This window comes from Microcebus murinus, chromosome 17 (genome assembly GCF_040939455.1).
Source record: "Microcebus murinus isolate Inina chromosome 17, M.murinus_Inina_mat1.0, whole genome shotgun sequence".
Lineage (NCBI taxonomy): Eukaryota > Metazoa > Chordata > Mammalia > Primates > Cheirogaleidae > Microcebus > Microcebus murinus.
Window position 1 is genome coordinate 15,605,330 of NC_134120.1, and position 144,179 is coordinate 15,749,508.

The 144,179-nt window shown below is 41.9% G+C and overlaps 1 protein-coding gene, 1 long non-coding RNA gene and 1 other non-coding gene across 4 annotated transcripts; all 3 read right to left on the reverse strand.

The window, feature by feature from the left end:
• Positions 1-25,018: 25,018 nt before the first annotated feature.
• On the reverse strand, positions 25,019-38,431 carry LOC105860636 (uncharacterized). Its single transcript, XR_012912837.1, has 3 exons — positions 37,897-38,431; positions 34,550-34,638; positions 25,019-25,912 (listed from the first exon to the last, which is right to left on the reverse strand). It is a non-coding gene; the product is annotated as an uncharacterized LOC105860636 (long non-coding RNA).
• Positions 38,432-44,564: 6,133 nt separating this feature from the next.
• Positions 44,565-44,670, reverse strand: LOC142861765 (U6 spliceosomal RNA). The gene has a single exon (XR_012912918.1). It is a non-coding gene; the product is annotated as a U6 spliceosomal RNA (small nuclear RNA).
• Positions 44,671-44,717: 47 nt separating this feature from the next.
• On the reverse strand, positions 44,718-110,409 carry MALT1 (MALT1 paracaspase). Of its 2 annotated transcripts, XM_012745516.3 has the most exons (17): positions 109,997-110,409; positions 102,026-102,192; positions 89,569-89,690; positions 84,959-85,118; positions 81,029-81,219; positions 80,527-80,623; positions 79,911-79,943; positions 75,969-75,995; positions 73,647-73,679; positions 65,768-65,971; positions 60,742-60,919; positions 59,894-59,968; positions 58,431-58,558; positions 56,010-56,159; positions 53,516-53,673; positions 52,132-52,257; positions 44,718-51,062 (listed from the first exon to the last, which is right to left on the reverse strand). In XM_012745516.3, the coding sequence occupies exons 1-17, from the start codon at positions 110,188-110,190 to the stop codon at positions 50,622-50,624; spliced, it is 2,484 nt and encodes an 827-aa protein (XP_012600970.2). In that variant the 5' UTR covers positions 110,191-110,409; the 3' UTR covers positions 44,718-50,621. The 2 variants fall into 2 exon arrangements, with proteins under 2 accessions (XP_012600970.2, XP_012600972.2); XM_012745518.3 differs by lacking the exon at positions 79,911-79,943 and having other exon boundaries at positions 109,997-110,408.
• Positions 110,410-144,179: the final 33,770 nt, after the last annotated feature.

The window sequence follows — 144,179 nt, forward strand, 5'->3', positions numbered from 1 at the left end:
CTGCGAGCTCTTTCTTCTAAAGCTCTTTCTTCTATGTGTTGTTTCTCAAAGAGTTTTAAAATGTGGTGTTGGTCTCTTTTTTCTGAACCACATCAAAGAGCACAGATTGTTTCCTTTCTGAGAACAAAACTCTTTAATGACAAGAAAGAACAAGAAACTGAGCAGCCAACAATCTCTATCAGGAAAGACACCAGTAACCCTAACTATGACAAATGATCTGCCTCTGCAATCTCTAGTTACTTTTTGAAATTTAAGCACAAATATAATAATCATATCCTAGCATATAGCATATATTGCATTTTGTTCCTAAAATGCAATCACATGTTTCTACTCTAAACACTCTTCACAAAACTGGATGAATAATTACTCCTCACAGGGCAGTTTAAAAAGACCTATCAAATATTTATTAATAGCATGAAATATTTAGCAAAATTACAAGTTGTTAGCAAAATGACAAATAGTAAAATTATACTTAGCAAAATTATAAACGTTCTTACTCTTTGACTAAGCAATGATATTTGTAGGAGTTTATCCTACACATATATATTATAGATGTGTATGTGCAAAATGATAGAAGTAAAAGATTATTTATCTCAGTATTGTTTGTAAGAGCCAAATACTGCAAACTACTTGATGTCCATAAATGCCATGATATTCTATCTATCCAGTGGAATATGATGAGGCTGTTCAAAGAGAAGGCATTCTTATATATCACGCTGGAAGAATCTCTAAGACATATCATTAAACAAACAAACCAAAACTAAGCTACAGAACAGTGTGTATGCAGTGGTTCTTGACTCTAGATATATAATACATTGGAATCACCCAGGGACTTTTTTAAAAATACTGATAGCTTAGTCCCTCCTCCAGCGATTCTATGTTTTCTGGAATGGTCCCCCAAATGATTTCAATGTGTAGCCAAGGTTGAGTTAAGTTAGCATATGGTATACTTCCATTTGCTTAAAAAATGCATTTGCTTTTATATATGCTACGACCATCTCTAGAAGGATTGCCAAGAAAGTAGTGTTGATGGCCATGTTAGGATGGGAACTGGGTGTAAGTTTTCATTTGCATACCTTTTCTACCATTCAAACTTCATATCTTATGAATGTGTTACCTACTCAAAAATACATGAGTGTAATCAAATTTTAGAAGTAATCTTCACAAATGCTACTTTCAAAAGAACAGGTGAAAACTATTAGGAGAAATGATTTCCCTTTTTATTCACTCTCAAAGACTAATGTAGTTGAAGAGAAAAATGCATGAGGAAGACAACTGTAAAAAAAAAAAAGGATCAAAATACCAGTTTTCAGGCAGCCCCATCCTTTCTGTTTAGCCTAGAAATGGAGTCATGACATTCTGACTGTGAGGAGGTAGGAAAGGCAATAGTTCATATCACTTATAGGAAGTAAATAATGTCTAGGCTGGGTGTTGTGGCTCATACCTGTAATCCTATCACTCTGGGAGGCTAAGGTGGGAGGATCGCTTGAGGCTAAGGTGGGAGGATTGCTTGAGGCCAGGAGTTCAAGACGAGCCTGAGCAATAGCAAGATGCTATCCCTACAAAAAACAGAAAAAATTAGCCAGATGTGGTTGCGCATGCATGTAGTCCCAGCTCCTTGGGAGGCTGAGACAGGAGGATCGCTTGAGTCCAGGAGTGGGGGGTTGCAGTAAGCTATGATTACACCATTGTACTGTAGCCCAGGTGACAGAGCAAGACCTTGTCTTAAAAAAATAATAATAATAATGTCCATCCATCCATGCAATCCTTCATCTTTTTAAAAAATATGTCTACAATCCCAGTACACATGCAATACTCAAATAAAACATATGGTGAATATTTAATAAGTGGTAGGCACTGTGTTTCTGCTTTTAAGCAGCTCAGTCATCTGGGGAAAAGAAATTTTAACCAATCAATAATAAGAATCCCAAGTGCTGAGGGCTCCAATATCAATGTGTACAGAATATTTTGCTTTCTTCAATCCTTGGGATTCCCTGCACCAAGAAGATGTAAGAGTGCAATACTCATGGATAGGGAATTTCCACCTTGCGTTTTCCTCCCAGGGACAGGCACAAGGGGGTGGGCACATGTGGAAAGGGACTTGCCAACAATAAGCAAGAGGCACAGGGTGTTTCTTCTGTTTCAAAATAGCCCTCTAACTCATCCAGTAGACTTTCATATGCTGACAGCATCTCTATGTTCATAAATATGCATTAGATTAAATTTATCATTGGCTCCAATACAATTTCCTCTTTTTTTTTTTTTTTGGTAATCCCAAATTCAGGTGCTTAATCTGCAGTGCATTCTCCACAATTCATTTCAATTTACCAAACGTCTACTGAGTGTCTCCCCATTCCAGGCCCTGTGCTAGGCATGGGGGAAGGGGGGAGAAAGCTAAATAAGACGCGGTCTTGCAGCAGGAGAGCGAGCGCCAGGCAATTATCTAGAATTCAGTGTGTCGAATGTGACAATCTAAGCGAATGTGACAATCTAAGTGCCCACACTGCGGCCGCCTCCTTCTGAGCAAGCAGCACTCGGTTCCTTATGCAAAGGTCATCCGAGGTAGAAACAGGGATGCTGGATCTCCTGAGAGAGGAGGCGATTAATTTGGGGTAGAGGTTGGTGTGGGATAAACCAAGGTGACACTGGAATTTGGACTTGAGGAGGATACGATTTCATAAGGCAAAGAGAGACGCTCTGCAAAGAATGAGAACTATTCGTGAGAACCTGGAGGGATGCCATTACCTGGAGGCTTGGGGTCGTGAGAACGACTATGAACATCGTGTAGGGGGTGTGCAGGGCCGGGGGTGGCGGGGGATGGGGCAGGCTGGGACAGCAGGCTGGGGCTCAGACCGCCAGCTGCATCTGCGCCTATTCCACGAATAACTAGAGCCATCCATGCTTCATAGGCGCAACACCAACATCACAGACGTGCTTTTGGAAACAAAATCAGTAATGAAGAAGGGCTGTGGTTCATAGCTGTGAGGTGCCAGGAGGCAGGTTAAAAGCTGGACAGCCAGGAAGGAGCTATTGCAATCGTCTGGAGAGGCAGGAATGAGGGCCTCACCCGCAGCCGTGGACACAGGGAGGGAGGGAGGATCTGCTAGACCTAGCAGGACCGTGAGGGGAGCCGTCCACGCCAGGGCGTGGAGCTTTGGTGACTACAAAGACCACAGAGCGGCCGGTCGCGGTGGCTCACGCCTGTAATCCTAGCACTCTGGGAGGCCGAGGCAGGCGGATTGCTCGAGGTCAGGAGTTTGAAACCAGCCTGAGCAAGAGTGAGACACCGTCTCTACTATAAATAGAAAGAAATTAATTGGCCAACTAATATATATAGAAAAAATTAGCCGGGCATGGTGGTGCATGCCTGTAGTCCCAGCTACTCGGGAGGCTGAGGCAGCAGGAGTGCTTGAGTCCAGGAGTTTGAGGTTGCTGTGAGCTGGGCTGATGCCACGGCACTCACTCTAGCCTGGGCAACAAAGTAAGACTCTGTCTCAAAAAAAAAAAAAAAAAAAAAAAAAAAAGACCACAGAGCTAGAGAACACTGGGAAGCTGCTAGCTGCAGGGGAAAAGTGACTCTTGATCTCAGTCGTGTTGAGTCTGAAATGCTTGTGAAACACTCAGAAGGAGAGGGCAGCAGGAAGTGACATCTACAGATGTGGCCCTCAGAGGAGACAGGTGGAAACATCAGCTTATATGTTGTTATTGTACGTTATCCATTGATTCACTATTATTCGTGTACTAGGGATATTTGTCCCTAGGAGGACGTTGGGAATTACCCTGGAAAAGAATGAAAACTAGTAGTTTGTTTATTTATTTATGTTGTCCCCTCCCTGCTGAGAAATAACAGTTTAGAACTTGTCTCTGAGCCTCAGTATAATTGAGGAAAACCATCATTTCTATCATGAATGGGGACTGCTGTGAGTCACTTGGAGGGAGAAATGAGAGTCCCAGGTGGGCTGTCCAATTCAAATGCCTCCCAGATTGAGGTGACAGAGACCTACCTCTCTGTCCTTTGAACCAGGGTGTATGCTCAAAACCAGTAGTAGGGTAAGAAAAGAGCAAAACCAAGGAAGGAACCCTGGGCAAAAGTCATATTTCCAGGGTGGCAACAGAAAAACTAGTAAACAAAATGAAAAGGATGCACGAGAGAGCAGAAGGCAGAAGCATAAAAGGAGGGCAGCAGAAGGAGACACAGAGTCACACGCTGTAGAGCCACCAAAGGCAGGCCAAAGAGAAGCCAGGATGCCATGGGAACCTTCTAGCAGCTTACTACACTAGTGAGAGCAAAGCTAGACCATGGTGGGTGGTTTATTGAATGGAGGGCAGAGAAGTTGAAGCAGCGGATGTAGATATTTTAAAGAAAACCTTGTTGGCGTAAAGAAAGCAGGAGGTCAGGTGGGTTTGAGGGAAGGCAGGATGGCGGTAAACATGAGTATGTTTGTAGCCAAATGGGTAGGTGCCAGTGGTGAACATGTAGCTGGAAGTGAGTTCATAAATGAAACAAAATCCCAGAAAAGAGAGAAGTGCACGTGATCAGGATTATAAGAAAGATGGCGTTTCCCCAACTTCCTGGAGCACAGGTATTACCTAAGTCACTTGTTAAAAGATTCCCCTGACCCATCCCAGGAAAGTCTGATGCATGAGGTCTGAGTTTGGGGCCCTGGAATTTGTATTTTTTGTAAATTCTCCTTGATGATGAATCAGTGATTCTAATAATCAGAAACTCTGGGAAATGCTGATTAGGAAATACATCCGAAAGAGCCCAGTCAGAAAACAGAACCCACTTTAGTTATTTCAAACAGAGGAATTGAATGTAGGGAAGTGGTTTTGTAGCAGGAAGCAGTTATTCTTCCTGCTGGTGTTACCAGAGTTCTGGAACCACAGAAATATTGTTCATAATAGGCAAAACCTGGAGCAACGTAGGTGTCTGTCAACAGTAGAATGGATGAGAAGATTGTCACATAGTCATGAGATAGAATAACTGCACAGCAATGAAACAGAACAAACTGCTGCTCTGCACAATGGAGACCAATCTCACAAACACAATACTGAGCAAAAGCAGCTAGACATAGTGTGATTCCACCAATATAAAGTCCCCAAACGAGTAGAACTAGATTATATTATTTAGGATGCATTATTAGGAGGGCAAAGGAAGTGACTACTGTGGAAGTCAAGGTAGCGGCGAGGTGTGTTGAGGGAGAAAGTGGATTGTAATATACGGGGTGTACGTGTATGGTGGGGCTTGGGTCTTGTGCTGGCAAAAATCTATTTCCTGCCTGAGTGATGGTTACATGAGTATTTTGTAATTAGTCATTGAATGGTGCCTTTGTTTCATTGCCCTTTTCTCTATGTGCATTATATTATTTCACAATTATATATATATATATATATATATATATATATATATGTGTGTGTGTGTGTATATATATATATATATATATATTTTTTTTTTTCTTTGAGACAGAGTTTCACTTTCTCACTTTGTTGCCCAGGCTAGAGTGAGTGCCGTGGCATCAGCCTAGCTCACAGCAACCTCAAACTCCTGGGCTCAAGCGATCTTCCTGCCTCAGCCTCCCAAGTAGCTGGGACTATAGGCATGCGCCACCACGCCCAGCTAATTTTTTGTTTCATTTTTAGTTGACTTGGCTAGTTTTTTCTATTTTTAGTAGATATAGGCTCTCGCTCTTGCCCAGGCTGGTCTCGAACTCCTGAGCTCTAGCAATCCTCCCGCCTCGGCCTCCCAGAGCTAGGATTACAGGCGTGAGCCACCACGCCCGGCTCACAATAGTATATTTTTAAAAATCACATTAAGGAATGCCAATTCATGGCGCACCCTAGCCAATGAGGAAACTACTTCAAGACAGGAAAGGAAGGCAGAGAGGCGCGTGGAGGGACCTTGTGTCTGTGGTGGTCACCCTCTACCCAGTAGTGATGGCTGGGACAGAGCCTGCCCAGAAGACCCCCTCCCACCCCCTGGCTTTAGAAGCAACTTGTTCTCTCTGACATGCATCCCATTTGAGTGCACTGGCTTCGCTGCTTTCTCAGCTCACAGTAGGTTTATAAAATGAAACAGTAAATACAAAAGGAAATATTCAGCTGCTGGTGCAAGAAACTAGGGAGGAGACAGAGGAAAATCGGAAAGCAGACAAGGCAGTAGCTAAGCCAAGCAGTGCAGGACTGTTTGGTAACGTGATGAGCCAGCCTTTGGCCAGTGACCTCGAGAGCCCTCACAGCTGGCGGTGTGACCCTCCGGAGAGGTTTAGGAGGTGCTTGGTCTGTCCTATTTAAGGAAGCAGAGGCATGTGTCATATGTTGGAGAACATTTCCATTAAAAACTAATTTCTTTTTTTACTTGTGAGGTTTGAGCTATAAGAAAAAAATATAAAAAAAGAAAAATAATTTTTCTAAAAGTTTGGCATTTAAAGGGATAGGACAAAAAAATAAAAAAATAAAGGGATAGGACAAAACATTTTTCAAAATGTATTATTGTTTCATTGTGGTAAAATATAGGCAACACAAAATTTACCACTTAACTATTGTTAAGTGTATAGTTCAGTGGCATTAAATACATTCGCATGGCTGTGCAGCCCTCACCATTTGCCATCTCCAGAACTTCTTCATCTTCACAATCAGAATCTCCACGTCCATTAAACAATAGCTCCCCACGCTCCCCTACGCCCGGGTCCTGGTAACTCCCATTCCACTTCCTGTCTCTATGGATTTCCCTGTTCTAGGCAACTCCTGGAAGTAGAATCGTACAGTATTTGTCTTTTTGCGACTGTCTCACTTCACTTAGCATAACGTCTTCAAGTTCGTCCATGTTGTAGCACACGTCACAATGTCCTCCCTTTTTAATGCTGAGTAAATAATCCATTGTATGTATATACCACATTTTGTTTGTCCATTCACCTGTCTGTGGACACCTGAGCTGCTTCCACATTTTGGCTATTGTGAATATGCCACTGCCTATAAACATGGATGTAAAAGCATCTGAGTCCCTACTTTCATTTCTGTTGGGTGTATACTGTCGCTACCGTGTTTCCCCCAAAATAAGACCTACCCATAAAATAAGCCCTAGCAGGATTTCTAAGCATTTGTGCAATATAAGCCCTACCCCGAAAATAAGCCCTAGTGATGGGTGTGGCTACACGGTGTATCTGCACAACCCATGCATTTTGTTGTGGAGCAATACAACGAGGAGCTCTTCTCATCTGCCCCATGAGAGCTCTATTGCTCAACATTAGAGATTGGGGCCAATGGCTCTAAAGGAAATAGAGTCGGCCGCCTGGGCACGATGGCTCACGTCTATAATCCTAGCACTCTGGGAGGCCGAGGCGGGCGGATTGCTCAAGGTCAGGAGTTCGAAACCAGCCTGAGCAAGAGTGAGATCCCCGTCTCTACTATAAATAGAAAGAAATTAATTGGCCAACTAATACATATAGAAAAAATTAGCTGGGCATGGTGGCACATGCCTGTAGTCCCAGCTACTTGGGAGGCTGAGGCAGCAGGATTGCTTGAGCCCAGGAGTTTGAGGTTGCTGTGAGCTAAGCTGACGCCACAGCACTCACTCTAGCCTGGCAACAAAGTGAGACTCTGTATGTATGTATGTATGTATGTATGTATGTATGTATGTATGAATAAATAAATAAATAAATAAATAAATAAATAAATAAATAAATGAAATAGAGTCACAAGAAATTCAGGATGGAATTCGGGGTTTGGAGAGTAATGATGATGTTCCAGAAGACGACTTAACTATATTTGAATAAATGTAGATTGTTGTACTGTATTTAAAAAAAATAACACATCCCCTGAAAATAAGCCCTAGGGTGTCTTCTTGAGGAAAAATAAATATAAAACCCTGTCTTATTTTCAGGGAAACATGGTAGATCACATGGTAATTCTACAACTAATTTTTCGAGGAACCACCATCGTGTTTCCTACAGCGGCGGGAATTTTACATTCCCACCAGCAATGTACAAAGACTCGAATCTCCCCACAGCCTTCAACATTTATTGTTTTTTGTTTTGTTGTTTATTTTGATAATAGTCATCCTGACAAGTGAGGTTGAAATTTTACTTGCATCAAGAAACTTGTTCTTCAGTGATACCCAAGAAAATATAAATGAGACTTTTCCGTACTTGGCTGAAGTGAGCCTTTTCCGACTTCTAAAGTAGTAGCCCAGAGATTCTCCATTGGAGGTGGGGTGGGCACCCTGCCCTCCCTCTTCCCTTCTCGGAAACTGTGGGAGTCTCTCGTGTATTCTTGGAAGTGTGATACATAGAACGGGAAGAGGGAAAAAAGAAAAGGTTGAGAACTAGCTCAGAAACATGCTTAATCTATTTTGTTGATTTTACTTTTTCTAACTTGTACAGCTTGGTGGCCATGAGCCAATATGTCCACTAGGTATCTGTTGACATTGCCACCACACTCCTCTTCTTGTTCTGTCCAATTTTTTTTTTTTTTGGCCTAATCTTTAAGTATCATTCTTGCCTTAATTTCAGTATGCATTCTATCCTTGTGCATAAATTAGGTATGGTTTTCTGCTCTTTATTCTAAATTGCCTATTTCTATTGCAAATTACACCATTCATAATTTCCAGCTTACTGCTTTTCTCCAAACACTTTTGCTTTCATTACAAGTTCATAAATTACAAGTCAACTGCCCTCTTCCCAAAGATGAAAAAGATAAAAGCCTGCAGTGTGGAGAGGCATCCCTCACCAAATACATACGTCACGTGGAAGAGCTGGCTTTGCAATCCTGCATTCTGTTGAGTGCTCAGGGTTGGAGAAGAAAAGGCACAGTCACAAGGGAGCCCGAGCTTCTAGTAGCTCAACAGTTGCATGCAAATGGAATTCTGAGACAGAACGAGAACACAGGCATCCTGTGGTCGACCTTGAGCTGTGTGGTATTCGGCCAGATGATCCAGAAGACATGGATATTAACTTTTTTTAGATGATCACCAAAAGGGAAACACAGGGCCGGGCACAGTGGCTCACGCCTGTAATCCTAGCACTCTGGGAGGCCAAGGGTGGAGGATCACTTGAGGTCAGGAGTTTGAGACCAGCCTGAGCAAGAGCAAGACCCTGTCTCTACAAAATATAGAAAAATTAGCCAGGCATGCGGGTACACGTCTGTAGTCCCAGCTACTCAGGAGGCCGAGGCAGGAGGGATTGCCTGAGCCCAGGAGTATGAGGTTACTGTGAGCTATGATCATGCCACTGCACTCTAGCCCGGGAGACAGAGCGAGACCCTGTTTAAAAACAACAACAACAACAAAATATATATATATGGAAACACAAAAGTTTTAAATTTGCAAAGAACACTCAGGTCCTTTGTGGAGAAATGGCTACGTCATGTGGCCAGTTGTGAATTCTGTCATCCTTTGTGGCCACGGTTTACAGCACGCCACCCTTATCCATGGTTTTGCTTCCTGTGGTTTTAGTTTCCCTTGGTGAACTGAGATCCAAAAGTATTAAATGGATAATTTCAGAAATAAGCAATTCCTAAATTCTAAGTTGTGTGCCATTTTGATAGTGTGCTGAAATCTCATGCGCAGGTGTGAGGCCCCTTTGTCTGGAGTCCCCGCGCCGGTGAGCCACCTAGGAGCTGTCTCTGTTACCAGATCGGCTGTAGTGGGACTGCAGTGCTGTGTTCAAGTCACCCTTATTTTACTTCATTATGGCCCCAAAGCACGAGAGCAGTGATGCTGGCAGTTCGGATGTGCCAAAGAGCAGCCCTCAAGTGCTTCCTTTAAGTGAAAAGATGAAAGTTCTCGACTTAGTAAGGAATGCAAACAAATTGTATGCTGAGGTTGCTAACACTGACGGTGACAACAAACCTAATATCTGGGAAATTGAGAAGATGGAAGAAGACACTTGTGACACTTGCTCTGTTTAGAGTTGGTAGCCATAGGTTTTAGTCTCGCTTCTCTTTCTTCCTCCCTTGCTGGGAGTGTGTTTGAGAGCAGAGTTGTGTGTGACCATGTAGGTTTCGTTATTATTGGGGCATGGCGAGGCCAACAGATCAGCAGGTGACTGCCATTGAGAAGACAGTTGCTCACTCAAGCCTCCTAAAAACAGGAGGCTTGGGACGCCACTCAGTAGCATATGGGCCAATACCAGGCTCAGTCAGAAGCCCGAAGCAGCCCAGGGAGAGCATGCATGAGGGACTTTATTGTGATTTTTACCGGAAGGAATGGGTGGGGCAGGGTAAGCAGGGTAGACAGGTTTAGGATTGGCGTGTCAAATAATTTCTGCAGGCTCTGGAGCACCTGGTACCTGGAGGGCGTGTAAGAGCCAGAAACAGAAGGTGGCTTGAACTATGGATCTGGACAGCTTGGTTTGCAAATGGAAGGTGCACTCCCAGGGCAGTTAGTTTGCAATCTCTAGATGTTGGCCAACCTCCCCCAGGAAGGGCAGGCTCTCTGGGGTCAGGGAGGCCCCTGATGCCAGAGCATCAAGAACACAGAAAATAATAAAACATAACGAGTACAGTTAGTGAGTGGGGGACACAGACTGTCTCCCAGATAGGAAGGTCCTGGGTCCCTTGGCCCAGACCTGCCCCTTTGGCTAAGGAAACAATCTACTGGTCTCAGAACAGGAGTCAGGGAGAAAAGGGCCTCTCTTTCCTCCAATTCCACAAAGATTCTGACTTTCTATGCCCCTTCAGCTTTCTGCTTTCTTCACACAGAAAGGTTTTAATCTTATAATGATAACTATCTCGGCAAGGTTAAGAAAATGACCTTGGTGGGAAGAAAGTCAAATCCTCATTGGAAAATTTCAGGGCAGACTGGCTCTCTTTCAAAGAGGAAATCTTAAAAGAGAGAGAGAAAGAGAGATGATCAAGAACAGTAAAGAACATTATAATAAAACATATTTTCAAATGAGGGTTGCTACTTAGCTGCAAGACTTCACTGAAGTCTAATCTTGAAAAAAAAGACTTTGAAATAATAAACCTAGCTCCAAATTAGGAAGGCCTGCAAATGTAGTAATTTCTACCTAAGAGGCTTTGTGTCCAAACATGTCATCCGAGATCCCGGGCAGACAAAGGAGAAGGCCCTTGGAAACAAGGCGGCCATTCAGCCCCGCAGCCCGAGGGCATTGGATCTCCTCCCTGGGCTCAATAACATTTTCAGCCACATTAGGCACCAGCTTCAGACCTGGTGGGAAGCAAATTTAAGTGTCTCTTTTAGTGGAAAACAATGCGAATGTTGTATTTCACAAAAGAAAGGAATGCCAGCACTTTTCGGATTGGCAGACCTGGCGTCTGAATGATTCCATTTGACAGTAGCTTGTGCTCCCGGGCGCCGATTTTTAAAGACATTTCTGGGCTCAAGAAACTTACCCCCCCCCATGAAATGCTCCAGATCTTCCTTGAACACAAGTTCTTCCACAGCCTAGGAAAAATATTTATCCTATTCACAGTTATCTTTATATTCTCAAGGATGAATGAACGAACTCAGGAATGAATGATCCATCCTATAACCAGAGAGGCAGAGGGATGGAATCATGGACACAGGAGAGGGTACACAACAACAGGTACAACGAGATCAGAGAGCAGAGAGACCTCTGGTCAACAAACAAAAAATAAAACAAAAAGGCTAAGAAATCACTCTGGGAGGCCGAGGCAGGCGGATTGCTCAAGGTCAGGGGTTCGAAACTAGCCTGAGCAAGAGCGAGACCCCGTCTCTACTATAAATAGAAAGAAATTAATTGGCCAACTAATATATGTATATATATATATAAAAAAAAATTAGCCGGGCATGGTGGCGCATGCCTGTAGTCCCAGCTACTCGGGAGGCTGAGGCAGGAGGATCGCTTGAGCCCATGAGTTTGAGGTTGCTGTGAGCTAGGCTGACTCCACGGCACTCACTCTAGCCTGGGCAACAAAGTGAGACTCTGTCTCAAAAAAAAAAAAAAAAAAAAAAAAAAAAAAAAAAGGCTAAGAAATCAAGGATTGAGAGGTGAATGGGAAAGATTTACTATCAAGCAAGGGCCCTGGTCCAGTCTAGCATCTAGGCTCCAGGGGATGAAGTTAGGGAAGGAGAAATGGTGTCTTTTAAAGCCGGAAGACAAGGACCCATCTCTGTCCCAGGGTAGTCTCTGAGTGGGGCTGAGGGCCCTCTGCATTATTAGATAAGCCCTGGACTTGCTGGAGGTGACCAGCTGCAGTGTGGGAGGTGACGAGCTGTGGTGTGGGAGGTGACCGGCTTCGGTGTGGGAGGCCTGTGCCTCCCTCTGCTGTGTGCAAGAGGTGCCCAGTGGGGACCACGGTGCCCCGTCAGGTCTACGCAGTTGTCAGCAGGCCAGGAGGCCAGGTCAGGATTTTTCACGCCAGGGAGGGTGGACAGAAACTGCATGGGTGCAGAGCCTCCCACCTCAACGCTTCCTGCTCTTGCATATACTCTGAGACCCTCGCGGTAGGAAGAATCCTGAAATGCTCCCACTCTCGAGATTCCCTGTCCTAATCCCAGGGTCTAGGAACACACTGATTGTGTTTCCTTCCGTGGCAAAAAGGGATTTTGCAGATGTCATTAAAGTCACTAATCAGTTGATTTAGAGTTCATCAGAGGGCGATTACCTGGGTGGGCCTAATCTAATCACAAATCCATTAAAAGCAGAGCGTTTCATCCAGCGGATGACAAAAGGGGAAGTTGGAGGGATTGAGAGCATGAGCAGGTTTTGCTGTAGACTTCCTAGCCCGAAATGGCGGGGTCACACATAGGACCAAACAGGAGCCTCTAGGAGCTGAGAGTGACCCAGCTGGCCGCCCACAAGGTCACAGGGACCTCAGTCTCAGCTGTGAGTTTATAAGTAGGTGCTGTTTTTTTCTTTGTTTTTGTTTTATTTTTACAGACAGGGGTCTCACTCTGTTGCCCAGGCTGGAGTGCAGTGGCTCAATCACAGCTGACTGCAGCCTCAAACCCCTGTGCTCAAGCGATCCTCCCGCCTTAGCCTCCCGAGTATCTGGGCCTATAGGCGTGTGCCACTACACCTGGCTAATTTTTTAATTTTTATTTTTGTAGGAACAGGGTCTTGCTATGTTGCCCAGGCTGGTCTCAAACTCCTGGCCTCAGACGATCCTCCTGCCTCGGCCTCTCAAATTGCTGGGATTACAAGCGTGAGCCACTGCGCCTGGCCTAGGTGCTTTCTTAAACAGCTGAGTTTGTAGTAATTTGTTATGCAGCAATGGAAAATTAACACAACCTTCTGAGAGTCAAACATGTGGCTGGATAGTATAGAGACATAGCTGTTGCCTTCAAGAGTTTTTAATCTTGGGACAACAGATGCAGGCCAGTGGGGGGGGGCAGGGGGGCGGGGGAATGCAGTATTGAAGGCCAAATGGGTGGGGCATGGAAAATCACCGAGCAATCACTTCTGAGATGTTCTGAGAAGAGAGAGGGGACAACGGGCTGTGGTGAAGAGGACGGTGCCAGGGACGAGCTGGGTGGCTCCAACAATAACCCCCAACATTTAGCTGGTCCTGGGGCCCCAGAGATGATCCATGGAGGGACGGGTATGCATACGTGAGCAATGCCTCCTTTTCCTTTTGACATCAAAATCCATGCAGGGGGAAAAAGCCAAGAAGTGAGAATGTAGCTAAGGAGAGGATAGAGGGCTAAATGCTTCTTGTTGCTAAAAACTAAGGCCTGTCTCCTATGGTGTTTATTACAGATCCCATTCATAGACTGTATCCGTTTTGCTTTAAAAGATGCTGCTACTGCCCAATTATCCAAAATTCTGTTTCTTTTCAACAGTACTTTATAAAAAGCTAGCGCATTAAAATAAAAGGAATGTTTGGGAAGCCCGGGGAGATTAAGCTGTCAGCCAGCTGAGGCAGGCCCTCTCTTGGGAATAGATTAATTTCTTCTCTTTTTATCTCTGCAGACTCTTCCCAAGACCTCCGAAGGATGAGGATGTCAGTGAAGAAAATTCACCTAACTGCAGACTTCTCCTCTCTCTGCAGGGCGAGAGCAGGGGAGCGCCTGGGGGGGTGGTGGTGGCAGGTCGGGCAATGACAGATGGGCAGAGGGAAAGGACCAGTGCTCACGGAACTGTGGCCTGAGAGGTCCCCAGAACACCACTCAGAAGGGGCCGTTTGCATCCTGCCAATTGGCATCTCCAAAGACCTTGATAAACGGAGGGCAAAGCAGCCATTCCGCTTCATGTAGCCACGTTCGGTTTGCTCTGCCGTGACAGTGGGTCTCTCCTTCAGGTTCACAGAACATTTTCCCTGTGCCTTCCTGGCCTAAAATACAGCAAAGGATTGGGGACCTCAGATTATGAAGGAATAATCCGGGCGACAGAAAATAGTTACATTTGTACGAGTCAATTTCTGAGCTTCCATTCACGCGAGTCTCTGTCTTGGATACCGTGGGACCCATTTCGGGGTTTTGGACAGGGGTGGGGCACTGAGGATGGGCCTGGCATAGATTCACTCATCAAGATAGGACTGTATCCTTGCCTTCAATCCCGAGGGTGACTTGCTCTTGACCATCTGTCCAGTTTCATATTTGGAATTCTTCCCTACACACCGATGGCTGCAGCCACTCTGGGCTGTTTTCTGCTCCCCGGATACCCTGTGCTTCTGTCTAGAAACTTCTGGACACCTCCTCCTTTCTTTACGAGGCAACATTCTACTTAGTCTTCAAGTCTGGACATAAACTCTAGCTCTATTAAGCTTCCCATAATTCTCCCAAACACGCGGCAGGGACTGGATCCCGCTGCCCCCACTGGCCCTTGGTTGGCACGTGGAGTGTGATCGAGTCTGTCCATACGGCTCTCCCTTAGACTCAGCTAGTGGAGGCAGAGATCCTCTGTTGTCTGCTTTTCATATCTGTACCACTCACATTATGAATCTTCTGGAATTAATATTTGCCAACTGAATGACCATAGATTTTAGGGCTGTGGTATAGGTGGAATTTGTGAAGGTCTCTGCATAACGTTCGTCTAGCTGACTCACAGCTGGTGCCCAGTAGATCTTGGGCTGCTTGTGGAAAAGGAGTGAAAGGACTAAGAAAACTGTGGAGTCCTTCTAGTGGAACCACCTGGCAGGCTAACGTACCTGGGGGGAGGGCTTATATGTAGTGGGAAAAAATAATAAGACTTTGGAAAATGCATGTGAGACGTTCCACTTTTGAGAGTTGTACTTTGATGACCCATGAGAGAAGGAGAAACATGAGTAGATGCCAGTTTCCTGTTGGCTCTGGTGCCCATCTGCAGTCTTACTGATTTCAAATGCTGTCTAGGGGTGTCTTGTCTTTTTTAACTCAACTGTGGGAAGGGCCAGAAGCCTCCTAAGTCATGGCCTTGACTCTGCCACTCTCTGCAAAGGTGACGTTAAGCTTGCAGGTCCTCAATTATGTCATCCTCAAAAAGGGGGTGTAACAACGACAGTGGAAATGGCCCCACAGGGCTGTGACTATCACATGAGAGCCCTTGGATGTTGTTAACAGATCATTTTTTTTTAAATGGTAAAATTGGCCTGATGCAATGATTCATGCCTGTAATTCTAGCACTTTTGGAGGCTGAGGCATGAGGATCAATGGAGGCCAGGAGTTTAAGGTTGCAGTAAGCTGGGATGACACCACTGGACTCTAGCCCGGGTGACAGAGCGAGACCTTGTCTCAAAAATAAATAAATAAATAAATAAGGTAAAATCATTTAAATAATGACTTTTAAAAAAAATTCTTATACTTTCATCTTTTTCTTTTTTGTTTTTAAACTCTTGTTTTTTTAGATTTTTAAAATACTTGGCTACATCTGTGGAAAATAATGTCTTTCATACAGCTATAAAATAGACATGTGTCAAAGATTTTATTTAACACACTAATTAACATGGGAGCCAGGGAAGTGTTAAAGACCAATTCGAAGGAGATGCCGAAGAGCAGCCACATACCTAGTCATTTCAGGAATGCTGAGTGAATGTAGTAACAGATCCAAAACTGGCTTCTTCAGGGGCAGTGGTGGTGGTAGGGATCAACCGCACCTCAACTGGACAGAATTCATTTGCTTGTGTTTGCAAGAGTCATTTTTTACTATCAGTTTTCTAAACTTACAGGCTTGCAAAATAGCTCTTAGAGCTGATAAAGCATGTGCAAATGGTAGTCCTCTTAGCTCCGAGACAATGAGTGGCACAAACAATGTTGTGGAAGAGGCTGTCTGGCTTATTAAGCCTTAAAAATCATTATATATATATATATATATATATATATATATATATTTTTTAATCTCTAAGATTCTGTGTGGGTTTTTTAAAACCTATGTTAAATCCCAATTTTCAAGAAAGTAAAATCCTGACTCTCACACAGAAATAACACGAACATGTGTCAAAGATTTACGTAACTCATTGGTTAATGTGGAAATCAGTAAGATGTGAAAACTGGTTCATTATGAGAATGTAACTTACAGAGATTTTTATCCTTTACAGGACACAATTCCTTTGCATTGCCATGAACAGTCTGTGTATTCCTACAGACAAGGAAAATTTATGTTGTCAGTTTTCTACAACTTAACTTCTATCCCTACAGAGTTGTTAAACAGCTTAATCAAAAGCAATCCAAGGTGCACACCCTTACCTAGGACACTAAGGCTCAGAGAGGTTAAATAACTTACCTAGGATCACATGAGTAGCAAGGAAGAGGGTCAGACTTACCCTGAGATTCTTCTGCTCTGCCTGCTGCCTGCTGGCATTGCTACTTTGGTTTGCAGCTTCAGTCTTGGGTTACACAACTGTGCCAGCAGACCTGTGTGGTCAGTCCTCGTAGCCGGAAGAGCCTAGTGAAGCAGAAGAGAGGACTCTGGCGAGGGGCGGGCAGGACATTGATCCCGGGAAGCTGTGCCCGGGACTGCCGGCCAGGGGCAGGGCCTGGTCTACTCCGTCGGGGTTGACAGGGCATTTCCCGTTCCTGGGGACGCACAGAAAGGAGGCAGGGAGAGGAGAAAGGGCACAGAAAGGGTCGGCCGGGAAAGCAGGCCCAGGGCAGGGTTGAGTGGTCACACCTGCCACGTCTCACAGTAGCGACAGAGCCTGGGAAGGAGGCAAACGTCCACGCAGGTGGCGCAGGCCGCTGTAACAGAGCACCAGAGATGGGCCGGCTTGCGAAGCAATAGTTGTTCGTTTCTTACAGTTTGGGGGCTCAAGTCTGTCTGCCACCAGGGTGCCAGCCAGTGTGGCCCCGGGCTCTGGCGAGGTCTCTCTTCCGGCCCACAGACCGCTGACTCCTCTTCCTCCTCTCCAAGAGAAGGAAGGAAAGAATTGATGGCAGCTGTCTGTGAGACAAGTTCTCACGTGGCGAGAAGGAGAAAGTTCTCTGGAGTCTCTCTTTTCAAAAATTTTTTAATTTTTCTGGAGGTGGAGTCTCATTGTATCACCCAGGCTGGTCTCAAATTCCTGGGCTCAGGTGACCGTCCTACAGGTACCTGAGACTCCTGTTCCAGGTCTGTGGTCTCTCTTACAGGGGCGCTAATCCCACTCACGAGGGCCCCACCCTCACGACCTAAGCCCAAAGCTCCACCTCCTGAAACCACTACCTTGGGGGTTGGGATGTTCAACATTTGAATGGGGGGCGGGGCCCAAACATTCAGTCTACAGCAGGTGGATTTCATTACACTGGAATTGCCCCCAAAAGGGTGTTTCAAACCCTGTTCCTCAGGCCTTCCTCCTCCCCGCAGGATTCTGATCCACAAGTCTGAGCTGTGCCAGGGGAATCTTCATTTTCAGCAAACTTTCTGAGTCTCATCTTAGTGTTTTCTAAACCACATTTTGGAAAATGCCAAACTAAAGAAACGATTCACGAAGGTTAGATTTTTTTCTTTGAAAAAAATTACATAAAGAATATGTAGCATAGGCAAATTCCAAAATGGCAAAAAAAAAAGGAAAAAAAATCACTCAAAATTCCAACAGCCAGGGATACTACTATTAACATGTTGATGTATATTCTTCCACATTTTCCTGTGAGTGTGCACACACATGCATCCCGTGTATAGATGGGACAATATTCTGTATAATACAGTTAACCCTTGAACAACACACCAACCCCTGTGTAGTCAAAAATCTGAGCATAACTTATTTTGCTGCTGTTGTTTCTTTTTTGAGACAGCTTCTCGCTCTGTCAACCCAAGTAGAGTACAGTGGCTCAGCCTAGCTCACAGCAACCTCAAACTCCTGGGCTCAAGCAGTTCTCCTGCCTCAGCCTCCTGCGTAGCTGGGACTACAGGCACATGCCACTGCGCCCGGCTAATTTTTCTATTTTTTATAGAGATGGGGTCTTGCTCTTGCTCAGGCTGGTCTTAAACTCCTGGCCTCAAGTGATCTTCCTGCCATGGCCTCTCTTGACTTTGGTTATCTTTTGACTCCCCAAACTTAATCACCAATCAGCTCCTGCTGACCGGAAGCCTTACTGATAACATGAACAGCCAACTTTGTAAGTTCTATGTATTATACTTCATATCCTGCAATGACGTAAGCTAGAGAAAAGAAAATCACAGAGAAAATATACTTGCTATTCATTTCATTGGAAGTGGATCATTATAAAACTCTCCATCCTCATCGTCCTCATGTTGAGTAGGCTGAGGAGGAGGAGGAAGAGGAGGGCTTGGTCTTTCGGGCTCAGGGGTGGCTGGGGCAGAAGAAAATCTACAGGTAGGTGAACCCGCACAGTTCAGACCCGTGTTGTCTGAGGGTCAGCTGTATTCTGCAGCTTGCTTTTTGCCCTCACTGAGTCTTAACACACCCTTCCATGTCAGTAAATACACACGTACATCACACTTACCGTGGATATTCGGGTATCAGGGGAGATACTTGTTTTGGGGGGACCGTCTGTGACCTTTTACTTCCTCTTTAACTCACACTCCCCAGCACCCACCTACTCTGACCTGGGCACACTGACAGCACCCCAGGGGCTTGGCGGCCAGGCGCTCTGGCTGGCGCTGGGCCCGGAGCGTCCTTTACTGCCTGTGAATCAACGCTCCTGGGCTTCCCAAAGTGGTCAGGGGCGCTGTCAGCCTCTGACGCTAACCCCGAGGGTCTTCCAGCTCCACGGCCCCGTGATCTGCATGGCTTGCAGCTTCAGCTTACACAGAACGCCCATCCCGGTACCAACCCCCTGCCTCCTTGCACACGAGGCCAGGCCAGGGGGGGTTGAGCTTGTTACTGAAACCTTAAGCCACTGAAACCAGAGCAGCCGCCTTTGAACCGCAGAGATCTCTCCCCCACCGCCCCCCTCCTGAGAAGGCCCCAGGCCCCGGCAGCAATGCAAAGTTCAAATCTACAGCTCCTTGCAAGCCCATTTGGGAACCATTAGGCGGCCCCTGACCTCCTCTCACCCTGGGACAGACATGTGACCCCAGGGCCACCCTCCCTGCCACAGAGACTGGGCCTGAGTCCTTGAGACCAAAGGAAAAACTGCTGTAGTGGCCTGTTCGGGAGAAGAAATGAATTTAAAATATAATCTCCAGTAAACATTTTTTTTTTAAAAAAGAAGTAATTGGGATAATTGGCTTCAGTCTGAGAGATAAACAGACAAGAAAGCAAATCCTTTAACCTGCTGCTGGGGCCGTAAAGGGGCCTGCGCTTGTATTTTCCTGGCGCTTTTTATGACCCAAGGGCTGGCCTCTCTCTGCCTCTGGACTGGGCTGGCACAAAGCCGGGTTAATCACAGAGCAGTTTCGGAAATGAGGGTCTCGAATGGAATTTCCTCAACACGCCCTCCCCGCCCTCCGCGCTCTGCAGCCTCCTCAGAGCTGCCCTTTCTGGAAGGCGCTGCGCTGGGCAGGCCCGGAGAACAAAGGGGCCATTTCTCTGTGTCTTCCCCGAGCCCAGAGGGCCTCTCGTCTGTACAAAAATTCAATAAAAGCAACTCTTCTCTTTCCTTCCCCGTGCCAGGGCCGTCAGAAGAAAATAAATCGAGTGCTGCCTATTCACGGACAGTTCACAATGTGTAAACCTCCGTGGGAGGAACAAGAAGATTGTATATTGTAGATAGGAGTCTTGCCCTCAGATAGCTTAATATTGACTTGGAACGTCATGACTAGTCCCAGCAAGAGGGAAAAGTCAAGTCACCATTTGTGGCAGCAATCCAAGCAATCTTTGGACAAATGAAAGTAATAAGCGTTAGGAGTCTAGTAAGTGCAAAATATTCTTTGTGTGTCTGTTCTGCTAGACAAGATTGCAATATCCCTAAGGTGGTATCTTGTCTCCCAGATGGCTGCCATCAATTCTTTCTTTCCTTCTGTGCACCTGCCACTCTCTCTTGGAGAGGTGGGGTCTCTCTCTCTACCCCCTGAGATCTGGGCTGGCTTTTAAGAGGACTGGTAATTTCTGCTTCCCCTCTCTTAGAAATAACTCAGCTGACGTGCCATGAGGAAGTCCCCCAGGCCACCTGGAACGTCCAAGTGGAGGACAGTCGAAGCTCTACAACCATGGCCCCATCTGAGCTCCCTGCCATGGCCCCTGCACTCACTCGCCAGCTCCCTGAGTGAGCCACTTGGCGGTAGATCCTCCCTGCCCTGGATCCACTGGGGCTGACACTGCACATTTGAGCTGTCCCTGCCATGCTCAGCCCCAGTTGAAAACAGTGAGCAGGCCGGGCCCAGTGGCTCACGCCTGTAATCCTAGCACTCTGGGAGGCTGAGGCTGGAGGATCACTTGAGGTCAGGAGTTTGAGACCAGCCTGAGCAAGAGTGAGCCCTCGTCTCTACTAAAATAGAAATAAATTAATTGGACAACTAAAAACATAGAAAAAATTAGCCGGGCATGGTGGCACATGCCTATAGTCCCAGCTACTCGGGAGGCTAAGGCAGGAGGATCGCTTGAGCCCAGGAGTTTGAGGTTGCTGTGAACTAGGCTGATGCCACGGCACTCACTCTAGCCTGGGCAACAGAGACTCTGACTAAAAAAAAAAAAAAAAAAAAAAATTAAAAAAAATTAAAATAAAAAAGAAAACAGTGAGCAGACAAATGATAGTGGCAGCGTTCCTGCATCTGCTTTGTCCTCTCCGCAGTCCTATAGAGATGGCATCGTTAGTGTTACCCCACTTCGTAGATGAGGGATTGTGGTGGAAGAGGTTGAGCAAATTGTCCAAGATCACACAGGTAGGAGGTGAAGGAGGCCCAAGGACACAGGGCATGTCCTGGGATTGGTACGGACGCCAACTTGGCAGGAGCGAGAGATATTCGTTAGGAAGTTGTGGGATATATGAATCAAACAGGAAGACGGATGGATTGGGATCATATGAAGGAGGGATCCCTGTGCCAGGATAGGAAGTTAGCACCTCATTTAATCATGGCCATTTACGAGCTGCCACTGAAGCTTTTTGAGCAGGAGAAGTGACAGGGCAAACTTGATCAGGTGGTTGAACATGGGATAGACTGAAGGGACAAGAGGCTGTAAGCGGATGGCCCGGCAAGGAGACAGAGTCGTCCAGGAGGGAAGTGACAGGGGACAGCTGCCCATGGTGGCTGCAACAGGAATGGAAGGAGACGCACGGAAAGGTGTTTAAAAACCTAGTGGGAGGATTCCATGGCCAGGGACTCGCGTGGGTGTCCCAAAGGAGAATGGGTGATACCACTGAAGACACTGGCAATGCAAGAGGGAGAGCCAGTTTGGAGAGTTTGGGTCACTCAAAGAGATGTTTGTGGAATTGGCACAGAGTTGGGGGAGATAAATTTAGTTTTGGATATGCTGAGATTGAAATGTTGGCAAAGAATGAAGATGCTCAAATCACAGCCCCAGCCCTCGAGCGGGTTAGTAATCCTGTGTCCTCTCTCTCTTACATACATGTGCGCAGTCACACACGCACAGATGTACTCACACACACACACACACACACACACACGCACGAGAGAACTAAGTAGGACATAATAAATAATAAAATGAATAAATTGCCGAAAACATTTGGTACTGAGAATAATGCTACGGGTGATTTGGAAGGAAAAAATGAATTGGCCCTAGATGACACCTAGCATCCAAAAGTATCACAATAGAGTCAGAGGAGGGACATTCCTGTAAGACATACGTATAGGCTTTGAGCAGCAAGACAAATGTCCCAGTTGTGGAGGGACGGTGGGAGAGAAAGATTATCATGGCCGGGCATGGTGGCTCACGCCTGTAACCCTAGCACTCTGAGAGAGAGAGGCGGGCGGATGGCTCAAGGTCAAGAGTTCAAGACCAGCCTGCGCAAGAGCGAGACCCTGTCTCTACTAAAAATAGAGAGAAATTAATAGGACACCTAAAATATATAGGAAAAAAATTAGCCAGGCATGGGGGCACACGTCTGTGGCCCCAGTTGCTTGGGAGGCTGAGGCAGGAGGATCACTTGAGCCCAGGAGTTTGAGGTTGCTGTGAGCTAGGCTGATGCCACAGCACTCTAGCTGGGACAACAAAGTGAGACTGTCTCAAAAATTAAAAAAAAAAAAAAAAAGAAAACGAAAGAAAGATTATCATAGGCGTTATACATTCTCGGAAAACGTGATTTGAATGACCACAGAATATTCCACCTGATGAGTAACCACAATGTAATAAACTATGCCTCTAATTTTTTTCCCTTTATGAAGTTGACAATTGTGGCTATTATAAATAACGCTACAATGAAAATCTCTGTAAATAAATTTTTGCATGCATCTGATTATTCTTGGAAGATAGATTCCCAGAAATGGAATTAGTGGGCTGAAGGATGACAATTTTAAACTATTCTTGCTACTCATTGCCAAATAACCTGCTGAAAATAACCGTCCATTCACACTTTCTCCAGAGGTGTATCAGGGGCCCATCTTGCCATTCAGGTTCCAATAGAGAATGAAGGGGACATGCAGCTGTGTATTCTATGTGGCCTGTTTTCTACATTAAATACAGGAAAATAGGTGAAAAAATAACCCCAAATGTTAACAGTGCCTAACTCTGGGTGTTGGGGATTGGGGTTTATGGGTGTGATATTTTCTTCTTTATACCTTTCCATAATTTTATAAAGTTCTTAAATAGTATGTGTATTACTATCGAAAATTTTTTTTAAGTAGCAGAAGCAATATGGCGGAAAGAATACCATGCTCAAGTCCAGAAAACTGTGGTGGTTCCAGGTCTCCTGCGGACGGTGTAGACTTGGAGAAGCCACCATGCCTTAGCTCATCTGACCCAGCCTCTGGGTCTCAGCCCAGGGACCCCTTCAAATGACCTGGGGCACTTACGAAAGGCCTTTCCCTGAGTGCCTCAGACTCACCGAATCTGTATTTGTTGAGGGGGGGAGGGGCTGGGCATGGGTATTTTTAGCCACCAACACTAATGCGCAGTTTAGGGGCAAGCGCCCCCCAGAGAAAGGCCCTAAGGAGGCCTCGAATGCCACAAGGAAGACCTCGCTGGGGAGCTGTGGTCACCTCCAGAGCTGGGAGAGAGGAGGAAGCGGGTGGAGTCGGGGGCCACCTTTCTGCATGTGTTGGCAGCACCTCAGCCGCAGGTAGAAGGTGGGTCTGATTTGCGTCCATCAGCATTTACAGACAACGAGCCAGGGCCACAGCAACGCGGTCTCTCAGGAGGGAGCGGTCTCCTCTTCCATCCCAAGCGCTGGGACAGATCAGTGCAGGGAGGCCAGGAGGAGCGGAGCATGGCTGGGGCCTTCCCTTCCCCTGCCGGGAAGCAGAGCTGGTAGACCCCCTTCCTGGGGGGCTTGCGGCGGTGGAGGGGCGGGAAGTGGAGATGGGGCAGCAGGGAGAGGCAGGACCAGGCCCGTGCCCGCTACTTCCTCTGGGCCAGCCTGGAGCTGCCCCCTCATGCTGGCCGGGCGCCGGGCTCCTCCGAAGCCTGGAGATTAGGGCGATTTAATCCTTTGCTCTCCTCCCTGGGCTATTTCTGTGCAGGAGGGGGCTGGGCGGCTGCTGGTTCCCCCAGCAACAGGCCTGGCCTGGCTCCATTGTGCGTAGGGCCCCAGCTGGGAAAAGCAGGGGGGAAGGAAGGGAGGAGATGGCTTTTCCAGGCCTTCCCTTCTCAGGGCTGTGGACAGGAGCACGCTTGGTTCCAGAAGGGGCGGGGGAGGGGAGGCCGAGCGGGCCTGTGGGCATGATCGAGCTCATTGTTTACACGTGGAAAATTAGGGTGCAGCCAGTCTTGGCTGCATCCGGTGGGAGGAGGTGTCAGTGAGAGGAGCAGTGCACTCTTCCCTTTGATGATGCCGGGGGAGCAGACAGCCGTGCTTGGCTTGTGCTTGGCGGGCCTGCGGCCTGCGCCCACGCTGGGCGTTTTCTGACCTGTGCTCCTCAAAATGGCTCCACGTTCGTCTTGGCATTGCCATTTGCAGAGCTTCTGAAAGACGTCTGCCTCTCCACACCCCTCTCCTGCCTGATTCCCAAACCTTCACCCTCTAAGCTCGGTCTTATCTCCTTCTGGCTCCATCTCTGCTGGGTCTGGTCCACGGCTCCTGCATTCCTTCTTCCCACTTACCCCCATCCGCAAACACGCACAAATCCCCCACCTCTTTCCAGTCTCTGTTTTTTCTCAGGATAATAAAAGCCCTCTCAGAGGTCAATAAAACCATCCAGGCTAAAAGACATCAGCAAACACTGTGAGCTACATGTGCGATAGACTTTAGAAAGCTTTTGTCCGCGGTCATATTTAAACGCCTTGGCGTTTAAAGATTTGAGCTGCCAAATCTAAAACCCAGTCACTGTGAAAGTCACCACTCTTCTGACCATTACCCAATCACAAGGATGTCAGTATATTTTACAAACGTAGTTTAATCAGGTCCCTTGAAAAAGAAATGTCTTCTGGAGGGATGTGTTGCTATTTTTAGTAATTCCCATAATGCCATTTGCTTAGGGACCATTGTTTCAACCTGGAAAACGTGATGGTATTAAATGTCACACCAAGGAGACTCAGTCTCCCATTTTGTGAGGGTTTTTATTGCTGAATGCGTCACCAACATACAGGGACACAACCAGGGACGAGTAGAACAAAGCATGTAAACCCGTATCTAAGCCCTCCTGAAACCTCCTCTCCTCACCATTCTGCCCCAATAAAAACATCCCAGTTTATTTCTCCCAGGGAGGAGTTAGACACCCCCCCTCTGCCCCCACCGGCTCAGCTGTCCTCAGACAATTCAGGCAGTCCATTCAGCACTCAACTTCCTTAGGCTTTGCTTTCTACTTCTGCAAAATATGGTCTGTTGTGAGGATTAAGATTATTTATGTATGTCCAGCACTTAGCACAGTAAGCATATTAATATGGTCTTTGACCTTTCTGTTTTGTGACTATACTTATGTTATATTACCAAGACGATAAGATATGACATGATCAAGACTCATAATAAGCTAGCGCACGAGGATTATTAACCTCAATTTACAGACAGAGAGGTGGAAGCTTAGGCACGTTCAATAACTTGCCCAGAGCCACCCTGCCAGTTAGAGGGTGGAGTCTGGATTTGAACTCAAAGCGCTTATCAAAACACACCACGAGCTCCTTCCAGAGCATCCGCTGCCTCCTCTGCACCATGAAGTCTAATAAACGGCTTGCCTGACCCAAGTCCCTGGAGGTTTGCTCTGTGCAGACAAGTCCATTATGTCAATACATTTGAAAGCTGCTGCAGGCAGATCCTGGGTGGATGGCTTTTAGTGCCTATTAAGCAGGTGGGGAAAGAGCTAGATCAATGCACAGTGATGTTTCTGCAGCTCCCGCACGCGGGCTCGCTGTCCTGTGTGTGCAGCCGGGTCTCTGCTCCTCTGCTTCAGGCCTTAGAGGAGAACTCCATTACACAAAGACGGCGGAGAGGGGTCTCCCACGCTGTGTCCTCTTAGGGGGATGGGAAGGTCCCCCATGGAAGTGTCTTCTAGATCCAGGTTGTCTAGCGTGGAAAGTGCCTGAAGTGCCCACGTCCAAGGATCCTTCTTCTGAGGCCTTTGCTCCGTCCCCCTTTCGAATGCACATGCTGACAAGAGGGAAAGCACCAGAACTAGGGCTGACTTCCTGGAAAGCACTGAGGCTTCGCTAGCTGGGGTCAGGGGCGCACAGGGGTGGGCAGGCCCGAGAGGGGGAGAGAGTGGGCAGCAAGGAGGGGCACTGAGGACCTGCAGTCCTGCCCAAGGCGTCTTCAGAAAATACCTTCCGTGTGACATTTGTTTCACAGTCGATGCTGGGCGTTTTCACTGCTCTTTGCTGATTGTTGACCCAAAATGGAGAAGAGGGGTGAGGGCACAAGGAGGGTGTGTGGTGAGCCGGGGAGCATGAGGAAGAATAAGAACTGGCTGCCGGCTGAGTGGCCGCGGGGTGGAGAGGAAGCTGTCCCGCAGCCCCATGCGGGTGTGTGCACGCATGCCACACATGCCACCCGCCAAACATGCCACACATACAGTACACATACCACACATACAGTACACACGCCACATCATACTCGGTCATATACATACCCCGCACCATATGCCATGCACACACGCCTTACACGCGTACACCACACATCCCACACACCCCCTTAGCATTTTAAGGGAATAACAGCGCCACCTGGTGGCCATTTATGTGCAAAGACCCTGCTAACCTTTAAAACATTATAAGTAACAAGGTGTGTTGCTCTGTACTTATTTACTCTGGTTCCCCCACAGTCAAAAGTCCCTCCAGTCCCTCCAGTCCTTTTCTCAGAAAATGAGCCAAACCATAAATGCACTTCTGAGAAGTGTCTGACAGTATTCCTGGGAGCCCTGGGTGGGACGGACAGTAACTCAGACAATATATTCCGAGCAGAACTCCCAGTGCTCCCAGCGCTCGGTGTCTTCATACCCAGAGAATTGGGCTTATTTGGAAAAGTGGCGGCAGACTTGAGGAAGCAGAGAACGGTGAAGAAAAGGCTTTGATGTCAGGAATTGATTCCAGCCACCGTCCAACGCTGTACATTTTTTAGCTACAAATTATGAGAAGAGCAGAGAACCCTGCACTATCAAATATCAATTTCTGCTTCTCTGACCCAAGCTTGGTATCTCCAGTAACGGCTCACCTCACTGTGTGATAATTAAAAGAAATGCCATCCATTTGCATTAACGAGTTCCTGCCCTGAGCCAGACAGTGCCTGGGACTCTGTCCACTGCTGGTGACTTTAGTCCTGGGACTCTGTCCACTGCTGGTGACTTTAGTCCTGGGACTCTATCCACTGCTGGTGACTTTAGTCCTGGGACTCTGTCCACTGCTGGTGACTTTAGTCCTGGGACTCTGTCCACTGCTGGTGACTTTAGTCCTCCCAGCAGATGCAAACGCACGCTTGCAGCTTTGCTGTCCAACCAGTGACTCCCCCAGCCTGGGCCACAGGTGGTCTTTTTTTTTTTTTTTTTTTTAGGATTTCAAAGGGTTTTTAATGGCAAGTAACAAATAGAAAATAAAATCAAATCTATAGCATGGCTGTTATTTTATCAAGGACATCAGTGGCCTCCAGGTTGCTAAATTTAACTATCAATCCTCAGCCCTTGCTGTACTTTACTCCCCTGGGTACGTGAGCAAAGATCATCATCACTCCTTGAAATATTGCCTTCACTTGGCTTCTCTTTTACGTTACCTCCTCTTTTACGTTTCTTACTTCTCTTGGTCTCCTCATTACCTCTCACTTCTCTGGACCTCTAAATGTTGGAGTACTCCAAGACACAGTCCAGTTTCCTCTACCTTCCCAATCTACTCCCTCTTCTTCCACTTTCAGGACATTAAATCCCAAATGTCCATCGTCAGCTTGGTTCTCTCCCCTCGACTCCGGTCTACTCAGGGACTCCATCTGCCTGTCAGACAAGCACCCCAAACTGAACCTGTGCAAGATCAGTTTCTGATTTCTTCCTTTACAAATGTGTTCTCTTGACAGTCTTCCCCATCTCAGAAAATGGCAATTCTCTCTGACTGCACTTGCTCAGACACACCTGGTCTTTATCCGCGCCTACACCCACCACGCCGTCAGAGTTCAACTGAAGGAGATCACAGGACAATAAGTGTAACTCACTGACTGCTACATCGTAAATGTTCTGTAATAGCAGCTAGTTATGTAGCTAACTAATAACTATTACCAAGGAGCAACACATTTTTAAGTGCTTTGGGATTTTATAACAACCCATTATGAGACATCAGAATTTCCAGGTGTGAGATTTTTTGTTTACGAAGAAGTTCAAAGAGTTCTTTCCAAATGCTAACCTGTGAATCCTTGCAAAATCCCCTGGAAGTTGCTGCCCAGAAGAGGGGACGCTGGCCAACCATTACTCAGAGTAACATGGCAGCAGAGTTAGGACAAGGTACAAGCAGTTCTCCAAGCCTCCCGTGAAGTTTAAAGCAATAAAACTACGTTGTAAACAACCTGGTCTTGCACCGTAGGCTCTAGGAAAAGGAAAACTCCCCATTTGCCCCAAGGCGGGGAGGACTACAGTTCTGAAAAAACGATTCAGGGATCGTCTGTGAGCAGGGGAGCAGGGAGGATGGGAGGGCTCGTCCCCCTCCAATGTTGAGAGCAGTGAGAGCAGGTCAACACGAGTATCAAGAGAGCCTCGGTAAGGAGGACGTAGGAGAGGAATGCAGAAAGGGATCTCAGATGGGTCTGCAGGGGCCTTGGAGGAAGAGGTGGCTCTTGGGCACTGGCTCTCCTCAGTCACGGGCTGAGCAGGTGGGGGTGTGCATTCTGCTGCACACAGGTATGGCCGCCTCTGGAGAAAGCCCTTAGGAAAAAGGTGCAGATACTGGCGTTTGGAAGTTGGCTGGAGCTCCTGAAGTGGTAGCACTGCAGGATGTGGGCAGGGGACTGATAATGTCTGCTAGGGAAAGGAAGGGAGGGAGGCACGGAGAAGAGAGAGAGACAGAGAGACAGAGAGAGAGAGAGAGAGAGAGAGAGAGAGGAAGAAAGGGAGAGAGAGAGAAATTAAGTGTATTTAATGTAAATGTATTAAGTGTATTTAAGTGTAAGTGTATTTAAGCTCCAAAAGGAGTAGCTGCTCTATCCAGCTTCCTGAAGTTATTATGCTCATCTTAGTTCCCCTACAGACAGGTAGGACCTGGCACAGAGTGAGCTGTGCACGTGTTTGGTAGTTGAGGAAAAAGTGTTTCTCAGTTAGCAAATGGCAGAAAATGCTGAGGTTCTAAGCCAGGAAGCGGGAAGAGCAGCACACAGACGGCACTGTCAGCCTCGTCCACGCTGGCCGTGGTTCCTGCAGCTTCTTTTTTTTTTTTTTTTTTTTTTGAGACAGAGTCTCACTGTGTTGCCCAGGCTAGAGTGAGTGCCATGACGTCAGCCTAGCTCACAGCAACCTCAATCTCCTGGACTCAAGCGATCCTCCTGCCTCAGCCTCCCGAGTAGCTGGGACTACAGGCATGCGCCACCATGCCCAGCTGATTTTTTCTATATATGTTAGTTGGCCAATTAATTTCTTTCTATTTATAGTAGAGACGGGGTCTCGCTCTTGCTCAGGCTGGTTTCGAACTCCTGACCTCCAGCAATCCGCCCACCTCGGCCTCCCAGAGAGCTAGGATTACAGGCGTGAGCCACCGCGCCAGGCCACTGCTTCTTTGTAGACTGGGGAGGCAGGCCATAGGGTGGGTGTGGTGTGGACCTGCGGCTCTAATTACCGGTGGGGCCTGGAGCAAGTTACTTGAGCCTTGGTTTCTATATCTATAAAATGGTGATAATGTTACATACCTTTCAATGTTACCTAAGGTTTAAATGAAATTATATTGGTAAAAATTCTGAACACAGAGCTCATGACAACAAATGGTGCAGCTCAGGCAATGGTATTTATTTTCTTATTCTTTCTTACTAGCCTGGAAAAGTGTGGTGCACACAGTAGGCGCACATGCATAGGTCGATTATTAAATAAATGGTGAATGAGTGAATGAATACACATGCTGGGTGAGTTAGTTTCCTATGGCTGCTTGAACAAGTTATCACAGACGTCCTGCCTTAAACCAACACACATTTAGAAAATGTTCTCATACGTGTCTGGAGAATAGAAGTCTGAAGTCAGTTTCAGTGGGCTAGAGTGAAGGTGTTGGCAGGACTGGGCTTCTGGAAGCTCTGAGGGGAGAATCCGTTTCCTGCCTTCCCCAGCTTCTATTGGCTGCCTGTATTCCTTAGGGCATGGTCCCTTCCTCTATCTGCAAGAGACACCTGCTGTCACCACATTGCCTTCTCCTCTCTGTCTGGCTCTTCCCACTGTCCTGTTATAAAAACGCTTGTGATGCCACTGGCCCGCCCAGGTCATCCAGGGTCATGCCTACATCGTAATATTGTAAATTTAATCACATCTGCAAAATCCCTTTTGCCGTACAAGGTAACATTCACAGGTTCTGAGGATCAGTGTGTGGGCATTAACGAGCTGTTATCCGACCTTTCACCCCAGGCAGCCAGGGCAGGGAGCGTGAGTGATACCAAGAGGAGGAAGTTCTTTGTAATATGGAAATCTTTCCATAACATCAATTCCTCTAAGTCCAAGGACTATGGAATGCTTCACCCATGACAGCTCTGAAATGCATGAATGGCGTCTTTCTTTCTTCCTTTCCTTTCCTTTCCTTTCCTTTCCTTTCCTTTCCTTTCCTTTCCTTTCCTTTCCTTTCCTTTCCTTTCCTTTCCTTTCCTTTCCTTTCCTTTCCCTTCCTTTCCCTTCCTTTCCTTCTTTCTTTCCTTCCTTCCTTCCTTCCTTCCTTCCTTCCTTCCTTCCTTCCTTCCTTCCTTCCTTCCTTCCTTCCTTTCTTTCTTTCTTTCTTTCTTCTCTTTCTCTCTCTCTCTCTCTCTCTCTCTCTCTCTCTCTCTCTCTCTCTCTCTTTCTTTCTTTTTGGAGACAGGGTCTCCCTCTGTTGCCTGGGCTAGAGTGTAGTGGTGTCACCACAGCTCCCTACCACCTAAACTCCTAGGCTCAAGAAATCCTCCTGCCTCAACCTCCTCAGTAGCTGGGACTATAGGCATATGCCACCATGCCTGGCTAATTTTTCTATTTTTTGTAGTGATGGAGTCTTGCTCTTGCTCAGGCTGGTCTTGAACTCCTGGCCTCAAGTGATCCTCCTGCCTCGGCCTCCCAGAGTGCTAGGATTACAGGCGTGAGCCACGTGTTTCTTGATGTGTTTCTCACCTTGGGAGCCAGACAGGGTATTCCTGAGACTCTCCTGAGCTAGGGACAGTTCAAGACCTGGAATGGCACAAGTTTCTTTCTCTAGAGGCAGAGAAAGCCCTTGGAAGTCCATCCAGCCACCAACTGGGTGGGCCACACAGGTCTGCTGTGGATGTACTTTGGCCACAGTAGTCATGGGAAATGGATTTTGAAATAGCCAGAGCACATTGAGTTCTTTCTGACAGTCTCTTGGGAGACTGCTTCTTTCTTTGATACAGCAAGTGAGGTCCTGCTGGGAGCCACACGCATCAAATGGAAGCCTTTCCTTCTTCAGGAGAACCAGATTCAAGGTAAGAGTCCTGCTCAGAGAAAGCCACTTCTGAACACTGTCACGTTGATGAATGAAAGCCCAGAATCGGCACCGTTTAAGAGAAGCGGAGCCTCACCCCCAAGAGAGTCGAGATGGGTGGCACCCACGCGTCCCAGGACCTCCAGGATGGTCCTGGTCACACATCTTCTGTCTGTCATCAGATCTCATGCGATCTGGGCCCTGAGGGTCTGGAGCCACTGGGCCCCCTGCCCCGCCCCACAGCGTGGACTGCCATAGGCACCAGATTTATTGCTGCCCCTCTGTCCCGATACTGTGGCTTTGAAGCCCTCAGTGGGAGACCTCACAGACACCATGGAAGGGGGAAAGGTGGCCCCTTGGGGGACCACTGACGTTGTTACAACGACTGTCACAGCCTCCATACCCTGCTAGCCAGTCTCCCCCGAGAGCCTCCGTTTTGTGCTAACCTTTCCCTTGGGAAGAGTGGGCCTATATCTCTACAAAGCAGTGGACAGACCCAAGCTTAGAGTAAGCACACTTTCCTTCTTCAAAGCCTTTACTCTCTAGAGTCCTTTCATCCCCTTTGATTGTATCAGGAGAGACATCTTAACAGGGGCGTGTGAGTTAGGAATTTGTTAGGCTCTAAAATACAAACAACTCGGCTAATGCCAGGTCACACAGGGCAAGGTCTGCAACCTCAGCACTGTTATTTTGGGTCAGACACCTCTTTGTTGTGGGCGCTGTCCTGGTATTGGAGGATGTTTCGCAGCAGCCAAACTTCTATCCGCCACTTTAATGATCCTTAACCAGGGGGCATTTCTGGCTGCAACAACTGGGGGTGAGGCTTTGGGGTGGTGCTACTGGCAGCTCATGGGCAGAGGCCAGGAGCGCTGCTAAAACATCCCACAGTTCACAGGCTAGCTCCCAACAACAATCACCTGGCCCTAAGATGCCAGCTGTGCCGAGGTTGAAAAGGCCTGCGCTGAAGAATGGAAATTTGGACACCGAAGTGGATCCCACAGGGTGCAAGGAGAAGATCCCAAGGGAATGACATCCCCAAACACAGAATTCATGTCGTATTCTCTCTGCAAAACCTGGCCCCGTGCTGAGAAAGGCAGAAGTAGTTAGTTTAACTGAGGATTACTGGCACGAAATTCCTCACCGGCCCACTCCCTGGGAAAAGGGACTGCGAAATTCTAAAAGCCACCAAATGCAGCTGCCTTTGGCAATGGGAGCCCTGAAAATATGCTGAAAAACAAAACAAAACAAATCCTGAAAGGACCAGTTGCAAACACAGCCCACCTGTGACAGCGGGCAGGGTGGCCAACGCGTCTGTTCTTCCCCAATGTGCAACATCTGTTGAAACACTTCTGGCTCAAAGTGCATTTGAATGTCACCCACTCATACAGATAAATGGAGGCCTCCATTACAAAAAATAATGAACGGATAGCAAAGGGGAAAAGGAAGATATATAAGCACAAATGCCTCAGCTACAAGTTGATGGAAACTTGGGCAAGAAAGGCTGTATTTTCTGTTCATGGTGACTATGGCTAGGCGATGATAAGTAGACAGACGTGGGTTGTCACCCATTAGAATAGCTGCTGCTTCCCTCCTCACACCATTGCCCCAGTGACAGTGCAGTGGGTACAGGGTGGGGCGGAAGGTCAGGTACGAAAGCCAAAGAAAGGGGAGGTTAATTAAAGTCATGGTGTGCACAGCTGGTGTGGGCACCTGAAATAACATTGTTTTCAAACCTTGTTCCTTTTCCACCTACCACTAGCTTGCAATCTAAGAGCTCATATGCATTTTTAGAGATCAAGTACAGGAAAATAGAAAATCATTCCAGACACCCTGTTCTACTTTTGCTTTTGGCCCTTTTGGTGTTATCCGGAGATAATGCTACCCCTTGGGCTGTCCTCCGGCCAAGAGCTCTCAGGCTCAAGTCCTTTAGAGAGCTGGACAGGCAGAGGGGAACACCCTCCAGCGGCAGTACCTCTCAAGACAAGTTGGGCTATTAAAATATTCCAGATTTTCTCAGGCCTTTTGTCAACATCAAAAAAAATTTTCTTGCACTAGGGCTGAAACAGAAGGAAGGTGGCGGCAAGAGGTAGGATGGTTGGTGAGTGCACGTTGACATGCCTGTTAGTCCTGGTTAAAGTATTCATGTGAAAATTTTACCAGTCAGAACGGACAGATTTAGGGCAATTCTATTAATAGCTCCGCAGGACTGGCGGCTCTGACAATGTTTGAAGTCAGTGGACTCGCCCTTCTACCAGCTTCTGAGCCTCGCAGGGTGGGAGCCCCGCCCGTCTCCCCAGCACCTTGCACAGCGTCGGGCAAGGATGGGGTCATCAGTGACGTCACCAGAGCCAGTCCACTCGGGTCCAAATCCAGGGGCTACCATCTACTTCCCCTGTGACCCTGGACAAGCCAGCTAGCCCTGAGGCTTCAATTCCCTTCGCTGTAAAATATCAGCGTCTGCATCACAAAGAATTGAATGAGGAAACTGTTAGCACCATGCCAGGCTCATAGCACATGCTCTCTCTTTTTTTTAATTTCAGCTTATTATGGGGGTACAAATGTTAAGGTTACATATATTGCCCATGCCCCCCTCCTCCCTCCAGTCAGAGCTTCAAGTGTGACCATCCCCCAACCGTTGCACATCTCTCTCATTATGTTTGTATATACTCATCCCCTCCTGCCCCCTTCCACCTGCCCGACACCCGATAAATGTTACTCCTATATGTCCACTTAGGCGTTGATCCGTTAATACCAATTTGCTGGTGAGTACATGCTCTCTGTATTAGCCATTCTTATTATGAGGGGTTCAAGTTCTGTCCTGCTCTGCTTTCTAGCTCACAAGAGACCAAAGACACAATGCCTTCATTGTTGAATACTTTTTTGTCACAATTACTCATAACTTCCCATTGACATAACTGCACAGGTTATTTCCACGGTGACATTGCAGAGGTTTGTGAGTAGCCTTGCCCCTGTTTCCGATTGTGACCGGGATCCCTTCCGGGTACTCACTGCCCACTCTCAGACGAGCCTCGGGTTCTGTCTGGCCCGTGTAAGGGGAAGGCGTGGTGGGGAGATATGACTGAGAAGTGTAGGGTTTATACCCTGGGAGGAACAGGTATTCTGGAAAGTTCCTAAGTGCACAGTGGCCTGCAAAACCTCTCATGCTCACCTTGGAATTCCTTCTGTATTTTTCTCAGCAAAGTCAGTCTCCAGGTCTCTGCCTTTTCTTTGAGGTTGACTGTGTCTCTCCGCAGCATTCTGTATGTGAGAAATCACAATGTAAATCTAGAGTGGAGCCAGGTGAAAGCACTTAACACTATGGAACTGTACAAATAAAACTGGTTAAGATGGCACCTTTTCTGTTATGTATTTTTTACTACAATTAAAAGTAATAGGCCGTAATCCTAGCACTCTGGGTGGCCGAGGCAGGTGGATTGCTCAAGGACAGGAGTTCAAAACCACCTTGAGCAAGAGCGAGACCCCGTCTCTACTATAAAATAGAAAGAAATTAATTGGCCAACTCAAAATATATATAGAAAGTTAGCTGGGCATGGTGGCATATGCCTGTAGTCCCAGCTACTTGGGAGGCTGCGGCAAGAGGATCGCTTGAGCCCAGGAGTTTGAGGTTGGTGTGAGCTAGGCTGACGCCACAGCACTCTAGCCTGGGCAACAGAGTGAGACTGTCTCAAAAAAAAAAAAAGTAATAGTAAAAAATCAATCATCAAAAAAAAAAAAACTAGAGTGGGAGGGACCCAGGGACCCTCATTTGTGATTTGACACCCACTTTGGAGAGGCCCAAGCCTTGAGTCTGGTCCCCTGGAGTTCTCTGCCATCACTGCGTCCTCCTGTCTTTTTCCTCCTGGGCAGGTTGGTGTCAGCTCAGCCAGGACGCTGCCTTCATTCGCTTCTGCGCAGGGACCCGACCCAGGGGAGCCCACTTATCTTGACGACTGTTTGTCAAAGCAGGAGCTGGCCTGGGTGGTGGAGGTCGGGTGCCAAGCTGTGGCCAGGCTTGGCCCAGGAGTGGCTTTTTGACATTTCTCTGCCCTTTTCCGGGGCGGACGTGGGAGAGGAAAGCAGAGAGAGTAGACGCTGGTGGGAGGGCTTGTTCCTGCGGCCCGAGTCTGGCGGCCACCCCGCTGCCCCGGCGGCCACCCCGCTGCCCCGGCGGCCACCCCGCTGCCCCGGCGCCCTCCCTCTGCCTGCCTTCGTCCCCAGGCCTCCCTGGCGCAGCCTCCGCGTCCCAGCCGCACGGGAGCACCTGCGAGGGTAGAGGGCCACACAGGAGCATCTATGAGAGCAGCAGAGGAGCACCTGCGTGGGGTCCTGGAGCACTGGTGGGAGCGCACACCACCGGGGCCTGGGGAGGAGCAGATGGAGCACTAGAGAGGGGAGTCCAGCACGGCCGTCCCCAGCTCAGACGCAGAAGGGAGCCCCAAGGCCAGGTGGGGCCCCGCAGAGCAGAGACAGGGCAGGAGCAGCAGCCGGCCTGGAAGGGCTGCCTCGAGTCCCCGAAGACCCCCGGGCTGGCTCGTGGCCAGTTCCACTCTCCCAGGCCCCAGCGATTCTCGCGGATCCACCCCGGCCTCCGTGTGGGTGCAGGCTGGCACGTACCAAGCCACTTGTAGGTCACCAGGCCGTGCTCCCAGGGGTGGCTGTGGTTTCTGCAGGGCGTGCCCTGCATCCCGCTGGCCTCATTTCCTTTCCAAAACAGAGTTCTGGGCACCTGCCTATCAGTCTCCCGTCCCTGCAAGAGCCAACCCCCACTTGACTCTGCAGCCAGACAGACTGATCTTTCCAGAACATTAATCTGATTCTGTCATGCCCGTGCCTGACCTCCTTCAAATCTGCCAGTGGCCAAGAGGGTCATTACAAAACTGAGCATGAAATGCAAAGCTCTGCAGATCTGATTTCCACGTTTAACTCCAGCATTATTGGCTCTTGTGCCTGTCATCCTCCTGTGGGTCAAACAAGAGGCCGTGTGCTCTGGAGCCAACAGCTTGGGTTCCTGTACCAGCTCCACTATTTGCTAGCAGTTTGACCTGGGGCGAGTTACCTCTCTTGCCTTGATTTTATCATCTATGAAATGGGGATAATAATAATGATAACATGCTTCATAGGGTTGTTGTTAACATACAAATAATAAAATATATGTAAAGCACTTAGAAAAGTGTGTGGCACATAGTAGGCACTTTACAGTTGTTATTATCATTCACTGAAAAGGTTGGTGATGTCTTCCCTGATTTAATTTATTTATTTATTTTTTAGAGACAAGGTCTCGCTCTGTCGTCTGGGCTGGTGTGCAGTGGCGTCATCATAGTTCACTGCAGCCTTGAACTCCTAGACTCGAGCGACCTTCCTGCCTCAGCCTCTTGGGTACCTGGGCCTACAGATGCATGCCACCACTCCTGGTGTGATGTCTTTGCTTTGACTCCAGCTTCTACTGTCAATCTGATTCCTTGAGTATTCATATGGGCAAACCAACCAGCACGCTCAGAGCAGATCATTGCTCTCAGCCCCAGGAAACTTCACATCCAATTTGGCCGATGCACCCTCATTGATGGCCACCCCAGAACAGGTCAGCCTGTGCAGCTACCAGAGCTGTTCTAAAAATCTTTTTTTTTTTTTTTTTTTTGAGGCAGAGTCTCGCTTTGGTGCCCAGGCTAGAGTGAGTGCCATGGCATCAGCCTAGCTCACAGCAACCTCAAACTCCTGGGCTCAAGCAATCCTCCTGCCTCAGCCTCCTGAGTAGCTGGGACTACAGGCATGCGCCACCATGCCCGGCTAATTTTTTCTATATATATTAGTTGGCCAATCAATTTCTTTCTATTTATAGTAGAGATAGGGTCTCCATCTTGCTCAGGCTGGTTTTGAACCCCTGACCTCGAGCGATCCGCCCGCCTCGGCCTCCCAGAGTGCTAGGATTACAGGTGTGAGCCACCGTGCCCGGCCTGAAGAATTTAAACACAGTGACGGCAGGGCAGTAAACCAAGCACGTGCCCTGTGTGGCTGCAGGGGTCATGGGCTGTGAAGCTGGTGCTGACAGTGGGTGTGCACACCAATGAGAGCAGTTTGTTAAAAAGAGAGATAATGTAAGAAAGGGGGGGGGATGACCAAAGAAATGAAATTTGGGAAAGACAACAAGGAGATGGGACCCCGAGTCTAGGCAGAGGGGCTGGTTAGGCAGGAGGAGGCCCATGTCCTCCCTTCTAGCAGGAAGAGAGAAAATGTCGCAGATGCAGGAGGGTTAGTGATAGGCTGTGATGGCTTCCATTCCTCAACCACAGGCAGGGCTCTCAGTCTGGAGGAGGAAGGCAGGAGGAGGAGGAGGAGGAAGGAAGGTGTGAGCAGAGAGAAAGGTGTGGAAGGTGGTAGGGCTGGAGCTTTGCCAATTAAAAGAAAGCTGGGGAGAGTGGCTGACGTGGGAGAGAGTGATGGTGAGATGAAACAAGAAACCGGGTTAGGCGGGGAAGTGAGTTCGGTCCAGAGAGACCGGTCTGGCATCGGCGGGATCACCGGGTGAGCGAGCTGATCCAGGTGAGTCTTCACGATTGGAGGTTCTGGAGAGAGTGAGCTGGAGCACAGGGCATTGTGATCCTAGGGGGCACAGTTTCAATCCGGGCTGTTGGAAGTGTGCAGTTGCTGTGAGGACACGGCCCGGGAGGGCATCTCCAGGGATGCGTGTGGCTGGGTTACAAGAAGTCTCGGTGGGCGGCGGAGTCAAGGCACCCGGAGGACCAGCGGCCGGGCTGTCAACAAGGAGTGGAAATGACCAGGGGTGACCAGAGGGGAGGGACGTGCATAAGACTTCAGGACGAGTGCTAAGGTCTTCACGTTTTTTTCAAGATGGAGAAATAATGCTACTTAAAAATTTACTTAATTACATTTACTTATTTAAATTTACTATTTGAAAACTTGTTCGTGCAACCGTATTTCTGTGTAAGTTTTCGGATGGCCTCTGTTCTCCCCTTTCCTCTGAGACCGGGACTAGACCGCAGGGCGCGCCGTTCTGCCTTCGGGCCAGGAGGGGGCGCGCGAGACCGCAGCACGAGGGCCGCCCCCCCAACGCGGCCTCTCGGGGAACAAAGAGGTGCGCTATGGAGGCGCTCGCACCCCCTCCGCCCTTCCGCATTCGTTTCCTAGGGCTGTTACAACAAATTTCCACTAGCTTGGTGGCTTACAATAATAGAGATTAATGCAAACTCACTGTGATTGGGCGGAAATCCTGGTGCCCGCGGGGGCCTGGCTCTGGGGAGAATCCTCGCTTGCCTCTTGCAGCTTGGTGGCTCCGGGTCCTTCTTGCTTGAGGCTGCGTCACTCCAGTCCCTGTCTCCATCCTCGCATGATTTCTCTGTGTCTGTGTCTTCCCTTCCATCTCTCACAAGGACACCGGTCACTGGATTTAAGGCCCACACTATCTAGGATGCTCTTATGTGCAGATAACTTAATTACATCTGCAAAGACCCTATTTCCAAGTAAGGCCACACTCACAGGTTCTGGGGGTTAGGAGGTGGATATATCTTTTTGAGGGGGGCACCATTCAGCCCAGTACATCTTCTTTTTTTCCCCCAGCGTAATAACGGTGGGTGGCCCAAATTTTATTATTTTTTGAGTCAGGGTCCCCTTCTGTTTCTGGGGCTAAAGTACATTGGCATCATCACAGTTCACTGCAAGCTCTTCAAATTACCTTATTTAATGCTCACAGTTAGCCCTAGGATAGAGAGTACTGTTTAGATATGAGAAGACTGAGGCTTCAAGAGGTGAGTCAGCTGCAGAGCCAGCTTGGAAACCAGTGGAACTGCCCTCTGTCCCAGGCTGGTGCTACCTGCCTCTTCACGGTGGAAATGTGTCCACAGCCTCTGCCTGTCACAAGGGGTTGTTCCATTGTATAAATAATTGATTGCATTTTCTTTTAAAAAGGTGAGGTTTTGTGGTAGTCATTTCATAGATATGATATGATCCAACAACTTACCTGTAACCAATTTAAATTGAGATACAGTCTGGGCATGGCGGCTCACACCTATAATCCCAATACTTTGGGAGGCTGAGGTGGGAGGATCGCTTGAGCCCAGGAGTTCAAGGCTGCAGTAAGCTGTGATCATGCCACTGCACTCCAGCCTGGGTGACAGAGTGGGACCCTGTCTCTAAAAACAAACAAAAAACCCCATCATTCTATTTATGGAGTTGCTCTATTTATGGAGTTGCTCTAAATACACTGCTGTGGGTGATGGCCCAGAGCTATCATGAACTGAAGAAGGAACTATAAAACAGTGCTCTTGGTGTGATAGCATATGTATGTACTTCACAAGTGTACACATGCATGTAAAATAGACATGTCTGTACACACGTATGTTTATGCATAATACACACAATCTTGTATGCATATGTGTGCATCTATATGGCTTGGAGATTATATATATAATATAATCAGAAGGAAAACACACTAAAGAGTTAACATTGTCTCTTAAAAGTGGAATTGGGATTACGGGGGAGGAGGGACTTTTAAAGATCTTTATTCACAGAAAATAAATTTAAAAATTTAGTCCAATAAAACTAGTGTAAGTTTGAGGCCTGGGCGCCAGGAGACATTTTGACCTTGACCAGCAGCACTCTCTGCCAATACCACTCTGCCTGTGGTCTCACCTTTGTGTGGCTGTTTACGACCTCTCTTCCTGCAAGTGGTTTCTTACGATTGCTAAAGAATGCTTATGGCATCGTCTATGTCCATTTCTTCTTAATGAAATTTCCTGCCACCCATAGTTAATATTTTGGGAGATGCTTAATTCCTGGTTGCTCAGCGCCAGCTCTCCAATTTAGCTTCCCATTCTGTGTTCTAGGGGGATGGCTGCCCTGACATCAGAGTAGGAAACGCCAGCAGGCACTGGTGTCATTAAAGGTGCGAGCTTGAGCTCTGAGAAAAATGTGTTCATACCAAAAGCTTTGCAAGCGCCGGGAAATGGGCTTTTGCCACGAAGAGAGGGTCTACTTGGGGGTGCTCCCCGCGCTATGGTCTCCTTTTCCTCCTGGCTGCTCTCAAGGTCACTTGCCTGCCACAGCGCCTGAAGTCACATCACAGAGGCTCAGCTCTGTGTGTGGCTGTTTGTGGGAGAAACACTCTCACTCTTCCTGATTCCCTTCCTTTTTTCTCTCCCTCAGAATTTTCCACTGCTCCTGGGAGGGCCAGTCAGCCACACCTCAGCGAGGTGTCGCAGTGGGGGGCTTGAAAGCTCAGGGGTTGGTACTTTACTGTGGCTGAATGGAGGGACCGTTCAGAGACCAGGGCAGCCTGGGGACAGAGGACAAATAAGCAGGAGGTGGCAAGAAGGCAGGGACATCTTCCTGCACTTTCCCTCACCCTGTCTCTTCCTCATAGCAAAAATGACGTGCAGTAAACTCCACGAGTTTGCGGTGTTGACACCGAGTCCCCAGGGTGGCCCAGCATAAGAAGCGGCACAGACCTTGGGCTGTTTCTGCTGAACGGAAGACTTTCCCTCAGGAAGTCACAAATGGCAGCAAGACTTTTCTGGGCCTATGAAATCTTGATACCCGAGGGGGCAGATTATGCCTGGGAAGAACTCTGAAAGCAACAGGAGCATTTTAAAATAGTCACCCGATGACAGAGCTGTGGAAAGATTCTCTGGGAGATCTTAAAAGGAGCATGTGCCCAGGGATTGAGAAACTCAGGTTGGCTTCAGAAGGCTGGCTGAACCGAAAGCAAGTCCCCGTTTCCCTGCACCATGCACCTGAGGTTAGGCCGCATAGGCCTTCCTCATTTAGCTTTCGCCAGGAATCCATTATTTAAAAAGGCTTGAAGTGGCTCTACAAGTAGATTGTAGCACGCCATAAGCCAAAAAAAAAAATGCATTTTTCGTTCTCCCTGTAGTTGAGGTCAAGTTGGGAGACTGAGGCGGGAACAGCATGTGAAGGAGCATAGACACGGTATGCACGTGTTGTTGAGAAGTGCAGGAGAGGAGACTTGGGGGGGGTGCCCAGGATTGAGGGGCACCTTTCTGGGCGATGTTGCAGCCTCGGTCAAGAAGCCAGTGTCAAGGGCAGGCTGCACACATGGGAAAGGGAGGAGGGCGAACAACCTTGTGGAAGAGCAGGGCAGGTCCCTGGTGAGCACCTGGGCAAATGTGGCAACAGATGGCAAAGGCCCGGGGGCTGGGAGAGGAGATGGGCTCTAAAGCGAAGCACGGGGGGCCTTGGAAAAGTATCTGACACTCTCACCTCGAGGAGAGGAATCAGGGAGGGGGCCTCATGGCCTCTGTGCCCCTGTAGAGGGCTGTGTGGTCACCTGCTCAGATCAGGGTAGTGGGAAAGTGACTGGGGTTCAGGAGAGAGCTCAAGCTTTGGGACGGCCCCCATGGGTACCAGGTGTCTCTTTGAGGAGGCATTTCTTTTTTTTTTTGAGACAGAGTCTCACTCTGTTGCCCAGGCTAGAGTGCCATGGCGTCAGCCTAGCTCACAGCAACCTCAAACTCCTGGACTCAAGCGATCCTCCTGCCTCAGCCTCCCGAGTAGCTGGGACTACAGGCATGCGCCACCATGTCCAGCTAATTTTTTTTCTATATGTTTTTAGTTGGCCAATTAATATCTTTGTATTTATAGCAGAGAAGGGGTCTTACTCTTGCTCAGGCTGGTTTTGAACTCCTGACCTTGTGCCATCCACCCGCCTCGGCCTCCCAGAGTGCTAGGATTACAGGCGTGAGCCACTGTGCCCGGCCTTGAGGAGGCATTTTGAAAGCCAGCTGCTCTTTGTGGCCCATCAGAAAGACATCCCTCTCTCACCTCTCACCAGCAGGGCCTCTGGTGCAGCTCAGCCGAGCTGGGCCTCATGGAACAGTCCTCCTTAGCCTTCCTCGCTGCAGGACTTGCTGCATTCTTTCCTGTCTGTGGACAGAATTGAAGCTTAGAACTGTGGTAGTTTCCACAGCCCTCAGCCTTGTCTGCTGGCCAGCGCAGCTTGGCCCTTGGTGACCAGTGTTGGTCACATGCTGCCAACAAGCATCCAGGACATGAAAATGTGGGGAAAGGTAGTCCTGAGAGTCACACCATGATACAGACACACATAGGTCAGCCCTGAGACATGGGTCAGCCTACACGGCTAGAACGGCTTCCGAGGCAAGTCTGTGAGCTGATCAAATGAATCACTACAGCTAAAGGGAACTTTGTCAGAAGTGGGAAGTGGCAGCAGACACTGGCAGTGCCCGGGAGGTGCTGTCCAGGACCCAGGGGCTCTGGGCCTGGAAGCATTCCAGGCTCACTGGCAAGGTCAGCCACTGAGAGGGACATTTGGGTCATGTTAGCCTGCTGTCATTTACCATCAGATTCATCTATGTGACTACCCTGATCCTGTCATGCTCACAAAAACACTTTGATAGTGATTTGGTTTTCCACACAGGTGTGCTGCCAGGAGGAGCACGTCCCAGCCTGCTGGTCCCAGTGCACCGCCCACCTGCCCGTCCCGGCAAACATACTTCTACCTGGAAACTGTTTCCCTCCCAAAGCCAGAACCAGGTCAGATAACACCAAAGGGCAAAATCAGGTTTTAAGAAACTGAATACCTAGTTAGCAATAACGTAACAACTGATTCCAACGGGAGGGTACCCGATGGTTCCTTGCCTTGTTTGTAATACCCACCTTGAATGACAAAGCTAATGTGAGGGCCAAGTTTGGTGCTATTTGCTCCAGCGGCCCAAACTGCAGGCCAGGACCTGCTCACATGGCCTTTCCTTGTCCTCAACAGTTCAAACCCACCGGCTCACAGGACTCTTTCCTGTGCCAGGGAGGCCGGACACCTCCAGCACTCACTGCGTAGTTGGGAAGCTTTTCTTCCCCTGCTTTCTCAGCAGTGTGGTCTCCCAAAGGCGCCCAGCTGGTGTGGGGTGTGGCTGTGTGTAAGGGGAGAGTCCCCAGGCAATGGCAGGGCCCACTGAGAGACTGGACTCATTACGCAGGCAGAAGCCCACGGGGAAAGGCAGGGCGTGAGACAGAGGGAAGCAGGGCTGCGCTACATCAAACAGGTGGGGAGCGCCAGCGCCACTCCACCCGCCAGCCAGGAGCTACTCCCAGCAGCTTGAAAGCCCCACTGGGTGCAGATGTGAGGTCACCGTGTGAAGAGGAAAGTTGGAAGGGAAACAATGCCACTTACCCAAGTTCGAGCATAAAATAAAGGATGCCAAGGTCAGAGAGTAACGTAGGAACCCAAGTGTGGTAGTGAGAGGAATAGATTATAAATATATATGAAAACTGTCGACTTTTAGGGGAGACACTGTGTCTCTGAAATACAGATATGACCATTCTACACACAGTTGGAAGTGGTAAAGCAAAAACTTATGCACATATTTGAACAATATTTTAAAAACCCCACATTTCCCTATCAGAACAGCCTACTCTATTGAGGGTAATACAGCAACATTATTCTTAGGTCAAATCCTTTGGGAAGTTTTTCAGTGTGACCTGTGACTTTCACACTCAGAGATGGTAAATTACTTCCTCTTCTACGATGTTTCAGTAAAAACTATGTTTTCATGGAAGAATGAAATATTAAGACACTGTTAAAATGTCATCAGAAAAAACCGTTGGCTTCAAGCACTTGAAGTCATCTAACTCATGTGCCATTTCTTCTGTTTACAAAGTAGGACAATGTCAAGTAAACTTTCAAGAGTTCTATCTCTTAGACACAATCTTTAATACTCCAACAATTATGAGCATTTAATGTCACTCCACTTCTGCACCGATGGATTCAACGATTGTGTAGCTTCTCCATCACTGTGTATGCAGCAGCGGCAGCACTTGGACAGAATCACGGCCCTGGTCTGGACTTGCATCATCCTGTCCCTGCTCTTACCAGTTGGGTTACCCTGGGCAAACTAACACCCCAGGTTAGCCTAACAATCAGTTTCTTAAGTCTATAAATTGCAAGTCTATCGAGGGTTAAGTGAAACTGTGTGTAACATGTTTGTAGCTGGCATGCAGAAAGTGATATAGCATCTGCCACCCTGCTGCCCTGTGCTTCTTATTAATGTAGAAATACTCACCCAACCATTTTTGCTACCTAAAATGCTGTTTATCAACATGCTAGAAAAAAAAACGGAATTACTTCAGGTTTATGGATATAATCAGCACCCCTGTAATTACTCACAATATTAAAAATTACATGAAGTCCTGAGTGCTCTTTTTTAAATATGGAATGCTTCATAAATTTGCATGTCATCCTTGTGCAGGGACCATGTTATCTTCTCTGTATCATTCCAGTTTGAGTATACATACTGCTGAAGCAAGCACTCCTGTGTACTTTTAAATTTAGGATTGTCCTTATGAAAAGTTAAAAATGTGTTCTAAAAACAAATTTATTGAAGCTTAGCATATTTACATTATACAATTATGCATATCTATATTTTAAAATTATACAATAGTTGTTCACTGGGTAAAATTGGGAAACATACAGGTAAGCAAACAAAGAAAAATAATCCCATGAGAGATAAACATTGTTAATCTTTCAGTAAATGACCTCTGACCTGTTTTGGGGGTTAGATATCTTAAATAACACTAACAACTGGTGATTTTAAATGTGCATGCTTTTTGACAAGTGATTTTGGAGTGAAAAAATTCAATTGCAACTTACTTTAAAAGATACACATTGCCAACACTATGACAGTGCTTTGCAGAAAGTACATTAATAACAAATGCACTCTGTACTGTTTATAGTTAAGGTTTTGAGAATGCCACATTTGAAGAGCAACACTGATCCTTTCAAAGCCAGTAGTTTATAGAAATGATCTTATTTCATCCTGCCAGCTGTGTATTATAAGCCCTTTGATGTTATATCATCATTTTACAGGTAAGGAAATAAAAACAAAGACAAGTAACACACTTCCAGCCACGCTATTAGTAAATACTGAAACCTGGAGTTGTCTCAGCCTCTTCTCCATAGCAAAGACAAACTTTGTGTCTGATGCTGAAGTATTTATTCTTAGTGCAATCAACTTGGAAAAATACGTACATTTATAAACACATTTATATGTTCTGGGTATGTTTTTCCTTACTAGTATTTTATTAATTTGAGAAATGTCATATAATCCAAGGGGCAAGAAATAAAAAGTATACTTTAATTAGATCTGGATAAAATTCACAATATCAAACTGTGAATTTGAATGCCAGTGTCAATCTGAGAAACAGGATGAAATGCATAAAAGCAGTGTAAAAATTCTGAGTATTTGGCATCAGCTGACAGTTGAAAGCAATGATAGTATTTAAGCGTCAGGGGAATGTTCAAGTAACAGGAAACAAGTATATTAGGCCATCTGTTTTTTTTAAAAAAAAAACCTTAAAAGTAAACAACAAAAAATCAGATTTCATCCTGATATTACACTTATGCTAATATATATGTCAATGATCTATGTTCTGGTTACATGATTGAATTTCTTGAATTTGTTAAGTCCAAAAATTGTTATTACTGAAGAGGCCACCTCATTGTTGCTTCATGTGCAAGTTGAGATGTGAAAAGTAATAAATGCTAGAGATAAAGGAAGAAGGCAATGACTAAATGCACTAGCACTTTTCTGTGCTATTATTCTTGAAAGACTTTTTTTCTAAAGTATGTTTTGACCTATTTATCATAGGATAAATAACAATTCAGTGTTTTACATTCAAATGATCCCATGTATTGATATTTGGTTTTCCTTTTATTAGAAAACATAATTTATAATTGTTACTTTGTAATTTTTAAAAATTACCTTCCAGAAAATAATATAACCAACCCCCTTCCTCAGCATCAAATATTGGCTTTGAATTTAGGTGAGCCTTTAATTTTCAAGCCTCTGCTATCCAAATTTCTTTCTTACATTCTAAATGGTATTGATAGATTACTGTTCCTAAATTCCATGTTTGTGTAAATCCTATCCTAATATTACAAAGAAATTGGCCTAAGAAATTCAAGTAAAATAAAAACATGGCTGATAAAAAAAACTACCATTCTTCTTGTTTTTATAGCCAGTTTAGGCTGGGCGAGGTGGCTCACACCTGTAATTCTAGCACTCTGGGAGGCAGAGGCGGGACGATCATTTGAACTCGGGAGTTCAAGACCAGCCTGAGCCAGAGCGAGACTCCGTCCCTACCAAAAATAGGAAAAATTAGCCGGGCATGGTGGCACATGCCTGTAGTCCTAGCTACTTGGGAGGCTGAGGCAGTAGGATTGCTTGAGCCCAGGGGCTTGAGGTTGCTGTGAGCTAGGCTGACGCCACGGCACTCTAGTCGAGGCAACGGAGTGAGACTCTGTCTCAAAAAAAAAAAAAAAAAAAAAAAAATTAAAGCCCGTTTAAAAATTCTAAATACATGCTTAGATTTTTAAGAAATTCAAACATACAGAAGGGCATAAAGTGAAAGGTAAAACGTTTCTTTACCCTTCCTATCTTCTAGTTCCATTTGAGACACCTGCACAGTCCGTTATGGAAGCCACTAGCTACATGTGGCTATTTAAATAAAACTAAAATTAAAAAATTCCATTCCTCACACTAGCTGTATTTTAACTGCTCAACACCCAGCTAAGGCTCGGGGCTGGCACGTGGGGAGTGCAGACACAGAGCACTTCCACCCCCACAGACGCACACTGGACAGTGCTGCTCTACAGTAGCCACGATTAAGCACGCGCACATGTGCCTTTTCATAGGAGTTCTTTATGTATTCTGGGTACTACGAGTCCTTATCAGAACTATGAATTTTCCTCCCATTCTGAGAGCCATTTTTTCGATTTATTAATAATGGTGTTCATCAATGCACAAAAGTTAATTTTGGTGAAGTCCCATTTGCCTATTTTTTTCCTTTGTTGCTTGTGCTTTTGGTGTAGTATCTAAGAAACCATTGTTTAGCCTAAATTTACTTCTACATTTTCTTTCTACAGATTTACTTCTACATTTTCTTTCTACAGATTTACTTCTCCATTTTCTTCTAGGTTTACCTCTTATATCTAGGACTCTGAACGATCTTGAGTTAAAATTTGTATGTGGTATGAGGTAAGGACCCTTTCGTGCTGCATGTAGCTACCAGTTGTCCCAGCATCAATTGTTGAAAAGACAACTCTTTCCCCATTGAATGGTACTGGCACCCTTGATGAAAACCAGTTGGTCAGAAATGTACGGGTTTATTTTTGGATTCTCTGTTCTTTTTGATTTATATATCTATCCATATGCCTACACTGTCTTATTTTAGTAAGTTTTTAAATTGGTAACAGCAAATCCTCCCAACTTTGTTCTTTCTTAAGATTGTTTTGGTTATTTTGGGTCCCTTGCATTTCCACATCAATATTATCATCAGTTTGTCAATTTCTGCAAAAACTCCAGCTGGGATTGTGACAGGAATTGTGTTGAGTCTATAGACCAATTTAGGCAGCATCGCCATCTTAACAATGTCAAGTCTTCCAATCCATGAACATGTATATCTTTTCATTTATTTGGATTGTCTTTAATTTCTTTCGATAAGGAAGAAAGTAAAGTTTTATAGTATTATTTTATTTTGTAATTTTATTTTTCTCGATGCTACTGTAAATAGAATTTTCTTAATCTCACTTTCAGAATGTTTGTTGCTAGTATAGAAATAAAACTGATGTTTGTATTTTGATCTTATATCCTGAAACCTTGGAGTCATTTATTAGTTTTTAAATTAGTTCCTTAGGATTTTCTCTATATGAGTATAAGTCAACTGTGAATACATACAGTTTTTACTTCTTTTCCAATATGGATGGCTTTTATTCCTTCTCTTCTTGCCTAATTGCCCTGGCTACAACCTCAAGTACAATGCTGAACATAAGTGGTGAGAGTGAACATCTGTCTTATTCCTCATCTTAAGGGGAAAACATTCAGCCTTCAGTCTGTCACCATTAAGTATGATGTTAGGTGTGGGATTTTCATAGATGTTTTGTTTAACATGTTTGGAAGACGCCTTTTATCCTTAGTTTGTTGAGTGTTTTTATCATAAAACGGTGTTAGATTTTATCAAATGCTTTCTCTGCATCTATTAAGACAATGAATATGGTTTTGTGCTTTATTAATATGGTACAGTTGATCCTCATTATTTATGATTATGTATTTGTGCATTTACTGACTTAACTAAAATTTTTAACTCTCAAATCAGTATTTGTGGCACTTTGTAGTCATTCATGGACATGTGCAGACTGGTGAAAAATTTGAGTCACCCAATATGCATGTTCCCAGCTGAGGTCAAACAAAGACATACTTTGCTTTCTTGTTTCAGCTCTGGTAGAGAGATGACTGGAGGATGGAGATGGCAGGGGCAGTTCAGTGCAGTACAAGAAACTCTCATTCTGGGGCCAGATGGATTGGGTTTAAATTCCAACTCTGCCGCCTGTTATTGGGATGGCCTCAGGTGAGTCACTTAACACTTCTGAACCTTACTTTCACTTTTGTAAAATAGAATGGAATCTACCAGGATGAGTTGTTTTTAGAGATTCAAGTTCATAATCTATGTGAGACATGTAAACACACATACACTTCTAAAAGCAATGGTTCCATATTCACTAATTCAGTGTTTGTGGTCAGTTTATAGAATGTAACTACTGTGAATAATGAGAATTGACTACATATTCACTTAATTAATTTTTAGGTATTAAATCAACCTTGAATTCCTGGGATAAATCCCACTTGGTCATGACATATAATCCTTTTTATATGTTGCTGGATTCAGTATGCTAGTATTTTGTTAATGATTTTTGTGCCTATATTTGTAAGGAATATTTTTGTTTTCTTGTGGTATTTTTGTTTGGTTTAGGTATCGGGGGAACACTGGCCTCAAAGGATGAGTTGGGAAGTGTTCGCTCTTCTGTTTCTAGGAAGAGTTTGCAAAGAATCAAGGTTAATTTTAATGTTTAGTAGCATTCAGCAATGAAACCATCTAGGCCTGGGATTTTCTTTGTGAGACTTTAAAAATTACTAATTCAATCTTTTTTTGTTGTTGTTATTGTCAGTTACCTTTTTAGCTTGCTTTTAGGTAGAACCAATGGTGATAAGGATACTATTGCTTAAGGCCAGTAAAATTCAAGAACAAAATACATGTTATCAAGGAAAACACTTCCAATGTTGGGAAGATTCAGATAAGTAGCTATCAAAATTATCCAATTATATTTTGATTCTTAACCTCTGCTATTTAGCTTTAACACAGACAAACAGGAAATCCTCACCTCTCCGGTGGTATTATAATCTTACAAACAAGAAACTTCAGCCTGTTCTACATAAGATTTATACACAGGCCGGGCGTGGTGGCTCACGCCTATAATCCTAGCTCTCTGGGAGGCTGAGGCGGGCGGATTCCTTGAGGTCAGGAGTTCGAAATCAGCCTGAGCAAGATCGAGACCCTGTCTCTACTATAAATAGAAAGAAATTAATTGGCCAACTAATATATATAGAAACAATTAGCCGGGCATGGTGGCGCATGCCTGTAGTCCCAGCTACTCGGGAGGCTGAGGCAGAAGGATCACTCGAGCCCAGGAGTTTGAGGTTGCTGTGAGCTAGGCTGATGCCACGGCACTCACTCTAGCCTGGGCAACAAAGTGAGACTCTGTCTCAAAAAAAAAAAAAAAGATTTATACACAAACTTCTTAACTGACACTTGTAGCAAAATCCTATAATCACATAATAAATTTGTACATTCCTTGAGATAACACACAGATATGCATATCTATATATTACACATATATAAATATATTCTAATCTATCTACAAAAATATTACCTGTCTCAGAATCTGTCAGGAAGGCAGTGTGTAGTGGAAAAAACACTAGAATAGAATTCTGGAGGTCTTGGTTCTGGTCCTCTAATTTAGATGCCTCTATTTCTCCCACTAGTAAAATTAGGTTAAGCCTGATCATCAGCAAGGTTCTTTCTGGTGCTAAAAATACAATGCACGTATCTGATGATAATGCCATTCCCACTGCTCTTACTTCAGAGTAGTCCAAATGAAAACATTTTTGCTATTTACACATAAACACATATACACCCATACTTCATTCTTATAAAACAGATCAACCAACTCAAAAAATCTTTAAAAAGTGATTAAATGATGTAATGCCAACATTTCAAAGGCCTGAGTTTGCTATGAACCAGCTGTTACTAATTTTCTCTCTCTACATATTCATATTTGCCTTTTCACGTTGTCTGACTTTATATAGATACAGTACTATTTCATATGAGGCATCTAGTAATTAAGCTAAATTCAAAAAACAAAGAGGTCATTTCTCAGAAATTCTGAGCCTGTCAGAGAAACTAAATGGTATTTCATCAGTTGTCTCTACTGGCACATTACTTCTGCCAAACTGGCATGAATAATGGTGAGCACGGTAACTGGAAATAAACGCATCTGGAGTCCGGCTGCAATGACAACTATCTGAAGGCATAACATTATTCGAATTACCCATATGCGAATGGTAAACGCCATGGAATGAGTCTTGAGATGAGTGATAATGGCCTGCTCCTCCTGGGGTGGACACAGAGCTCTGGTAAGGGCCATTAGACATAAGGCAAGTCTGAAAGCAAGTCTTCCTTCCCAAACCTCGATGGATGTCCAATTTAGCAATGAGAGGTTTCCCAACATTCACTTCTTGCTTTTCCTCTACAGTATCTTCCAATCCTGAGTACTGATATGATAAACATACTGTGAAGATCAGATGTTCCTAAAAAGGAAAAAAATGAGGTTCATTATCTACATCAACAGTGAAGATATATTAACCTTAAAATATTATTCCACACACACACACACCCCAACACAAAAATCCACCCATCCATCTTTCCCAGGTTCCAAATCAAGGTATCCTTTGCATCTACCCTAAACTAAGAAAGGCCAGCTATACTCAATTTATCTTCTTTTTCCTTCATTCAATACTCAAGAATTCAGTAGAATTGTAGTCCTTACTACTATAAATAGAAATCACAGAGATCTTATATTCTATTCCTTATGAACAGTGAAAAGGTATTTTCTAAGCAGTGGGGCTTAGGAGACTTATCTGTCCTTATTGTTGGAGGAGATGGGGAGTTATCCTTCAATAAAAAATGATCTGGCTTTATACCTAGGTCAAAAGTTTAAGTTATTTTTAATATATTATAAATAATCATCCACAATCATAGTTAGAAAATATAACTGAATCAGATAATGGGCTAAATTTCTAAGAGAAGAGGAGACTTGAAGTAGATGAGCTAATGAAGAGGGAGACAACAGATTTATGCCCGTTGTCCTTATGTAACTGTCAATGGGGCCCTTTCTATTTCCTGAGTTTTGGCTCATACATTCTATGGTCATGCGGCTATGAACAAATTAAAAACTCAACTTCTGTAAGGATATGCTTTTATTAGGATGCTCAACCATGTAGAACTAGCTTCTCCTTTGTAAGTCAACTAGAAATGAAAAAAGATTGAAAAGAAATTCTAATTCTAATTTGTTGTGTTTTGTAGAAAGTCACAAAACTAGGAAATGATTACTTGAAAATACTAAGATATTTAAAAGTAGAATATGCTCTATGTTCCTAACTTTTCAACAGTATAGAAGGTAAGCACATATACTCTCACACAAAAGTCCTGCAGCCACTATCAGGGACAGAATATAAAAAGAGGAACTGATGAGACCCAGTGCAGATCTCTATTTCAGTTTATTACCCAATGTAGCAGCACATCTATGGTCTATGCTAAATTGAACTTCCAGTTCCATCAAGTTCTCTATCAGTAGCCACAAACAGGAAAAGTAGTAACCTTTAGTTTTTGCAGTGAACTGAGTCTAGTATAGAGGCAATGCTTGGGAAGATCCTTTGATACTAAGTAGCTGCCGGTTTCTTCGGGTGTGCCTTTATTTGCATCTTTTGGGTCAATATCTAGGTCCTGTGAAAGATCAGTGAATGTTAATAATGAAGTTAATGACAGTCACAACACAGTCTATGACATAAGAAATCCTAACAGGTATATATGCTCTCTCATGAATTTTGGTCTGAGTAGGTTACCCCTAACCCAGGATTAAAGAAACAACAAAACCAACATTATATGGTTATAACAGGAACACTCAATTCTGCACTGAGCCATTTAGAAAGTAAAGTGAGCTCTGAAAGGAGAGTTTCCTTTCAAACTATTCCCAGGAACACTTCTTAACCTACTCAAGTCTCCTTTTCAGTGGAGAGAGCCCCATTAGTGTGACTCCTGGGTTCTCTCCCTCTTTATCGTCACTTTTGGGAAGGTGCAGGGGGATATATATGATTAGGATATTTAAGAAAAATAATGGACATGCCAAAGGCAACCTCTCCCCTTTTCTTTTATGGCCAACCCACTGGCCAAGAGCAGGAGGTGTTCTGCTCCTCCAGAGAGAAGCCCCCAGTCTCTGCCCCTGCCCAGCACCCTGGGAGGCCTATCCCTGTCCAGTGTTGCTGTGACTGGGGTGCAGGGCCGACTTATCGAACTCTGGGCTTTGGTGCTAGACCATTTGCTCTCACACGAAGCAGTGTCCTCCGTGAAGCCTCTATCAGTAATAAAAGTGATACACTGGGTTTCTGTTTGTCTTACTCCCTGCTTACTTCTCAGCTTGTAACACCTATGTAGGAAAGAGGGGTTCTATTTATTGGCTTCTTTAGACCAACATAAAATAAATATCATACCTAAATGTTTAAAAATAGAGCTAGATTTCTGTTCTTCTGGTATACTGCCTTAACTTGCCAAATAAGACATAACTTATAATAACATATTGGAAACAAAAGTTTTTAAAAGGAAATTATTCTTGACATATGTATTGCACACTGTATTTCTTCACATGTGATTTTCTATTTAGGATATGAGAAATTAAAGGTATCCTTACTGAGTGAACTTATTTCTATATTTGATCAGTAATTATTAAATATTATGATCAGTGATACTAAACTACAAATAAACATACATATACACAATTATATAAATATATACATATTTCCTTCATATTCTCCATCAACTTTGTTTTTATTTTTTTTCTTTTTTTTTTTTTTTTTTTTTTTTTTTTTTTTATTTTTTTTTTCTTCATTTTTACTGAAGATATATCAACTTTGTTTTTAAAAATTAAGTGTTAATAAGTGAGAATACATCTTTGCATTTTAAATAAAGGAAAAAAGGAGAGACTTACAAGTGGAAAATCAGTAACATAGGCATCACACATTATTATCTCAGGTGGCTTGTAAACTATACTTGTATAGATTATCATGACGTTAGAAAACTCAGCTGCAAATCCTAATTGAATCTGAACACCACACTGAAATTTAAGACACATACTTTCTGGAAGTTCTGAAAAAGAAAGTAAGAATAACTTATAAAAAATTATTTAAAGAGTGCTTGTTAAGTTTTCTGATGATAAACATAAAATACCTTTTATGGGGCAGAATATGGTTAGAGCCTTTCTTTTACTTAAAACTATCATATAACCAACATCATATTGTTTAAACACACATATACACACAAAATTAATGGCTACACTATAGTTTGTTACCTTTAACCATTCTGCTAAATCTTGAACATTTGTACTACCTCTATGTTTTACTGTTTTTCTATTGTAATCAGTATTTCTCATACACATATTTTTTTTTTTTTAGACAGAGTCTCACTTTGTTGCCCAGGCTAGAGTGAGTGCCATGGCGTCAGCATAGCTCACAGCAACCTCAAACTCCTGGGCTCAAGTGATCCTCCTGCCTCAGCCTCCCGAGTAGCTGGGGCTACAGGCATGCACCACCATGCCCGGCTAATTTTTTCTATGTATATTAGTTGGCCAATTAACTTCTTTTTTATTTATAGTAGAGACGAGGTCTCGCTCTTGCTCAGGCTGGTTTCGAACTCCTGACCTTGAGTAATCCGCCCGCCTTGGCCTCCCAGAGTGCTAGGATTACAGGCGTGAGCCACCTCGCCTGGCCTCTCATACACATATTTAATGCTTTAGAATGTTGACTTTAGCTATGTAATGGTTCCTTACATATGGGATAAACTTTTTTCAATTTACATAGAATATAAAAATATTAGTTTCATTATAACATTCCCAAAAAGGATAATATCAATTTTTAAAGTGTTTGTCTATTTGGTGGGATTAAAAAAAGACAGAAATACATCATCATAGTTTTAATTATTCCTTAATTACTATTTAAATTCCCCATTTGCTAGATTTCTTTCTTAATTCTTAATTTATTTTTAACCGTGTGGATTGAACTTAGCATCATTTACTTATTTATTGAGGAAGGAGTCTTTGTTTTTTTTTGAGACAGAGTCTCACTCTGTTGCCCAGGCTAGAGTGAGTGCCATAGCGTCAGCCTAGCTCACAGCAACCTCAAACTCCTGGGCTCAAGCGATCCTGCTGCCTCAGTCTCCCAAGTAGCTGGGACTACAGGCATGTGCCACCATGCCCGGCTAATTTTTTCTATATATATTAGTTGACCAATTAATTTCTTTCTATTTATAATAGAGACTGGGTCTCGCTCGTGCTCAGGTTGGTTTCGAACTCCTGAGCTCAAACGATCCGCCCACGTCGGCCTCCCAGAGAGCTAGGATTACAGGCATGAGCCACCGCGCCCGGCCGAGGAAGGAGTCTTAATGTTTTTCTCTTATCATTTTGTATGAGCTATTATTAAAAAATTACCTACATATTAAATTTGTTACAAATACTACCTGATCTTTTAGTTTCATTTTATAAAAGGTTTTGTTCACTGTTGATTGGTACCACTGTATTTTTATTATTATTGTTGTTTAGATCTTTTTTAGGGAAAATACATTCAATTTCAATTACTTATCCAGTAATCTGGAATGGCAACATAATATATTTATGGTATTTTACATTTAATGTGCTTAAACATTAATTTACCAAAAATATATCTTAGAGAACAAAAACTATTTTGAAAATAAAGATAGTTTATAGAAGCCCAATAAATACAATTATTTTTCAATTATCTATATAATAAGAAATTTACAGAAGAGATATTTGGGACTCACAGAAAATCCAAAATGTTTATTTCAGTCAACAATTTAAACTTATTTTTTCACTAAATCACATGGAATTACTGAATGATAATTAAGCTACAGATATAATTTTTATCTCATCTTTTCTCTTGATCACTCAATCTACCAATTCCAGTGTCCGAGAGCAAGTTCAGTTACATTTGTGAGCACAGAGCATTTGCTGAACACCATGCATGTCTCTACAAATGTGCTCCCATTCGATCTGTACCACCTTACAAAGCAGGTACTATTTCTTATCCCCATTTCATAGGTAACATGTTTATCAAGTGATAGAGACTGATCAGAACACAGACCTGGCTGATTTTGACAGCTGCACACTTCAACAGGTCACAATTTAGGAGACTCATATTAGACAAATGCAAAATTAATCCATTATAAAATGATCATTTAGATTTTACCAATGGTGGAACTAATAAGGTAAATAATTTGATATTTCCAACATCAAATAAATCAGTGTAATATCCATATTTAAAACATTTGTTTAGTTTTGGATCTGCCTACTAGGTCAAAATATTTTCACTATAAAATTGGGAGAAAAGCTGTTTATTCAGAAGAAAAAAATTTAATGATTTAATGTTAAGTATATTATAGAAAGATCCCCCAAACAGTAGACTTTACCATACCATGAGCCTTGGCCCACTGTAAATTTCGCACCAGAGATTCTGCAGAATGTTCTGTTCCCTGTATTGGATCAGTAAGTGCTCTCTTCTCAGATAAACTACTTCGAATCTCTAGTGCTTGTTTGCCTTTGGTAAGGTGGCATTTCCCCATATCTAAAAGAAAGTAAATATTATTTTTAAGACCACTGATTCTTTTATTATGTTTTAAATATTTAGGCTAAAAACTTTCCTACAAATCAGGTTATACTCTCAATATCATCCATTCACTCAACAAATATTTCCTGAGCACCTACTATGTGCCATATATTTTTTAAGATGCTGGGGATGTAGCAATGAACAAACACATAAAATTATTGGACCAGTTCACTTTTTTTTTTTTGAGACAGAGTCTCGCTTTGTTGTCCAGGCAAGAGTGAGTGCTGTGGCATCAGCCTAGCTCACAGCAACCTCACACTCCTGGGCTCGAGCGATCCTTCTGCCTCAGCCTCCCGAGTAGCTGGGACTACAGGCATGCGCCACCATGCCCGGCTAATTTTTTTTTTTATATACATATCAGTTGGCCAATTAATTTATTTCTATTTATAGTAGAGACGGGGTCTCGCTCTTGCTCAGGCTGGTTTTTTTTTTTTTTTTTTTTAAAGCAGAGTCTCACTTTGTTGTCCAGGCTAGAGTGAGTGCCGTGGCGTCAGCCTAGCTCACAGCAACCTCAAACTCCTGGGCTCGAGTGATCCTTCTGCCTCAGCCTCCCGAGTAGCTGGGACTACAGGCATGCGCCACCATGCCCGGCTAATTTTTTTTTTATATATATATCAGTTGGCCAATTAATTTCTTTCTATTTATAGTAGACACGGGGTCTCGCTCTTGCTCAGGCTGGTTTTGAACTCCTGACCTTGAGCAATCCGCCCGCCTCGGCCTCCCAAGAGCTAGGATTACAGGCGTGAGCCACAGCGCCCGGCCTCAGGCTGGTTTTGAACTCCCGACCTTGAGCAATCCGCCCGCCTCGGCCTCCCAGAGAGCTAGGACTACAGGCGTGAGCCACCGCGCCCGGCCTGGACCAGTTCACTTTTAAAGGTTACTTCCTAGCTTTTATCTTCCATAAGTCTATTTAAAGATCCCTAATATCCTAGGCCTTAAAATCCACAAAGAACTAAAAGTGTATTTCTTTACTAAAAGAGCAGCCATGATAATTTGCATATCTATGAAAAAAGTTAAAACAAGCAGCCACATTTACCCCCAATATCTTTATTTTTAAAATAGGAAATAATGTGTTAAAACCACCCATCTGGTTAAAGCACCACCACTCTTCTCCCCTGACCTGAAGTAACCATTACCCAATGTAGTGTGTATATTCCCATGCATATTTTAATTTTTACTCATGTATAGGTATTCATAAATAGTATGTGCAATGTTTCAGGTTTTGAATTTAATAAAGATCTTATGTGCATGCTTTTGTAACGTACTATTTTCATTCAATATGTTTCAGATACAAATTAATGTATATTGATATATACCAATTTAAATTTCAAACTATCATATCAGGTCAACAAGGAAGCTGGTGTGGCTCTCTTAATATTAAACAAATGATGAAAAGCATTATTTGAGATGGAGGCATCATTACATAATCATAAAAGGTACAATTCACTAAGAAAATATAAACATTTAAAAACACTTATACTACTAATAAAACAGTCACAATATATATGAAGTAAAAGCTGATACAATTACAGGGAAAAAATTGGTAAACTGGGAGGTTTCAACATCTCTCTCAATGATTGATCAAAGAGAAAAAAACATCAGCAAAAGTACAGAATAACACAATAAAAATTAATAAGCCTAACCTAATGGACATATATAGAGTTCTACATGCAATAACTATAGAGAACATCCATTTCTTTCTCAAGCATATATGTGATATTTATGAATATGATCTTGCACTTGGATATCCTTAAAGCAGGATTTTAAAACTACTGACTAAGTTCATCAAGAAAAAAATGAACTCAGCTTTTTCTAGCAGGGTCTCAAAATTTCTGTAAAGTCCTTTTGAACCCTGGGAGAGACTGCTCATGGGACTTCTTTTTGGGCAAATAAGCAGATTTGGCAGCACCAATGCACTAGGTATAGAAACAAGGTAGAGCTTTGAGGATTAAACCTTATTTCACAATTGTGCCTGGGGTCAGCCCTGTAGTCTAAGTAATGCTGCACAGATGGCGTGCAGCTGAGTCAACAGGGAAGGAAGGAAGAAATTAAATAGCAGGAGTGTTGTTAAACATCACAGAAAAAAATTGTTTTATAAAGTAAACACTAATTCCAAACCCATACAATAACAGCAAGAATAAAATAATCACCAACAGGGAACTCTGAGTAGGTGTATTTCCCTCTCTCTCTCCTTTTTCCAAGTAATTTTCTCTTTATTTTTTATTTTACCTTCTGCAACTTCATCCAGTAACACGGTAATTTTCTTGTCTTCTAATAATCTATCTTTCAAAAATTTCATAAAGATCCCATTTGCCAATCCAGAATGCTGGATTTCAAAAGCTTCTGCTCCTTGACACCTTGAAAACAACAAAATAAAGAAGTGGAATGAACCAGGCACAGAAAGGCAAATACCACATGTTCTCACTTACATGTGGAGGCTAAAAAAAGATGAACTCACAGGGATGGGGGCTGAGGAGATGTTGATTAAAGGGTACAATGTTTCAGTTAGACAGGAGGAAAAAATGGTAAATATCTGAGGTGGTAGATATGTTAATTAAACTTGATTCAACCATTCCACATTAAATACAGACATCATAGGATCACTTTGTACCCCACAAATAGATAATTATAATCTGTCAATACTAAATAAAAGGCCGGGCGCGGTGGCTCACGCCTGTAATCCTAGCTCTCTGGGAGGCCGAGGTGGGCGGATTGCTCGAGGTCAGGAGTTCGAAACCAGCCTGAGCAAGAGCGAGACCCCGTCTCTACTATAAATAGAAAGAAACTAATTGGCCAACTAATATATATAGAAAAAATTAGCCGGGCATGGTGGCACATGCCTGTAGTCCCAGCTACTTGGGAGGCTGAGACAGAAGGATCGCTTGAGCCCAGGAGTTTGAGGTTGCTGTGAGCTAGGCTGACGCCATGGCACTCACTCTAGCCTGGGCAACAAAGCGAGACTCTGTCTCAAAAAAAAAAAAAAAAAAAAAAAAACTAAATAAAAATAATTTTATTTATTTTTTATTTATTTATTTTTTTGGAGTAAACCATGCAAATGTAAAAAATAATTTTAAAAAAGAAAATTTAAAAAAGGCAACTTGCCACATGGGACTTCTGTATACACGACTGAGCCTCCTTATCTTTCCTGCCCCCTTGCTTGACATCCCTAAAGAGTTAATCTTTTTTTGTGTGTGTGTGACAGAGTGATCTCACTCTGTTGCCAGGGCTAGAGTGCAGTGGTGTCAGCCTCGCTCACAGCAATCTTAAACTCCTGGGCTCAAGTGATCCTTCTGCCTCAGCCTCCCAAGTAGCTGGGACTACAGGTATGCGCCACCATGTCTGGCTCATTTTTTCTATATATTTTTAGTTGGCCAATTAATTTTTATTTTTAGTAGAGATGGGGTCTTGCTCTTGCTCAGGCTGGTTTCAAACTCCTGACCTTGCGCAATCTGTCCACCTTGGCCTCCCAGATAAAGAGTTAATCTTTAAGCAGGAACTAAATGGTTTCAGGCTTAGTGATAAGACAGTAAAACATAAAATGCTAAAGTCTATTATTTAAAATTTTGTGCCAAGAATATCAAGAAGGCAAATTTGCGCCCAGATGTCCATGGATATTTCTAGGCCTTTAACCTATAATCAAAAAGAAGACATGAAAGAATAGAATCTTCAACATAAACATAAAATTTTCTTACGTGGCATATCCAAACACAATATTGGCAGTGACTTTTAATGCATCCAAGATTGGAATGGTATCATCATAGTCATTTCTATTTAAAAGAAGGAAAGAGAGAAGGGCAGATATAAATGTGAAGTTAAACAGCATTCTTAAAAGAGTATAAATAACATAATGAGAAAATATAATACTATTTTAGTATACATAATTTAAAACTATAGACTCAAACTTCTTTCATCTTGTCAGCTACATATTAACCCAATTGAGGGCTCCTACACTATTAAGACAGTAGACAGTCATATCTTTTCTTTTAGTTTTAAAACTGGAGTTGCATTTGAACTCTGGCATTGAATTTTAATTGGTAAATGCTGAGCAAGCAAAAAACAGTACATCTGGGGGGAGTAGTCATTGCTTCTATTCTTTAGTAAGACAATGGCAGACAAATGGTATCTAAATCTTCAAACACCTGCTTCAGCTATACTTTCTGTATCTCCAAGACCAGGACTGACTAGTGACCAGAGGCCTCAACTCTGCAGGTGTTGTTGTTAAGTCCTGAGGGAGTAACTGTAGTGATTAGTAGAGACATCTTAAGGCATTCTGGAGGGTTGAATCCCTTGTAGTATGAGCACCCACACCCTTTAGTTCTTCACTTGTGTGTTATGGCAAATAGGAAAAGAGTTAATATAATCAGATATAAATGGAATAAATATATTTTCCTCTAGTTTTATTCTTTTGGTTTCAAGGTATAACCTAAAATTCATGAACTCAAATGGTTCTTAGCATATCACAGGTTTGCCTTAGGGTTTAATTTGTCAAGGCTGATATTTAACTTTAATATAATTGTTTAAAAATTATTAGAAATTTTACCTTTTCCTACACATATCCAACAAGAACACATTGAGTCCAGTTTCTTTTTCTTGCATCAATTTCAGTATATTTTGTACACATAGGCAATTTTCAGACCTGTATGGATTTGGAGCATCAATAGGGACCATAAAGCTGTTCCCAAAGTTTTCGTAACCATGTCCTGCGTAATATAATAACCCTGAGGAGAGAAAGAATAAAAGGGAAGTGTTAACTCTAAATACACTCTGAACAGATAGCATAGTTAAAAAAAAAAAAAAAAACTATGACTTTTATTTTTTTCAAATTGACGAGAGCCTATTTAAATAATACTTAATTTTAAAGTCGATGTTAATTTGCATTTAAAATTATTTTGTCAACAGTCTTCACTTAAATGATACATTTAAAACATCAATATGCTGTCTGAGGTGTATTCTAATTCATAAATGCATTAGATTCTAATCAATGATGTAATATGAAATGCAATTTTATATTATGATATATAAAAGAAGGTGGCCTAGGGCTTCTTTACTCATCTGTCTCCTACACAAAGCTAGGAGCTTCTTCAGAACAGAGACAGTCTTAAGTTTATTCGTATATCCCTGGCACAGAGCAGGGATTTTTTTTATATGGTATGTTAAAGTTAACAGTAAAAGGCACTTAGGGAACCCAAAATAGCTAATCCATTGTAATTATAGCCCCAACTTTCCCAGTGGAGAACGTGGCTTTGAGAACTAAAGACAACTTACTTCACCTAATCCTAGAGGGCAGAATCCAGGTTCTGCTTTTCTTAAATTTTTATTAAAATGAAAAAAATTACTCTTACATACACAGCATTTCTGGTAAAATGAGAAAATGGATACACCCATTTCTTCACTGTGGATTTATGCTGTAGCTCATGTGTGCACTGAATATAATCATGTAGGTACTGAGGGAAATGAAAAAGACAAAGTTTCTGCCCTCTAGGATTTTGCAAACTAGTTGGAGATTCAGGCATGTTCATGCTATTAATCAACGATGAAAGTCAGTATATAATTGAATGCCACACATCATGTTATTAGGGCAACAATGTATGACATGAACGAAGTGCAAAGGGGAACATCAGTGTGAGGTAAAAACAACAGGGGATGGTCTTAAGAGAATGGGTAGAATTTGGAAAGGCAGAGAGAAAGTGAGCAAGTTGAGCATGCAAGGTACATGATGGGTAGGAGAACAGAAACTAACAAGGCTTGAACCTGGAATGACAGCTAGCAAAAAAGAGACTGGCCTAGCAAGGAATTAAATTATGGTTATAAATGAAAATTAGAGAGCACAGATAGGGAGACTTTTGAAAATCATGATGAAGGAGGTGGATCTACTTTAATAAGCAAAAAGGACGAGGCAAAGATAACCACACAAGAGGAAAAAATATTTGCATATCATTTATTTGATAAGGACAACTTGTATCCAGAATGAGTTCTTCAGCTCATCAACAAAAAGAATAACCCAATTTTAAAATAGGCAAAGGATTTGAATAAATACTTTTCCAAAGACGATATATGAATGGCAAATATGCACATGAAAAGATGCTTAACATCATCAGACACTAGTGAAATGCAGATCCAAACCACAGTAAGATACCTGTTCATACTTATTAGGATGGCTATAATAAAAAGGACATATAGTAATAAGCGCTGGCAAGGATGTAGAGAAATTAGAACCTTCATTCATTTCTGGTGGAAGTGAAAAATGGTGTAAGAACTTTGGAAAGTTTAAGAGTTCCTCAAAAAGTTAAATACAGGATAACCATGTGATCCAGTAATTCTATTCCTGGGTATATACCCAAGGGAACTGGGAACTTACGCCCACCCAAAAATGTGTACACAAATGCACATATAGCAGTATTATTCATAATATCCAAACATGTCCATCTGCTGATGAATGTATAAATAAAATGTGGTATAATTACAATGTACTATTACCTAACTCTAAAATAAGGAAGTTCTAGTACATGCTACAATATGGATGAACCCTGAAAACGTTATGCTAAGTGAGAGAAGCCAGACATAAAAGGCCACATATTGAATGATTCTATTTATAAGAAATGTCCAGAATAGGCAAATCCACAGAGACAGAAAGTAGATTTGCAGTTGCCAGGGGCTTGGTAAGGAGGAATGGGAGTGACTGCTAATGGGTAAAGGGTTTCTTTTTGAAGTGATAAAAATATTATGAAGTCAAGTAGTGGTGACTGATGTCCAACTTTGTGAATATACTGCAATCACTGAATTATACTTTCAAGAGTAAAATTTATACTCTTCTATCAAGTATTCAAAATATGACTCTACTTCCCACCAGTCTCTTTACTGCTTCTAGAGTGAGATAAGCTTATTTTTAATTTCCATGATTTTTCTCAAGTTATTATGTCTCCTTTCTATCTACTCAAACTTTAATCCTCAAAGGTATCTCAAAAGTACAGAATCTTTGACAAGTTATCAGCCGGTTTGCAGCTTTCTCACGTATTTCAATCTGCTCCTCCCTTGAAATGCTACAGCGGCACTTTTTGACACTTAATCACATACTGGCTTTTATTGACATTGCCCAGTCTTACATCTACTTAGCTTTTTATTTTGTTTTGTTTCTGAGACAGAGTCTCACTCTGTTGCCCAGGCTAGAGTGCCATTGCGTCAGCCTAGCTCACAACAACCTCAAACTCCTGGGCTCAAGCGATCCTCCTGCCTCAGCCTCCCAAGTAGCTAGGACTACAGGCATTCGCCACTATGCTCAGCTAATTTTTTCTATATATTTTTAGTTGTTCCGCTAATTTCTTTCTATTTATAGTAGAGACAGGGTCTCGTTCTTGCTCAGGCTGGTTTCGAACTCCTGACCTCGAGCAATCCACCCGCCTCGGCCTCCCAGAGTACTAGGATTACAGGCGTGAGCCACCGCGCGAGGCCTAACCATTTTTAAGTGTACGGTTCAGTAGTGTTAAATATATTTACATTGTCATAGAAAAGACCTCCTGAACTTTTTCATCTTACAAAACCAAAATGATTAATAAGTCATATAACCAGAATGTGGATGCAGGCCAGCTTAACCACTGTGCTATGTTATATTATCTCTATAATCGACTACTGGCTTTTTAAATTTTTATTTCAGAATATTACAGGGGTACAAATGTTTTGGTTACATAGATTGCTTTTGTACTGCTTGAGTCAAAGTTGTAAGTGTGCCCATCATTCAGATAGTGTACGTTGTACCCATTAGGTATGATTTCACCCATTCTCTCCCCTCCTCCCATCAACTATTATCTTTTTAGATAACTTTACTCTCAGAAAATACAAAATGTCAATGTATCAGTTTTTTATTGTTTTACTACGCTATTGCTTTAAACTTCTTCCCCCTTTTCTCCCTAAAGAAACCTTTGGCAGATCCTTAATATGTAAAAAACTGATGAAAGCTATTTTTCTATAATTGAGGCCTAAAGTAGAATTGTATCTACTCCAAATCCCCAATCTATAGATGAAAAAGCATTTAAATTTCTTTACTAAATTGTCAGGAAACTACAATAATAAACTAAAATTGAGCATTTTTAGTGTTCCAGGCATGGAGATAATTATTTTATCTTGCTTATCCTGTAAAAACCTCATTAATTTAGGTCAATCCATTTTATAGATCCCTTTTGGCTTAGAAAAGTTAAATAACTCAACCACAGTCATAAAGCTAGTAAGTAGAAAAGCCAGAGCTTTGGCCCACTGCTTAACCACTGAGCTTCGTGCACTGAATGATTGCTCCAGGGTAGATAAGGCTTTTGTCATATTCTGACCAGACTCTCATATTCTCACGCAAGCACAGCTAAGCGGCAGCAAACGAATACAGAAAGGCATTTGGTGGGATAGATTTCAGGCCAAATATTTACTCTTTATTCTAGCTGTCTATATAAGATAACTAGAAATTTTTATCCTGATTTATTAATATCTTCTAGGACATATAGTATAAGTCAGTTGTTTTTGGTTCTTACTTTTTATGTTTAAAAGTGAATTATTTTTTTGTTCTATTATAATTTCTATTTCTTTTACAAACCCGTGGGCAATATAATATAACAGGGCATAAACTTGAGTCCTTCTGTTTTCCATATCTAAAGTTGTTTATGCTGAAATTCCTGTGACTCTGCCTTCCATCCTCCCCCCGACTCCTTGATTACTATGAGTCACCTGGGGATATCAACTAAAGGATTTTGGACTAAAGGCATAGTCCAAAAAAAAAAAAAAAAAAAAAAAAAGAAAAAAGTTAAAGGTTTCTTTATGGTATGCCCTAAACCCTCAAGCCTCTACCACACTTACATTTAATGTAGATGTGTCTGATGTTTGGGATATTCACAATACTTCAAAATATAATGCAGCCATCCTGTTAAGACATGAATCAGTAGGATTTAAAAATTGTCTAACTTTCTTAAGCTGCCATTTTGCTTTGATAGGCCTCTTTATTCTGTACTCCAAGATGATGTACTTATAGTGGGGCAAAGCTTTAGCCTAAATTGAAATCTTGACACAGCTTTTTATATTTCTGGTTCTCTACTTAACAGGCACAATTAAAGGTTTCATTCCCCAACATTTCTTTATTCAACTCTAGTTCCCATTTTAAGACTGGAATATACAATACAATAGTTATAAAAAGGAAAAGGAAACAAATATAAGGTACATTCTGTTAGATCCTTTTACACTAAAACCCCAAAACCACACACAGTAATATTTTCCATATATGAGTATACATTTTGTTATTTCATAATCAAGCTTTACTATACTGTAGCTCCGGTAGTCAACAAAAAAGAAATCACAAGACAGGTAAGAATTCTAATACGAATAATATTGTTTTGACAAAATAAAAAACAAAAAAGTAAAGACAGTAAGCTAATTATTCATATGGAATGAAGATCAAATCTATCATTTTTAACAAGAAAAACTTTTCAGTTCAACAATGTGTTCACTTTACCTTTATTTGATTTTTTAACTCTTAACCTAACTTGTACAAGAATAGCAAGTAATTATAAAAACAAAGATTGTAAATATCTTACCATATACTCCTTTGTCTAAAAGTAGTAAAAACTCATCCACAGCATTACGCATCTCATATTCAGTAAGATCCAACAGTGAAACAACTTTGAAATCCAGCTGTCTTAATAAGTTGGTCAATTCATAAACATCCACCAAAGGAGCTTTAAGTTTGGGGTGCTCCCAGTAATTCATATTTCCTATCAAAAGAGCAACTTTGTCCTTTGCTGTTTAAAAAAAAAAAAGGGAAGGGCATTTAAAGGAGGATATAAAGATGAAAACAAAACCTATGGAAATGGCATCATTATATTAATAATAAAAAGTATCGGCCGGGCGCTGTGGCTCACGCCTGTAATCCTAGCTCTTGGGAGGCCGAGGCGGGCGGACTGCTCAAGGTCAGGAGTTCAAAACCAGCCTGAGCAAGAGCGAGACCCCGTCTCTACTATAAATAGAAAGAAATTAATTGGCCAACTGATATATATATAAAAAATTAGCCGGGCATGGTAGTGCATGCCTGTAGTCCCAGCTACCCGGGAGGCTGAGGCAGAAGGATCACTCGAGCCCAGGAGTTTGAGGTTGCTGTGAGCTAGGCTGACGCCACGGCACTCACTCTAGCCTGGGCAACAAAGCGAGACTCTGTCTCAAAAAAAAAAAAAAAAAAAAAGTATGCTTTAAGATTGCATTATTTCATTTTAAGATTTTATTATTATTTAATTTCATTTTAGAACTATTACATTATGTAGCAGACCATTATACTCTGATGACTACAACAGGCTAAAAAACTCAATCAACTGGAAATTAAACTTACTGATACTTTTGAGAACCAGGCAAAGGATATGTTATTTGAAGCATAATGGTAATTAATATTAAAGTATACTTTTATGGAATTACAACAAAAGTAAATAATATAATATTCAACTAGACTTTTAGAGCAAATTTAAACAAGGAATATTTAAAATTGGGTTCCTGTCAAATTAGGTTCTGTTTTGCTGAGAATGGAAGAGGCTAAACAGCAGAAATACCTAAAAGAGGGACAGGAAGAATTCACATCAGAGCAAGTAAGGGGAAATACCAGAGATGACAGAAAGCAGAACTTCACAAGTACTGTGTTTTTCCTGCAGCAGCCATGTGGACATACTGTCTCCTCATAGCTTTTTAAAAAATATTTCCCGTTTGACTGAGATGACGCTACTTTAGGAAAATGTGAAAACTTTTTGTATGAATGTCTTAACAGTTCATTTTCTGAACTTAGTGCACTGAGATTTTGCTAAAGATAATGTGTTCTGATAGAAATAGTTTTCTTGTTTGTAAGAGGTAAAAAGATCTATATCTACACCTTAAAAAGTACCAACAAGCTTAATCAGGTGTGTAGCCTGTCCAACAGTTGTGGAAGGGTGGACATAGCTTAGTGCTTAAGAGGTCTTCAAAATTCTACCTTTCTTTGATAGTCTGGGGTGGGGTCAAAGGTTAAAAACTCAAGACCATCCCATGACAATAAAAAGCTATGGTAACTTTTTTCTTAAGGACAGTGAGGTGTGTGCAGTAAAAGTCACAGCAGACACCAGTATAGACATGCCAGGGAGGGGAGGAGATAGTGTGATGAGAGCACCTGGTAGCACCAGCCAACTGTCAAAGAGCCAGATGGGCAGAACGAAGGCCACCTCCTCTGATGCAGGCCAGGACTTGCTGACCAACCCCCATCACGAAGTGCTGCTAAGCAGTTTATTTGTAAGTTATTATGAATATCACCCTTCTGAAGTCGAAACAGACATGAATAATCACATTCCTGACTTAATGTCTATAATATATAATTCTGATGTTTTAAATCACTAAGATTTAAATTTCACCAAAAATCACTTTGGTGAAATTTCTTCTTTTCCATTGAACACTTAATTCTACTGTTAAAAACTAGCCCCAACTTAGAGAATGTGACTCTCTCAAAGAGGCAGAAAACCCCACTTTGTGAAAAGCCTCAATAATTTTGTCACAATATCTTCATTCTGTTTACATTTTTAGAGAGTTCTATCAAATCGCCTAGTCTTATAAATATACACATTTTAGATAAACATGAAATGATACTTATGCCACATTTTTAGTTCAACGAAAAAACTGAGAATACTCACGATGGATTTCAATAGGAGGCAATATAACACTTAGTATCACTTGTTATTTCTTTTTTTTTTTAAGGTTCTTCTTAAATAAACTAGTACTCTTATACCAAAGTAAGACTGTTGGCTAGTTGATCTACAGAAAGAAAATTTTCAGTGTGCTCTTCTGTGAGTTCATCAACCTATCAGAATTCAGACCCAATCCCAGGAGAATGACAGATTCAGTTCCATCTTCTCCTAAGTGAGGGAAAATAAGAGAATGTGCTGCCTCTGGTTTACACTGTTATAACCCAGTCATGGATTTAGAGCATGAGGTCACCCAAGCTATTAAAGTAGTGAAGTGCTTATAAATCATTGTGGGCTTTTTTGTGGAACACTGTAATTTAATTATATACATCTTAGACTGAGTTTTATTGGCAGAAAACAATTACAAATGTGTAATAGAAAAAAATCACTGGATTCTTTAGGGAAAAAAATTAGCATCAAATTAATAAGCATCATGGAATGTTTCTGCTTATACCAATTCTTTTTTTTTTTTTTTTTTTTTTTTTTTTTGAGACAGAGTCTCACTTTGTTGCCCAGGCTAGAGTGAATGCCGTGGCATCAGCCTAGCTCACAGCAACCTCAAACTCCTAGGCTCGAGCGATCCTTCTGCCTCAGCCTCCCAAGTAGCTGGGACTACAGGCATGCGCCACCATGCCTGGCTAATTTTTATATATATATATATCAGTTGGCCAATTAGTTTCTTTGTATTTATAGAGACGGGGTCTCACTCTTGCTCAGGCTGGTTTTGAACTCCTGACCTTGAGCAATCCTCCCACCTCGGCCTCCCAAGAGCTAGGATTACAGGCGTGAGCCACCGCGCCCGGCTCTCAATTCTTGATTCATTGGTTTTGTGATCCACACCTGCAAAAGAACACTTGGTATTGTTTATAAAATATAAGGGTTCCACAATTTGAGAACTACAAGTCTTAAAATGTATATATTGATAATTGCCTATAACTCTTCTAAAACATTTTTCCAATGATCATTTTTAATTGCTAGTTCCTAAGATGTCGTAGAGTATATTTTCTTGAATTTAATGGTGATAAAGATGATGGGTAAATAAATCTTACCTTGTCCAATCTATTTGTAAAAGTTTCTGGATGACAGGAGAATGGGGTGGATTTAAAACAGAGAAGCTGACTGCTGTGCTCCAAAGAAGAGAGGACAAAGACCCATTCCGGAAATAAGTTGTAGAAAGAGAAAAGAAAAATCAGATTTCAGAGACATGACAGAGAAAGGAACAATAAATCTAAATGTGAGGAGACAAGAGTGAGGAACAAAGAAACTTCAAGGCAGCAAGTATGTAAGCAATTGGTGATGGTTTTTAAGTGATAAAATGAATGGAAGAAATTTCCTTTGCTGTAATTTCCTTTCCTTTCCTTTTACATTTGCTGTAAAAGCCACCCACAACCTCTTGAGCACAAACCGTTTATTGGAAGATGGAAATAAAAATGCCAGTTGATTAAGCAAAAGAATAATGAAACCACTAAAGAAAGATATTTTAACTATAAGATCCTAGATATCCTCCAAAGCTTAATACAAAAATTGGTACAGTGTTATAGCATGAATTTCATGTCTAATAGTAATTATTATGTTACTTATCCAAAATGAGTTAATATTCAGAACCACCTAGAAAAGGGCCTGGTACATATTAAATGCTATTAAGTATCTGTTAAATAAACTCTTTGGATATCTATCAAAAATTGAGTTTTGGCATCAAATCTGACTGATTGAATACTTAGTTCTTATTATTCTCATGTACTAAATCTTTTAATGACTCTCCATGTCTTACAAAATGAAGTCCAAGTTCCTTAGTTTGGCATACCAGGGCCATTTACATTCTAGTCCACACCTACCTGTCCAGCTATGATAACAGGTGGCCCCCAATAAACCATGGTATCTTTGCCGTTGTGTAGTGTAGTCACCCCAGCCCCGAATCTGGGCTGTATGTGTATAATATGAGTATAATATGGTGTGACATTCTGCCAGTTTTGGGTCTAAGCCCTAAGAAGCCGTGACAGCCTCCACTTTGGGGATCTAGCCATTATGTAAAGAAAGCAGCTGTATGGAGAGACCACTCAGGGAGGGAAGAGAAACTGAGGGAAGGAAAGGTAGAAGGTGGAGGGGGGGAGGGAGGAAGAGGGGGAAGGTGGGGAGAAAGAGAGGGTGGGGGGGAAAAAGAGATTGATTTTCAATCTTTCACTAATCCCCACTAAGGTGCCAGGCATGTGAGTGAAGCCACCTTGGATGCTGGAATCCCAGTCACCATCTGACTGCAACCACGTGAGAGACCCCAAGAAAGACCAGCAGCAGAACCATCTGTTGAACCCACTCCAACCTATAGAACCACGAGAGATAATAAAACTCATTTTTTTTTTGTTTTTCCCTCAGAGACAGGGTCTTGCTCTATCGCCCAGGCTGGAATGCAGTGGCCTGATCCTTGCTCACTATAACCTTAAATTCCAGGGCTCAAGCCTCAGCCTCCCAAGTAGCTGGGACTACAGATATGCACCACCATGCGTGGCTAATTTTAAAAAAATTTCTGTAGAGATGGGATCTTGAACTCCTGGCCTCAAGTGATCTCACTTGGGCTTTCCAAACTACTGAGATTATAGGAATCAGCCACCAGGTGTGAGCCACACCTGGCCTGATACTGTTTTTATACTAGTAAATTTTGGAATAATGTTATTCAGCAGTAAAATTGCTAATTATTCTAATCCCCAGTACACCTTCCCTAGTACTCTATCTTCCAGCTATGCTGAACTGCTTGCGCCTCACACACACCATCTATTTCATGTCTCCATCCTCGCCATGTCTTAGCCACAGTTCCCCCCACCTCCTTCATTTGTGAATGAAATCTGATCCTTTCTGCCTCAAATACACCTTCTCATTTTATGCACTTTGTGATCTCCCTATTTATCCCTGAAAATCCTCACCTGGGCTTCATCTCTTAGGTAAAGGTAAAGACTTCCTTGACTCTTCTAGACTAATCTGATCACCATCTTCTATGAACAATTTCTAGATTTTTACATATTTCTTCTATGGCAGGTACCATGTACTATATTATTCATTTACCATCTGTCTCTCCTTATTAAGACTCCAAGGCCTGAGTTCAGGAACCAAGGCTTATTCTCTCTTAAAGGGTAGCACAGATGAGACATTAAATGTTTGGTGAATTTCAATGATAGAAAATGACTTAATATTCAGTTTCAATTAGGAGGTGTTTGACACCTGGCATAATGAAGCTAACAGGTACTATAGAATGAGAGACACCTGGTTCATCTACTAAACAATCCTGGTTCACCTACTAAATTGTGTAATTCTAAGCAAGTTTTATTAAACAGTTTTAATTTCCATCTACCAAAAATCAGAAAAAATATCTACATCTCATGGTTAAATTCTACATTACACCAAGTGAAAACATTTAGTTTATTAGTATTACTATTAAATGCATACTTGTGATTAAACCATCCTCAGCAACTAATCGAGTTATGTTTGAATCTTGTCATTTTGTGTACTTACAGACATACACATGCTTCTCACTAGAGAACAGAATGGCTAGGCCTTTATTTGGAACACTATTTTAACAGGTCTTTCTTAACCAATGAGATTTGGGAATTTAGAGGAAAGATAATGGAGCTGGAACACACAAAAACTTACTATTGCGAATGAAACACAGCAGATTCTTTTTTAAATGTAGTAATTCACAGTCCCTTGTCCCTCTTTAACATCAAGGGCCTTCACCTTCACTGTCACCTAATCCCCTGACTGTAGCCTCGACTTTGCCATCTAAGCTGCTCCACCTCTAAAAATCTAAAACAACATATTTCCTCTCTGTAACCATAAAACCTTCTATTCTTTTAACAGTTTTGCCCCTACTACACTTGTTCTTCCAACTCAGTAAACTTTTTTAAAAATAGAGATGGGGTCGCCCTTTGTCGTTCAGGCTGGAGTGCAGTGGTGTGATCAAAGTTCACTGTAGCCTCCTGAGTAGCTGGGACTACAGGCACTCACCACCATGCCCAGCTAATTTTTTTTCATTTTTAATTTTTGTAGCAACAGGGTCTGGCTATACTGCCCAGGCTGGTCTCAAACTCCTGACCTCAAGAGGTCCCCTGCTTCAGCCTTCCAAATCACTGGGATTACAGACATGAGCTGCTGTGTGCCTAGCTAACTCAAGAAACTTTTTAAATCTCTTGACTCCTCTATTTTCTCTTAGTTTATTAGCCTTTTCAAGGCTTTCTTTCTCTATGCACTCTTTAACCCTTGGTTAATTCCTCCAAATCCCTGCTCTCTTGCTCCCTTCTGGATGTGCCCTATATAACTCTGACTACCATAGTGCCTGGCACACAGTAGATACCTGATAAGTATTTCTTAAAAGAACAGAAGAACCAGTTCATTAGTCTGCCTTCTCTATTTTAAAGCTGAGCTCGGCTACAGAAAAATTATACAACCGATCTGTACCATTATAAAGTCTTAATTTTTAAGTCTTAGCTGGACTCTCTCAATATTCTTTCACTTGTAGATGATCAGACATTGCTTCTATTTTCTTTAGCATCTAAGCCTCTGCCACTAAGTTCTCTATTCAGCCTTAGTCTACTCTCTTTTCCTAAATCCTTTAAGCATCTTACTATGCCCACTTACCTAGAAAGAAAAACTACCAACTAAAAGTGTACTCAACTTCCCAGCAAATCGGTATCTTCACCAATCTCTCCTTCCTTCTAATCTCAAAAGAAGAGATTTCAACATTCTGTTAAAGGCAGTGTCTTTTGTTTTTACCTTGGCCCAAATTTCTAACATCTCCTCTAGGAACTTGCTCCACAAATTGTCCATCCTTTAACAGATCAGTCTAACCTATACAGTTGCAATAGACCCTTCCTCTCCAAATGTAAATATCCTCATTATTTCTCCATCTCTCTAAAAAATCTGAATATATGCCCCAACTAGTTAACCTCAAATCACTCTTTTTTTAATAAATTAATTTATACTCTGTCTTCAGTTGTTCACTTCTAAATCATTCTTTATCCATTTTATCCATATTTTAATTCCTCACTTAACTTAGTAACTGACACATATTAAGCACTTTCAACATTTCACTGAAAGTTGTCAATTATTTCTTCAGTAGCTGAATCCAGTGGACAAATTTCAGACCTTAGTTTACACCTGACCTCTGCCAGGATCAAAACATTGACTACTTTTATCACCTCTAAATATTAATTTGCTGACCTTTTATGGTATCAATCTCCTGGCTATTTTCCTAGATTCTTCCCTTATATTTTGTTCTCTCAGGCACTGTTTAAGTACCACTATTCATTTACATTTTATCCTAAATCATCTTTCCTTCCCACTGGAGAAGATGGGGAAGAAGCAAACTCTAAAGCTTACTACAAACCCCTGTAATGCTTTCCTAATTTCCATCCCCCACCACAACATAGTATTAATCACTTCTTCCTCTGCTAATTATGTTAACATTTATGTGACCTGTACATGTTTCTTTTTGTTTATGTTTGCTTATATATTTCTGGAAACTTACAAATCATTCCACAGAAGTTGACCTGACTCCAGAAACTGATTTTGTAATCTTTCTTAAGCCTCTTTTGTACTTTCTTTTACAAATAAAAAAAATTGAACATTTGGTCCCAACATTATTCAAATATTTTTAAGATCAAATCAAAATGTCTTAAATTCCTTCTAGAGTTAAGTACTATAATCATATTTTAATCATGCACTTTTTAAAAGCTCTACTCACCCAAAGGCTGATCAGTTGTTTGCTCTTTATTATCTGTACAAAGATAAAAAAGCAAAATGTGTAAGATATTGTTATTCATGATATATTTTCAGAGTTAAAGATATCTGAAAAGTAATAAATAATATCAGTGGCATCATTAAGATAACAGCTAACAATTTCTAAAAGCTAATGTACAATTTTAAGACCTTTGGATTTTTGAGAAAGACATTCATGAAGGGACAGAACTGGAATCAAAGCAGTGGAATTCCCTTGGTAACTGATTGCCACAGCTGGGGTAATAATCTTTAGCAGGTTAGTGGAAATTACAACCTGAAAACGATGGTGGTGTTCATAAGCAGCAGCAGCAGTAGTTGTTAACACTGACTGATGCCTTGGCTGGCACTGTTCTACATGTTTTATGTAACAGATCTAATGAAACCTAACTCTACCCTATGAGGTATGTACTATTATTAACCCCATTATACAGGTAAGGACACGGAAGCAGTGAGAGATTAAGTCACTTGCCCAAAGTTATCAAGCTAGCAAGTAGCAAATCTGGATTCTGTTTAATAAGCCTCATTCCAGATTCTATGCTTTCATCACATATTACACATAAAATGAAGTCCTGCTCCCATCCTCAGGAAGAGATGCAGGGAAAGGTGTCGTTCAATCAGGCATACATCTACTACTGAGAGGGTAACTTTGCACTTCTAGTAAAACAAATGCCACTGGAGCCTATTAAAAGCTTTTCCTGGTGGGGTGTGGTGGCTCACGTCTATAATCCTAGCACTCTGGGAGGCCGAGGCCAGAGGATCGTTTGAGCTCAGGAGTTCAAGTCCAGCCTGAGCAAGAGCGAGATCCCATCTCTACTAAAAATAGAAAGAAATTAATTGGCCAACTAAAAATAAATAGGAAAAATGAGTCGGGCATGGTGGTGCATGCCTGTAGTCCCAGCTACTCGGGAGGCTGAGGCAGGAGGATTGCTTGAGCCCAGGAGTTTGAGGTTGCTGTGAGCTAGGCTGATGCCATGGCACTCTAGCCTGGACAAGGCAACAGAGTGAGACTCTGTCTCAAAAAAAAAAAAGCTTTTCACACACATCATTCATTTTTTAAACTACTCTCCAAACTGTGGGGAAGAAGGAGATAATCAAAGAGGGGGCTAGGAAAATTTGAGAATTTTAGAGGTGGTTGTTCATTACAGTTTTTCTAAAATAACTTTTTACAATGTTCATTAAAGAAGGGCAAGAAATGAAAGGCAAATTTAGGAAAAGGGGATTCTATCCAGACCAAGAGAAATAATTACTAGGATGGTTTCTGACACCTTTTAGTTTTGGATGTTTGAAGCAAGTCTTACTGAGAATACTACAGCAAGGAGAATGATACACAGGTAATGGTGGCTTTCTGCTGTGTCTAATTTGCTCATATGCAATAAGCACAGCCCAAAGAGCATTCATAATAATAGATGTTTATTAATGAAATATGAGTATGACACTAAGCAAACTAGTTATGATGCTCAAATAATGAGAAATAACATGTAGAGAAATAACACAGCTTTGAACAAATATTAAATGACATCATTGCCTTCTTAATCTCCTGCAAGGTTTTATTTTCAGGTATACTCACAGGTTCCACCGCTGTCTTTCAGAATCCCCATAAACTACACTGATGTCCTGTTTTCATGTTGTCCTCATTATTAATATACCTTTTACCTCAGTGAAGGCTTTCCCTTTAGCTTAGCTTGTTCGGAAACCTGTTTTAATTAAAGTTAGTCTACAGAGCTCTCCATACTCCTGCCAACCAACTGTCAGTCTCTCAGTGGTCGCTGACCAACCCACCTGTGCAGTGCCAACTATTCCCAGGAAAACACTTCTTACTTCAGGTAAAGATGCCCACCCAGTGAATTCGGATACACTCTACAATTGAGCAATGGAGACAAGGTCCCAGCGTCTGTCCTGTTTAGAACTGTTACCTATCACTCTTTCAAATACTCTTGTCTTTTCGGATTCAAGATTGTGCACTTCTCCCACCATTAACTTACTTTTCATGATATAAGGAGTAATACACAATGATAAAAAAATACAGGTTTTATGTTGCCTCAAATATTTATGTTTTATGTTGCCTCAAATATTTATTTTGCTACCCTTATAGTTTTACAATCTAAAATATTTTTAGTGTTTCACTTGCATGAAATTGTACTTTAGGTAAATAGTTAATTTCAACCTTAAGTTATATTATTGCAATAAAAAACTGCTAGTATTACTCTAGCAAAAGAGTATCTATAGTATTTTTATTATGTTCCACAATTTAAAAATCTAAAACTAATGTTCTGTTTGTACTACTCACCAGGATGCCCAAGATTATTTAATTCATCTAAAATGGAATAAGAGAAAATAGATTAATTTTAAGAAATATAACTGCCAATTTACCACAAATAATAAGACTAATCAAAGTAGTAACTTTTCAGCCATTAAATCAGGTTATAATGTTTTATCAGTTTAGAACTTTTCAAATTAATGAAGAAGCCATGCAAATACTGAATAAGAAAGACTACTGTTATGCACATCATTTAGGACTTCTAAGCTATTAATGTTTTTCATTAAATGACAAAACACTAAGCTCATTCATAATTTGTTCAAAGTTTTAGATATTCTGGCCAATTATGGGACAAAAACAGTCAAGAGATAGGTTTGTCTGTAGCCCCAACTATAAACTTCTTGAAACTAATTAATAATCTCAAATGATCTTTTTAAAAAAAATAAGCAAATATCTATGACATTATAGCTATCTGATTTTTTTTCTTTTAGAGATGGGGTCTTGCTATGTTGCCCAGGTTAGGCATGAACTCCTATGCAAGTGACCCACCTGAGTCCTGAGCCTCCTGAGTAGCTGGGACTAAAGATGTGCTCAACCATGCCCAGTTTATTTTTTTTTCCTTCATGAATTTAATGAAGATAAAAAAATTAACATTTAACAGTAAATTACAAATGTTATACTATTCCTAAGATGTTACACACACACAAACTTTATTCTTTTTTTTGAGAGTCTCACTTTGTTGCCTAGGCTAGAGTGAGTGCCGTGGCGTCAGCCTAGCTCACAGCAACCTCAAACTCCTGGGCTCAAGCAATCCTACTGCCTCAGCCTCCCAAGTAGCTGGGACTACAGGCATGAGCTACCATGCCTGGCTAATTTTTTTCTCTCTATATATATTAGTTGGGCAATCAGTTTCTTTCTATTGATAGTAGAGACGGGGTCTCCCTCTTGCTCAGGCTGGTTTTGAACCCCTGACTTCGAGCAACCCGCCCGCCTCAGCCTCCCAGAGTGCTAGGATTACAGGAGTGAGCCATCGCACCCGGCCCAAACTTTATTCTTATATGAGACATAAAATCAACTAAGGAGGGTATCAACCAGTGCATGAGTGTAATTTCTTTTGCCTTCAATCTTACAGACTAGACTTATTCCCAGTTACTTGGGTCAGCAGCACACCTTATTCTTCCATCCCTCTTCAGTGAGGCTGTTTGAGACATTTATAATACAGCTAGAGTCTTGTCCCTCTTGGGGTCTGCCTCCTCTGACCTCCTAAATGACTGTTTAAAATTTGTATACATGTATTCACCATTACAGTTAATCATACAGAATAGTTCCACTGTCCTAAAAAAAATCCACCTATTCAACCCCCACCCCTGATCCTGACACATAATATTTGTGCATATTTATGGGCTACATGTGAAATTTTGACACATGCATAGAATGTGTAATATTAAATCAAGGTATTCAGGATATCCATCACCTCAAACTTTTATTTCTTTGTGTTGGGAACATTTCGACTCTTTTCTTCTAGCTGTTTTGAAATACACAATAAATTATTGTTAACTATAGTCACCCTATAGTGTTATCAAATACTAGAACGTATTCCTTCTATCTAACTGTAGGCTTGTTTGACCTATATCCCAAGAGTAACCATTGACCACCCTCTCTTCATTCTCTTCCACCTTCCCAGCCTCTGGTAACTATCTATCTACCCTCTAACCTCTATGAGATCAACTTCTTAAACTCCCACATGTTAGTAAGAACATGCCTTATTTCTCTTGCTATGCCTTAGCTTATTTCACTTAACATAATGACCTCCAGTTCCATCCATGTTGCTGCCAATGACATAATTTCATTCTTTTTCATGGCAGAATAGTCTGATCAAGTATTTTTAACAAAATACGTAAAATGAAGTGGAGGACACCATGAGCGCACATGCGTGCGCATGCTCACTTGCTCTCTCTCTCCCCCTCTCTCCATATATATATATACACATATAGACACTGTTTACACACAATGTCTCAACTTTGTAGACTTTTGTAGAAAAAGATTTGGATCTAATTTTTCTATCTGAAATTTTTGGAGCAACTTCATAGCTGGATTTTCATCTCTATGTTCTTTTTTTTTTTTTTTTTTTAGATGGAGTCTCACTTTGTTGCCCAGGCTACAGTGAGTGCCATGGCATCAGCCTAGCTCACAGCAACCTCAAACTCCTGGGCTCAAGTAATCCTGCTGCCTCAGCCTTCAGAGTAGCTGGGACTACAGGCATGCACCACCATGCCCGGCTCATTTTTTCTATATATATTAGTTGGCCAATTAATTTCTTTCTATTTATAGTAGAGATGGGATCTCGCTCTTGCTCAGGTTGGTTTCGAACTCCTGACCTCGAGCAATCTGCCCGCCTCGACCTCCCAGAGTGCTAGGATTACAGGCATGAGCCACCGCGCCCGGCCCCATCTCTATGTTCTGAATAGAGTTATTTGAAAATTATTGTTTAATGGTATGTTTGCCACTGCCAAAATTATATAAGAAATCTTTCAGGTATAGAAGCAGCACAGCAAGTGTTAATTCACATGCATCACCCTGAAGAAAAACAGCAGTGCTAGCTTACATTTATTCTTAGAGGTCTTCAACATTAAGAAGTTTTAAAAACCATGCAATTAGGCAAGAATTAAGAGAGGAAGATTAGGATTTCTTACATGGCTTCCCATAGTGTTAACAAATCATGAGATTGGAACTCCCTTATGTGAGAGAATTCTTGTTCACAAGTATTAGGATGATAACAGTAATTATAGTATTTCAAAGTGATACCACAGAGACACAAAGGACAGGAAAATCAGGAAATGTAAGATTTAACATTATTTTCTTACTTTACCCAAGTTGAGCTTAAGGTTGTGTTATAAAGAGGCAGAAATTGAAAAAATACTTTGCTGTCCACAAACCTAATTTTGCAAACCAATGTGACATCAGGCTAAGAAAAGTGACCTAAGTTTTTTTCTTTTTTTTTTTTTGTGAGACAGAGTCTCGCTTTGTTGCCTAGGCTAGAGTGAGTGCCATGGCGTCAGCCTAGCTCACAGCAACCTCAAACTCCTGGGCTCAAGCAATCCGCCTGCCTCAGCCTCCCGAGTAGCTGGGACTATAGGCATGCGCCACCATGCCCAGCTAAGTTTTTCTATATATATTAGTTGGCCAATTAATTTATTTCTATTTATAGTAGAGACGGCGTCTCGCTCTTGCTCAGGCTGGTTTCGAACTCCTGACCTCGAGCAATCCGCCCACATCAGCCTCCCAGAGTGCTAGGATTACAGGCGTGAGCCACCGTGTCTGGCCACTAAGTTTTAAAACTTACTTATTACAATTTAAGTACAATATTTTAGTTAATTAAAACAAATGAGAAGTTTATGCTGAAAAAGATTTTTAGTTCTCTTTCCATATAGTAAAGGTGACATGGCAGATTAATCTACAGCTTTGTAGCTTCAAAAAAATACTATAAATTTTTTATATTAAAACAGAATATTTATAATTTTAAACATATAAAACGTGTGTTAAATAAATTTCCTGTCCTGAAACTTTTATAGAAACTATATTTGCATTTGAGAGGCATCTCATCATGGCTAAAGGATAAAATAATCTAAACAAACATCCATGACAGGATAGCCACCTATCTTTTTTAACAAATTTTATGCAGATAAAAATTAACATTAAGAATTAATTACAAATGGTCACTACTCAGAAGATACTATACAGAAACTTTTTTCTTATATGTGATAAGAAGGCAACTGAAGATTAGTTATTGTAATAGTGTCTGTGGCAATTTATAAAATTTCAAAGACTAAGATATAATACCCCTCAATCATAATCCTTTCTTAGAGCTAGTATTTTTTCCATTACTGCACTCAGTAAGCTAAGAGCACTGCACCAATCCCGAGAATAACCAGCATGCAGGAGATTTGGTTTCAAACCAAAGTATTACACTACCTTCAGTGCACTCCACTGCCTCATCTGTTCTTCCTTGTTTCAGAGAAAACAAATTTGAATATACTGTAATTCATGATCTTAGGAAGGGCAGCCATTAAGCACACAGATAAATATCATAGAGATATACTGGCAAAACAACATGTGCATCAAGGTCAACATGCATTCTATTACAGCATAACTATACTTGTGATAAGCTTAAGCAGAATTCCCAAATTATGCAGTTCACAATGGGGACTGTTGATTAATAATCATTCTTACTTCATTTGTCTATAATGTTTGTTTTAAAATGTTTTATTAGAACTCTTTTTCACTAAATTAGTATTTTGTAGCTAAAGCTCTGAAGAATACATTTTAGCCATAAATGTTTAAAATAAACTATAAAATTAAATAACTAAAATGATCTAAATAAAATAAATAGCTTTTTCCCCTGGTTCTTTTTGCTTTTTGTATGTGAATCTAGATTATGCATTTAGTATGCATTGTCTCAAATTTCATAACTCCTGATACTTAACACACAAATAGTATGGGGTAAAAAGAATTTCCTTTACTTAAATGTTTCAGTTTATATAGCTCATATTAAAGTCGACTTGTGAGAACACTGAGTAACACTGCTTACCTATGATGATTTCTACCTTCTTGCTATCTTGACTGTCTCGATCATTATATACATGACACCAATAGGTTCCTTGATGTTCCAAATCCACATAAGGCACCTATATCAAGATCAGAACATACACATATTTCCTCTTCAATTTTAATTTAAATTGGCTTGGAGAAAAAGTCATTTTGTGTTTTAACAAAACTCTCTAAAAGATAACATTCAGAAGGCTTTAAATATTGTTAGATTAGCTTCATTAGGTTAAATACTAGTAAGCAAATGATATAATGATTCTATTAGTGGTTAAGTTTGATGCAATACTATTTGACATTTTGCATATAAGCCCATGATAAATTCTAGCACTTTTGCAAATATAAAAGCTAATATTAAATCATAGAGACTTTAAAATACTGAAAATATTAAATAACAAAAAATGAGTTTTAATGTTCACCTAAATTTCAACTGTACAATTTGTTTTACATATTAATCCCCCAAAACACTCCCCAAATCAACTTCCTACCATGTATAGCTTTTTTGTCTCATGTGTTAATGGTGATTCATTTTTGAACCACTGGTAGTGAGGAATAGGGCTTCCAATAGCAACACACTGTAAAACCAACGTGCTGCCTGGCATCAGCTTCTGGGACCTTGGTTCAACACAAATTTGCAACTTGGATTCAGAGATGCCATCCAAACTTCCTTGAAAAAGCTCTAGGTTAGAAATAAAAACAAAATTTTTCTATAATTAGAAAAAAAATACATGTCCAAGTTCACCCCTCATTTGTTATAGTCTTTAATAACATTTCCCAAACCATGTTTCACAAAACTATAGCACTTCTAGAAATATTAAGAGATGTTCTATGGACAAAAGAATGCCATGAACAAATAAATTTAGAAAATTCTGGGCTAAACAAGGTTAAACACGTTTCTCTATTGTAGGACTTTCAATGTTAGTATGCACTATAAATTAAACTGAGGAATATAGTTCAAGTGTTTTCCAAATGTGTCTGGATGAAGCATCTTTTTGATGGAGCAAATAACTTATTAACATCTTCAATGATATTCACATTCAACATGGAAAGCTTTATGTTCTGTTCTTTGACTTACTGAAATAAGAAGTTTTGTTATCAGCACTGAATATAAATGGAAAGGTTATCACTAACATTTCTTCCCTAGGCAGATATCAGAAACAATAATACTCATTTACTATTCTTTAAGTTCCTTGAGGGTGCAAGGCTTGTCAGTCTGATGCAGTACCAAGTCTCTACTATGAAACTCAGTGTCTAACACATTGCAGGTGATCAATAGTTGTTAGATATGATTCCATTTATAACTATGTTAAAGTGTATTACATGCATAGAAATAGTCTAGAAAGATATAAATTGCTCTCTTAATTAATCGTGATTATATCTGGAGACTTTGTTCCACTCTCAAACAGGCACCTTACCTGGGATTTGATATCCTGTTCTGGGCCACCACAGACACCGCCCCCCCCACCTACTCAAATGTCCACCCTGCTTGGCCCCACCTTTAGAACTGAATGGATGAGAAGAGTAAGCCAGCTGAATGTTTTACAAACTTTTAAGGGCAGAGTGTGAACTGGCATTAGTGTGACCAGTAATCTTAGGCAGCCTGGGTCAGAGGGTTTCCCAGGATGCAGGTGGTAATGTAAAATGGTAAGACTATTTTGGAAACGATTATATTTGGCAGTTTTTAAAGAAAATTAAACACACATCTACTCTGTGACTCAGCAATTCCACTTACAGGTAATTATCCAGAAGAAATAAAAACATATTTCCAGAAAAAGCCTTTTAAGTGAATGTTCATAGCAGCTTTATCCACAATATTCCAAAACTGGACACAAACTTAGTTATCAATAAGACAATAAACTAACCTATTCATATAATGGATTATTACTCAACAAAGAGAGGACTAACTGCTGATATACCTAGCAACATGAATAAATCTTAAAAATTATGCTGAGTGGAAGTAGTTGGATATAAAAATATATGTATATGACTCTATCTTAAATTCTAAAACAGGGGTCCTCAAACCACGGCCCGAGGGCCACATGCAGGCCTCCTAGCACATTTATCCGGCCCTCTGGGTGTTTTTGCCGCCACTGCCCGTCCTGCTTAGCAGCCGACTCATCCCGGGCCCACAGTGCGCACTCTCCAATGGACTGAGGGACAGTGAATTGGCCCCATTTAAAAAGTTTGAGGACCCCTGTTCTAAAACAAGGAAAACTAAAATCAATTTGTGATGAAAGAAATCAGAAGAGTGACTACCGGTGAGAAGGGCAGGCATTGGCTGGGAAAGGGCACAAGTGAACTCGCTCAGCTAATGAACATGTTCCACATTTTGATGTGGGTGTGGGTTAAACAGATATGTATTTGTTAAAACTCACTGGATTGTACACTTAGGATCTGTATATTGTGTTGTATGTAAATTATACCTAAATAAAAATAGGATGGATGGACACGCTTGAAGCTCTTACTCGAGGGGGCAGGGGGGCATGGGCAATATATGTAACCTTAACACTTGTACCCCCATAATATGCTAAAACAAAAAATAAATTAAAAAAAATAAAATAAAAATAAAAACAGGATGAAAAAAATTAAAATTGAGAGAGGTACATGAGATACTTTTTCTTTGAAGAAAATCGTGATATTCTTTTATTCTCAACAACCCTGACATTATTTATTTGAGTTTAGGAAAAGGCTAAAAATGAGAGAGAAGAATGGAAGGCAGACTTTAACAAAAAGTCTGTTTCCCTCTCTATTTTGTTTAGCAAACACAACAAAGAATATGGTCTTGATTGTGCATGTAAATAAACAAAATATATCTGATGGCTACTCTAAGGAGTAGACTGGGTCATTATCTCGATCAATACTAGTTATAAGACTAAAAAGATAGAGCACGATGAGTAGATGAATGATGAAAGTTTTGTTGCACTGAATGACATACTACATGGCCTTTAGTGCTGACATCAACTCTAGAGTTTTTCCACAACAGAAATGTTCAGGAGCAATACAATGATTTGGGAGAAAACAGACATTATAGAAAGGAGCTGAAAAGTAACAGCAACACTATGTTAGATAAGAGTTTTTTCTCCTCCCAAACCAGAGACCACAACATTCAAATCCACAACAAACTGACCTCTAGTTGACTCACACCCTAATCACAGAACTCAAGACCATCATGTCTTATACTTTTTTTGTTTCTCTACTCTACTTTTTACAATGATAGTATTCAGCACTCATGAGTAACTTCAAGAAGTAGCATTTTCCCATGATGTTAGTTTCACAATCTGTTTCTTAAATAAGGAAAAGTAAGTTTTGGCTATAATGAACCCTTCAGAGATTTTTAGATAGCCCTGAATGTGTGCTTTAAATATGAAAATATTAAATGCTCTTGATGGAAATGTACCCATCTCTGACTAGTGAAACATAATTTACCCTGGTTTTTCATTCTGTTGACAAACATCTATTGAATGCCTATTGGTGAAGTGTTTGGATTCATCAAAGATTGTTAAGACCCAGACTTTCCCCTCAGAAGCTTAGTCTAATAGGCAGATAGGCCTGACAATAACAACAGAAAGATAGAAGTATGTTCAAAACGTTAACTTTTGGGAGGAAGAGAAAGGCAGCAAAGAAGGCTCTGAGGAAGTCTTTCTGCTTCCTACTGCAACAGGTAATCATTCCTTCCTGATCATTCTGTAAGTAATTTGGGTCAGGGGCTCTCTCTAATGCTCAGTTTAGAACAGCTTTAATACCTAAGCCCAAGACTGTGCCTCATGAAGGTGTTCAATGAATAGCGGTCACTCACTGATGAGTGACCGCTACCTGCCAAGGCTGTGGTCTAAGAACTAGAAAGACAAAAGGGAACTATGAGCTACTCTTTACCCCTACACAACTAGGCAAACAAATAATTTTAAAAGTAATGCAACAAGTTCTATAATAATAGAGGTAAAATCAGAAGGCCAAGAGACTAGAAGAGGAAGCTGAGGCTTGAAAGAATCATGAGAGTATGCCAGGAGAAGAGGTATTCCAGATGGAAAGATGAACTGACGCAAAGATGTGAGTTGTGAATAAACAAGGCATATTCAAGACAACAGGAGTGGCAGGAGAAATGAAGCTTGAGTACATACAGGTGCCATGCATGAGGGTAGCTAATGGGCCATGAGGGAAGGAAAGGTTGAAGAGGTCAGGCACAGGAACCAGACTGAGGAGGGCCTATGTCATCCTGAGATCTGCACACACATGTGTGTATGTGAACACACAGAGAAAGACAAAGCATATGGAATCAAATCTTAACAACTGTTGACATTATATTGGATGAAGTACATTTGTGAGCTTTTGGCACTCTGAAATTATCTAAAAGTAAACATTTAAAATAAAACAAAATAAGGCAATCCTTGTCCCAACATTCAACTTCTTTTATCACTTACCCTGGAAGCTTTCTGTTACATCTGTGACATCGCAAACATCTAGCTGTGACCACTTGCTGAATTCAAAGGTGAAATTATTATTAACTCGACAGACATAAAAGCCTGCATCTTTTACATGCACCGTGTTAAAAATAAGTTCTGATGTATTTCCATATGGAATCTGTGAAAGAATCAATAAGAGAATAAGTGAATGAACTCATCAAAAACATGTCTTATAAAATATACTGTGGAAAATCTATGATTTCAGTATGGAGACTTGAAAGTATGTCTTGTTCTCCCTACCCCCACCAAGTTCTAAAATATTTTTGAATTAAAAAACAAACATTTTTGAGTTATTTAGGACTAAAGTATTAAAAATCCACAGTCTTTTATAAATCAATTAAGTAAAGTTGCCCTCATATATCTTCCAAAAGCTAACAGAAAACCATGTGTCATTTAAAACAGTTCAATCATTGAGTGCTGAAAAGATCTAGAATCACAATGTTTATGAGTTAAGCAGCCATACAATAGGACAAGCACCACCATGGTTAGACATGACTATGATTTTCGGCTCTAACCAAATTAGCTGTAAATTCACAGACAAGTTAGTTCACTTTGAGATTTCACTTTCTGATCTGCAACATTCTCTAACAGGATAGAATCCTCAACCAAACAATATCCACTCTCTTTCCAGGTCTGGGCTGAGAAGGGCTAAGGAAAGCTATCAGTGTTGAGGGGAGCAGCCACCCACGGGTTCCCAAACTCTTCCCCAGGGCTCCATCACCCCAATAATGTTTCTTTCACTTTTTCTGCTCACAGCAATGTATCAGCTACACAAACTTTGGCACATTGTTAAGGGGTTACCCAAGTGTCTCATTATATTACAATAACTCCCTTGCAAAGGGTAGGTTGAGCATTACAAATCTGAAAACCCAAAATCTGAAATGCTCCTAAATTTGAAGCTTTTTGCACATCGACATGACACTCAAAGGAAATGTTGATTGGAGCACATGTAATTTTGGACTTTCAGATTTGGGATGGTCCACCAGTAAATACATAATGCAAATATTCCAACATCTGAAAAAAAAAACTGAAATCTAAAATACTCCTGGTCCCAGACATTTCAGATAAGGATATTCACCCCTTTTCCTCTGCAATCCCCAACCAGCTGAAATCAACTCTCTCCTTCTCAGTAACTGCACCAGAGCAGGACCACTCTGCTGAAGGCATGACAACTGGGCTGACAGGCTGCATTTAGCACTGCTTGACGATCCTATGCTATCCTGGTAAATCTGCTCTCCTACTAGATTATTAATATATACTCGCTCTGCCTCCTCAAATCTCCGGCAATCCTACCTTCTCTTAGGCATTGACTTCAGATAAAAATTATACCTTTTCCTGCCACCAAATCACAGACCTATCCCTCCTGTTAAAATGGAAGATGCATTTTCCTAATAAAGGCTACATGAGCTAAAGATCTATGGGGATCCACTCAGATCCTCAGGGTTGGTATGAAGATTACATTAAACTGAAGACATGTGAGATTCAACAGAGGCAGAAACAAGTCTTCTCAGTCTCTCCTTATCTGACTACAAGCAGAAAGTTCTGGGAAATGATGAGGCCGCCATAAATTCCCTCTTGGGGCAGCTTTTACTCCCAGAAAGGAGACCAAGAGTAAAACCCCTTTATGGCCACAAAGAAGGGGAAAGACCACTGGCACATGCACAAATAAACATGATCACAAACTTTCCTATTTCCTCTTGCTCTTCTAGAAACTCATTTGTCTTTCCAGAAGAAACCTATTTATTCCCTCAGAGGCTCCCCAACACCTGTCTTTTCCCTACTAAGTTATAACTTAGCTATTTAGCCAGTTATTTCTTTTGTAAGCTCCTGTATGCATATAAGTAAACTTTTTCTCCTGTTAATCTGTCTTCTTTCAGTTAATTCATGGGCCCCCAGGTACTGAACCTAAGAAGGTAAAGTATTTCCTCCCCCCAAATTCCATCTTCTCTTGACCTTGTTCCTACAATTTTTTTCTCTTTACTTTAGCATCTACTTCCCCCCTTTACTATATTACTCTCAAAAACATACTCTAGAATCTTCTATCTTAAATAAACCAAAACACCAAGCAAGCTTCTCCCGCCCCACTCTTTCTCTTTGCAGCACTGAAGAAGCTGGCCACCTCTTTCTTCTTGAAACACTTTCCTCTCTAGACTTCCACACCATCCTCTCTTGGCTTTCCTCCTATCTCTCTGGCAGATTCCTCTTAGTTATCTCCTTGCTGGTTCCTGATCCTACATAGCTCTCAATGCTGCCTCCCCAGACACCCAAACTTCCCAGCTGATTCATCTAGATTGTACTAGGCACTTCAAATTTAACATATCTAAAGTCAAACTCTTGAATTTTCTCCCTAAACCTGGTCCTCTTCAATCTTCGACATGTCCCTGATGCTCAAGCATAAAACCTAAGGGTCATCTTGATTTCTCCTCCTTTCTCCTCATGCTCACATCTAGTCTGTCACTTGGGTTAAACACATTTCTAAAATACATACTGAATCACGCACTATGATCCACCGCCACTGCCATACCCTAGAGCCCACACTACTGCTATTTCTAGTCAAGCACAGGCATTAGATAGCTGGGCTTCTTGCTGTTTTCTGCTTCTTTCAAGCAGCAAACATAAATCCTATTGCCTTACTTCCCTTGCTTAAAACCTTTAGTGGCTTTTCACCTCCTTATATCACCACCCTGTTGGTTTTCCTCATAGCTCTCCACTCACAGAACTGACTATATGTGCTTACTGTTTGTCTCCCCACCGCAGTGTGATGCTCTTGCTCTGGCGTAGAGAAGTGCTGAGACCTGGTGGTCACTGCTGTATTGTCATGCCTTAGAACACGGCCTGGCACAAAACAGGCACTCAACAAACACTTGTTAAATGAAAATCTCCTACACCTACAATAGACCTATCAACAACCTATAAACATGACAGTGGTTTGACAAAACTTGACTTGTTAAGAGTTTTTAAATCCATTACAACTATTCCAATCTAAGACACACACCCCCACCCCCTACATTTCTACCTTTCTCTAATCAGGACATATTTTACAAACAATACACATAAATGTAGCAAGTTTTACCCAATTCTTCAAAAGTCATTCATTAAAATGAAAACAATGTTACAATTAAGAAAATATGGTAAAAAATACCTTTAGCTACCATCTCTCAAGAGCCTAGGCACATAAAACATCCTGTCTACTTAATTCTCACAACCCTTTATGATAGGAATTCATGTGGCTAACAAGTGTCATCAGGGTTCCAACACAGACCTCTCTGGTGCCAAAGCCTATATGCAATCTTTTTACTACATTCCACAGTTCTTTTACCTTACGTCTGTGTAAGAGATAGAAATAAAAAATTACATAATACCACAAAATCTTCTATCACATGAAGTGATCCAATTAAAAGGAAAATCATAATCTGAGAACAGCTCTTTTATTTAGTTTTAGATTTGCAAATGGAGACTAGGCATCAAGTTTGGAAGGAAGCTGAAATACTGTGCCTGAGGTTGTGACTAAATATGGAGTTGAGTTTTCAGATGTAACTGAGGAGGGAAGAGGGTGAAGGAAGAGGGATGTGAGAGAGGAAGGGAAAAGCCCACAAAAGTGAGATTCAACATGGGGCAGCCAGACCACTGAGAACCCCGCAGTGGCAGGTAGTTTGAAGAACTCTGAGGAAAAGAGAATTCTAATATTTGATTATAAGTTATCTGTGGAATGGTGCAGGGATACAATCCTTCCACAAAAGGAATAAATGCCCCACTCTGTCTACCTGAATTTTACTTTAGAATCTACACAATTCCTAAATCTTTTGATAGAACACAGTTATGTGGAATTCTTAAGAAAATAAGATATTAGCTTTCCATGTAGCCTTGAAAATCTTTTAAAGATTTTGGTTGAAATACATCTGTTGCAAAAAGTTTTGTATAGATATGTAAGAATGTACTGGTGAGGTTTCCATACTTGCTAATGTTGATGTCCTATGTAATCCCTACTTTCTAAAATTTTTATTGTTTTGTTGTTTTTTTTTTGAGACAGAGTCTCACTCTGTTGCCTGAGCTAGAGTGCCGTGGCGTCAGCCTAGCTCACAGCAACCTCAAACTCCTGGGCTCAGGTGATCCTCCTGCCTCAGCCTCCTGAGTAGCTGGGACTACAGACATGCGCTACCATGCCCAGATAATTTTTTTCTATCTATTTTAGTTGGCCAATTAATTTTTTTCTATTTTCAGTAGAGATGGGGTCTCGCTCTTGCTCATGCTGGTTTTGGACCCCTGACCTCAAGCAATCCACCCGCCTTGGCCTCCCAGAGTGTTAGGATTACAGGTGTGAGCCACCGCATCCGGCCCTCTACAATTTTTAGAGTGGAGAAGTGATTTCATTACTAATGTTTACAAGTTTTTGGTGAGACAATTTTGGAATTGTCTTACCAAAATAATAATTATTGAATACTTCAGCAATAACCTAGCAATGCCTATCAGACTCTTAAACCAAAGTCTTAAAACCACATTTAGGACAATAATAATTTCCTATCATTCTCTCTTCTTATTATAGAAGAATTAAAAGACATTAAAAATACCTCTTTATTCATTTTGAACCATTGATATTGCACAAAAGGATGTCCAGTTGCCCGGCAACACAGTTTCACAAACTGTCCAGCCAAGACTGCCTTTGATTCTGGGTTTACAACGATCTTTATTCCTGAAAAAAAAAATTAATAAATAAAAATAACAGAAGAGGGATTTTCATTGTTTATGTATCTGAAAACAAAAAATGAAATATTCTGGAAATAACCTACATATTTATCTGTTATAAATCACCCATTCACATCTTCTTCCCCAGGCTTTGTAAAACCATGAGGAAAGAAACTTACACTTACCCAGGGAACTTTGATCTCCTGTACTTCCCCATGATTACGTGAGAAAATTATTTGCCATATTTCTTCAATTCTTAGAAACATTTTTTCCCCACATTCTAACACTCTGAAATCAGGATGCATCTTATAATAGATGCCTGCCAGTCAGCAGTCACAGCGTAGTTTTTAGTGTCAGTACACGCAAATAAATGGTCGTAAATGCTCATATGGCTGGCACTTTAGTTGGGTTAGGTACACTATTAGTAATACAAGTGTTAAGTTGAAATGCCTGCTATGGTCTGAATGTGTCCCCCCAAATTCATGTGCTGGAAACTTAATTCCCAATGCAATAAGTATTGGGAGGTGGGGCCTAAAGGAGGTGATCGAGTCACGTGGTAAAGTTAATGCCCCTACGGAAAAGGCTTCGGTTTACTCTCTTCGGCTCTTCTGCCACGAGGACATAATATTTGTCCCTGCTTGCCCTTCTACTTTGTGCCATGTGAGGACGCAAGAAGGCCCTCATCAGATACCAGTGCCTTGATCTTGGACTTCCCAGGCTCCAGAACTCTGAGAAATAAATATTTTTCCATAAAAATTACCCAGTCTGTGGCATTCTGTTAACAGCAGCACGAAACAGACTAACACAATGCCATTGAAAGTGTTTTTATGCACTTCTTTTTTTTTTTTGAGACAGAGTCTCGCTTTCTTGCCCAGGCTAGAGTGCGTGGCGTCAGCCTAGCTCACAGCAACCTCAAACTCCTGGGCTCAAGCAATCCGCCTGCCTCAGCCTCCCAAGTAGCCTCAGTCCTGCTGGGACTACAGGCATGCACCACCATGCCCGGCTCATTTTTTCTATGTATATTAGTTGGCCAATTAATTTCTTTCTATTTATACTAGAGACGGGGTCTCGCTCTTGCTCAGGCTGGTTTCGAACTCCTGACCTCGAGCAATCCACCCGCCTCGGCCTCCCAGAGTGCTAGGATTACAGGCGTGAGCCACCGGTGCCTGGCCGAAAGTGTCTTTAAATTATCATGATTTTGCAATGAAATTAAAATTATTTTGGAAGCAGAAAGTCACAGAAACAGAGCAGCAGGATATAAATTTGATACTTGTGAAAAAAACATTTCTCATTTGAGGAATAACTACCACCATCAAAACTTTGAAACTGATCCAATGACACTTCTACAAAAAAGACACCTGCACTCGAATGTTTATAGCAGCACAATTCATAATTGCAAGGCTGTGGAAACAGCCCAAGTGCCCATCAATCCAAGAATGGATTAATAAAATGTGGTATATGTATACCATGGAGTACTATTCAGCTCTAAGAAACAATGGTGATATAGCACATCTTATATTTTCCTGGTTAGAGCTGGAACCCATACTACTAAGTGAAGTATCCCAAGAATGGAAAAACAAGCACCAGATATATTCTCCAGCAAACTGTTATTAACTGAGTAGCACCTAAGTGGACACATAGGTACTACAGTAATAGGGTATTGGGCAGGTGGGAGGGGGGAGGGGGGCGGGTATATACATACATAATGAGTGAGATGTGCACCATCTGGGGGATGGTCATGATGGAGACTCAGACTTTTGGGGGGAGGGGGGGAAATGGGCATTTATTGAAACCTTAAAATCTGTACCCCCATAATATGCCGAAATAAAAAAAAAAGTTAAAACAAAACAAAACAAAACAAAACTTTGAAACTTTCAATTGGAGCTTGGAAGGAAAGGCTAGAGTCAATAACGGAACACCTCCAAACCTCTCTCTCCTTTCTCTCTCTCATGCTGGGGAAGCACACTGCCATGTCAGGAGCACACTCAGCTGCACAGTCAGGCAGCCCTGCTGAGAGGCCCAAATGACAAGAGAAAAAACTCAGGCCTCTTGCCAATAGCCAGTGAGGAAATGAGGTCTCTGACGATCTCTCTGTGAACAAGCCATCTGAGAAGTGGACTTTCCAGCCTCAGTCAAACCTTCAGCCGACTGCAGCCTTGGCTCATGAGAGACTCTTGGCCAAGACCCAGCTAAGCTACTGTCGGATTCTTATCCTCAGAAACTGCATGAGATAAATCGTCATTGTTTGAAACTTCTGGTTTGGGAGTGATTTATTGTGCAGCAATAGATAACTGACATAAACCACAGTTAGGAAATTTTACGTTTGCCAACGTTATAATACATAACACTGGGTTGGTTAGCCTTCAGAAGGAAGCAAAAAAAATCATTAAAACTTGTAAAACTTAATTTCCTACACTTACTTTTATTTTCTTTCCTTGTCTATCCTTAATGTGACCTCATAACATTGTCTTTGTATTCTACCACCCACTAATTCAAAGGAACAAGATTATAAGAGGAGATAGTTTAAATAATAGTAATCTTAATAAATCAAAGGTTCTAGACAAAAAGGTATATAAGGTAAAAAATATGTATATGAAATTCATAGCAGAAAGATAGCAAATAAAACCAAAATTCAAAATGAGTATTTACTGCATATCTAATGTATTTGAGGAATCCAGAGAAACCCTAGAAAATCTTCAGTAAATAGAGCAGAACCTCTTAAAAAATAATTTAAAACTCTTGCCAAGGGAGAGCTTTCATATTTATTAGTCCTTTATGTTGAGGCCAAGTTAGCACAAGATAGATGAAGTTCACAATTTTTCTGAATTCTGTAATATAAGCTGGTTGGAAAGTTGGAAAATGGGATAAACACTTTTGCTGAAGCCAGCAAATTCACAACACTGTATTTTTTTTTTTTTTTTGAGACAGAGTCTCGCTTTGTTTCCCAGGCTAGAGTGAGTGCCATGGCGTCAGCCTAGCTCACAGCAACCTCAAACTCCTGGGCTCAAGCGATCCTTTTGCCTCAGCCTCCTGAGTAGCTGGGACTACAGGCATGCGCCACCATGCCCAGCTCATTTTTTCTATATATATTATTTGGCCAATTAATTTCTTTCCATTTTTATAGTAGAGACAGGGTCTCACTGTTGCTCAGGCTGGTTTCGAACTCCTGACCTCGAGCAATTCACCCGCCTCGGCCTCCCAGAGTGCTAGGATTACAGGTGTGAGCCACCGTGCCCGGCTCACAACACTGTATTTTGATGGTCCCATATTTACTGCCAGAAGAGGCTTACATCACAACCATAAGATACAAAGATTTTGATTTTCCAAAGTTTAGGTGTGAAAAGAGAAAAAAAAGTTGCAGCAAAGACTAAAGAGAATAAGTAATACACTTGAAAAATAAGAGTTTTGGCTAATCGGCTCTAAATTTTGATGTCTTATAGTGACCTCAAACTTGACAGGTCCCAAATCCCTTCTGACTAAAAATCTACTCCTCTGCCATCCCTGCAGTTTCCCCATCTTATGGAAGGTAAACTAGTCTTGCAGTCTACCATTTGTCCAGTTACACAGGACACAACCTTAGTAGGCATGCCACGTCCTCCCTTCCTCATTTCTCATGTGTACTTTAACTGCCAGTCCCGTCAATTAAATTCCACATCTCACCACTTTCAATGCCATCTTAATCCAAGCCACCGTCAGCTCTGGAGTAAACTATTGTTATGGCCTGCTAACTTGTTTCCTTGCTTCCAGCAGCCCAAATGTCTTTTTAAAACATAAATTAATTCATATCACTCTTGCAATTAAGATCCTCTAATGGCTTCCCACTGTACAAGTATACCTTGGAGATACTGTGAGTTCAGTTCCAAATCACCCCAATAGAGTGAGTCACACAAATTTTCTGGTTTCCTAGTGCATATAAAAGTTATGCATTACAGTATACTGTAGTCTATTATGTGTGTGATAGCATTATGTCTAAAAAATCAATGTATATACCTTAATTTTAAAATATTTTATTGCTAAAAAATGCTAACAATCATCTGAGCCTTCAGCAAGTTGTAATCTTTTTGCTAGTGGAGGGTCTTGGCTCAATGTTGATGGCTGCTGACTGATCAGGGAGGGTGGTGGTTGCTGAAAGCTGGGATGGCTGTGACAATTTCTTAAAATAAGACAAGGAAGTTTGCCACATCAATTAATTTCCTTTCACAACAGATTTCTCTGTAACATGCAATGCTGTTTGATAGCATTTTATACACAGGAGAATATCTTTCAAACTTGGAGTCAATCCTCTCAAACCCTGCCACTGCTTCATCAACTAAGTTTATGGGATATTCTAAATGCTTTGTTGTCATTTCAACAATGTTCACAGCATCTTCATCAGGAGTAGTTTCCATCTCAAGAAACCACTTTCTTTGCTCATCCATAAACTACTCCTCATCCATTCAAGTTTGATCATGAGATTGCAGCAATTCAGTCACACCTGCAGGCTCTACTTCTAATTCTAGTTCTTTTGCTATTTCCACCACATCTGCAGTGATCTCCTCCACTGAAGTGTTGAACCACTCAAAGTCATCCATGAGGTTTGGAATAAATGTCTTTCAAACTTCTGTTAATACTGATATTCTGAACTCCTCCCATGAATCAGGAATGTTCTTTTTTTTTTTTTTTGAGACAGAGTCTCACTCTGTTGCCTGGGCTAGAGTGCCATGGCGTCAGCCTAGCTCACAGCAACCTCAAACTCCTGGGCTCAAGCGATCCTCCTGCCTCAGCCTCCCGAATAGCTGGGACTAAGGAATGTTCTTAATGGCATCTAAATGGTGAATCCTTTCCAGAAGGTTTTCAATTTGCTTTACCCAGATCCATCAGAGGAATCACTATCTGTGGTGTTTATAGCTGTATAAAATGTATTTATTAATATAACTTGAAAGATGAAATTACCCCTTAATTTATGGGCTGCACAATGAATGATGCATTAATAGGCATGAAAACAACATTCATCTTTTTGTACATCTCCATCAGAGCTCTTGGCTGACTGCATGCATTGTCAATGAGCAACAACATTTTGAAAGAAATCTTTTTTTCTGAGCAGTAGGTCTCAATAGTGGGCTGAAAATATTCAGTATATCATGCTATAAATTGATGTGCTGTAATCCAGGCTTTGTTGTTACATTTATAGAGCATAGGAAGAGTAGATTTAGCCTAATTCTCAAGGGTCCTAGGATTTTCAAATGGTAAATGAGCATTGGCTTTAACTCAAAGTCACCAGGTGCATTAGCCCCTAACGAGAGAGTCAGCCTGTACTTTGAACCCAGGCATTGACTTCTCCTATCTAGCTATCAATGTTCTAGATGGCATCTTCTTCCAATGTAAGTCTATTTAGTCTCCATTGAAAATCTGTTGTTTAATGTAGCCACCTTCATCAATGTTCTTAGCTAGATCTTCTGGATCATTTGCTGCAGCTCCTCCATCAGTACTTGCTGCGTTATCTTGCATTTTTTTGTTATAGAGACAGTTTATTTCCTTAAACCTCATGAACCAACTTTTCTTCTGAGCTTCCTCACCTCTCTCAGCTTCAAAGAACTGAACAGAGTTAGGGCCTTGCTCTGGCTTAGGCTTTAGCTTATGGGAATGTTGAGGCTGGCTTGATCTAACCAGACCACTCAAACTTTCTCCACATCAGCAATAGGCTATTTCACTTTCTTATCATTTGTGCGTTCACCAGAGTAGCACTTTTCATTTCCTTCAAGAATTTTTCCTTTACATTCACAACTTGTCTAACTGGCAAAAGAGGCCTAGTTTTCGGCCTGTCTCAGCTTTTGATATGCCTTTCTCATCAACTTTAATCATTTCTGGCTTTTGATTTAAAGTGAGAGACATGCAACTCTTCCTTTCATTTGAATACTTGGAGGCCTACATGTAATGTTATTAATTGGCCTAATTTCAATATTGTTGTGTCTCAAGGAACAGGGGGGCCCTAGGAGAGGGAGACAGAGGAACCACTGGTTGGTGAAGCAGACAGCACGCATATAAAATTATCAATTAAGTTCACTGTCTTATATGGGCATGATTCAAGGCACCCCAATTACAGAAACAATTCTGATAGTACAACATCCAAGATCACTGATCCCAGATCACCGTAACAATATAACAATAATGGAAAAGTTTGAAATATTGTGAGAATTACCAAAATGTGACACAGAAACCACATGCTATTACTGGAAAAATGGCACTGATAGACTTGCTCGACACAAAGTTACCACAAACCTTCAATGTATAAAAAATGCCTTATCTGCAATAAAATGAAGCATAATAAAACGAGGTGTGCCTATACTTACAATAAAATCCAAACTCCTACCCGTGGCCTACAAAGCCCCACATAACTGCACCCCAGTTCTCCCTACCCCTGCCCGCTCTCCCCCAGATCACCACGCTCCAGCTGCACTGGTCCTCTTTCCTTTCACAAGCCAAGGTCTTCTCTGCCTTTCTACTTACAGTCCTCTGCTGGATTCTCCCCTGAACTCCCATTGTTTCATGGCAGCTCTGTCTTTTCTCATCATTCAGGTCTCTTATTAAAATGTCTAGCTTTTCTGGGAAACATCTCTAAATTAGCTATTCCTCCACCCCTGTTGTCTATTGCATGCACCTTGTTTTGTGTCCTTCATTGTACTATTATCTGAAATTCTTGTTTCCAATGCTCTGTTTATCTACTAGAACACAAGCTCCATGAGAGCAAGGATCTTGTTTGTCTTAGTCACCAGTTCATCCAACACCTAGAATAGTGACTATGGGCATATGGCGATACAGTGGGTGTTCAACATGTATTTGTTGAATGTGTATAATAATAAAAATTATTGTAGCAGCAACTTACTGACAACTTTATCACTGACCTTTGAAATATCCATACAAGGTAGATCAGATTAATCAGATCTAAGTTATAATAAAAAAAGTTAAGTAATTTGCAGAAGGTCACCCAAACTACCTGGGGTAAAATTTAACCTAAGAGTAATTTTTTTTACATTGTAAAATGGCAGAAACAGGATGCAAACCTAGGTTTTCTTGGTTTTAAAATTCTTATGTTTTGCTACCTCAGTGACTCTCAGAGTATCTCCCTGGTAATCACACCTTCAGCCACAAAAAGCCTATCTTACCGAACGGAGTATATCAGGCAGGGGACAATCTTGCACTATGACACTGCTTGTAAATTTACCAGGGCAAATATTCTCTGTCATTATACACAGAGACAAGAAGGATGAAAATGAAAAGGCTTTCTCCCCTAGAGTGTCTTACAAAGAAATGAATGAATGCTGGAAGAGGATCACATGGCCAGGTTCTAAACAGTATCTTTCCTTTATGTGGGACACAAGACTAAATGACTTTTAATGTACATTCAAACTCAATTTGTAAGTCTGTCCTGTATCACCAACTTTAGGAGTCTAGTCTTCAATAAGCAAGTAAATATATATATTTATTACTTATTGCTTCAAAGACTAAGAATTGACAGTCAAACTGTGATTTGGAAACCACCCCTGCTGAGTAGTAAAGAAAAGAAGTCACAATACCTCCCATGTTTTAACCACACATATTTCCTTCCTCCCACATAGCCTTGTGCGCAGGGACCCATGGTCAACCCTTAACCACCCTAATGCAGCACCCGCTAGTCAGAAGGTACTAAACAAAGGTAAGGAAAGATTATGGCACAGTGCTATGTAGGATGTACCCAACGTACACAAACGAAAGTTCTATTTTAAATGGTGAATGCACAGCTTCCTGGCAAATGAGCATATTTTTCAGATAACATCTGCAAAGAAGTCAGAGAGGTTACTTGATTTCCTGTAAGCCTGGGAGAATGTGATTAGGTACGACGGGACTAAGGATTGTGCTTTCAATACACACACACACACACACACACACACACAGACACGATACTAAGCAATGAAACAAAATTAAAACGCTGCTGGAATTACAAAAAAAGGTAAATTAGAATAATTCTTGACTTGACAAAAAGTAGTCATCACAGGCTCTCATTATACTCTCTCATAATGCACTTAAATATTGATGCAATTTACAAACACCTTTTCCAGAAACAGATCTACTGTATACACTGAAGTGCATCTACTTTGGGAGGTCACAAACCAAAATTTTTTTTCATCAGCTTCCATCTGTAACTCTTCCCCAAAGTTACTCTGCAATTTTCTAAGCTATTACTGAAAAATACCTATGCACGCCACCGCATGCCAGAGTATTATTCCTCTTCCTCCAATTATCTCCTCCATTACAAAACCAAAGAATGTCCACATGTTCATCCTACAACATTATACAAGGTATGTCCACATATGTCCCTCTTACAAGTCAATTTACATCTGTATCTACTGTGGCTCCCACATAACATCCCGCACACATCCCACATAACATGCCCTCGAGGCACCCCCACCCCAACACTCCATGCCGAGAAGCACATTCTCTCAGGCCTCACTTACCAACCCTTCCCCTACCTACTTCTTCCTTATGTTCATTCCCATCCATACCATCTTGGTCTCTTTTTTTTTTTTTTTTTTTTTGAGACAGAGTCTCACTTTGTTGCCCAGGCTAGAGTGAGTGCTGTGGCGTCAGCCTGGCTCACAGCAACCTCAATCTCCGGGGCTCAGTGATCCTACTGCCTCAGCCTCCCGAGTAGCTGGGACTACAGGCATGCGCCACCATGCCCGGCTAATTTTTTGTATATATATTTTTAGTTGGTTAATTAATTTATTTCTATTTTTGGTAGAGACGAGGTCTCGTTCAGGCTGGTTTCAAACTCCTGACCTTGAGCAATCCGCCCGCCTCAGCCTCCCAAAGTGCTAGGATTACAGGCGTGAGCCACCACGCCCGGCCCATCTTGGTCTCTTTTTACTTCTTGATATTTTCCTCTTGGGGATAATAATTAATTTCCTAGGCCGGGCGCGGTGGCTCACGCTTGTAATCCTAGCACTCTGGGAGGCCGAGGCGGGCCGGATTGCTCAAGGTCAGGAGTTCAAAACCAGCCTGAGCGAGACCCCGTCTCTACTATAAAAAATATAAAGAAATCAATTGGCCAACTAATACATATATATATAAAAAATTAGCCGGGCATGGTGGCGCATGCCTGTAGTCCCAGCTACTCGGGAGGCTGAGGCAGAAGGATCGCTCGAGCCCAGGAGTGTGAGGTTGCTGTGAGCTAGGCTGACGCCACGGCACTCACTCTAGCCTGGACAACAAAGCGAGACTCTGTCTCAAAAAAAAAAAAAAAAAATAATAATAATAATAATTAATTTCCTGATGTTCATGAAATAAGAAAAGTCCCTTATAAATAAGATACAGTATTTGAAAACTTTTTAACTTAGCAGGAAGAAATAATTGAAGTCCATTGGTCAAAGAGGCAACTGAGGCAACACTATAACTAAGTTTCTCAAATAACGTGGAACTGCCTGAGCATCATGGAAATGGCACTGAGTTCAAGTCAGGGTCAGTAGGCCTGGCTTTTAATCCTACCTTTCTCAATAACTAACTGTGACTTTGGTCAAATGATAACTTTTAGAAATCTCATTTTCCATATAAATGTTTTCTAGTAAAATTTAAACGTTCATAATAGTACTGTTCTGTCTCTTCACAGAATTGTGAGATAAAATGTGAAGGTATTTTAGAAACTAAAAAATAATATTCAACAATCCCTTGCATTTATTTTAGAGACAATAAAAATAATTTTAAAAAATGGATATCAGAAATGTAACAATGAGTGTGCTACAAGGGATTTGAGAAAAAAAATAAAAGGAAGGTCTAAAAGGATCATTACAGACCCCTGGTTCAAAACAATTTCAGCACACTCATTTAACCCCCTCTCCAATTCCCACTGAGATGACCAAAGGAATGAAAACAGGGGCACAATTTATTAGCACTGGGAAATGGGGATGAACGACATCCACACATAAAAGTAGAAGCCATTTCTCTAACACAGTTCAAGCAAGGCCAGGCTGAGGGACGAGCTGGCCGACCCCTGTGCTGTGGGAAGTGCCCAGTGGGAGAAAGCAGAAGAGGGTAAACCTCAATCCTACGAGGCTCCTTCAGAAAACTTATTGGGCGCCAGAGCCCAGAGAGCAAGAATTTCAGGGTGAGTGCCCATCCATCTTAGACTTCATGGTGAGGGCCCACCCATCTTAGACTTCATGGTGAGGGCCCACCGAAGCTGCCTCCCTGTCACAGAAATTGTCTCAGAGACGAGGGGACGCTGCCCTAGTGACTTCTGTGCTACCAGACCTCAAACATATGAAGGTCACTTGGTCAGTTTCCCAAAAAACAGAGAAACTTCATATTACAGTTATCTCTTACAGCTACCCCTGGCTATTGTTCCACAAACACCTGGAACAGAATATGGTAAAATAAGACTAAAGCTTCTCCTTTAGTTGAAATAAATCTAAAGTTTCCCTTTCTCCCTACATTTAGACCTGAAAGGCCTGTTCAGAAGCTCACAGCATAATCCAAATCAGACATCTCTCTGTAAGGACAATCATAGAAAAATCATCAGACTTCCTGTGGAAGAATAACTAACGTTCTCCTACAAAATGGCATTACTGCAGAAAGGAGAGAAAACATTAGAATTTATTTATTTATTTATTTATTTAGACAGAGTCTCACTCTGTTGCCTACAAAATGGCATTACTGCAGAAAGGAGAGAAAACATTAGAATTTATTTATTTATTTAGACAGAGTCTCACTCTGTTGCCCTGAGTAGAGTGCTGTGGCGTCATCATAGCTCACTGAAACCTCAAACTCCTGAGCTCAAGTGACCCTCCCACCTTGGCCTCCCAGAGTGCTAGGATTATAGGTGTGATGGCCTATGTTTTTAGAGACAGTGTCTCACTATGTTGCCCAGACTAGTCTCGAACTCCTGGCCTCAAGTGATCTCCTACCTTAGCCTCCCAAGTTGCTGGGATAACAGGCGTGAGCCATTGCACCTGGTCCAACAGGCCCAATTTTATTTGGTGATCCATGTGATTCCTGGGAAGCCTACTGAACCCAACTTCACTCCTGGCTTTAAGCCAGACAAGTCAGCACATTCCATCTCCTTGGCCACAGTGACAGGTTTAGTGAAACACATGTGACCAAAACAGGTTAACTAGAGTGAAACTTCTGGGCTTTGCTGGGAGAAGGAAGAATGAACCCAGGAACAGCTAGCAGACATCTTGGACTATGTGGAGAGTCCGTCTTTAGAAGGAAGGCAATGCCAACAAGAAAGGAAGAGTAAAGGCAAAATCACACCCAACTCCTTGGAAGCAGGGCACCCTGCCTTTCTTGAGGCACAACCTGCTTCTAGGCTTATAAATTAGAAAAAGAAATATATTCCCTTTATTATGGTACATTAAGTTGGGGTTTCTGGTACATGTAATTGACAGCACACCACTATATACCATGCGTCCCTAATTCCCCAATCCCAGAACTAATAAAGTCAAAAGATCTAAATTATAGTTTTAAATTTCTCACGTTAACTTAAAAATTAACCTTAACAAAAGCTGGCTATAGAAACGGCATACATCAAAACCACGTAAAATAGAGACCATCAGGTCCTTAGTCCATGGCCCTTTCAAGCCCGCTGAGCCCCTTTGCTTCCAGTGGGACAAATAATGGCCAAATGGACCTCTTGGAAAGGAGGCCTGCAGTGCTGCTGCCATCAGGCAACTCTGATGGCACGTCCCTCCTGTCCAACACCACTGCAGCTGCCCAGCTCTATCTGCAGCTGTGGAGAGGAGGGACTGTTTCCTATTCCTCACCTGGTCTGGGAGGTGAGAAGCCTCGCTCCGTATTGGTATATTCAGAAAAACTCACATAGTTGAGTTAATCAACATTCAAAAGCATCATGTCAACAAAACATTTAAGCAATAAACATTTGTCACACTTGCTTTATCTCATCCATCTACATACATACATAGAAATAAATATGTTCATTTTTTTGGCTGCACTATTCCAATGTATGTTATAGAAATCTTACCCCTAAATACTTTAACATGCATCTCCTTGGAATAAAGGACATTTGTCTATAGACCTACAACATCATTACCACATGATAATTCCTTAATATCAAATATGTAGGTTATATTCAAATTTTTCCAACTGTCTCAAAAATATCTCCTATAGCTGGTTTTTTGAACCATAATCCAATTGATATTCACACATTATATTTGCTTTTTATGTGATCTTTAGCCTCAACCTGGGAAAGAAAATAAGGCTCTAAACATTTACCACTTCCAAAAATATTCAACACATTTCATCTGGTCAAATGAGATATTTTCCTTTAAGTTTGACTACCTCCTGGGGAAGATTCCTAAGGGAAAAACCTACCTGGGGGGCTGAGAAGCTGAAGAACTTCAGTGTGTTCCATAGCCTGCAGGAAGTCACTCAGTTCCGTGACTGTACAACCTTTTTCACCCATTAGCTTCAGTAAACACAGGCTTGGGCTCCCTTCAGGCTCCAATACCTTAAGAGAACACTGCTCCAGGTCCAGGCAACTGAAAGTAACAGATTTAATTCATGTCAACAACTTTATTCAATATGATATGCCTGTTATATATCTGGACTGTTGTAGGTGCTACAGGGAATAAATCACAAGTTGGTGAATGATGAGAAACTCTTTACATTATGAATACTTGTGTCCTTTCCTCCTCCTTCCCATCATAGGGGATTCTTTATTCCTACTCAGCTCCCATGATTATTAAATCAGGAGAACAACCTTGAAACAGGATGTGAGATAAATTCAGCCTTGATATTGAGAAAACATTTTGCCTTTAATTTGGAAATGTGGGATAGGAAGACAGACAAACTTCTTTACTCCTTCTGAGGATGAAATGCAAAATGACCCAAATCCTGTGACTTCTTTAAAAAAGTTGAGGCAGAGGCATAGGTCTTAGTGACATGGAAAAAACCGAAAGAATTAACATACAAAACAGTGTGTATAATACACTACTATGTGTATTATTAACAAGGTAGTATGTCCATGTGTGTATTCACATTTTATTACCAAGAATGTGTATGTGTATGTGTGTGTGTGTGTGTGTGTGTGTGTGTGTTCTTACATACATAGAGTAGGGAGAGGAAAACAAGGAAAGTAGAGTTTATGGCTGAATGATTTTTCACCACAAACCCTTTTGTACTGTTCAATTTTTTACTACGTACATTAATTTGTCAACAATTTTTAAAAAGTAAATTTAAAAAGAGAATCAATACTATTGACATTTGAAGTACTTCTAAGTACCAAGAAATACTGTATCACAGGGACAGGCAAACTATATGGTCTGTGGGCTAAATTTGTTTAGCTACCTGATTTTGGTAAATAAAGTTTTACTGGAGCCCATCTACGTTCACTCATTTACATATTTACATACATCTATGGTTGCTTTCCTGTTATAACAGCAGAGCTGAATAGTTGGCCTGCAAAATCAAAAATATTTACTATTTGGCTCTTTACAGAAATAGTTTGCTAACCCCTGCTCTACAGGATCTTTGCATTGTCTTATTGTCCTTCTGATAAAACTATTCTTTTTTTAGTATCGGTATTTAATATACATACACAATTTCCTTCTCCATGTTATTGTGTGCACTAGTGGCAGACAAGGTTAGAAAGACAGGTTAAGATCATATTATAGGAGGCCCTAAATAATGGAACGATATGGATGTCAATGATTTTATAGAAGGGGAAAGTATGAAACATTAAAGGACAGAAGACACAATTAAGTAAACATCTAACAATCAAAAGAACAAAAACTTTCCCAAAGAAACATAACCAACAATGCCCAACCAAGTATTCAGATAATCATACTGCAGAATTAGCACCTCACCCACCTTCGCAGATCCTGCTCCTTTCTCTGCCCATTTGAATTACGGTGCAATACAAACGCTAGCATCTCTATGGGGTCCTCCCAGGCCACACTAGTCCACCAAACATACTTTAGACACAGTCTCTTCCTAATTCGACTTATTTTATAGAAGAGGGGTTGATAAATTGTTTCTCTAAAGGACCAGAGAGTACATATTTTAGGTATTAAGGGTCATACAGTCTTTGTCACCTATTCTTCCTTGTTGCTTGTTTTACAAATTTTATAACACATGGGCTCATGTGTTGGGCTCATGTGTTTAGCTCATGGGCTGTACAAAAACAGTTAGTACCTGGATTTGGCCCTCAGGCAATCGTTTGTTTTATCTGACATAATCTGGCTTAAAACCATGAGCTTTTCTTGATGAGTATGTCTTCTCTGTGCAACTGGATTATCGTAAACTTGAAAACAGAAACCTCATCTAACATATATATTTAAATCCCTCAATACCTAAAATCCTGTCTTGTCCATATTAATTATTCATAAATGAATGATTACTGAATGAGTTTCAATCATAATGGAAAAGGTTGGAAGTCTGGCTGGGTGGAAGGGGGCAAACATAACAGTGCCACAGCTGCAGCAAGCTTTCTTCGTATTTGAAATGCTCTTAATCCTCATTCATTTTGTTCAGTTTTATTAAAATGCTGCCATAACATTTACATTGTCATCCAAGATTTATAATCTGTGATGTTAATTACCTCACATGGAAAAAATGCATTCAACCAAATTAATTTCAATAGTAATATTATCTACCTCATAGGGTTATTAGAATTAAATTAGATAATCCATGTAAGAAATGCTTAGCACAGTGCTTGGTAAATAATAAACACTCAATAAAGGTTAACTCTTATTATACAATAAAAATATGGGGATATTAAAAGAATACCAAGGTTAATTTCTTAACTATGCTTATCTGAAACTATTTTAAGCTTTTCCTTAAAAATTTTTGAGTAGCTATTACTTTGGTAACCTGATAATGTACCCCAAGGCCTCCTGTGATCACTATATTTACTATGTATTCCTTTTCAAGCATCCTAGTTAAATTTCTATTATATTCAGTACACTATTCTTAAATGTGAATTATATTATAGATCAACCATTCCCAAATTCTGGACTGTAGACCAGTGGCAGCATAATCTGAAGTTTATGGTAAAATGATAGAAATAAGGACAATAAAACTTGTTATTCTAAAATTCTTTCCTATTTTTAAATGTTAAAGTGTCCCTTCTTTTATGTAATAATGATGATTATCTATGATGGCAGCAAAAATAAAAAGCTGAAGATGCTTGTTGGTGCTATTTTGTAAAATTTTCTTTTACTAGTTCCTGAAATGCTCAAGAGGAACTAGTTCCTGAAATGCTCAAGAGGAATGCTCAGAAGGAACATGTCTGTATTAGAAATAATATAAGTATTATTAATTCTGCAAATAATTAGAATGAGATCTATAAAAATAAGGATGCTGTATGTTAAACATAATTTCTCATGATTCAGAAGTTTACCAGGACCTAATACATGAAATTAAGAAGCCATCTCATCAAATGCAACCAAGTGATGCTTTAATTAACGTTTATCCTGATACAGAGAAAACTAAAAACAATTTGACTTTTCTTTCCCCGAAAAGAACAAAGATCAAATTGAAGTAGACGATTTCTCTTCCAATACAAGAGGCACAGGAGAAAAACAAGATTCTGTATCTCCTTTCGTCTTACTGATTTTCCACATGGGCACTGGCTTTCAGCTAAGATGATGCTTTTACAAACCCAACTTTTATTTCTTTCCTTTTTTAGTTACATTCCTGTAAGAGTATGCTTTGAAGTGGTTTCTACATGCCCTAATTTGAATTTTTGATTTAATTTAAAACTGCTTTATCATTGAAACAAATATATTTTGCTTTTTTAAAAAAATGTATTTTTATCTTTACTTTTTAAAATATATAATCAAATAGTACACACTACACACCCTTTAGGATATAAACCTAGCATTACTTTTAGGTTATTTTGCTTCTCCTCTTCACACCTGATCTTAGCCCAAAGGCTGAGACGCAATATTTTGCTTCTCCTTGTAGTACATTTACTTTTTGGAATCTTTATTCATTAATTCAATCTATTTATCAATCACCTAAAATAAGTCAAACATCTTTCTAGGTGTTGAGGATATAGCAGCGAACAAAATTCCCTATCCTCCTGGATTCTTCACTCTATAGGGACAGACACACACACACACACACACAGAGACAACTGTGAGTGTCCATCCATCTATTGGTCATAAATATTTTTGAGAAAACTAAGGCAAAGCAGGGGTACAGGTATTGCTGAGAAGATGTAGGGGCTAATTTTAAATATTACGATCAGAAGATAGCTCATTGAGAAGGAGACTTTTCTGCAAACACTTGAAAAAGTGAAGGAGCAAGTCGTGGTTATCTGCGAGACCGAGACCATCTCAGCCTAAGTAAGCAGCCAAGTACACCACTGTGTTCAAGGGAAAGCAAGAAAGCAAGAGAAAGGAACGGAGAGAAGAATAAGGTATCAGGACCAACAGTTAACTGGTAACTACAGGGTGCTTTTAATCTGAGATGGAAAAGTGACTGGAGGATTTTGAGCAGAGGAGGAACAAGATCTGATGTGATGTTTTAACAACATCATTGGTGCTGCTATAACAAGAACAGACCGGGCATAGAGGAAGCAAAAGGAGAGAAGATAAGTGGCTACTGGGACAATCCAAGTGAGAGACGATGGTGGCCTGGCCCTGTGTGGGAGCAATGGAGCTGGATTCTAGATGTATAATGAAGGTACAGCAGGCAGGAATTGATGACAAAAATGCCGTGGTATGTAAAAGTGGAGTCAGGAATGACTCTAATATTTTTGGCCTGAGCAACTGGAGGGATTTGGAAACCGTGAGAGAAAGGTTTACAGGGGAAAGCAAGTTTTGGACATGTTACATTTACGGTAAACTACTAGTCATTCAAGAGAAGATGACAGGTAGGAATGTACATACTTGAGTCTAGGATTTCAAAGCAGAGGTATGGGCTGGAGAGAGAAATTGGGAGTCCTCAATCTAAATACGTGTAAAGCCATGAGACGGAAGGAGAACACTAAGAAAGGCAGTAGGTGCAGTAGCGCAGATAAAGAGACACAGAGCCTGAGATGGTGCTCCAAAATGCAGAGACCGAAGAGATGGAGATGAGTAAGAAAACTTTTGTTAGAGTTTTTTATATACATTTGAAGTCCTATTTTAAGTTGCATGAGAGCAAGATTTCTGCAGCTAACAGAGAATCTTCTACTTAGCAGACATGCAAAGACTGACTGTTTTTCCTTGGCCCAGGTTCCATAGCCCCATTTCTAAGCTCCCTGCTTAATGGAAGTTAGTCAACATTTTAGAGTCTCCTGAAAGCTCTGCCATCCTGAGGGCTCAGATGTTCCACCCCACCAAAGAATTTACATAGCTTGGGCAAGACACTCCGGGTATGTACCTACCTACACTGATGGCAAAGGGTGTTCAATATCAGATCTGTCTGGAAAGGAACTAGGGCTGGGTTTGTGGCAAACCAAACTATATGCAAGGATTTACTGAGTCATTAGTAACCATCTGACAACATTTACAATTATTCCTAATCCCTGGTGGGAAGTTCTGAATGGTCTCTTTTTTGTGTTTTACTTATTTTTATTATTAAATAAATTCTCATCCAGTTTGAGGAAAGATGTAAAGAGTCAGAAAAAAAATGAAGAGAAGAAAAAGAAACAAAATAGGCCATGTTTTGAGATTTTAGGGCCGTGAATCCAGTGACCGAGGAAAGCACTTCATAGACTCACAGGGCTTCTTATCCACTTGGATTGGACACTCATACTACATCCTGGGTTTCACACTAGAGAAAAATGCCTTTAGGACCTTCTACTTTCACAGATGTTCTTCTCCCATCAGCATGAAATCACTTTAAAATAATTTTTTTCAATCACAGAGTGAGCATCACCAGCTGACCACTCCTCCACCCCCATACCACACTGCTCCTGTTGTCACTGTCCAGCCCCCAAGTTCCCAGTGCTAACCATTTTTTTTTTTTTTAACATCAGTTTAATTCTTAACAGGTAGATGAGCTCAATGTTCCCAAATTCCTGAACCCACCTCACCCCACCTAACCAGCTTGGAACTAACCTTCACCATCCTGGAAGACTGGTGGAACTCATCTGTCTCTTATCAGACATCCCATCCTGAACTCTCAGATTCCACAAATACATGTCTTCTGTGCTTCTTACCTCTTACTAGGCAATTGCCCTTCTTTCTCTCTGTGTTACTCCACAGAAAAGTGGCCTCAAATCTTTCTGTTAGTTCCCCAAACAAAGCTAAGACCACTTTGTAGCCTTTAACAGTTAAAAAGTGACTGAGGGCCTGGGGAGGAAAACATAACACCCGTATCAGGTAGCCACTACTTTAAGACTCCACCAGCCAGGCTTCTTCCCTGGCAGGTCCTTACTGACTTTCTTCTCTCCTTTAAGTAGAAGTCCTCGGTATCAGGCTCTCTTCAGGAAGCCCGGAGCTTTCCCTAATTAGAGTACTAGTTACCACCACAATACTCTGGAGATCTGCCCCCAAAGAAGACAACTTTTTACACTGTAAGTCTAGAAATTCAGAAATTTATGGACCTAGAATAATACTTTGGATCTCCTCTACACAGCCAAAAGCCCAATGTTTTTCCTAGAAAAGAAAAAATTATGTCATGTCTGCTTGACTTTGTTAGTTTACCACTTCTTGATTCCTTCCTCACATCATTACTCTTCTGTATAAACAATAATCCCAAATCATTATTCTCTTTGCTTCAACCCCAAACTCTGAAACTAAGGGTTGTTGAGAGTGTTAAAGTATATAATATATGTAAACATTCAGTACAATGCCTAGTATATGCTATGTGCTCAATGAATGAGAAACATCCATTATTCTGGTCATCCACACTTCATTTGTTATTTGTAAATCTCCCCAAATAATAGCCCATTACTAGATAAGCCCTTATAAACAGAAGCTAAATATTTGTTAACTTTTTATCTTATGGAACTTCTAGCAAATAAGAACCACTTACTAAATATAATTTTGAGTGAATGTCTTCCCTTTCAATTCATCAAGCATTTGTCCTCTAAGATAGGTTCTACCCTTAACAAAGAATATTAAGAGATGGTCCTGTTCTTAAGGAGTCTATAAACATCTGCACAAACAATTACAGTACAAGACAAACTTAAGTCACTTGAGAAGTTTAAAAAACTGCTACGGGGTTCAAAGACAAACCCAAATCATAATAATGGTATAGAGTTAATGGTTCTAAGTGTGGTTCTGGGAAGCCTAGTGCTGTTCCTGAGACCCTTTCAGGGGGTCCACAAAGTCAAAACAAATTTCCACAATAATCATACCAAGACCTTATTTACCTCTTTCATTCATTCATTCTCCCAGGAGCATACAATGGAGTTTAGTGTTCCCTGACCTGTGATATTGCAACAGACTGAAAGCAGAAGCACATAAAAGAATCTAGTTCTGAGATTAAGCCAAGACGTTAGAGATGCTCAAAATGCAAGCCAATGTCACTTTTCCAATTTTTTTGTTTTATTTTGGAACATTTGTTTTTCCACAAAAGTATTATTTCTATTACCACGTTATGGGTTGTTCTTTTAAAGCAAATATTTTGAAAATTTCTTGGTTTTAATGTCAAATGTGGGAAATATCAGTGTATTTTACATGTATGTAATATACATAACCCATATAAGAGCTCTCGGGGGTCCTCAATAATTCTTAAGAATGTAAAAAGTCCTGAGACCAAAAACTTCCAGAATCGCTAAGAATGTGGTTTCCAAGCCTGGTAAGGAAAATATGAAAATACAAAACTTAAGAGTTTTATGTTCATGGTGAAGTCAGGAAGAGAACTTGGTAACTCGGCTTGACGGAGGAACATGATGAGTTCAGTTTCAGCCTTTCCCACCATCCTTCAAAACCTTCAAGCGTTCCTGCCCCCAACCCTTTGCTTTCATCCTCTTCACCTGCGCTTCCTCCCAACCTTCCTTGGGTCTTCCAGGGTTGTGTCCACAGCCTTTCTCTCGCGTTTTCGGTCCTCTGGAATTCCTGCCCTAGCACGACGGTCTCCAGATAGCTCTCCTTCTCGCTCTACCCTCTGGGGTCAACCTCGACTTCTCTCTCAGCCCAAGGGGCGGCGGGTGGGAAAAGGGTGTGAAGCAGCCGCCCTGCCATTTCTGCCTTCTCCCTTCCCGAGCCCTCCTCGGACCCTCGCATTCCCAGGACTCTGCTCGGTCCCCTTTAGGCTCTCTGGAAGGTGCCTGAAGCTGTCCCCGCCGCCCTCCCTCATCCACACCGGCTGCCTCTCCCCGTCTCGCGCGGCCTCGGCGCCCCTCCCCACCGCGGGCGTCCAGCCCTCCGGCCGCGCCCCTCGCGCCCCGGCCCCCGCGCTCACCTGAGCCGGAGGCGCCCCCGGCTCCCCGCCAGCTCCGCCAGCCTCCGCCAGCCCCGGCCCTCGGGCGCCCGGTCCAAGCTCTCGCTGAGCCTCCGCAGCAGCGGCTCCCGCAGGCGGTTGAGGGTCGCGCCGGCCGGAGGGGGCTGCGAGGCCAGGGACGGCGGGCCCTGCAGCGGCTCCCCCCACAGCGACATGGCGCGCGCCGACCACCCCCGACCGCCGCTGCTCCAGCCGCCCGCGTCGCGGACCTCGGCCACGCCGCGTCTTCCGCTCGCCCCCTCGCTCGCCCACCAGCTGCGGAGGCCGGGGCGGAAGGACAAGTCGGGCGGCGCCGCGCGGCCCTCAGAGAAGGAAGCTCGGCTCCCCGCCCCGCCGAGACGGGTTTGCAGCCGGAGTCTCGCCGGCCGGCCGCGCCAGCCGCGCTGGGGGCGGGGCCTCGGGGGCGGGGCGGGCCCGCTGCGCGCGTGCGTGCGTGCGGCCGCGCGCCTCCCTCCCTCCCTCCCTGCGCCGCCTCCGGGCTCGCCGTGGCGCGCGCTTCAAACTCGCGCGGTGGGGGCCTGTCGAGCGGGGAGGGACGCGGTGCAGCTGGAGGAGGAAGCGGTGGAGGAACTACGCCCCGGCTGCTCCTCCACGGCGAGGAAGCCTGCGGCGTCGGGGCTTCCCGGGACTGTGGGAGGAGGCTTGCATCACGCCAGCGAGGGGAGCGCGCGGTCTCGGTCGCCGGCCCCCGCCCGCTTGTCCCGGGGCGCGCTCCGCTGTCGCTGGCACTTGCGAGTGTCGGGTCACACTGCCAGCGCTCCTCCTTGTAGGGTTAGATATGCATGGACTGCCAAGGGAAGTAATGCGGGAGATCCAGATACTTACGTTGGAATCGGCCAAGGTCTCTGCCTAGACTTAAAAAAGTGTATATTCTTTTAAAAACTGAGCTGTGGTGTATTTTTTTTTTTTTTTTGAGACAGAGTCTCACTTTGTTGCCCAGGCTAGAGTGAGTGCCGTGGCGTCAGCCTAGCTCACAGCAACCTCAAACTCCTGGGCTCAAGTGATCCTGCTGCCTCAGACTCCCGAGTAGCCAGACTACAGGCATGCGCCACCATGCCCAGCTAATTTTTTGTATATACATTTTTAGTTGGTCAATTAATTTCTATTTTTAGTAGAGACGGGGTCTTGCTCAGGCTGGTTATGAACTCCTGACCTCTAGCAATCCGCCTGCCTGGGCCTCCCAGAGTGCTAGGATTACAGGCGTGAGCCACCACGCCCGGCCTGTGGTGTATTTTTTTAAGGCTAAGCGGGACTTGAAGATGATGTTTAGCAGGAATCGTCTGGTTTCCTCTGGGTCAGACTGCCACCCACAATCATCTAAGCAGGCAACTTTATAGAGAATGCCCTTCCCTGGAATGATCCAGAATAGATGAAGAAATAGACAAAGACTGCACCTGAGCACTTGTTCCCAGTCTTACCAATTTCCAAGGCCATGGTCCCATTGAAAACTATAGCTTAGTTTGGGACAAAAGCAAGCAATTTATGAAGTGTTATCAACCAGTAGCTTCCTGGCCGAATTTCTGTTGCCATTAGCTTTTCCATCACTGAAGGCAGCAGGATTTTGGGTAGGGATAATTCGGGTACCGGTAAGATAGGTGATCCATACAACATTCTAGCACAGTCACCAAACTTTTTCATTCCAGTATAAGGTCAGAGTTCAGAATGCATTGTATTTGCTAAGCACATAACATTTGGATCCAGAAAAATCTGCTGGATTCAAGTTTTATGAGCTTGAATACGTTAATTTCTTTGCCTCCTCTGTTAAAACGAGACTGCAAATATGGTTTATGTAGGTTGTTGCCAAAATTAAAGGAGTGGATGTATATGAAGCACTTAATGAGTGGCACATAGTAGGTACTCAATAAATGATATTACCCTTACACATATAAATGTTGGCATGGCAAGTCTTTTCCAATCACTTCTAGTGCTTTCTTATTTTGTTCTCAGTCATTGAACAAATATTTTCTAAGAGTCTATCACCTGCATGTGCCAATTATGAAAATCAAGTCTTCTAGTCTTTATTGGAACCCTACCTTTTACTTTAGCTTCAGAAGACTTCTTTTAAACATAGACTTCTTAGAAAAGTCTGCCATGTTCAAGGCGTTGCATATGCAGCTTCTCATACGTGTGTATAGGTTAAAATGGGTACCTTGTTATTTACCAGGAGAGTATCCATCCCAATTTGGTCAGGTGCTTCCTTACCCAGTGTAGTTCAGTCAGATGCTGTATTGACACTCCCTTTCCCTCCCCTTCCTGGTGCTTCCCAAGAGAGTTCATTCCTCATTTCATCCCCACCTAGCAATTTTATAATCTACCCAGTCACCCTACCCACTACCCTCCATCCTCTACCCTGAACTAACATTACATTTTTTTGACTGGCCGTTTTCTCCTCTCCATCAAATGTTAATGTTTCTGTTAAATAATTTCACTCCTGTGGTTCTCTTCTGAGTATAAGGTAATGTAGTGGAATGTGACCTTTAGGGTTAGCCCTGAATTTGTAACTTTATGCTGCTACTTATTAGTAGTGTGACCCTAGGCAAGTTACTCAACCTCTCTGAGTGCCAATTTCCACATCTGTAAAAAGTTGGAAATAATAGTACCTAATAGTATTATACAGTGCCAGGGAGAAGGATTTTATATTAGTACTCTCAAAATTGCCACACTAATTTTGGGAACAATGTAATAAACAGTAATTCAGCTTCCTTTTCTGTATCAGCCATTGTGTTCACATAAAGATACGAGAAAAATTGAGGGTGGAGATTTGTTTTTTAAATGCACCTTAAAAGTTCATACATGTCTACAGATAATATCTTTAGGAGTTCTTCCTGATTAATTAAAAGTTATATAGATCTCTGTGAATCCAGACAATCTGTAGGAAGCTTGTGGTTTCATTTCATGGAACTCCACTGATGTAATCTTCAAAACACTCATAGACCTGGAAACTGACTCATAGGGTTTTTTCCCCCTTTACACAATTTATAAATGATACTCTGACTAAAAAATGCTCTAACTAAAAAATGCTGGGACAACATATTATTTCATAGGTGAATAGATTTTAAAAGGCCCACGGAAGGAGAAAATTTGCAGGTGCTTGCATCTATATGCAATGGAGAGAAAGGAAGCCAGAGTTCAATGGCATGTGTTGTCTCCCATCCCTTATTGCATATCCAGCACTCTTCATGACCTCTGTGGTTCAGCCTGTGTTGGGGCCATTCAGGCCACACTTAGACATAGGACCCAGCACATTCCCTGCAGCCCATTATTGCAGTCACCTCCCAAAGGATCATGGAATTTCCTCATTTCGATTTCAACTTTGCAATAGTAGCTCAGCGTCACACCAGTATTCCACACCCTTCCTTCGTGGTGAATCATCTAGACCTGGGTACTTGATACTGACCATAACGAAGAGACTATATTTACTTGTCTAAATTCATTCATTCAATCATTAACGTGTATTCCTGGGTGCCTACCTTCTGCCAGGCTCTGTGTCAAATGTGTACCGTTAGAGTAACAATCAGGAATGTGTTACAACCACTTCAGAGGAGAATCTAAAGACCAGGTAAACAGGTAGGCTCACTGAAATGAATTTGCTTCATAGATACAACACTGGCTTCTTCCACAGTGGAGGATGGAATTCAATTAAACCCTCACATGAAAGAATGTACTTAATAAACAAGAATTATTTGCATTGTAGTCAGTTCTCTAAACTTCACTGTAAAATAGCCTGTTCAAATACAGTGAAAAGTGAAGACAACCCAGGTGGATGAGCTACTCAGGAGACTCACTACATTTCAGTCTGTATCAGTTTTTCCCTTAGAGTTTTCAGGGTACATGTTGACTAAATGTCTGCTTAAGGCAAGGAAAGGGAGTAGTGAGTGTTGTGTTGATGGCAAGAAGGAAGTGTAAAGATCCCCCTCCATCCATGTGGAAAGATGAGAGGAGATGGCTTGGGGAAGAGGATAGAAGAAATGCCACACACAGAGCCAGAAAACATCATGGTGAGGTTGGAGAATTGCAGTGGGTGGAGGAGAGGTGGGAATACAGCTGAGAAAGGGACCAAAAGCCAGATGAAAAAGACAGTGAAGACCAGATTATGTCATGACAAAGGGCTGACTTTCTGTTCTGCAGGTCTGTGCCTACCACAAAGTCATCTATGCCCCATTGCTTTTAAGCAGTACATGGAAGAATGTTTTCATCTTAATATTTAATAGTTATATATTAATTTAATACAGAAGAAATAGCTGCCCGTGAAAATTGGCATTTCACTTGTAGTATCGATTAGGACAATGTCAAATTTACTTAAGTTAAAAATGCGATTTCGTGTAAAGAAGTATATTAAATACCCAAGAGTATAGTTGGTATGTGGATATGTCAAAACTCGTAAAGCTGGTAAAAGTTTAAAGTTTGAGGAATCCTTCCTTAAGTAAATGATGGAGAGTAAATGAAATGTTTTAAGCAGAATCACTCTGGGTTTTCAAAAACTCTCTTGGGCAGCAATGTATGGAGACAGCAAGACTGTAGGTCCAAGAAGTATTACAATAGTGTGGATGAGAAATAAAGGCCTCCGTCAAGAGCCATGAGACTGGCCACGGAAAGGAGTGACAAATTGAAGAAATGTATGGGATTGTGTTTTACTAGTCTGTGGTAGTGCTGGGTTGCATGAATCACTGTGCTTTAAAGAATGTTGTTTAAACTTTCAAATGGATTATTCATAACTTGTTTTATTCAGGAGGAAACAAAACAAGCATTTCTGGTATGTGGAACATTGTAAAAGTGCAGTAGAGAGGGTAAAGGTATTAGAAGATTAAGCCCCAAAGTTGAATGAGTAATCATGAAAGGTGGAGATGATAAATTATTTCCAAGAGAAGAATTGTGTGGGGCGCAGTGGCTCGTGCATGTAATCCTAGCACTCTGGGAGGCTAAGGTGGGAGGATAGCTTGAGGTTGGGAGTTTGAGACTGGCCTGGGCAGGAGTGAGACCTCATCTTTACTAAAAATTGAAGAAAAATTAGCCAGGTGTTGTGGCATGTGTCTGTGGTCCTGGCTACTTGGGAGGCTGAGACAGGAGGATTACTTGGGCCTGGGAGTTTGAGGCTGCAGTGAGCTGTGATGACACCACTGCACTCTATCCAGGGAGACAGAGCAAGACTCTGTCTCAAAAGAAAAGAAAAAAAAAAAAAGGAAATTGAAACCGCCTCTTCACTCCTCCCTTTATATAAATAAATGTTAAAAAAAAAAAAAAAGAATTGTGTAACTATAGACCATCAGCAGGTTCTCTGTGATACACAAGGATAAAATAAAGTAGAATTTAAATAGCTGATCATTCCGAGTAAGGCTTCCTAGAGGCAGAGTTGAGAGCTGGACCTTGAAGGAAGGAATAGATATGTTCCTGGAGGGGAAAATGAGAAGGGCCAAAAGTCAGGAGCACATTTTCCTGAGCTGTTCCCTGCATAATATGCCATATATATGTATACACACACACACACACACACACACACACGCACATATATGTGTGCGGAACCGTGCAGACATTGGCAGGGGACATGGGATTCTGGATCCTGGCTATTCATTCAGACACAGCAGACAAGGGACACAATATAACACAGAACCCATGTTTTCTATGAGCCTATGATCTAGTTGAGGAGGTAAATTACATCAACACAAAAAAGTGACAAAGCAATATTTTAGACTTTAGAATTTCTGTATTGTTGATGTATATTGTTCAGTAGTTTTCCAGAGACTTTTGTCAAAGGGGCTAAGGATGGGCCAGGAACGAAGAGAAATAACCTAGAATTAGCAATGGTGAACCAGAGAGTGGAAGGAATCTGACCAATGAAGGCATGCTAATTTCCTGGGTAATACTAGTGTAATTTATTATTAATAATTATTATAGCACTCTGGGAGGTCGGGTGGGCAAATTGCTCAAGGTCAGGAGTTCGAAACCAGCCTGAGCAAGGGTGAGACCCCGTCTCTACTATAAATAGAAAGAAATTAATTGGCCAACTAATATATATAGAAAAAATTAGCCGGGCATGGTAGCTGTAGTCCCAGCTACTCGGGAGGCTGAGGCAGGAGGATCTCTTGAGTCCAGGAGTTTGAGGTTGCTGTGAGCGAGGCTGACGCCACGGCACTCACTCTAGCCTGGGCAACAAAGCAAGACTCTGTCTCAAAAAAGTAAATAATTATTATTAGTAATTATTATTATTTCAAATGTGCCAACAGTGATCATTCCTGGTTCATGACAATGTTAACCTCTGCAGGTGTGCACACTCCGGTAGAAAAGTGATTAAATAAAGCTACTTCATGCCTCCGAGGGTGACCTGCTCTCAGTCTCCTGGGATACCTGATGGAGGGAGTTTAGCAGACTCTTCGCAATGTGTTATGTGCCGAGAATCAATTCAAAGCTCGTGATTACTGGCTGTCCATTCAGAGTGTGGGCATTCCTTGGCCTGGTACCCCATGGACACATTTGGTGGGCCAGAGGGGGGTATGGCCTGAATGCTTTCTAAGGTCCCTTTCAGTCCTGAGGGTAAGGGACTTTGGAGGAGGGAGAAACCAACGAAAGTTACAGTGGCTGAAAAAGATCTCAGAGAAAAGTAGGGGCCTCAGTTGTACCCGGAAGGCCGGGCAGAGTTGGAAGGGCAGTAGTTCCTGGAGACAGGAGAACATATGATCAAAGACTACGGTGACAATGATCACAGATCAAAGACTAGCTGTGGAGAATGATCACAGTGGCTGTAGACATGCAAATAGGATTTATTTGTGTGGGAGAGAGGGGCAATATTTAAATAACTGACAGTTGAAAATTGTAACATATTAGTTATATGTCTAAAATTAGATATTGAGAATAAACATAGCTATTTTGGAAGGATAGACAGATATTAAAGTAAAATGAAAGTAAGATTTATTTGTTGGGGAAAAGAGGAGAAGAAGGTTATGTGTTTAGTTGACCAAACAGTTTAAATCACACCTAAGGCATTTACACATTAGTTATGTGCTAATCCTTATAGGATAATTACTAATTAAATTTGCTCTGCAAAGCAATATCAGTGAAAGATTCGCTTTGAAAAGTTTTTGTAGGAAGGTATTTGAAATTATGAGCAAGAAAGAATTCATTTAGAAGATCCTATAATTCAAGCTTCTCACTAAGTGATTTTAATGAGTTAGTTGTATGTAATGAGGTTCTGCGGTATATAGATCAGAGCTCTGAAGCTCCTGGAAATTTTTATGGTCTCATAATAAAGTAAACAATCCATGATTATTTAATGATAATAAAAATTGCTTGGCACAAGTACATATTTAATCACCCGTTTAACACTATAATCATGGAATGTCAGCCCCAAAGAACACCCTAACCGCCCTAGTCCAAGACCTTCAAAGTCAGATGAAAGCCCTGTAGCCTAGAGAGTTTGTCTCTTCCTAAACCTCTGCCACAGTGCTTCTCAAAGTGCAGTCGGTCCTGGACCAATTGGTCAGCATCATGGGGAGATTTTTAGAAATGCAAATTCTTGGGCCCCACCCCTGATGGACTGAATCAGAAACTCCAGGATGGGCCCAACGATATGTGGCTTAATAAACCCTATGGACGAGTCTACTTGTTTTATTTATTATTTTTAGAGACAGAGTGTTGCTCTGTTGCCCAGGCTGGAGTGCAAGTGGTGGGATCATAGCTCCCTGCAGTCTCAAACTCCTGGGCTCATGCAATCCTCCTGCCTTGGCCTCCTGAGTAGCTAGGACTACAGGCATGTGCCACCACACCCAGCTAATTTTTTACAGAGCTGTGGGTCTCACTGTGTTGCCCAGGCTGGTCTTAAACTCCCGAGATCCTCTCGCCTCAGCCTCCCAAAGTGCTGGGATTACAGGCGTGAGCCGCTGCGCCTGCTGGTTCTGATCCACGCTGATGTTTGAGAGCTGCTTCTCCACACTTCAGCGTCAAAATATTTTGGGGCAGTAACCTCTCTTAGATCACTCACAGCCACACAGAGAACTACTTCCTGTTTTATGTCTAAATTTATCTGCCTAAAGCTTTGAAGGGTGGAGCACACAATCTTCGCAAGTGCAGATACTTCTCTCACGTTCCCTCGTGAGTAACAGGCCAGGGTGGGTTTCTGCAGAAGAGGAGCCAAGCCTAAGGGGAGAGGAAGGCAGAGCTGGCAGTCGGCAGGGACGTGGGGAAACGAGGGCTGATCTCAGCCATTTACCTGATAACCTGATAACCCAAGATCCACTCCCAAAAGGAGCCCAGCATAGTCTGATTTGGAAACGAGGTTTTAACCCTAATAACATTGATTCAGAGGAATGTGGTGTTGGGGGGCATGGACTTTGGAGCTAGGGAGTAGGGATCGTGGGAATCTCTTATACTGGCCAGCATTGTTCCAGAAATTGTCTGAATAAAGATAGAATAGAGAAGGACCCCACCCTCTGGGAACTGAGCACTGAGAAGGAAAAAGTGGCCCCAAATGACTCGCTACAATTTAGGGCAGAAGTCAATTGTTCCCCACTCACCCCTGCCAACCCAGTGTTGGATGGGAGATCCGGGGACCCAGGAGGCCCAAGAGAGGAGGGCAGACGGGAGGATGCAGGCAGCCTGGCTGCGCTGCTGAGTCTGCACGACGCTGTTGGGATCAGTTCCAGGGGAGGGAAGGCCTGCACGGGGGATGGTGGCTACTGTCCTGTCTGCCTGGACTAGCACTCTGCTCTCAGAAATACCGCCTCATAAAGTGTTGTTTAATGGGGTCCCCCAGGTTCTTACCCGCCTGCTTCCTTAACACAGTGATTGGCTAGAGGTGGGCATGTTTCTCCGAGCTCAGCCAGTCCTGGGATTTCTGACCTTCGACCCGATGGTGGGGCTCAGGCTTGCTCAGGTGGCAAATCTGTGAAGTATGAATCTGAGCTGTTTGGTGGCCATGTCCCCACGGGCTGTGCGGAAGAAGCCAGTCTGCAGTGAAAGAAAGTGACTGGTAACCTGAGAGAAGCAGAATGAGAGGGGAGAGGCCTGGCGCGGTGGCTCACGCCTGGAATCCTAGCACTCTGGGAGGCCGAGGCGGGCGGATCACTTGAGCTCAGGAATTCGAGATCAGCCTGAGCAAGAGCGAGACCCCATCTCTGCTAAAAATAAAAAGAAATTAGCCAAACTAAAAAATATAGAAAAATTAATATAGAAAAAGTTACTCAGGAGGCTGAGGCAAGAAAACTGCTTGAGCCCAGGAGTTGGAGGTTGCTGTGAGCTAGGCTGACGCCATGGCATTCCATCCCAGGCAAGAGAGTGAGACTCTGTCTCAAAAAAAAAAAAAAGAAAGAAAGAAAGAAAAGAAAAAGAAAAAAGAAATGAGAGGGGAGAAAGGGAGGGTGGTTTTCCAGTCCCCAGTGTGGTCACCTCTGATGCCCAGCTCACACCCACCCTTCCTGCAGCTCAGTTGGGTGAGCCAACCAATTCCCCTTTTTGCCCAAGCCACTTTGTCCCCCTCTGGGTGCTGTGTCTAACTTCTCCAGATCTTTCTGGAGGTGTCTGAACCGGCACAACACCCAGCAAGATTTTATTTTGTTTTTAAAAATAATCATTATAATTTTATCATATTTTCCAAGTAGATAAGCAATCATCCCATACTATTTTTTTATTGTGACAAAATATGCATACCAAAAAATTTAGCATTTTAATCATTTTTAAGTGTATAGTCCAGTGGCATTAAGTATAGTCACAGTGTTGTGCAACCATCACAACCATTCATCTCTGGAACTTTCTCATCTTCCCAAACTAAAACTCCACACCCATTAAACAATAACTCCCATCCCAGGTAACCACCATGTCAACTTAAGAACCACACAACTTATAAATTTAGAAAGGAAAGCTTGATTTCTCATAAAGGGTTACAGCCTGCAAGGTGGCCATCCTCATAGGCTGGGAAGCGCAGTCACTGGCAAAAGCCAAAAGGCAGGTACTTCTAGGAAAGGGAAAGTAGATCAGGAATTTATGCTGAACAGGTTGGCCCAGCATAAATATTCAATAGGTCATAGGAGGAGCTATGAATATTCATGACAGGGAATCCTAACGTATGCATACCAAATAAACATGAATGTTACATACAACCCATGTTCACTTTGGGGTGGAGATATAACATTTAAATGTATTACAATGGCCTGGTGTGGTGACTCACACCTGTAATCCCAGCAGTCTGGGAGGCTGAGGTGGGAGGATAGCTTGAGCTCAGCTGTTTGAGACCAGCCTGAGCAAGAGCAAGATCCCGTCTCTACTGAAATTAGAAAAATTAGCTGGGTGATGTGGTGTGCACCTGTAGTCCCAGCTACTCAGGAGGCTGAGGCAGGAGGATCGCTTGAGCCCAGGAGTTGGAGGGTGCAGTGAGCTACGATGATGCCACTGCACTCTACCCAGGGTGACAGAGGGAGACTCTGACTCAAAGTATTAAAATTAGGCCCTACACATCAAAAGGTGAAGCAGAGATATGAAGTCACTCAATGCACAGCCCCTAACAACCTCTGAAAACTGGCTAGAACCAGTTCAGGGTTGGTGGTTTTCTCATTAGCAGAAAGTTACTAAAATCAGTCTTCTGTCCAATCCAAGAGGTAGTTATGGCTCGTGGAACAAGGGGCCAGTTAGTCAGTGTCTGGTAGTGTGTGAGCTGCACTTTTTTCAACATTGTTTATCTCAAGGCCAGTGCTTGTTTAGCTGCTAGAGAAAAACCTTGTAGCAGTCAGAACACAGTTTGTTCTTAAGTGTAGAGGTGCATGACTTAACCTTTGCCTGACATGCCTTAGGTCCTGTTTATAATTTGATGTCTTATTGCCACAACGCTGTGTTCTCTCAGCCTTATAATCTCTATTTTAACATTAGTTAAAACCTCGGAGAGGGGGTATAATGAGGCATGTTCAACCTCCTGCCCTGCCATGGCCAGAAACTCTGTTTTTAAGGTTTCTCTGGGATCCTCTTGACCAAGGAGGGGTCCATTTAGTTGTCTGGGGGGCTTAGGATTTTATTCTTGTTATATTTGAGATTCGCAGGGCTGCAGGGCAGAGAGACAGAGTCACCAAGGCTGTAATTATCAAAAGGAGTTTTATTGTCTAGCTCGAGCTAGGGTCTGAGCCCCCAGAGTGCCAGCGCAGTGGCCTCTTCTTCGGGCAAGGACCCTCCTTTGTGTGTTAGAGACTCTTTTTATTTATTTATTTATTTATTATTTATTTATCTACTTATCTATTTATCTATCTATCTATCTATCTATCTATCTATTTATTTATTTATTTATTTTGAGACAGAGTCTTACTTTGCTGCCCAGGCTAGAGTGAGTGCCGTGGCGTCAGCCTAGCTCACAGCAACCTCAAACTCCTGGGCTCAAGCAATCCTTCTGCCTCAGCCTCCCGAGTAGCTGGGACTACAGGCATGTGCCACCATGCCCGGCTAATTTTTTTTTCGTACATACATTAGTTGGCCAATTAATTTCTTTCTATTTATAGTAGAGACGGGGTCTCACTCTTGCTCAGGTTGGTTTCGAACTCCTGAACTCAAACGATCCGCCCGCCTCGGCCTCCCAGAGAGCTAGGATTACATGCGTGAGCCACCGCGCCCGGCCTAGAGACTCTTTTATAACTCAGTTGTTTACACACTGGTCATGCATCTGCCCCCACAGTGATTCTTACTTCATCTTGCCCCTGATAGGCTCTAACCTGTTCTGGGTCCTAGCTGAGAGACTCTGGTTTCCACGTTCTTTGTCTTTTCCCTCTGCATCTCATAATGTACTCATAATGCCTTGCGGTTAGCAAACAAGCAGTGAACAGAAGCTGGAAGGTGTCCATTGTCCTTATAGCCCAGTATCTTACATTCTTAGGTCTCCCCCAGCAGGGTTTCTAGCCAAGAGTAGAATGGTGGTTTTATTTGTATCTCAAAACCTCCCTGAGCACAACTCTAGAGGCCTTTGATGCTTTGGGCAGATTAACTTTAGGAGAACGCTGGATCTCTCTTGCATGAGGCCCACAAAGGGTACAACGTGATGTGAAAATTATTTTGTAATGAAAACAATGGAACAATCAGCAGCCATAGAAAAACATGAAACTTAGCCAGAGCCTCTGGAAAATACAGCTGCCACTGCCCATCCTTGGAGGGAGTTTCCCGTTTGGGAGATGACTGACCCTTTAGCATGGGCAAGTTTGAATTCAGCTGTCCTTTAGCATCAAAATACCCAATGGAACCTTCTATACTCTCCCATGTAACCCCCCTCCCACTTTTTGTGAAGTTGGTATATAAATTTTAACCCTTGGCTGTTCAGCAAGTTGCTGAGTGCCCCTCCAAGCCTGTTAATAAACATTGTCTTTTGCCCTGTTAATCTCTCTGTCATAGGCTCCTGGCCTAAGCTGGTAGAGAAAAAGTTTTTTCTCTCCATACCCCCATCTCACTCATTGCTTATCTCAGCAGACCCTGGGGGCCAGGCCACCCAAACACGCACCCCTCCTCACCACCTGCCCTTACAATTTCCAGGCAGGACTCGGACATGTGTGCAGGACATCTCCATTGATGGGAGACAAATACTGTTATCTGAGTTATCCTGGAGTTCTCCTGAGCATCCTGGATCAGATATCCTGACTTATCCTTTTTTCTAAACTTGAGGTGAGAGGTAGGCATTTATCCCCTCCCCCCACCTACCCTTCCAAAGTGGCAGGCAGCTCTAAGCATCCTCCAGTCCTCTCAAAAATCCTTTTCTTATCTCCAACACTGGACCATTTTATTCCCTTGGGGAAGGGTTTCAAAATCTAATCACCATTTTCCTGCCACCTGCTTTGTACAATACATCCTGAATTTACTATACATCCTGAGGTCCTTATACCTCTTTAGAATGTGGTGTCTATTTCAGGAGCCTCAGCTGAAATTTTCATTTTAACACCCTGTTAACATTTGTCTTCCTTAACTTGGCATTTGCCCAAGCTCATTGATACCTGTGAACTTGTAAACTTTAAAACTCACACATTTTCATCATATAACAATGACTCTTGAGAGGACTGTTACTGTTCCCTTGGGAAACTTTTCTCTTTTTTTCTATCTTTCATTTCCTGTCATAAAGCCAATGCTGGCATCTTTGCACATCCTTTAATCCTGTGATGACTGGGCGTTTCAAAAAATTTGCTGTTTTTTGTGGAATTTGGCCAAATAACTTTATCACTGTAAATGATTGACATCCACTAATTTGCACAATATGAATCAATTATTCTTTTCTTTTTGTGGATTCCATGTGACTATCACTCTATGGATTGTTCACGCATTCAGAGGCTCCTGTATTTCATGACAGATTCCACTAAGAGTGTCCTCTGGAACATGGGGACACTCTTAAAAACCATAGAATTTTTTCTTTCCATGGAAGTAGTATTGGCAGCTTGACAGCCTCCTAGCTCAGTGGTCATTTGTAACACCAGGTTGACCGACAGGAACTCAGTGTCATCCTCAGCTGTCGTCCGAGTTCTTCAATGGATACTGCCTAATTCTCGTGACTTAATATTCAGGTGGTTTGACAATTGAGTTTTAAATAGCTTCTATTTAACTGAACACTTCAAACCTATTTGCTTCAAAAGATATTTGGGAATAAGACTGTCCCTAGAATATGGAGCAAATATTAAAGCAAAGAAAGGATAAATGCTCTCATTGTGTCATTCCTGAATGCACATGTGCCCTGCGTTTATCTAGTACAGGATGAAATAACATGGACTCTAAACTTCGACTGTAAACTTTTGGTTTCACCCTGTTGTGTTTCCTCCCTTTGTGGTTAGCCACTTGGGAGGGGATTTCCGGAGATGCAGGCTCTACAGTTTGTTTCCCAAAATATTTTGCATCGTCTCGAGTGAGAGAGTGTACCGCCTACTCTGCAATACCTCCGTCTCAGAGAGCTAATATGATTTATAAACATAGTTGCAGGATCATAATTTGTCCCAGTGGTGAAGAGAGGTGCTTTTGTCAAGACCTATTCTTTCATAAGAAAACTTAATAAAATATATTTTTATTGTGGCAAAATATACACAACATAAAATTTACCATTTTAACCATGAAGTCTATAATTTAGTGGCATTAAATTCACAAGGTTGTGCAACCATCACCACTATGCATGCCCAGGACTTTGTCATCATCCCAAGCAGAAACTCTGTCCCCATTAAACAATAACTCCCTATTATTCCTGCCCCCAAGCCCCTGGTAATCACCATTCTGCTTCCCGTCTCTATGAATTTGTCTACTCTAGGTACCTCGTATAAGTTAAGTCATGTAATATTTTTCCTTTTGTGTCTGGCTAATCTCTCAGCATAACATTTTCTAGGTGCTTCCATGTTACAGCATGTATCTGAATGTTATTCCATTTTAAGGCTGAATAATATTCTATTGCATGTATGTGTGTTTATGCATTTTGTTTATCTTTTGATGGACTCTTGGGTTGTTTTCATCTTTTGGCTATTGTGAATAATGCTGCAATGAACATTTGTGTACAGGAATCTGTGTGAGTCCCTGCTTTCAATTCTTTGGGGTATATACATAGCAGTGGAATTGTTGGATCATATGGTAATTCTGCTTAACTTTTGAGGAACTGGAGAAAGGAAAACTTTTGAAGTATTGCATTTTTTCTTCACCAACCACAAGTTGGCTCTCCAGGCCCCAATCTACTGCCATTAGAACCATGGATGTGGGGTCATGGGTATATCCCCTCAGTCTGTCAAATGCTGCAGAAGCTGGTTTGGGATTCCTGACACAGGGTATAGCGGGGGAAGACAATTCAGTTTGGGGTGTCTTGTCTGAACCTATGCTATCTCTATACAGAAGAGCTCCATATCCTTTCCCATGAGAACCCTGATTTTTAGAGCAATTCCAAAACTAACCCTGTATCCGTGGATTGATGCAGACTGGGGCTTTTCCAGAACTGGATTAAATCCTAGGGTTTTTCTAGGCAAGACTAGAAACAAATCTGCCTCTTCCTAAACTGCCAAATCACATTCATCACCAAGTCTTACCAATCATTATTGCTACACATCACTTGATTTTGTTTTCCTTCAATCTCGACTGCCAAGATCCTGAACCAAGTTACACTCATCTCTCTTGTGAACCTCTGCAATAGCATGTCTTGCTGGTCTTCCCAAATGCATCTTGTTCTCCACACTATAGCCAGAATGACCTTTTTGAAATCCAGATCTGATCATGTCATCAACAGGATTTGGGCTGGGGTGGGGTGGGAACCAAACAAGATGATTATGATTTTTCTCCCTAAACTCAGGGTCTCTATGATTATGATGTTAAACTTTGTGATTATAAAGTTCATATGGAAAAGTAAACAGGTAACAATCAGGAAGTTTTTGAAAAACAAGCATAATGAGAGGAGACCAGGCCATCAAATATCAAAATTGATTATGAAAGGCATGAGTACTAAAATGGCTTCACATCAGCACATGAGTAGGCAAATCAATGGAACAGAATACAGAATGATAAATGAGAGTCTAGATAGATGAGAATTTAAATTATAATGAAGGTGGCATTTAGAATCAGTGGGGAAAATTGGATTTTGAATTGAATGCTGAGACAATTGGGAAAAAAAGAAGTTTCCTTAACTCATGCATCACACCAAAACAAGTTTCAAGTGTATCATAGATTTAAATCATATTTTTAAGAAATGAAATCATAAAAATACAAAAAAAGACATCAGGAGAATGTCTTTATACTCAGAGTAGGAAGGGTTTTCTGAAAATGGAAAATCTCAGAATCTTTCAAACAAATGATTGGTAAATTTGTCCACATACAAATTAAGATTTTCTTCATGGAAAAACTGATGAATATGTTAAGGACAATGAGTACCATCCTTAATATATAAAGTACTCTTACAAGTAAATAAAAAAGACTATAAAGAAGAAGATGAAAAAAAAAAAAGAAGAAGATGGACAAAAAACATGAATAGACAGTTCACAAAAATAATTCAAATTGCTTTTGAATATGTACATGAAAAGATACGTGACCTCTTTATTAATAACAAAAATAAAATTAAATAATAAAATTTACTAATTTCATCTATCAAATTAGCAAATAAAAATTGATACTACATTATGGTGGCAAAGGTGTTTTAAATCTGGCCTCTCATATATTATGAGGAAGAAAGTAAATTGGTGTTACTCTTTAAAGGACAATTAAGCGATATCTATCAAAGTGGAAAAACGCATTTACTGTTTTACCTAGCAATTCCATTTCTAGAAAGTTTTGTGAAAATTATGAAGGACTCATATACAAGGATACCATGACAACATTCTAGAAGCAGTTATTAATTCTGGCAGGTGAAGGTACACAAAAGACTTTCAAAGAAGAATCATCACCGGAAGAATAAAATATCAGACACTTTCTTAGTTATGATAAAAGAAATCCCCCACCTTCAGCCAATGTGTGATGAAGCTCACGTACGTTCATAGGGATGACTAACAAGACCCAACTAAGGCAGAAAACTATTGTTTGCTGAGTTCTAAGGTTGGAAATGAGGCTCTAAAAAGTTCTAAGGTTGGTCAAGATTTCTTCTGGGACCAAAATTAATCTTTACATGAATTCCCCTCCTGAAAATACCTGTATTTTCCTCTCTGAGAGTAACTTGTCCATAATCCCACATGTACATGTGTTCCGGTAAAGCATGTATCACGACTGCTTCCAGGACCAGCTCCATAATGGGCAAGGCCCATTGCACAATGGAAACACAGGCCCCCTTGTTAAAAAATTAAGGATTTCAAGATGGTGACAACTGAACATTAAAAAACCACGGGGCCCTTGACAACAAGGCCCCCATTGTTGTTCACTGGCCACTTGCACTTGGGGAACCTGTTAAAAATGTGGATTGGTGACCCTGAATTCAGACCCACTGAATGGAAATCTCTGGGCCCCTACAATCTGCATAAGAACTAGAGCTTCATGTGATTCTGTTGCATAGTAAAGTTCAACCCTAAACACTTTAAAGGTCAAGTCAACTTCAATTAAAATGAGACAAAAATATCCTGCAGTCTGTTTTGTTTTCATCACTACTTTTATATTGATGATGAAAATTATAGGGGGAAAATATCTCACAACACTGAATGGTCAGGGCAGAGGAAATACTAAAATTGGGAGAGAATGGAATTGAAAGAAAAGGCCTAGGATTCGACACTTTAGAAATGTCAGTCTTTCCTGGGCTGGTGCCTGTGAAGGCCTCTCAGAATAACTATGGCTGATTTGACATTTCACCTTAATCAGATGCATCCACTCATTCTCTCAAGGACTATGAGTTGGGCCAGTGCCAGCCAGGCACTGTACTAATTACTAGAGACAGAAGGGTGTAAGCAAACACATCTCCTAAGGCTTACAGACCGGTTGGAGAGAGAGGTAGCAAGAAAATTAAATTGTTATTGACAATTTGGTTTCAAAACTTTGGTGGAGTAAAGGAATAGGTTGCTATGTTTGATAAAAATGGAAAGCCATTTTGTTATTGCATTTCAGCCCTACTATATGGGGAAAAGTTAAAATTGGGAAATCCATCATATAGGGTTTGAGACTTTTTTTTTTTTTTTTTTTTTTTGCAGTGAAGGGGCTAGCCAAACAATGGATGATAACTCATCATGGCACAAGTGATGATTTCACCAGCAAAATACATCATTCTCCCATCATCAGGAATTAATCTGTCTTAATGGTGTGGTTTTCAGGATATAGCAGAATTATTCTCCACTCCCCATCTGCACCAGGTCTTTGACTATGTCTGAATCCGCAAGGTGGATCCAATGAGGAAGATGGATGAGGTAACCATGAAGGGCCCTTGAAGTTGTTCTTGTTCTTCCATAAAAGAGGCCTCCTTCACTTTCTTTAGACTGAAAATCCAAGATGTATTTTGGCTAGGGCTAGACAGGTGTATCTAAATAGGGATTAATCCATGTAAGCGCCTACTATAGGCACGGGATTATGCTAACCTGGGCAGAAATCCCAAAGAAAGGAAAAGACAGGCCTCAAGTCCTCTAGGATTTCAAATGCAGTGGAGAACATTGAACTTACTCATGTGATGTCATTAAGTAGTCAGAGGAGGCAACCAAAGCACAGTCGGTTGAGGCTGCCTTAATCTCCCCTCGGCCAGAGCGGCTTTCCATGGGGGCGGGGGGGTGAGTTCAGCCCTGCATGCCCTTCCTACTCAAAATTCTCTGAAAAACTCCCACCATCACTACCACTGATTTTAGGAATTCAAGAAACTCAAAGTATCAAAACAAATGAGTGATATTTGAGTTGAGAGAGGGAGGTGCGAGCATGCCGGAAAAGGAGCAGCCAGGAGGGGGGTGCCCTTGCGGCTGATACACGAGGAGGTGGAAGGACCGGGGCAGAGGGTGTGATACAGACTGCCTGGTTGGGGTGCCTGTTAGGGAGGAGCAGGGTTCAGTGAGAGCAACTCTCCCCAGGGTTCAAGATACTATGGTCCTGGAATGAGCTCTCTGGTAATGCCAGTATATAATCTATTCTCTTTGAAAAGTCTCTGAGGTGCTAATGTCCTATGCCACTGACAGTCTATGTTATTAAGTTCTGATCTGTGCACATCACTAACCAATTGAGGTGAGGGTCTGGCTGACAGCTGATAAAACAGATGAGGAAATTAGGCAGCATGAATGCTTGAGTACAAGGCCTGCATCCTCCCTACAGAAGAGCAGGGCGCTCTTTTGAGTTCATATAATGTTTTTGAGGTTTATCCGAGCTGTAGCATACATCTGTTGTGCTTTGCTTTTTGCTCTTGGATAGTACATGAACTGTAATTTGTTTTGTCCATTCGTGGGTTGACAGACATGTAGATGGTTTCCAGTTTGGAGTATACAGGTTTTTGTTTGGGCTTGTTGTTTTCATTTCTCATAGGGAAATTCCCAGGAGTGGAATTGCTGGGCCTTATGGCAAGGTTTTGTTTCATGTTTCAAGAAATGACTAAATCATTTTCCAAAGTTGCTGTGCTATTTTACATTCCCAGTGGCAATATATGAGCATTCCAGTTTCTTCACATTTTCATTATACTTGTTATTATCTGTTTTTTATTATAGACATTTTTGTGGCGTGCAGTGGTATCTTATGATTTTTAAAATTTGTTTTTTTTTATTCATTGTGGTTTTTTTTTTTTGAGACAGAGTCTCTCTTTGTTGCCTAGGCTAGAGTGAGTGCCGTGGCGTCAGCCTAGCTCACAGCAACCTCAAACTCCTAGGCTCAAGCGATCCTCCTGCCTCAGCCTCCCGAGTAGCTGGGACTACAGGCATGCGCCACCATGCCCGGCTAATTTTTTCTATATATATTAGTTGACCAATTAATTTCTTTCTATTTATAGTAGAGACGGGGTCTTGCTCTTGCTCAGGCTGGTTTCGAACTCCTGACCTTGACCAATCCACCCGCCTCAGCCTCCCAGAGAGCTAGGATTACAGGCGTGAGCCACCGCCCAGCCATTCATTGTGCTTTAATTTGCATTTCCCAAAGGATTAATGATGTTGAGCATCCTTTCGTGTTCTGTGTGTGTGTGTCTATGTGTGTGTGTGTATATATATATATATATATATATAGGTAAAACGTCTATTCAAATCTCCTGACCATTTTTAAATTGGATTATCATCTTTCTATTGTCGAGGTTTATGATTTGTTTGTTGTTTTAAGAGATGGGGGTCTCTCTATGTTGCCCAGGCTGCACTTGAATTCCTGGGCTCAAGTGACCCTGCCGCCTCTGCCTCCTGAGTAGCTGGGACTGTGCATGCCATCATGCCTGGCTCCAGTTTTATGGGTTTTTAGAATATATATTATGGATATAAACCCCTTATGAGATATATTAATATGATTTGCAAATATTTTCTCCCAGTCCTTGGCATGTAATGATGTCTTCTGAGGCACAAAAGATGCATTCAAGTTTCTGCCATTTTCAAGTCTGTCCTGATTGATAATCACTTTCTGCTGGGCTCCTCTGTGCATGCTGGGAATGTGGGGGTCGCTGGGTTCTCCCTGGCCTGCACTACACGTGCACACAGCCTTAGCAGCCCCAACCCCAATCCCAGCCTCCGGCTAGTGGAAATGTTGGCCCTCTCTGTTCATCCACTGCCAAGATCACATTCACCAACACCACTGCTGGCACAAGCTTTGTCCTGTGAGCTCCCTTTATCCACAGCAGTGAAAATGGCAGCGGTCACAGAGGCCCTGGTAGAACCTCTGTGACATCAGAGTGGGGTTGGGAAATGGGAACAGCTCCAGGCAAGAACATCACAGAGACTTACTGTTATTACCCTAAATTGATAAGCTTTTCAACCTATGTGCTTCTGAAATTGTTGCATGCCTTTGGTTGATTTACAGAGCACTAATATGGCTGTTTGTCTATGTTCCTAATATTTATTGTTGTTTTGGGGGAGAGGATTTTCCAGTCTCCTCATTTAGTCACAGCTGAAAGTCTTAAGCCCCATTTCACTTCATTTTTAATAGGGGAAAACAAATCCAGAGTCGTCAAACCGAAGTCCTAACTATATGCCCATGTCAATCTCTTAGTTGCAAAAGTTGGAAGCCCCCAAAGTAGCAGGGAAACTTGAGAATCTTAGTTATCCAGGTTAAAGGAAAAGGCAGAAATGGATCTAGGTTTGCACAGACCAAGTAACACTAAAAAGTGGGAGAAGGGCTTGATTTAAACCCAACTCCACTTTCTATTCCGTATAGCAGTATGGGGTAGTGGACAAGGACATGGAGGGATGGGGCTTTCTAAACACAGGAAGAAATCAGAAGAAAAAAAGACAAAGGGTTTTTTTTCATTCTAGTGAAAACACACATAACACATTAACAAAAATCATTTACCATCTTAACCATTTTTTAAAGCTCACAGTATATTCACATTACTTTGAAACAGATCTCCAGAACTTTATCTTGCAAATCTGAAGCGCTGTAACCCTTAAACAACAACTTGCCCTTTGTCTCTCCTTCTGAAATAGTTTTTATTAAATAAAATTTCATAATTTCCATGTATCAAAACTTCACAAATAAAAGGGCAAAGTACAAACAGGAAGATAGAGCCTGTTTGCAACAAAATATATAAGGAAGTGCTTTTATGTGAGCAAAAGGAAAACACTCAGCACAGATGACCAAAAAAAATCTGAAAAGACAATTCATAAAAGAAAAAGGTCCAATAAATTTATAAAACAACCTTTAACCTAATGAGTAATCAAGGAAATGTACATTAAAATGAGATATCAATTTTGCTTCTGAGATTAGCAAAAACATTTTAAAGTACTGATAGTATTCAGTAGCAAGAGTTACTCCCTCAGTGAGATGGGCCTGCCCATACCGCAGGCAGAAACAAAATGCAGTATGACTGCTAGAGTTTTGCTTGGCAATATGTTTCAAAACCTTAAAAATATTCATAACTTTTGACTCACTAATGTCACATTTAAGATCTTGTCCTTCGACAAAAGTGATGCACCCGAAGATTTATACACAAGAATGTTTACCACATCAGTATTTATAAAAGCAAAAATGTATAAGCGATCCAAATACCTGACAGTAGAACACTGGCTAAACAAAGTATCACACATTCATATGACAGCCAATCTGTTGGCTTTCCTGAAGAATGATTAGTGACAGGCTCATGCTAAGTGAAGAAAAGAAAAGAAAACTATGCATAATACAGGTGGTCCCCGACTTACGATGGTGCAACTTATAATTTTTCAACTTTACGATGGTGTGTAACTGTCACAATTTCAATATAATATGTAGTATTTAATAAATTACATGAAATACTTAACACTTCATTATAAATAGGCTTTGTGTTAGATGATTTTGCCCAGCTGCAGGCTAATGTAAGTGTTCTGAGCACATTTAAGGTAGGTTAGGCTCTCTGATGTCCTGTTGGTTAGGTGTATCAAATGCATTTTCAACGTCATGATATTTTCAATTTAAAATGGCTTTATCAGGACATAGCCCTATTGTAAGTCAAAGAGCATCTGTAATGATGCAAATTGTGTCTATATGTATGTGTATAAGCATGCAGAAAGGGAAAATAAAAAGCATAAAAGGGGCCAGGCATGAGAGCTCACACTTGTAATCCCAGCACTTTGGGAGGCCAAGGCAGGAGGATCATTTGAGGCCAGAAGTTTGAGACCAGCCTGGACAACATAGCAAGACACCACCTCTACAAAAAAAAAAAAAAAAAAGTAGCCGGGTATGGTAACATACGCCTATAGTCCCAGCTACTTGGAGGGCTGAGGCAGGAGTACTGCTTGAACCTAGGAGTCAGAGGTTACAGTGAACTATGATTGTACTCCACCATTGCACTGCAACCTGGGAGACAGACTGAGACTCTGTCTCAAAAAAACAAAGATAAAAAAAAAAGAGAAGGAAATACCCCAAAATGTTAATAGTGGCTATCTCTGGGTGATAAGAGATTTGAAATTTGAAAAATGAAAATATTAAAAATTTTCAAAAATGAGTATATATCGCTCTTATAATCAGAAGAAAAGCCTTAAAAAGTAAGGCTTAAGTTAGTATATATAACATATGCAAATATTTATAAAAATGTAAATTTCCACATACTGTCCAACTAATTAATTTGATTTAGCATTTGTCAAATGGGGCCTAGGGCTCAACATACAAATTTATGCAAATTGGAATTTTGCTCCCTTTCTGAGAGTTGCAATGCTTTTGTGTGTGTGTGTGTGTGTGTGTGTGTGTGTGTGTGTGTGTATGGCTATTTTAAAAATGAAACTGAAGCACTGGAATGAAACATGACAGAATTTTATCTTGGAAGTTTAGGTACTTTTTCTTTTGAGACAGGGTCTTGCTCTGTCTCCCAGGCTAGAGTGCAGTGGCATGGTCATGGCTCACTGCAACCTCAGACTCCTGGGAACTACAGGCATAGGCTAATTTTTCTATTTTTTTTTGTAGAAATGGAGTCTCACTTTTGCTCAGGCTACTCTCAAACTCCAGGGATCCTCCCACCTTGGCTTCCCAAAGTGCTAGGATTATAGGCAAGAACTACCTCGCCTGGCCTTATCTGGGTACTTTTTTCAGGTACTTAGACTCTCATATTTAGTCAAATTGAAATTTCACTTGGTTTTGATATTTTAGTTTTTAGGTAGCTAAAATACAATACTTCAGGAATATAATGGATTAAATATTTCTTTGTGAACCTAACTACCATTTATAATTTTGCTACTGGGGGGAAACTGAATTCTGAGATCTGGGCCACCATGCATGGTTGATTTTTCTATTTTTTATAGAGACAGGGTCTTGCTCTTGCTCAAGCTGGTCTTGAACTCCTGGCCTCAAGCGATCCTCCCGCCTCAGCCTTTCAGAGTGGTAGGATTACAGGCACGAGCCACCACACCTGTCCTGTTTTTATTTTTTTATATTCCAACTTGTGTGCATATGTACCAATACACAAGAAAACACGCTTTCATAACACATTTGTTAGTTCACATTCTAAAGGATTTTTCTTGTCAAACTTGTCTATTCATTTAAAGATAACAGAGTACGATGCATCTTTTGGAAACTATGCTTACATTTGTCTTCTATATGCAAATATTTTAAAACTTTATCTTTTCATGAAGAATTTTACAAAAATATGTTACATGAGATGAAAAACCATGAGAGAACAGTCTTATTTATATTAAAATTTCTTTTGCCACTGTACTTAAGGGAGAAAAAAATGCCTCCTATTTTGTTAACCTACATGAGTCTCTAGTAGCCTTTTTAAATAGGTTAGCTGAGTAAAGGTTGCAAATTCAGATCACATCCACGGAGAATCCCTGGACCCTGGAGAGGGCTGCATTGAAAAAGGGATAGCAAGGATGTTCTCGGTGTTAGGGGACTGTCCCCAGACGTTGACAGCTCTCTGTAGCTGGAGTGACCTGCTACAGCCTGGCCCAAGGACCAGCTCCAGGCTTGACCCAGCCTGGCCCAAGCTCCAGCCTGGCCCAAGGACCCTGGCAGAACCTCTGATCTGACATGTGATGAGTACTAAGCCTCAGGCGAATGTGCTCCGCTGGGAAGGGCATGCCGTCACCCTTGCCACTAACATTCAAGGACCTTCTGTGCCAGGAAGAATAAAAAGAGCAGATAAACCACTCACGTACCAATCCAAGTCCACGTTATGGGCACAGAGAGCAGCGTAAGAGCCTAATGGATTTGCTGTTAGTGTTCAGATTAGTTAGGAACTGACTGGATCCCAGTCCCCGGCAAGCCTGGAGTGGCCGGTGAACTGAGCAGCACCCATTTGTTTGTGAAGCCAAGAAAGTAACAGTTGCAATTCTGGAAAGCCCAAAACGCCTTTCAGAGAGAGAATTAAACATCTGATATAAAAATATATTTCCAACCCCATTCCTTAAAAGGAAAATCTCCCTATAAATGAAGTTTTTGTTTTCTTCTCCTATGGCTTCAGAAAAATAGAGATTAAACATATTTTCTTATACTCCATACTGTGCTACTTGGGATGATGCTAAATATTTTTATGCCTTTACTTTTAACCACAAACTCTTGGTTTTTTTGTTTGTTGGTTTGGTTTTTTTTAGTAGAGGTCTTTTGTTGCAATCATTCAAATATCACAAACAAGTCTTAGGAATCATCTGGCATCTTGTTTCTGTAGCTGGACAACTCTTAGATCTTATTCATTGGCCTGCTGAACTGCTTGTTTTTGAAAGGCAGAGATACCATCCCCAAATTTTCCCCAAATTTTCCATGATCCTTGTTTTTTAACTGTATGGCTTTCTGAATCAAAGCAGCTGAATTTGAAACAAGTTCAATATTATTTCTTTCAAGGATTAATTCAACTATCTGGACTTGAGATACTGAACAAGCAACACCTGGTCTCATCCGAACCCTGTGGGTATATTTTTCACCCAAGATATTTTGGATTTCAACAGGAATCTCGTTCCCCTGGAGAACAAGGTTGATGGGGAAGTAAGCACACACAGAACTCATCTTGTCACGGGAGCCAAGTGTGACATCCCCAATCATGCTTTCTACCTGACTACACACAGTGGGAACGGTAGCCTTGCTATCTCCCCACACTTCGTCAACCTGGAGCCTCTTTTTTCCTTTGCAAGGAGGCTGAGTTCTACATTGATGTTTAAAGTCCTCCCATAGGGTTTCTCGGGGCCCCTCACAATGACCATGCGTCCCTTCAGAGCGATGCCAACATCTTCCAGAACGTGGACAGTCTGATTGCTGGGAATGGTCCTCATTCTCGCGGTAGATGTGGCAGAGAGTCATATAATTTTTGACGCTATTAAAGGGGCACAAATAGATGCCTTTCTTTTTCTCTTCAACGTCTTATTCCTCCTGTCCCTCCTTTGAAAAATCACAGAAAATTCAGATCAAACGTCCTGGTCTAATTGAGTTTAATTTCCAGATTTTAGTTTCCGATTTTCTTTCACTGTGCTCCCCAAGACCTAAAATTAAAACATAAGTTCTATGGCTGCAGGATACTGAGATAAATAATAAAACAAGCACAGTCAAATCCATCATATATATAAAACCTTCTACTTCGTATATTTATTTTACTAGGAGAGGAATGCTAGTTGTTAAGGGAATTAGTCTTTCAAATCATTTCTTAGGAACGAAATTAAGTTTCATAGTGAGTTTCAACTTTTCCGTTTCAGAATTCTCAGGCAACTCTTCTTGCATAACCACTTCACCTTTATCTATCCTCCTGCAGGGGCGTGACAGTATTTGTTCATTCTTTATCATGGAAAGACCTTACACCGTGAAGACTCCAGCATCACATAAAGCAAGCTAGTACCCACAGTCATGCAGAGACTTGGTAACTTCTGCATTTTGTTGCATTTCATAGATGTGTTCCCAAACAGATAGTCACTAGAATCTCTCTGCTTTTAATATCTTTCTTCTCATATGAAGATAAAACTGAAAAACAGAACACACCAGCTGTATATTTCTTTTTTTTTTTTTTTTTTTTTTTTTTTTATATTTTATATTTGCCAATTAATTTCTTTCTATTTATAGTAGAGACGGGGTCTCGCTCTTGCTCAGGCTGGTTTTGAACTCCTGACCTTGAGCAATCCGCCCGCCTCGGCCTCCCAAGAGCTAGGATTACAGGCGTGAGCCACAGCGCCCGGCCCTATATTTCTTAATATTTCATCATTTTAGATGATTTCCTGTCTTGGGAAAAGTTTCATTCCGTTAAGGTATAGTGATGCACATCTTGCGCTGTATAAAAACAATTTGCTGGCCGGGCGCTGTGGCTCACGCCTGTAATCCTAGCTCTTGGGAGGCCGAGGCGGGCGGATTGCTCAAGGTCAGGAGTTCGAAACCAGCCTGAGCAAGAGCGAGACCCCGTCTCTACTATAAAATAGAAAGAAATTAATTGGCCAACTGATATATATATAAAAAATTAGCCGGGCATGGTGGCGCATGCCTGTAGTCCCAGCTACTCGGGAGGCTGAGGCAGAAGGATCACTCGAGCCCAGGAGTTTGAGGTTGCTGTGAGCGAGGCTGACGCCACGGCACTCACTCTAGCCTGGGCAACAAAGCGAGACTCTGTCTCAAAAAAAAAAAAAAAAAAAAAAAACAATTTGCTTTTGAGGGTTGCAGTGCTCACCGTAGAGTGACTATGTATAGCCACGTCCCTTTCAAAGTCACCCACTTGGAGCTGCTAATTTTAGCTGTCTCCCTGCGTCTCTCAAGAGGTTTCTTTCTAAGCTGTCAGTTTCCAGGTGTCACACACATTAAAATAATTTTGGAGGGAGGCAAAGTAGTTACAAAATGATGCTAAGGGATTTGTCCATGTTCTTCTTTGCATTTGGACAAAAGTCAATAAAAGAAACGCTCACATTACAAAAATCTGGTTTGCCAACAAGAACAATTACAGAAAATTTGAAGGAATAAGGCTCATGGCATTTCTTCTGATCTTTGTTCATTCTCTTCTTTCTTACGACTAATATTATAGTCAAAATAGGAAGAGGGTATGTGTGAGAGAGAGTGTAGAGGCAGTACGTGTGTGTGTGCAAGGAGGGGGTGGAGGGTGGATCCTGCCTTGCTTCTGTGGTTTCTGCCTTGCTCAGAGAACTTCAGAGGACCACTGTCATGCCAGTTCTAAATGCACAACATATGACTCTTGTTTTCACCTCCCCGCCACCCCTGCCTCGGGTTTCCTATGTGCATTTCGAATGCCCGATACCCTTAAGCGGTTGTGTGCCCCTGGCCTTAATCACTTTATCAGGCAGCAAGTTTTTCGTTTTTAAGGAGTGAGCAGCTAACCCCGATGTCCTGCGTGGACTCTGCAGGGAGCTGCTCGGATCTCCCGGGCAGCGATCAGTGACAGCTCGTCTGGGTTTCATCAGCTCACTGGGACAGCATTTCACCAGGCCCCTTTGCCAGGGCCTCCCCGGCGCCGTCAACAAGTGTCACACCTACTGCAGAAACAGCCCTCAAGTTTCATCACAGTGATGCTATTCTATATACTCCAGCTTCAGCAATGACCTAGTTCATTCAAGGGCAGGGGGGAAAATGCTCTTCTTCCAGAACTTCCCTGGGCATGGAATTTTCTCTCTTAGGAAGATAGGAGCTTTTCTGGAAACAGATCCTGCTGTGCTTTGTTGACCCCATCGTGAAAGAGACCCTGAGCCCTGTAACTCCTTTGGATCCCTGCCCCAGGGACAGGGACACCCAACCAATGCCTCCCACACAGCCTGGGGAGCCCGCAGCCGAGCCGGCCCTCCTTTATCATCTCTTGGACAAAGAGTACTGAAAAGTAAGTATGTAGACTTTGGTTTTTACTTAAGGAATGGCTGTGCTTTCAGTATATAGTTGTTTACATTTTCTGCAACAAAGAACAAAGCATATCGCTTCCTTATGAAACAGAACAAAATGAAACAAGTAGGAGCTATCTGGGATAGTTAGGGAATACAGGGTTTTAAAATAGCCAGATTCTCATGATCTTGCAGTTTAAGTCCATTCTGATGCCTTCTGAAAATTATTATTTTTAAATATTTTCTTATTTTGGCTTAGTAATAATTAAAATAATTTATGTCACATTATGTCTATCTTAATTAGAAAAAACAAACATAGAGGATGACTCAAAGGAGTGATTTGTAAAGGCTTTGCAAAGTAACATGAAAAACTGAGGCAACTATCTAGGCAACTCAGACCCCAAACACTTTTGCCTGAAAAAGTATCGAGTATTTTAGTTAAAAATTATTCTTTTTACCTTGCATTGTATGAATGTTTGAAAAATCTCCCCTTTCTGGGTGGACACAGCAGTGTCTTGTCTGACAACGGATAATGCAAGTTGCTGAAAAGCTATCAGGCATTTCAATGGCTGATGTAAACATTTATCGAATTGCTAAATAGGTTTTTGAAAAAAATTTAAGGCAGAAAGTCAGCCAAAAAAAAAAAAATCATAGATAAAACGCCACCACTGTCACATTATGTTTTAATGAACACATCTAAACTTTAAAACCACTGATTAAGGGTGTCAGTTACAGACACCTGGCAATCATTTAAAAATAGATAAAAGCAAGAACTGCATTTAGAGCTGCCTCTGCTCTAATTATTTCCTTTCCACAACCTTTTGCTTAAGTAAGAGTAGCCTTAATTTTTGAAAATTAACAGGGAATAGTAAGTCGAAAAATATGTGATACATTTTATAACAGCATACTAGCTAAGGACAAAAATTGTAGCTTTTTTCTGTGACACTTCTGAATTGAAACCAAGGATGTTGTGAGCTATCTTCTGAATCAACAACTTCACAAATACTGTGTTAAAAGACAGGAATAGCCAATAAACATGTTCAGATCCTGGAAATCAGGATTTAAAACAAACTAAATGCATGTTAGCTCCCAAATTACATTGGCCTTTTGAAGTTTATACAAAACATTCAATCACAATTTAGAGAAGTTTCTTAGGTTGGGTGGAGTTACTATTTTTGTCACCTGCAAAGTTTTTTCCCCCTCTAATTTCATTAGTTTTCAACAGCCCCATGCACACTTACAAGTAGATATCAGCCTGTGCAAGGAAGATACAGGAGAGTGAGTATCTGATGCAGGTGGGAGAGACAAGGTGGTTGAGGAAGAAGGCCCAAGCTTTGGAGCCAGATTTGCAACCAACTCTTGCCTTTAGTGCAGCTTTTCAACTCTAGTTGAACTCTAGTTCTGTCTGAACTCTAGTTTCCTCATCTGCAATACGAAGATAATAATAACCACTTTAACAGGACTGATAGGAGATTCGATAAGTAAGTATACCTAAAGTATCTGTCGAATTGTGGTTTCTCAACAAAAGTTAGTTCTTCACCTTGGTTAATTAAAAGCTTCTCTCTTTTTGCTAAAACTTCAGGATAATATCATAATACAAGCTGTATAAAGTAATAGAAACCATACATTATTGACATCATTGCAAGGATTAAACAAATATAACACAGACAATTAGAGTCTTTGAGGAAAATTCTGCACTTGGAAGCAATATGTTTGCAAGCAAAACAAAAAAGGATTCTATTTTGGAATGCATCTATAATCAATAAGAAAAAAATATTTTTTACTGAAACTAGTTGATGGTATATTTATTATGTAAAAGCAGAGATCGAGATTTAGCAACATCATTTGAGAATGCTATTTCGTATGCATCTGTACCATATTTAAATACGAGTGCTCAGGAATCCCTAAGAATGGAAGCTAAGACAAATCTATGTACACGGGATGATGTCAGTAATTATTATGAAGATTATGAGAAGCAAGGCACAAGCATAGTGTTTTCTCAAAGATTATAGCTCAGCCTTGCATTGAAAAGTGGCAGGGTTGGGAGTGGAGGGGAGAGCTCTTAGAAGTGGACTGGCCATTAGAGAGGCTGAGCAGAGACAGTAGCAGGTGGGCCATCTCAGGAGCAGTGTGGCTTCCAGACTAGGGACCACACTGTGAGCTGGAATTGCAAGATCAGTGATGAAATGAGAGATGGAGAGAGCAAGGGTGAGTCAGGGAGGGGAGAGGTGGACAAGAATCACAACCAGGGGTTGTCAGGTGGCTCTGAAGAACTTTATCAGTTGCCTTTCTTGTTGTGTCTTGTTTCTACTGAGATACCTCACAGCTTTTCCCCACACACATCAGAATACCTTGATACATTCTCTAATTTGCTTACTCATAGGTTCACTGTTAGGAATCTTGTTCTTCTGTGCTTAATCCTGGCAAAAAGGAAAATTAAAAATGTAAAGAAACTTGAGAGAAAGTGATCATGTCATCTCAGGGTTGGGAAAAACAAAAGCAAAAATAAGCACCTGACCTATATAAAAGAAAAGAACATTTAAGAATGTGTACAGCCCTTGTTGGGATTTCTGCAGAGGCACACTCACCTGGCATGGCCCAACTGGACAAAACTGATCAGGAGACTTTGGACACCAGGTCAAGGACGGGCACCAGGTTGAAGGGAAGCTCCGTTCTGGATAGTTCAGGTCTGGGTACACTGCACGCTACCCCTTGAGGGCCGACTCCTCCGTGGCTGCTATGGTCATGTCTGGCGTCCGCACAACTCACCTTGATCTTCAACCCTGCTCCTAGATAACCAGGCTTGTTTGCTCCTCAATCCCTAATTTAAGACCTTCCTCAGAGTCCTCTGGCTCTCAAACGTTTAAGTGCAACAGAACCTAGAGAGCTTGTAAAAACACGGGTTGCCGGGCTCCACCCCGAGTTTCTGATTCTGAAGGTCCCAAGAATTTGCATTTCGTGCACGGCCCCAGGTGATGCTGATGGTGCGGCCCAGGTGCTTGCTCCTTTCAATCTCTAAACCTGCCTCACTTATTGGGCGCGTCAAAGGCACAGGTACGATGTGTTAGTGCTGCAGAGAACACAAACTCATCAGGTACCCTGCAGGAAAACAGTTTACAGTCTAGCTGCCTGTGGGGAACACTGCTTGTGGGGACAATACACTGAGGCAAAATGTCCCTAATTTGGAGGTGGCTTCCCACCCTGCCCCTCCCTCGTCCTTGCCCCCAAGCTGAAGATGTGAGGGAAGTCTTCAAAGAGAAGCTAGCATTTGAGCTAGGGGGTTGAAAATTGGTGGGATTTGAACAGAAAGAGATGGAAGGTGGTTCTAACCTTAAATCTGTTACTTTTGTCTGTAACTTTGTCATAACTTAGTATCCAACATAGAGATCTGGAACGGAGAACCCAAATGGCAGGAATTTCAGACACTGTGGGCCGAGCAGGGGAGGGGAGGGCAGGGCCGCCTCAGTATGCCTTCTAGAGGTAACAAAGAAATCAATTCAAACTAGCTTGAACAATAATGGGGATTTATTTATGAAAAGTCCAGGAGTCTGGTCAGGGTCTGGCTGTGTTTCTCTGCACTTCTGGAGTCTCTGCTCCTCTGCTTTGGTTTTAACCTGAGGCCAAGATAGCTACTAGCCTTCGCTGGGGTCCACATGCTTTCCTGAGTGAACAGCCTAAGCTTTGCACCGATCGGATCACCCTGAACTACTTTTTGGAGAGTGCAACGTGCTGATTGGCTTAGACTTCAGTTAATGAACCAATCAGCGAGCAAGAGTACCCAAGAGCACACCGAGCCGGTTTAGACCAATCAGGGCAAGTCCCCAGGCTGCTGAGTGATGGGAGAGGCTTGGATGGGGCAGGACAAGCAAAAAGGCCAGTTTAGGAGGTTTCAGATATTTTGGAGAAAGGCCTCTGAAGTCATACCATGTCTCCCCTTAGTCTTAAGGTTAGCCTTGAGCAGCGTTGATACTTTAAAGATTCAGGATGGGCCTGCCTTAAAGTTCAGCTCAGACAGGTTAGAATGTTCACACAGTCCCGCCTCGGAGTGGAATGAACTCTTGGAGGCAGCAGGACTACACCCAGAGGCCCTTTTTACTGGGCTCGATTCTCCTGATCCCTAAGGCATACTGTATTTACTAGACAAGATTAGATAAAGAGCAATAAAAAAATCTTTGGAAAATAAGGCAAGTGGAGGCATTATATAAAAATTGTTCTCCTAAGACACCGTGGCTGGGCTGAAGGGTGATGGTAGAGGAGGCAGAGGCCACACGGCCACTTGGTCTCATTTAAAAGAAACATTCTCCAAGAGGGATAACTCGGAGTTGGTCTGGGGTTTTTGAGCCAGGGCGAATGTGGAGGACAAGAGGAGAAGGAGCCAGAGATAGGGTTTATTTACTACAGAGTGTTTGTGATAACGACGATGACATGTTCCTAGATTGGACGCAACATTCAGCCCATGACATTCAACTTCAAAGTGATTTTAACCAATTACCTCATGGAAGTTGATCTAATTACAACACTGTCACACTCTGTACCTTTATAGCATCCTAAACTCTCCTCTCTTCTCTGTCTTTACCCTGAGGGAGGACAAGGGTAAGACAGGCAGGGGAAGGTATCCTTTCCATGCAATAAATTGAAAATCAGAATCAAGAAATCTGAATTCTGCCACTAACAGCCTGTGTGATCTTGGAAAAATCAGTTAACCTGCCTGTGTTACAGGTACGTTTTTTAATTATAAAATCAGGGAGGTACTAAACTCTTATGTGGGTTTTATTTAACCCTGAGCTTTTTTTTTTTATTAAGCCATTCCTTAAAAAATTAGAGACAGACACAGATTTTAAATAGCAAGGAAAAGAAATATCCATGAGAAGACTCTTTATTCTACCTTAAAAAAAAAGCAAAACAAATCCAGAAAGAAGAGCAGCCAGCTTAGCATTCACCATGTCTGTGAGACAGAGTGTGCACCCAGCACACTGTCCGCACATGGAGGGGCTCACTATTAATATTTAAAATTAAATTTTACCTCCTGTTTATTAGGTAAGATATATAAATTCAAAATATTCAAAAGGATATATACTGTCTCCAACCTGCATGCCTACACTCAGGGATCCTCCCAGGGGCAACCAGGCTACCAGTTGCTTGTGTATTTCTAGAGTCATTATATATATAAACAAACATATTAGATGATGATTCTGTTTTCCTATACAAGTGATAGCATTCTCTGCACTTCTATATGTTGTTTGTTTCACTTACTGTATCTTGGAGATCATTCCATATCAACACATACAGAACCATCTCATTCTTTTTTAAATGCCCATTGCTGTTCACAGCAACAAGACATTCCATTGTTTAGATATACTGTAACCAGATTTCTATTGGTGGACATTTAGGTTGCTTCTAATCTTTTGCTATCACAAGCAATGCTGCAGTGACTATAGTATGTGCTCATTAAACGTTTATCTCCTTCTTGCCTCTAGTTTTAAAATTAACTTTATTGAGGCCTATTTTGCGTATTATGTAATTCAACCTTTCTGTGTGTCTGATACAATGATTTTTTTTTTAGTAAGTTTACCAAGTTGGGCAACCATCACCATAGATCAGCTTTAGAACATTTCAGTCACCCCCAAAGGATCCCTCATGCACATTTATTGTTAATTTGTATTTTTTCCCCACTGCTCTCACCTCCAGCAACCACTAATCTACTTTCTATCCTTCTTTTGGACATTTCATATACATCGAATTATACACTATGTGGTCTCTTGTGTCTGGCCTTTTTCACCGAGCATAACGAGAATGTTTTTGAGGTTCATCCATGTGGTTCCATTTATCTGCAGTTCGGTCCTTGTAGTTGCTCAATAGTATTTCATTGTATGGCTGCCACATTTTGTCTACCTATTCGCTAGTTGGGCAGTTAGGTTATTTCCAATGGACATTTAGGTTGTTTTCAATTTTTGGCTATTATAAACAATCCTGCTAAGAACATTGGTATGCAAATCTTTGTGTGGATACATGTTTTCATTTCTCTAGGAGAAATGATACCTAGGAGTGGAGTTGCCGGGTCATTTGATAAATTTTTTGTTTAACTTTGTAAGGAACTGCTCAAGTGTTTTCCAAGGTGTCTGTACCATCTTTACATTCCCGCCAGAGGAGGGTTCTTGTTCTTTTCCTCATCCTCAGGAGCATTCAGCTCTTTTATTATAGTCATCCCAGTGGGTATGTAGTGGTATCTCATTGTGGTTTTAATTTGCATTTTCCCAATGACTAATGGTGTTGAGTATCTTTTCATGTGCTTATTTTCTTGCCTCTATTTCTCACAATCCTAAAATCATACCCAAGAAAGAGCACAACCATTTAGTTTCCAACAAACCTGGACTCATATCTCGGCTCCATCGCTTCCAGGCTATGAGAAATTAGGCTTTGTCAACCCTTTAAAG

Coding starts and splice junctions, on each gene's coding strand:
- MALT1 (XM_012745516.3), bottom strand. CDS start 110,190: ATGTCGCTGTGGGGGGAGCCGCTGCAGGGCCCGCCGTCCCTGGCCTCG. Junction 59,969..60,741: donor TTGGATATGTGTAGGAAAAG/GTAAAATTTCTA, acceptor TCTTTTAAATAG/AAATGACTATGATGATACCA. Junction 58,559..59,893: donor ATTGTGTTTGGATATGCCAC/GTAAGAAAATTT, acceptor GTTGTTTTCAAG/GTGTCAAGGAGCAGAAGCTT.